Genomic DNA, 144,179 nt, shown 5'->3' on the forward strand with positions numbered 1-144,179 from the left:
GTTTAGAACAGAACAGGTTCTTAATTCGATGGAAATTATTCTATCTAGTTTGTTGTATGTTTTTAGAATTTGGTGTATTTAAGCATTTCTACCTGTAACTTTTGTTCAACGGATCGAATTTCATCTTCTCGATACATTTGCTTGTTAGAGTTTAGTTCATCCATTTAATTAAAGAAGCATCCCTAAAAAGAGGAATGTTTTTGAAGGGACTGTTAGGACCTAGAATTAACCCCTGACCATCATAAAACTGTTTACAATGTTTTAAGTACAGACCATTTCCATAGGTAGAAGGGAGTTGACATGGGGTGAGATGCAGATCTTTACCACGAGCTTTTACAAAACACATTACCTCCACGTTTGAGGTAGAGACCCGACCCAATGGCTTTTCTTGGAAGCATTGCCTAAACCACTCAATGCACCCACCCCCAAAGCGGGTGAGTACACTTTTTGCTAACATGGGAAGAGCTCATTGCTAAACCGGCCAACATGGGTAAGAATTCACCCTCTTTTTGCATGTTTTGTTCGAGTTGTTTTACACTCAGCTCCAAAACCACACCACCTTTACCGCTTTTTAACAGCTTGTCGGTCTTTTGTATTTGTCGCTGAGTGAGTAACATCTTGTGTTCCGCAGACAGATTAGCTTGCGATAAATGAATACTGACTGAACAACCATTCTTTACTGCTTTTTGTTATTCATTTACTTGACCCTGTGTCAAATTCAAACCATAACTAGGATAATTGATTAATTTATACCTAACGAAGATTTTTTTGTTTCGGAATTTGGTTTAATTCCAAAAAACATAAATCGTTTTTATTTATTTTCAATCCATAGGTTTTTCCTGTCGTTTATCCAGAGATTTACAAACCACCTGACTATAAATAATCTGTATACTGTATCCTCAACATATTACTTTTTTTTTTAAGTAATGATTTAAATTTAGAATACTCCATATCACCCCCAAATATCGCTAATGTACTTCTATGCGTTGCACAACAGGGTTGGGGTTTATCGTTTTTATTTAATTGTCTAATCTAAATATCTTTATTAATAATCATTTAGATTTAACATACTTATAATTATGTGAATTATCACGTATAAATGCTAAACAACATTCAAATGAATACAATGGTCCTGTCACGATATATTCACTATTGTCAAGTTTGTACTGTACTCACGAATCTTCCAATCTGACCAAAGTGTGTTAACATCGGATTGATACAGCTCATCAATTGGACACCATATAATCGCATCTTCATGTACTAATTTTGAAACACACCAATAACATCTCATAACTTGACAACTACAAAATTTGTTTTGTTCCATATTACTTATAGAAATCACCTTTTTGGCTTTAAGGTGTTTTGTATCTCATGAAGATGAAAACGTATGCTTAAATGTTCACCTCTCAGATCGACAGAATCTTGATCCGGTTTTCAGGTGACTGGTAAATAGACCAAGTTTCTAGCTGCAAAACCATTGTTATCAGCCTCGGCGTCAGTCGTAGAATCTTTATATCACAATTGGTTGAGACCTCGTCGGGATACGCCAACAACCCCAAGATATTAGTCGCTATACCTAGATCATTGAGGCATTCAATCTGCTAACCGGACAATTTATAACCGATGCTTTTGAAAAGATACATTATACCACTGTTGACAAGGAATACCAGATCTACATCGGCATACGCTGTGTTGTCGTTTTTAAGAAGTTGTCCTTCCACCAAAAGATAACTCTCAGCCGGATGGACAAACATATCCTTGGTTTTGATATTTATTCTTTTTTCTGCACCTGAACTATTTAAGGATGCTACAGTTTGGGGTTCGTATTCATGGACTTGATTCTCCTAAATACTTTCATCAAAAGACAAACCTTCTGTAATACTTAATATATCATTCATTTATTTATAGCGATTGACGAAGTCGTGAATGGTTGCAATACCACTGCCTGAGATTATATTGTTCAACTTTTTGCTTTTAGATGAGATGATGTTTGTATCCGTTCTTAATGTTTAACATTTATTTATAGAAGTTTAGGTGGCAACAACCAACTTTTTCTTACACACAACACACAAAGCATAAATGGTTTGAGATTCATCGCTAGCTATTACTTGTTTGAAATGGTACAACACTTTTTTTTAGAATGACAATATTTACATTCAATGATGCCTTCTTCTGTATCTGTATAATTATCACAATTTTGGGCATTTATAATGTCACACCATCTCAAAGCCAACCACCCAACTTCTTTTGCACAGTATAGTAAAGGATTTGCTTGATACACCTCCCAGGTCAACGTTGTTTGGTATTTTTATATTGACTAGTTTAAATGCTTTACAATAGTTTTATACATTTACACATATACTTTTAAGTAAAGGTACTTAATACTTTTGTGAGAAAGACATTTTATTAGTATGAGTTGTCATTTTTTATTTTAATTTTTGTTCATAACAAATGTTCATATTTGATTTATAGGATTTTACGATGAATCTGTTTATACTCCTTACTGTTGATGAAACCACTCTTTTTCATGGTGTCGAGAATTGCTACGATTTCATTGCGTACACAACTATTTCCAGCTTGATAAGAAGCAGTACACGGCTCTAATCGATCTAAGGATTTACCAAAGTCTGAGGGTAGATATATGGGTTGCAGTCCACTACCAAACTTATTTAGGTCGTAGATACGTTTGACGATATTTTTTTCATTTATAGCCTCCACTCGCTTTAGGAGTTCTGGAGAGGAATGAGTTGCCGTGGTACATGGCACCGGTGTGTATTGAGATCTCACTATAGCGTTCAAATTATCAGGCTCATAATCCATGGGTTGCTTCAACACCATGAGTTCCCATAAACCAGGGGTTCCTTTATACGTTACTCCATCCATAAAGAGATCATCTCCATCAATCATGACCTCTGAATTTTTGATGAAGATTCTTTTTTGTGGTCAGAACGCAAACCAAAGGTTTTGTCAGCGTTATGAGTAGTCATAAGGCGTAAATAATGTTCGGCTAGAGGACCGACGTTAATGATGTTTGTAGGTGGTTCGATAGGAAGTGGATCTGCAAACTCGGGAGGTGGAGGTGGTAATGAAGTGAGTGGTAGGATCCCTGGGAGGTCTTCGATCGTCTTGGAGATCTTAGAAGCCATTTTTCTCTAGTGCTTCTACGACGGGTTTAAAAAACTTGTTAAGATCACGACTTAATCCTTGTTTGTCAAGTCGTCGTTGTAAGTTGATAGCTTGAATGTTACTCTTGATATCGTGTAACTCCTTAGCAAGAGCTTCACGTTGTTTTGGATCGGTAATGCTGATTAACGTCATTTATTTAGATCTGTATTTTCATTAAACCTAGTCAAATCGATAGTCATAAATCCGTAAGGTGTAGACCAACAGTGATTGCACAACGTCTTAACTCCTCAAAGGTGAGATCCGAGCAATGATCGCGTTGAATATGTTGAAAATGTTTAGCATCTTGTGGAAATAGACATATAAAGTTACTATTTTCACGAATCGTTTGACGTGGAAGTAATTTTGACATAGATAGAAACAATCCACGTTATTATGTCGACCTCGGACATAATAATCCTCAAATTTATTCTGTTTGCTCAACATCAAATCGTCAAACATTATTTAGTTCTCACGATGGAGATCAAGTTCTCTAGGCTCTGGTACATCGTTTCCTTGTTCATAGAAAAAGGCATCGATATCACTACGTTGTTGAGGTGGAGGTTAATCTTCTACAACATTGATTAAAGAGTAAGGACATTTTTCTTTAACGGATAAGAGATCGCGTATGTCTTTTTTTTTATATATCCTTTTTCCAATGATTTTTGTAAAAGTCGATAGATGGGTTGATGAAGTGATTTTCCAAACACATGCAAGCAATCGTAAACTTACCATTTACAAAGAAGAAAGTTGTTAAGTAAAATGTCGTCTTACGACAGTCTGACTTTCCAATAATTAGTCCTCTAATCGATCGCTGCGGAAGGAGGAAGTGATTATTTCTGTTCGCAGTCGTTTCATTGAATGAGATATCTTCAATGTCCATTGATCTAAATAAAATGACACTCTATTGTTTAAAATGTAAGAGGAATACAGAAACAAAAAGTCTCTTTGAAGAGACGACTAGCAACGGTCGACGGAGAAAAGGTGACATCTGCGCCGCCGTATGTGGATCTAAGAAATCTCAGTATGTCCATAGGTAGCACTCCACAGTTACAAAATAAAATTAAAATTGAACCACAAAATGTTAAATCATCTTCTATTCCTGGCTTTCTAATACATTAAGCGCCAACTGTTTGTGTATTACATGTGCATATATATGTAATCAGTATCTTTCATAGATTTGATTTTCAAAAGTTTAAATGATGAAATATAATTCCTTTTATGTGTTTACCATAAAATATTGCAAAAAGGGGCATGCGAATATTACATATTTCCCCAAAATTTGGTTCAAACTAGAATTTCAATGCCTTCGAATGATACCTTTTCTGCAACTGTTGACATTAATCTACCAAATGATCAAATAAAAAATGGGTGTCTTTCACCTCATTTTTTCATAAAATTTAAACACAAATGTCGTGCGACAAAAAGTTAGAAAAAAAACATTACAATAACTGTCGGACCAATGTTTGGTATGGATATGAAAATACGGACTGTTATACAGAAAACGTCCCATAATACATACATTACACAATCTTGATGTTCCTATAAACCCCCTATGAAGGCTATTTTAATCTTCAGCTATCCAAAAATGTATTTTATTGCACACTAGCTCTCATATATGAAAAATCCACAGCGGCCAAAATGCGAAACTACACACATAACTGTGGTGTGCTACCATAGTGGTAAGGGTTTCATGAATAAAGTCATTTTTCATCTACTCGTAGAAATGCATCTTTCAGGACATCATTTTACGGACCTGGAAAAAGTTGCATCAACGACTTAATGCAGATAAAACACCTAAATCTTTGTCTAAACCTATTAATCGAGTCGATGAAGCTGCCTATCGTCATGATCTCTGTTATGCTCAACATAAAGATACACCGACACGTAATTCTGTGTGTGATAAAGATATGTTAAGTCAATTAGACTCCATCAACCATCCAAACGTGAGAGAGAAGATGGACCGCGGTATTGTAAGTCCTCTCATTGTAAACCAAAATGCGATTTGGTTTTGGGATTAAAAAAAAAAATACTTTGGACAGATGAATTAGCAGAAGAATTACATAAACCCGTTCGACGTAAATTCAAGAAAGAAGTGTGATTAGTGGAGGTGTGGATGACATTTGGACTGCCGATCTTGTCGATATGAGTTATTTTTCTCGCGATAACAAATAATTTAAATTCATTCTAAGTATCATCAATGTGTTTTCTAAATACGGATGGCTCATACCGCTCAAAACAAAAAAGGTGTCATGGTCAGAGATACTTTCCAAAAGGTCTTTACATCATTACGTATTCCGAAGGAGCATTGGACAGATAAAGGTACTGCATTCTATCAAAGAGGCCAAGGAGTTACTTCGGAAGCATTGATATTGAACTATACTCTATCGAGGATGAAGAACAATCGAGTGTGGTTGAACGCTGGAACCGTAATATGAAAGAGAAAATGTTATAATACTTTTCAGCCAATTCTACACGCATCTACATCGATGTGCTGGATGATCTCGTTCATCAGTACAATACGTTTAAACATAGATCTATTAAAATGACTCCCATCGCTGCTAGTCAAAAGGAACATGAAAATAAAGTCTATTGGAACTTGTATGGTAACCTTCTTCCATAAAAACAGGGCAAATTTAAAGTAGGGAGTAAAGTTCGAATCACTAAAAAGAAAGGTACTTTTGAAAAGGGATACACCCTTGGTGGACCAAAGAAGTTTTTACGGTGTCCCACGTGTTAATCCTCAACCTCAAACCTATCGTATCAATAATTTAAATGATGAGGAAATACTGAGTTCCTTCTTCGAGCCCGAACTTCAAAAGACGGATCAAGACTTGTACTGCATTGAAAAGGTCTTCTGGAAACGAACCAAGGGTGGTGTGAAAGAGGTCTTTGTTAAAAGGAAAGGGTACCCTAAGTCATTTAATTATTGGATCAACCAATCAGATATGCAATAAGATGTGTAAGCTTTTCGTTTTTTAGTCCCAAGAACAAAAAGGTTAACCCCTTAGGCATGTTTCAATTGATCAAAGATCCTTAAACTGTCCAGATCTTCCTTAGTTTTCTCTCCCATCGCCAATGAGTGTTTCACCAATGCATCGAATTTTTCGATTGTTGTACTTGTAATACTTTGCATTAGTAACGAACGTTCCACTGATGCATCGATTTTTTTTGCAGGGTGGTTTCAGAATTATCTAATATTTCCCAAACTTCTTGTAACATGGTGGTTTCAAACTTATTCATTTTTTTCTCGAGTTCTTTGATGGTTGCATCATATCCTTTCTCCATTTGGTTTATATCTGCTTTTATTTGCGCACACTCGGATTGTAATGCTTCGGTTTTACTAGTACCTCTTTCACCTGCTGCATAACCCATCGTTTTGTTGATCCATCCGTATCATGACTCGGAGGTTTTAGGTTAGTAATAGGATTGTCGTTCATGTTCAGATTTTCGAGAAAACTATTCCTATTTATTTCTTCATTTCCATATATTCAAAACTTGTCAACCATTCTTTTGTTAATAGCACCAATGAAAACACGACTTCATCAAAAGGTTGACCTTGCGACAAACGTTTTAATACATACAAACAAAAGTGTCCACACACCACTGTTCCTCTTATTTGTAGTCCATCGGTGTTGCAGTAAATATTAGATTTTATGTAGTCAACCATCTCATCGGATGGTGGTAGCCCAAAAGAGTCACAGTACACCTTTGTGAATTTATTCTTATACCAATACGACCAATGTGTTCCCGAACCCATTAAGGTATCATGGTTTAAAATAACACACTCTTCATGGTGTGGTTCAGGTGGTAAGGTATCTTGCATAAATACACCTCTAAAATGAGGTATCTTAAGACTGTGAACTGCTTTCTTCAACTCTCTGTTCGATAGGGCTGTGTTGGGAAGTATTATGTTGTGTACTCGTATCATTTATTTTAAGTTTCCTAGCCTCCAAACGAGCGCGAAGTCGTTTTTTAATAACATTCATCTTTTGGTTATGTATATCAAAACTTTGATTTTTAAATTCTCCAGGCATTCTTATTTTTATGTACACCTTTCTTTAAGTTATTTATTCAATTTTGCAATGCCCATGAGAGAGGGTGCTGATTCCATCTGGTAGAATATGACGTTTATCATCTTTAGCTAAGAGTGTGATCTTATTAATCTCCTCGGTGTACATCTGATGCAGATTACTACGGATAACATTCATAGATCTATAGATTTCTGTTTGTGTATTAAGACATGTTTTATAATCCTCCAATGTAATATCATGCTCAACCACTTTTTGTTTCATTCCTTTCGCTTTCTTAATAGTTACCTCGTCTACCTTATACGAATACATTTTTGCTCGAAAACCAATAAATTCAGTCATATTTTTACCTTCAACTTCATTTTTAAACACATCAAAAATTTTCTTCATTTGAACGGCAAACGCCTGAATCTGACAAATAAAGGTCAATCTGTCGACACAAAAAGTACCCGTATGTAAAATGTTTACGTCCACAAACAGCGCCACCTATATTTTTTTATGCGTCGTCTTTGTGAACGATGTTCCGTTCTGTAGGAAATTAAAACATTAAATTAACTACATCATAGAATAGTAAGTGTAGAAAACAAATTAAAAGATATATTTTCACATTACTGGTTATGCATGATACGCTGGCAATGTGCGCTATGTCAATTAATCCAAGATTGAAAATTAGTTTGTTTCCTACGTCAAAATGGCGAATTCCAATGTTAACATTTTTCCATCAAAATATAAGCTGACACAATCACGTGTCCGCTCATGAATCTGCACATTATTTATTGTCTCGGGGAGCTTATCCAATTACATTTACTGTTATATAAGTGCCTATGCGTTACAATCCATCGTTACAAAAGTGGGATGTGTTTTGTGTGTACACCTCTGGAATGTTGTATATTCAATTTTTTACGGTAAAAAATCAATGTTATCTTCATTATATTTCCATTAATACACAAATCATAACAACAAATACATTTTTTATAAAACCTATAATGTAAACAGACATGTTTAACCGTCTGCCCTTAAGAAAAATTCGTGTAAATAAAGCTGATGGGTCGTTTTAAATTTAAGCACAGCAGACAAACACGTGGTCGTTCATTGATGTTTGTTTACTTAAAATGCACGTTGTTGTTACTGCATACTAAGAAAATAACCACTATTTTGTTGTTATTGTTTAACAGCAAATATTATTAGTTTTCACAAATGCATGTTATTGCTTTCAAGAGTTATAAAACACACCTTGCCTAAGAAATAGGTCTAGCTAGGTCCAGGGACTTTCTTTACTAGGTCCTTATAAAAAATTGAGGCTGTAATGATGTAAATTACCATATTTACATTACAGCTGCTTTTTTGCATTTAATATTGTACAAAGAGTACAATAGAGGTAATGTACATGGGTTTAACTCCCACCCTAGGCATTAATTTTAATAGATGGGAGCAAATAGGGCAGATTAGCCAATATGTAGTGTCCCAGAATCTACTCTGTTGTTCCTAAGTATAAAAATGCTGCTCGCTGTGGCTTAGTCCCCAAAATCTTTCTTATGTAAGTATACAGCAGTTCCTCTAAGGACTAGTAAGAGTCCTGTCTTTTTTGTCTGTCTTATATATTTTCTTATTATATTTCTTATATTTTCTTGTAAGCCACCAAGCCACAACTCCTCTTTTTCCTATGCTGCCTAAAAACAAAGAACTGTTTTTCTCATTGATGTTTGTAAAGTGACTTATAACTGCTTACAGCAACATTATTTGGGCTCTGGTGGATAGTTATCAGACTGTTATTTCATTGGCAATCATACCACATCTCCTTATTTTAGTACAGGTTAATTATTTGAAGTATTAAATGACTAACAAACATTAAATCATTTGAAAAAAATTCAGCAATGATTTATGTTATCATTTAAGATTTCAGTTTATATATATCAACAATAAAATTTGGTTGTCTCAATGGTTTCACTATGTTTGTAATTGTCAACTGCCATATCACTGTCTTGTGCAAACTATTCATTTCAATAAGTTCCCTAATGTAAAGTATACAGATGTATGTACTGATTCCAGATTAATAATAACTAGCATTCGGATTCGATACTAAGAAGATTTTTTCTGAAATTGATTAATTAATCTCTCATTTTTTTTTCCATTCTTCCAAAAAATTCTGAATTTACTGTAATTAAGTCAGTTTTGTTTTTTTTTATATTTCAATTGTCTGTACATTTTAGAGCAGGTAAATATGAATTTTGATTAAATTTGAAATTGATTCAGTAAATTTTATGTCATAATAACACTCTTTTATTTAAAAAAAAAACATATTCAGACTTTATTTACTGACCAGCTTAACTAATCATTCATAATTCAATCAAAAATTTAATATGAGGACTCAACAGATATCTGTAGGACTTTTTAATTTAAATTTAAGAAAAATAATCAAAAACTTGAAATGATAGAAATAATGTGGCTTTTTCAGCTTTTTGTTCAGTTTGCTCTGTGTTGATTATAATGTTTTTAATCCCTTTCTGGCTTTTTGGATGTTAAGATTTTTTTTCTCTTAATTTAGAGCCAGCAGCAGAACTTGTACATCTTGTATAGTTTCTAATCCTAAAGCAGGTATAATAAAACAAATTTAAATTCTGTCCACCGCAAATTACCTTTTTTTCCATTCAATATCAATGTTCAGAATTTTGAGGCATGTATTGTCTACATTTTCTTTTTTTCCAAATTGTATTTTAATGTAATGCAAAGTAATATTCTATTGTAACACGAGTTCTGCTGATGAAGCCCTCTTGTATACAACTTTTTGCATGAAATCAATATTTTTTCTGTTATATGGAATTATCCCCCTCCCTTTATAAAAGACCTGGATCTCTGCTGAATGGTTCTTGCTTTCCTCAAAATTTTCCATTGTTACATCAGGAAAAAAGGCTACCAATAACCATGCCTGATGATCTTTGATGTCACATAGTAAGAACCCATCTCTTTGCAGATCATAGAAAAACCAAAGGTAGTTTGGTAACATAAATGTATTGTTTAAAAATATCAATAGAAACATTCCCATACAGAATCTATGTTAATTAGTTATTTTTACACTCTTATTAACAGTGAAATCTTAAATATGTATATTGATCGGCAAGTCTCGCATGTTGAAAACTAAAATGTCTAGAGGAGAGAAGTATTGTTCCACAATTGATGCTACATGTTAGAATGTATTATATCACTCTTTTTTCCCTCCATATGATCAGCATACAAAGTGACAAAGAATCTATAAGTTCTTCACTCTAAAAAAACTTTGTTAAATATCATTACTGATGCAACATTTTCAGTGCACCAGAGTTAAAACTTTCTGTTTGAGATACTTTTTTTTTATATATAAATTAATATAATTAGAGTCTAATTTTACAGTGAATTTAATATTAAAAACCTACAGTTCATGTACAAACACTGAGTTTATTTTCATGTGCTTTCTAAGAATGTTGATTCAAAGAAAGTAAAACAAAGACTTGTATCATTCCATCCATCAAAAGGGTGTTTGAGTATAGATAACAATTTATAAGTTGCAAGTTTCAGAAGAAAGTATTAAAGTAAGGCTTATCAAATTCTTAATATCTATAATTTTCTTCTTTGGAAGTTTTTAAAAACCTGTAACAGTGGCGGATCCAGAGAGAAGGGGGGAGGGGGGTTCCGGGTGTTGGAACCCTCCTTTTGTTGACGATCAATGTATTTGAATGGGGACATATAGCTGGAAACCGCCCCTCCCCCCTAATCCTGGGTTAGGAACACCCCTCCTTTTATAAATGGCTGGATCCACCCCTGTGTAATTACTTGAAAAAATGCCATTTCAACCATTCCATGACTAATTTAATGTTACAAAAGTAAAGGAACATAAAATATGGAATAGTTATTCAAGAAAGTGTCGAAATATAACTACAATCATTAATTTTACTCGAATTTACTGATGTGAACTTGCAATTTCCTACGATGCGTGTACGGAGTTATCTCCCTTTGATCTCCACTTCGCCACGAATAAGCTGACACAATTACGTATCCGGTAAATTAAGGATCGATTATAACTAAAATCTAATGTAAAAAATGATTTTATTTCATATTTTGTACCCCCCAACACGTTACCATACCTGTTTAAGGAATAATTAGGGATTTTCCGTTGACCTACGCAAATTTTCCCCAAAAAAGTTTCAATTCACTCGTCAATTTAGAATATTTTAACAACACTTTTTAGTAATAAATATAAAGAATAATAAAGCTTATTCATCTAAGATTCGAACACTTCTATTTTTATTAATGTACGAGTAAAAATAATACGATACGAGTAAAAAAACCACGAGGCATGTACGTTTACCAAAAAAACTGTAAACTCTGACCTGTTGTCACGTGATCAATGTCTTGACCTTAGAAGCCATTAAATCGTTTGCCGTCCAACTGTTATTCACACCCGTTTTATTCCAGAAGGATGATCCTTTGGATAATTAAACGTATCGAATTTATCTAGAACATGTGGAGTAATATCTTGGTAAACATCCTCTGTCTGAATTTCATACGCTTAACTATCCGTATCGGTGAATAAAAGTTTTGCTTTGTCACCATACATTTTCCGTATGAAATTGTAATGGAAATCATACATGAAGATCTTTGAAAGATCTAAGATGCAACTTCCCAAGTAAATAGGTTTATCAAATTTGATTTTCTCCTTTTTCATATGAGTGGCTACTAAATTTTCGATTAAGACAACTCGACGATCGAAATTAGGTAAAGCTACAAGTTTTAAAGCTTACTTTTCCATTGTGACTTATTTCACATCCACTCGTTTACGAATATTCTCCATGGTCTAACCAAACACGGAATTGTTAATCAACGTAAAAAATTCTTTTTCAGAATAAGTTTAAGCTTTAGCACGAAGATTCGTATTTAAATCTATATACTTTTTAAGCAATGGGAGTTGTTTGAATTTTAAAATTCGATATACTTTATCTATTTTTATTCCTTAAGATTTATATTGTTTTAAATTTCTATTATGAAGTACATATTTAGCACGTTTGTCTACATGAAGAATTAATTGAAGAACTCCAGTATTTGTTTCTTTATTTTAAGGTGCTAATGGGTAATCATTATGATCATCGTGTAATTCTTGAGGATACTCTAAATCACATTCTTTCATACATCCATACTCGTGATCGTCTGGATAGTTTAAAAGATCTTCAATATTTTTAGGTTTTATCCAATTAAAATCTTCCGTAGATAAATGTTGTGACATTGCCCATCCATATAAATCATTAGCATCTAAATACGTTAAATAGGTACTAGGTTGTGTGGAATCATATTTTGTCATATATTTATTATTTCCCTTGCCGTATTGATGACTTATCTGAGCAACTCCTCCTCTAGTAGCTTTCTCAAACAAAAGTTACATATCTGGATCAGAAAACAATCCTCATCTTGATCTTCTTTTGTTTTCCTCTTATAGTTGATGTGTTTCCCTCGATTTTGGTTTGTAACCCGGATTTGTTTTCTCTAAATCGATTTATGACTTTTGAACACCGGTATATACTACTGTTGCCTTCATTTACTTTACTTATTTTCAATGCGTCATCAGAAGCTAATCCGGGTGGTGAGTAATAATGCGTAGGGTCGATATCAGAATTTTGTAAACAAATATCTCTAAAATTCTCAAAAAAAATATTCTAATTGTACGACATCCCCTTTTAAGTAAAGATTGTGATAATCTTGCATAGTTTGACAATTGAATGTTTTAAATACACATTTAGCGTGTGTATACTTCTCATCACTAATGTGCTCACCATTCAGTTTATTTAAATTCTATCCTTAGATGGTAATTCTGTTTCCCTCATTTTTGCAGGATCATCCATATAGTCATAAGGATAGACACCTTTCCTAATCATCAGATCATAATTGTCACCGAAACATTTCTTCACCCCCTTAAATTTATCAGATTCTTTGCTATTTTTTCTTGAGAATTTAACATAAACCTCAAAGAATCTATAAATCGCATTTCCAACTCTCCATCTATTTTCGTAGAAAAACTGGTGCATTTTGCATCCGTATTTGGAATACAAGGAATGTTTTCTTCACCTAATTCCTTCACAAACAAATGAGCATCATACTTTCTTTAATTATGAATACAATAGGTACAAAGTTTAGAAGATGGAAGTCTAAATTACATTTTTTTATGTGCAGCACCTCGATACTTACCCGTAAGGTGATCGTGATCGCGAACTTTATCCTTACCTAATGCATCATTACAAATATGACACCGTGTACTTACTTTAAAGCTTTTCTCATCTTCCTATGTCATAACCATGTCTTTTTCATCTTTATAAATTTCAGCAATCTGTCTTATTTCCTTTTCCATACATTCAATAAACTTTTTTGCTACATCTTCTCCACAGTACACCTCAGGTTCTTTGTAATCTCCATGGACATATTTTACATGATACCAAAAACAACATGGTGTATGTTTTTGATACGCATTGGTATAAGGTGTTGAAGAATTAGGTTGACAGGTGTCTATCTTCTCTAAAAAAAAACCATTCGAAATCATCACAGATCCCATAAAGAACTCTCATTTTACGTTTATGGTTTTGAAAACTTATAAAGGTGCCTTCGTCCGGCATCTCAATTCTCACTGCCTCCTTTAAATGACAAGAGTCCATGTGTTCGTCTAAAATGTCTTGTCTAAAAAAGTGATTCAAACACCTTGTACAAAAATAGACTGATTCTTTGTGATATGTTACTTGAGAAGTTAAAAGACGTGATAAACTTTTAATCCAACAGTAATGTTGTTTTCTGGCGTTAGTCAAGAACAAGAGGTCTACGTATTTCGCACCGGTGTTCTTTGATATCCTTAAAGAGTATACTTCCAGTTTTTCTTCTTCATTGTCATCTATTTCTACACCATCATAACCAAAAGCATTAATGCCGAGATCTGTATTCTGGCTTTCAAATTTTTCAATGGACTTAAGCGATATTGGAAATTTAATACCGTTAAACTTGAGCTCATTTTCGCATTTGTAGTATTGATTCAATCGGAAGACATGATTCTTATCCACCTCATCATGATGTAGTGCTGATAATACTGCTCATTGAAAACATCGATCATCCTTGTTTCTGACGTTAACAATAGCCTTCCTTTGAGCAAGTTTTGATGGAGTAGCTTTGTACGATCTCCCTTTAAGTGCTTTAAATTTATTCAAATGAATTTGTAATTGTTCAATGTGACCAAATGTCCATCCACTACCTTCACGCATGTACTTTGCCATATATTCTTTCAAGGTAAATCCAGAAAAGCGCCTAGGAAACATGAAATTATTAACGTGTTGTTTTTTTTTTAACCTTTTCCTTCATAAATGCAATCTCCAATTCAAGAACTGTTGATTTAGTAATAGTTATTACATATGATCTAAATATGGAGTGACGTCGGTACTTTCACCAGTTGCGGGGTTCGTTTTTACTAACTATACTTGAAGCACTAATTGTACCTTTAAAGCCTTCTTTTTAGTAAGTGCATCAGAAATTTTATTTGAAATGGTGTTTTCTTTTACCTTAAAAAAACGTATCCAAATCATTTTGATTCAAAGGTTCAATGGTCACCGTACCAAATATACCATATAGCGCTTCACGTCTATCGGTGATTTTAATTTCGTCTTCCATCGGTGCATTTTCAATATCCCTTTTTATCAGCTAAAGTAAGTCGTCTCTTCTAAGCCAAGAGTACTTAGTTTTACCACGTCTTTTTGCTAGTGTTTTAGCTCCTTTTTGGTAAAAACATCTTCGCGGGTAAATTTTATGTTGTTTTTTTCCTCCATGAGTTTTATTAACTTTTACTTTGAAATCTAACTAAACCATGTTAAACCTGCATCTTTCCTCCAATGTCAACATTTTTATTATCATAATTGGATGGTTGTTTTGTAGGTCTCCAGCACAGTCCGTTTGTTTTAGGTTTATTCTTACCAAACCCCTTATTCCTCTTTAGTTTTACACTACAAATCTTAATAAATTTAGCACCACCGCTTTCACTTGGTATCAATTTAAATGATGACAGCCCAGATGAACCAGGCATTTCTTCATCGTTAATTATATTTGCATTCATATTCATATTTTTACTATTATCACTTTCCCTTAAGGTGTTTAAATCCATATTATTATTATTTTGTAAGAAGGTCATATTATGATTACTATCAACTATATTTTCATCAGAATAATATCTGATAAATTAATCATGATCTCCCAGACAAATCTTTAATTAATTGAAGTGATCTTAGCGTTTCCAAACAATAACTGCTATCATATTCCCGTAACAAACAAACTTTACTGCATCACGCAAAGCCATAATAACCTTTATCAGGGACGCTCAAAACCGAATATATGAAAGCCAACGATGTATAATAACCGAAACAGTTGAATAGCTATACGACTAACACGGACCAAAAAATATTTATCCAAGGCCAACTTTGCCTGATTAGACAGAGAGAGTTTAAATGTTAGTTTCTTAATTATATTGTAATTTAAAAGGATGAATGTATATATAATGCGAATTTTAAGTATAGTCAATGTTTTAAAAGGCGTTGAAATCTTTAAGAGTAATATGCGGCATTGATATGTTTCTCCTTTTTTTTGCAAATATTTAAGAAAGAAACACTGAATATTTCGTATAGCTTTCAGCAGTTTTTTTTATTCATTATCATCACCAAAAATGGTTCCATCAATTTTATCTTGAACAGCAGCTGAAACAAGATCATTCATTTTTCTTAACCGACTTGGTGTATTTGCCGATTTCTCAATTATTTCATCTACAAAATTAGCCTTATCACTCCCTGGTGATTTGGACCCTTGACTACCTTCCTCAGCTAAAGCATGCATTTTCTGCATCAACATTGATATTGATTTTGATACCGATTTTTCTTTTTCTTTTTCTTTCTCTTTCGGTGGAGACGTATCACTGATTATAGTCTCACTTCCACGGATACTTTTAGAAGACTGTTTCATAGAAAGACTCGTACGTCTTCCCAATAGACTAGTTCGCCTTCCCATCATACTAGTACGTCTACTCATTACACTTGCTCTACGGTCTTTGTCATTCTGTGCTGGGACTTTAGGTACAGGTATAAACTTCTTGCAGCCACCACGAAGTGAGAAATTAATGATAAACTGTTCATCACCTGAAATAAGAGGGAAAGCAAATTTTGCTAGTTTGTCGTATAAGGATATAGATGATAAAAACTGGCAAGCATGTATATTTCTACGCCAACTTCAAGAAACAACTTGTCAGTATAAGAATGAAAAAATCTTGCCTTTAAACGTAAAAGATCAAGAAAAGATACCTGCTAAACTATATATTTCAATGTCATTATTTATAGTTCGATATAATAAGACCTAGTAAGACAAATTTACAAGAAAACAAATGTTTGCCACAGTAGTTTATTTAGTAGGCATTCTTTATTTGCCTTTATTTACCGATGTTCAAATCTTAGTAATTGATTAAGAATATACAAATCAAAGTAACAAACAGTCTACAAGGATTGTACTTGCAAAAAAAATGCAAGGACAGTAATAAATTGAAGAAAGATTAAGTTCTTTATCTATAGTTGCAATTTCGTAGGAACATTATTCACAGTAAAACGATACTGTCGGGAAAACAACATACTTGTCATGGCGAAAGACAGGTGTTTTTCAACTTTTGGGTCTTCGAATAATGATGTAAAATGCTGATATATTTCTTTTTCATTCCAATTTGTAACAACGACCCCGTAGCCGTTAACCATTTTGAAAGATTATCTGGTCTTCTTTTACATGTTTTTCCCATTGTCTGGCTAAATCTTTGAATGAACATATTAGTAAGATTGTGTTCATTGATTTAGGTTATCTAATACAGAAATGTTGTGTAAATTTAAAGGTCACCAGTTGTTTTAACATGATTAGTAGCCTAATACATATGAATCGGGAACTCGCACTGCTGCAACCAGGATGTTTAGACTTGAGGTGGTTGATGCGTTTATGTAGTTAGAAGCGTTAGTCGTAAGCTGTATGTTATAAGTATTAAAAGAATGATATGATGCCCATGCGCACAATAACTGACAATGACTGATATAACATTCATAACCGACACACGAGACCAAAAGATCGAAAAGCCAAATATAAAACATTTAAAAGCATACCAAAAAGGACATAAAAAGGAAACCCGAAATCGGGTAAGATCAACGGTGACAGAAAGAGCTGTAACCTTAGTTTTAGCACAAGTACATGATATTTTGAACAGTACATTTACTAACCAAATGCCAGATTTAAATCCAAGGCACTGACTTTTCTTTTTAGTTTTAGGTCTTAGTAGGTCTTACTGTTCCGCAAGTATTCAGGTACTTATATATCCTGGTATTTTAAGGGTTTTGATTTATTCGTTCCGATGAATGTAAATCCAGCAACACGCTTCGGACACACCAGATTCATAAAGTTATGTTTACATTTTATAATTTCTATTGCTTATTTACTAATATACATAGCCACAGATAGCCACAACCACCTAAGGTCAACTTTTCAATGTTTATTAAACGAGTTGTTTTTGACAGCCAATTTTCATAAACTCAGACTATAGTGACACAATAAAAAGGAAAGAAAAAAGTCTTATTATTAAATAAACACATACCTCTGTCACAACTCAAATGTCCTGCACTAAAGAACCTGCTACAGCTACTTGGGTAGAGCAGACTTTGATACAAATGACGTTAAGTATAGACTTGTTGCAATAGTTATAGTTATTTTGATTTACAGTCCATTCAAACAAATGACAACGACTTTTAATGATGATGAGCAACGTACTTCTCTTTTAAAGCAGAATTCATTAATATGTGACAAGTAAAAGTAAAATTATCATTTACCTGAGTATTAAATGCTTTTGGAATCAGAGCTAAAAATTGAGATTACGGAATTAAACTAGAAAAGCTTTGAACAGATTTTACAAATAAACAACATTCATTTCTGCTGTAAAAATATGGCAAATTCCATGTTTTTCTTTTCGAACGTTCCAAAACAACGTTCGAATTGGAGTGGCTCAATTTCGTTATGTAAGTAAATTTGTATCAAAAATTCATTATAACATGTAAATGTTATAGGGAGAACTGCAAATATAAAATCCCCAACCCTCTAAATAGAAGATAAGACAGTTCATTGTTTTTATTATGCGCATCACCTCAATGATTTGAAATAATATGGGTGCATATTGCAATGATTTAGCAAATAATATGCGTTCATATTGCAATAATTTAGTAAATAATATGGGTGCATATTGCAATGATTTAGTATATAATATGGGTGCATATTGCAATGATTTAGTAAATAATATGGGTGCATATTGCAATGATTTACTAAAAAATATGGGTGTGCAATGATTTAGTAAATAATATGGGTGCATATTGCAATGATTAAGTAAATAATATGGGTCATATTGCAATGATTTAGTAAATAATATGGGTGCATATTGCAATGATTTAGTAAATATGGTCTGCGAGTATCGTCAAACCAGCTATTGACTTACGAAGTGCAGAAGGAGTACCAGAGTCAACGATCAAACGATCATAAGCAGACCCGACTCGATAATCGAGAGTAGCTAAATGTTTTATTTGATAACGATTTCAATGTTTCTAGAACACTTTGTTTATGATTCTTTATGAGATTATTTAGTTGTGCACAAGTGCATGAATCACACAGACCATAAACGAACTGAGTTGACACGGCTTTTAGATTTTAAATACAGATTTGCGTTTCTATTTATTATAGGTATTGTTGTTGTTTTGTTTATTGAAAAAATAGAAAAAAAAAATAATCTTTATGTTTTTGAATTAAGTTATTATTTATTAAGTAATCTATTTCGATCATTACATTAGAATATTTTTTTTGAGAGGATGAATCTAATTGAAATATAGAACTCGATATCTCCATAAGAGATCTAATTGAGATAACGAAATCAGAGTTCTATATTTTAATTAGATTGCGAGAGGATGAGAGAGCTGAGATTTCATGTTGAGTGAGAAAAGGACACTCTTCTCATTTTTATCAACAACTGAAGATCTTTTTTCTAGAAATGCATTCTTAAAAAGTAAACTGAAAAAGATATTGAAAAATGGATATTCACTTTTATGTTGCCGCTGAAAACAAACACCAATGTCTTGAATCATTGAATTTAAAAAAGACTAGAACAGTTTTCATATAATTATACTAAATTGTATTGACACGCGTGTTCTTTGAATATTTTATTAGTGTATCTTTGTTTGACTCTTTCTTCGTACTTTTAACTTTGGAAACATTTCTCATATGTGTGTATGACGATTTTTGCGAAAATGCAGAAAAAAGATAAGAATGGTATAGATTACTTACTCAAATAAGCTATCAAAATACATGGGTTAAATAAAGGAGAATAGGCTGTGCCTTTCATGCCTATAATCAATAAATGCAATTCTCCAACTAGAAGAATTGAAAAGATTTTAGATTTAATATTAAAACCTTTATAGAGGGAACTAGAGTTTTACATTAAAGACACAAAAGATTTTATCAATAGGAAAGAGTCAAAGACATGTGTACATAACTGCACACTAATTGCCTATAATGTAACCTCAATGTATACAAACATGAACATTGACAATTTACTAGATACAACCAAGCATTTCTTAGATCAAATAGATCGAGCAAAGTATAAGTTTAAAGTACCAAACAAATAAGTTCTAATATCTTTTGCAAAAATTATATTGGAAAACAATAAGTTCCAATTTAATGGGATCTTATATAAACAAGTTATAGGGGCGCCTTAAGGTGGAATATTATCACCCACTGCCACCGATCTACATCTGTCAACAATACTTACACAAATCTTAGACAGATTTCAATTTAGAAATAGCATAAGTATGATTTGCCAATATCGTGACGATGGCTTCATGATTACAGAGTGCAACACATCACAAATTGATGAGTTCTTTGTAATTGCAAACAATATTGACCCTCTACTTAAGTTTACGTATAATTTCTCCAATACAGAAGTGACGTACTTAGATACTAAGGTGTACAAAGGGGAGCGTTCTAAATCGAGTGGGGTCCTTGACTTCAGGTTACATGTCAAGCCAACTGAAACTTATCAGTATCTCCCCATTACAAGTGCACATCCTAGACATACTTTTAAAAGTATTATAACAGGTGAAACAATTCGTCACATAAGAAACAATAGCAACGAAACTGATCTTAACAAACATCTTATGACTTTGGAGAATAAACGTATAGATAGAGGCTATGATAAGTTAGAAACTGCAAAAACATAAAAAATGTGAAATACAAGATTAAACGATGCAGTACTCTGTCAAATAATTTTAGAAAAAAGGGAAATTCCACATACACTGGTAATTAAATATAACCCTACAGTTATAAATCTTAACAGAGCTATTAAGAAACATTGGCAGATTTTGCAAAGAGATGAATATTGTAAAACAATATTTAAACAGATGCCTATCATTGCGTATAAACGCAGTAAAAATTTAAAAGAGCACCTAGCAAAAACAAGACTTTTAAATAGGGAGATTTTTGAGAAGGGACCCTTGCTAAGTATGCAATAGAACTTAGCTAAAAAAATCCCGAAACTCCGTTAATTAATTATATATATATATATATATTTCTAGTAAAAAGGCAATTAGTCATTACGACTTTATAAAAACGGTGTCAAGTCTTGAGTTTTATGTATGTATGTTGGTGATGGGAATCTATGCATTTGTGGAAAGTTTCACCCAAATGTTTGTAAACTTACTCAAATAAGTGACAATATAAAATTCTTTTAAAGAATGAGATGAATTGATACTGATTATATAACATAATAAGTTGTTGAATATCGATATGACTTATTTAATTTTTATGTATATTTATAGACTTGCTCAAATGGGTTTATATTTGACTTGCACAGTAGGTTTTTAATGTTGACAATTACAATTTCGGGACTGGTTTTATATTTATGTTCCTCATTTAAACATTTTTAATGAGGTCAACTTTGTATGTTAAAATAGCTCTTATTTTATCATGTTTTCTAAAGGCCATCCCAAAAATTGCCAACCTATCAATTCTGTTCTGTTATATCAATATAACAGGCGAACATTAGATAGAATATGAATGTGCTTTATATTTAGTTTCTTTTTGCCTGTGCAATATCAGGGGAAATAAATCTTAATTGTTAACCGTTCGTGCAACGGTTACTTGCAACGATTGGTTGCAAGCATAATCGAGTACACACAACATTATTTGCTAAAAATAGGAAAAATATCCACGTCAAATTAATACCAAGTTGTAGCTAAAAATCCTCCAAGTTCTTTTGATAATGGTTCATAAAACATACGTTGACATTAAGGGCATATATGAATTATTTTCAAAAGTTCAATGACGGCTCCCAGTTCGTACTACGGATGGTACGGTAGCAAATCGGAAAACATCTTACAGAAATGTCCAATAAAATGACATACGTACGAAACTCGACGTACAGACCTAATGGGAGTGTTTATTGCCAACACTGAACTTGATAAATACGTCGCTCCAATGTATTCCAAGACTTTTTCGTTCATATTTAATAATTTTAACAAGGTGAAAAATTAGAGAAATCGTGCATTTTTACTAATCACGTGACTCTAGATTCCCACCTTAATTTCCACTGACATAAGATCACGTATAAACACACGTATCCCTTACCTATCATACGATCGATTTGAGTTATATTTCATGGTTTTGATTATAACAATTGTTTTTCAATATATTTTGCAGATGAACGCTCCATCATTCTATATTTTACACGCTTATTTTTTTCTCTCGTTATGCGATGTACTTTCTTTATCTATCCACCTATTTATTTATTTAATATATTATTTGAGGGAAAAATTTATTAGAAAGATAGTTTTCTGACAATTTCAGAAATGTCAAAATCAGCGTTTGTCAGAATACCGCCAGATCCAGATGCGGATCCTGGAATTTGTAAAGGGGGTTGGGGGTTGGGGGGTTGGGGGGGGGGGGGGGGGGGGGGGGGCGTACAAAATGTGTAGTGGAACTGGTAAATAGTCTGGATTAACCATATATAAAGATCCATAAGGGGGGCCCGGGCACCCCTATATCCGCCCCTGATCGCGTCCATTTAATTTCTAAATAAAATTATTTTCTATTTATCATAAAACGTACAGAGAAACTTCCCTGTATAGGTTGTATTTTAAAAGGTGTGATCGATTAAGGATTGTTTGGCGAAGTTTTGTTTAACGGGAATGCTATACGAGTCCAAATACAAAAGACATTTCCAGGCAAAATATTCTATATCCCTTGAAGTACGTTAACTTATAGTGTTTTACTGCATAAATCATTGAAGTGAAAGTGTTAGGTAAGAAACATAGAATGACATAAGATTATAAGATTTCGAAAAAAAAGGGTTTTGATCAGGACATGTCTATAACGGAATACTGTGCATTAAACTATTAACCAGCAGTTTTGTTTTTAGTTTTTTAAAGACAGGATCTTTGTACCAGTGTGTGACCAATCAAGAGTATGGTCGCCTAAACTACTTCCCTTTGGGGAATGGGTGGTTCGTTTAGCATTGCTGGGTGTACTAGTATATATTCTATACAAGACCCTATTCAACAGTATTACCCATGCTTAGAAAGGTGGTCCGTTTGGTTGTCTTGGATGTATAAATACGCAGCCACGTTCAGTCTGAATAGGGACATTCTATCAAATATAGGGAAAGTGCAATTATTAGCTCTACACGTTACAGAATAAATAAAACAGGGATCTATAGAGGGACTGTTACAAGGCTAAATGTGTTTCCCTTTTTAACATGCTCTCATTTTCCAGTTGCAGTTGAAATTCATAATGTTATCCTGGTCGACCCAGTTTACATATTATTGAATTGTTTTGTTTTTATTTGTTCTGAATATGCATGCAGCTTTTGTCACTTGATGTTATACAAGCAATCAATCAATTAATCAAACCTGTTTGAAATTCGATTTTTTTTTGCTTTTGTAAACGCTGAAAAGTTTTTTGTGATTCTGATTTGCTATTAACCGTCAACTCGCTATTGACATTTTGGTCCTTTAACCAAGTTGAGGCTTTGACTGCCAAGGTTCATATCATTTGCCTGATTAGAAATAAAATTCGAGTTACGCTACTGGCGATCCGAGCACGCTACCACAAGACTAAAGAGGCGGTTATGAATATACAAGATACACATATAGATATGCATGTATATTCAAAACATTTGAAACAAGAATATGTGGCATTAGCTAAGAGATATAAAAAAAAACCGAGATATAAAAAAAATCAACATATGTTCAAGCATTAATGAAAGTGAAATAGTGAAACAATAATTCGCTTTTAGCAGCCAATTTGGTTCAATTTTGTCAAAATAAGCTAAAAAACATAGCTGATGAATTATCAACCTGCTGGTGAATAATTCGACCTCATTGAATCCGTATTCATGTGACCTTCAATTTAACCTCTTAGCTGGAGATGGTTTACGCATGTATTCAGGTATTAAAAGTAAAAGAATGTTAACATTGAAAGTGAAACAAGGACTAACCATTTGGTTGACTAAAACGATCCACGAGAAAATCACTCTTATACAGGTAGAAACGATGATAAACATACTTTTTAACTTACAATATGAAATTGGACAGACCTAAAATAATGTAATTGCACGTGGTCGCTATCTATTTATATTTATATTGATATTTATATCGGGTTATATGACCGTCGGCAGTCTTCAGAGGTCATGTAGATAAACACGAAATGTTGATACATATTATCGAGTTCATGCATTTCTTATTGTTTACTTTAGTCTTTTTGTAATTTGGATATACGTTCCAGTATGTTATAGATCAAATATGAGAATTTGAGTCAAATCGGTGAACATGAATTTGACAGCTAATGCCCCTTCAACACACCGTGTCCCCTCATTTTCATGTTCAGTGAACCACTAAATCCGGGTATATAATTTTAAAGGTTTTTATATTTGGAATGAATGGGACGGACGAACGGAAAGACGCACAGACCAGAAAATTTAACATTTCCTTGGTATCATAAGTTGGTCAAAAAGCGAAGGGGATCATCCTTCTTAACAAAACTGCAACCAAATATTCCATGCACGTCCGTTTTTCATATGTATTTGCATAAGTTGAACGCAAAACATTTCACAAAAACAATTTGTGAGTAATGACGCTAAACGCATACATTTGTACAGACTCTTCCTCATGTTCCTAGAACACATGCATCATTATCGTAAAGCCAAGAATTAAAAATAATAACTGATTAAATTTAAGTGTAATTTTATTTTTTCTTGAAGATGCAATCCTAATCAATACCATTTGAAAATATTCTACGGAAAGACGAAAAATTATTATGTACTAGGTGCATCAGTGATCTCAATTTCTACTTCTGGCAAAAGTATCTTGAAATGAATTATCGAAGTATGATTAAAAAGTATGTCATGTACACCTTTTACATTCCGGCGTGTTTGTAACTCCTGATTAAACTGTTTAACTTATAAATCAAAAATAAGAATATAATCTCGCTTCAGATTTGATAGTTTTTATTTTTTCAAGATCAATTTTGATTTAGTAGTTTTAAGAATTCACCCTTTGAGAAATAAATATATGGGTCATGTGAAATGACGAAGCAATGATCGGTGCATTTGATTACCGGTAACTGGATTAATTATTCCCTCAAAAGTTGTTGTCAATAAAATTATCCCGAATTTAATATATAAAGAATTAAAATAGCAGATTGGGGTAATTTTTAAATAGGATCATTTCCAACAAAGTATGTGTATTTAACGAGCCAAATATCCATGCAGTCTTTGCTCCCGTCGTCATGCTTCAATGCAATAGGCCAAAATACTTTCAGATAGGTTGGTTATTTCGAGTAGTGTCATTTTATTGGAAATCTCTAGTACGAGATATCTCTCCTTAACAACTTAACATTTTATTCACGTTTTAAGAACGTAAAGAAAGGCTTTACCTGGCATGAATTTGGTTGCAATCTTCATCTGTGATTCTCTCAATCTTAAGAAGTCCGGAACTTCAGTACATTTGTGTGGGGTTGTTGGTTTCTCCCGCATTCTGTTTTGTTTTTCTATTAAACCTATTAGCTCAGATGCAGTATAATGTTTCAACCATTTCTTTTGACACCTACATTGAATAAAAATCAGACAGATTTGAAAGTTCAAGTCAATTAGATCTTTAAAATGGCACTATTTGGGCTCAATATTATGCAGTATAAAAAAAAACTATTTGTTATTTTCTTTTACGCACACACAAATAAGTATTCGGCAAACAGGGATGGAATGAGCTATTATCTCATTAAAGATGGTTAAATGTAACATATTTAGACTTTAATTGAAAATAAAGATAAAGGAATAAATTCTCGTGAGTTAGAAGATTTTTTTTTATAAAATTCGCATTATTCGTTATTAAATTCCAACTGTAAAACATCCCATAAATTCTGATAAACTTGAAATATATTATATTGTAAATTTACTTAAATATGAATCAATTTTCAGATCTAAGTAATTCAGTAATTTCTGAAAAACTTGTAGTAGAATTTGCCTTAAATTACAAGTATATTTCTAAACTTAAGTAGAAATGAATTTATTGAAAAAATAAATGTTAGTAAACGCATGCGTTCATGCAGTGTAATCTGAAATGCATTACTCGGCATAGCATGCTTCCTTAAAGCTAGACTCTGTGTAAAAAATATAAGTATTTGGCAAATTCATCAAACTATAAAGCATTGTCAGATGAAGCTTTATTCTAATTTTAAAAGTTCTGATTTGTAGTTCCCTCGATCAAAATGTAAAGTGACGGATGGACAAAACCTCGTCGGACGTAAATATAGACACCGATGTTCAAAAACCAGTTTACCCCTGCTGTCGCAGTGGGGGGTAAAATAATTACAAAGTAAAAATATTTAAACATTTAGTGGCAATGGAGAAATTGAGAATCCTAGCAATGTTGTTGATTACATTTGGCAAATTAGAGATAAGCATCCAAAATAATTCGGTGTGTGCGGTAAGGACCTCAAACGGAACCATTCATTAATAAATGGTTTAAATCAAATTACCTGTTCTTAAGATTTGCTACAGTCTCTGCAATATAAAACTTAAGTTCTCCATTTGAGTCCATAGGGGTATGCAAAGTTAACAAATTTAACAATAATACCTACAAACATTAACGGTACCACTTTAGCTGCATCGGATGTACATTTCTACAATAGTTTTCCATTCAGAGATGCCCGAAGCCAAAATATTAGAAAATCCAAAACACAATTTCGAAGAGCTCAAATAACCAAACAGGACCAAAATTTATGGTCTGATCGGGACAAATAACTTACGAAGAATCGTCTTATCATACATACTCGTATTTGTTTTCTACGTATATATATATACTCTCGATTGTATTTCACAGGATTGTTTTTTAATTTTTATCAGAAATAGGCCTTAAAATAGTTTTCTGTTCCGTAAAAAATATTACGACATGCTTAGCAGAATAGCAGCAATCGTATTTTGGAGTACATAGGTTCAACCTCTCAGAATATGAAATTCCCACACTATTATGCGATTTGCTCACGTATGTTTTGTCAGATTGTACATTTAGTGAAACAGATTAGGTAGTTAGAATATCTGGAACTTTTGATGAATAATAAAACAATATATTTCACAGTTTTTTTCTCAGTTGAATTGAATATTTTTTTATTCTTGTTATTATATCAAAAAACTACATAATGAAAATTTGCAGACTGATGAATGGCTGTGTCTCAATAATTATATTAGACGACATTGACTTCTGATAAGTTTTTCGTCTGTAACTGCATTAGTTTAAATGACCCTACCATCATTGATATCAAATAGAGTTTATCTTCTCCTAATGTAGACGACTGTAAAAGATTGATGACAAATTTGACCAATAACAATACTGTTGAAAAGTATTTTTATCTGCTTTTGAAAAAGGCATATTGTAACATTTGCTGCAAAGTTGACAGCAATCAACTATTGGCATCCCTTTTTTTTGTATACACAGTACTCACTGTCTCCAATAATGATAAAGTACTGGAAAAATCAAGATAAAGGCATCGTGGAAAAGTCCTCTTGTTGCTCCTTCATTTTCTAGTGATGAGATTATAGTTTGTGCTAATTCTTCTGGAATATTAAGCTAAAACGGAAATTATTGTAAGATCCAAATAACCCAAATGAAAAACGAAAATGGAAAAGAATCTTTGATGATAAGAACATATATAAAACAAAAGTTAAAATATTAAAATGTCTTCTCTCCTGCAATGTTATATATTTATTACGAGCATTTACCTCTTCAAATGAATTCAAATCATTGTTAAATGTAATCTGCAAGGTTCCAATATTCAGGAACAGAATTATAATATAACATGCAACTTAATATGAAATTAACATAGTTTCAGAAAAATCACTAGTACACCTAATCCCGAACTTATTTTAAAAGTGAAAACTCATGATCATGATGGGTTATTCATGAAAGTTGAAATTTTTAGTAGAACCATTCATTGTTTAATTGATACTGGGGGCATCTATGAGTGTTTTAAACCCCAAAATTTTTGATAGTTTACCTGAGCATTGTAAAACCAAATTACAACCATATGAAAATAACTTGAAAATGGCAAACGGGCATAATGTTAGACCATTAGGTACCATTAAGTTACCATTATTAATAGACAATCAGTACATATACCAAATTTGTGTGGTTGCTGATATTGACATACCTGTTGTACTAGGATATGATTTCATGTATAACAATCAATGTGTAATTGATGTACCAAATAACAATCTTTTATTGAATAGTCAAAATGTGGACTGTCATTTAGAGAGTCAAATACCTAGTTTGTTTAAAATATCAATTGATAAGCAAGTGACAATTCCTTCTCATAGTAAAACCATTATTCATGCACTACCAAATGAGAAACTACCTTATGGTACAACCATGATTCTTGATAATACCAGTCAGTCTTTTAAGAACAAGGGTGTCCTTATTGCAAAATCTATTTGCACTTTCAAGGGAGATGATTTACCTTTAAGAGTCATGAAAATGACTGATTTGCCCCAGACCTTATATAAAAATACTTATTCTGGTACAGCTGAAACTGTGTGTTCAGAAAACATTCTGGGAAATATAAATGCAGAACCTGATTTAGTTTTACCTGAACATATGCAAGTTGTGATTGAAAAATGTAAAAGTAACCTTAAGGTGGATCAATGCAAAATTGTAGTTGACCTTTTAACTAAATACTCTGGAGCCTTTGCAATGTCCAAAAATGACCTGGTAAGGACAGACATAATACAACATAAAATAAATACAGGAGATGCTCATCCTATAAAACAAAACCCACGACGTGTACCTTTAGCTCAAAGGAAGGAAGTTGATGAAGAAATTCAACGAATGCTTGAGGGGGGTATTATACGTCATTCCCAGTCACCATGGAGCTCCCCTATTGTAGTTGTTCGCAAGCGAGACCAGTCAATTCGCCTGTGCATAGATTTTCGCTTGGTCAACGAAATGACTATTAAAGATAATTTTCCTTTGCCGAGAATAGAGGACTGCCTTGACGCTCTAAGGGGAAACCAATGGTTCAGTACTCTCGATTTGGCTAGTGGTTATCACCAAGTAGGCATGGACCCTCAAGATGCGGCTCAAACAGCTTTTGTTACCAGTAAAGGCCTTTTTGAATTTAATCGTATGCCTTTTGGTCTGTGTAACGCTGGTGCCACCTTTTCCAGACTTGTGCAATATATTTTATCTGGGTTACAATGGGAAATTTGTGTAATCTACCTAGATGACATAATTGTGTTTTCTAAATCATTTGAAGAGCACGTTACCAGGCTCCAAGAAGTTTTTGATAGAATTCAGTTGGCTGGGTTGAAAATTGCTCCTAAAAAGTGTTATATTTTTCAAAAGAAAGTATCATTTTTGGGACATGTCGTGAACGCAGAGGGTGTTTCACCAGATCCAATAAAAATAGAGGCTGTACAGTCATGGCCCATGCCAACCAATGTTAAGGACGTTAGAAGTTTTCTTGGAACCTGTTCTTACTTTTTTTAAGATTTTTCAAAAATAGCCCGACCCTTACATAGACTTACAGAAAAGAATGTGATTTTTAAACGGAATGTTGAATGTGAAACAGCCCTCAATATTCTGAAAAAGGCACTTATGACTAGCCCAATTCTAACATATCCTTGTATTGAAAAGGAATTTATTTTAGATACCGATGCCAGTGGCACAAGAGTGGGGGCAGTTTAATCCCAAATCAACGATGAAGGCAAAGAGTGTGTTATTGCGTATTTTAGTCGTACTTTATCAAAAACTGAACGACAATATTGTGTTACTAGAAGGGAATTGTTGGCTATTGTTCTAGCGGTGAAACATTTTCATCATTATTTGTACGGGGTCAAATTCACTGTGAGAACTGACCATGGAGCCCTTAACTGGCTCAAGAATTTTAAGAACCGTGAAGGTTAACTAGCCCGTTGGCTAGAAATATTAGGAACCTATACTTTCATTATAAAACACCGTGCTGGTTTAAAGCATGGAAATGCTGATGGTCTATCAAGAAGACAATGTGTTAATTGTAAACACTGTGATACCAGAGATGTGACTGAAGTTAGTTATCAAATTGAAAATCCAACAATAAGGTCAATTAATATGTTGGATGAAAATGAAACTGAAGATACCCCTATTACTACCAATTGGTTTAACAATAAGACCCCTGAAGAATTTAAACAAGCCCAATGAAATGACCCTGTTGTTTCTAGAGTTATGACTTGGAAAAAGTCATCAGAAAAACCAAAGTGGCCAGAAATTTCTCATCTTAGTCAACACCATAAAACCTATTTGAGTCAATGGGATAGACTAACAGTTGTCAATGGAATACTTAATAGAACGTGGGAAAATACCACAACCAATGATATAAATTTACAATATGTTTTACCAAGTGCAGATAGAAACCGTGTGTTGCTACTGTTACATAATGATCAGTTAGTGGGGCGTTTAGGATTTTTAAAAGCGTACTATAGCCAGAATTAGGCAAAGGTTTTATCGGGCTGGGTATACCAGTTTTGTAAAAAGGTGGTGTAAGCGTTGCACTGAGTGTCAGAAAAGGAACCAGCCTTCCCATCATACCAGGAGACAAATGAAAACATATATTGTTGGGGTACCTTTGGAAAGGGTATCTCTTGATTTTTTAGGTCCAGTGACCCGAACCTATAAGGGCAATAAATATGTCATTGTTGTGACAGATTATTTTACAAGGTATGCTGAAGCATATGGGGTACCTGATATTGAAGCCCAAACTGTAGCAGTTACGCTGCTGGAAGAATTTATATGCCGTTATGGTCTCCCACTACAAATACATACTGATCAGGGATCTCAATTTACCTCTGATTTGTTTATTCAATTGTGCAATAAATTACATATTGACAAGACCAGGAATAGTCCATTTCATCCCCAAAGTTCAGGATAAGTGCAAAGATTAATTCGAACAATCGAGGACATGATAAGTAAATTTGTGCCTAAACACCAGAAGGACTGGGACCAATATTTACCCTATCTAATGATGGCCTATAGATCATTAGTTCATGAAACCTTGGAGAAACGCCATGTTTCATGATGATGGGCAGGGAAGTGAGGCTGCCAATAGATTTAATTTATGGGGGGGGGGGGGGGGGGGGGCTTGTGGAATTAAACTTAATAAATATAGTGTAACCAATAGAAAAGATCCATGAAGTAGTTAGAGACCGCCTTGTTAGTGCAAGTGAGCGACATAAGAGGCGTTATGATCTCTCTTGTACTTTTCCCACATTTAAAGTAGGAGATGAAGTACTCCTACATGACCCCAGGAAATATAAAGGACGTTCACCCAAATTTCAAATGCGGTGGTCCGGCCCCTTTACTGTTATTAAAGTGCTTTCAGATGTTTTATATAAAATAAAATTCAGGAAGGCCCAAAAATGAAATTTAAAGCGGTTCATGTGAACAGACTTAAACTTTTTCAAGTAAATATGAAAAGATGGTATCAATCGTTTGGGGAACCAGCCCAAAATACCAGACTTCAAGTCAAGAATAAACTAGACAGAGAACAGACAGACCATGACTGATATTGTTATAATATAGATATGTTTATTATTACCAGTAATTTGAGTGATATTCAATGTGGTATAAATTGTTATATTTATTGTTATATGTGTGTGTATATTTAATTGTTTTACACGAGATAAAAATCAACCTTGGTAGCAGGCCTTTCAATAACTTTCACTGGTAATTGTGAAACTGCAATGGTAACCTGCAATACTTGATAGCTGGACTGAGCAGTCTAAGACACTGGTTTCTTATTCTTAATAAGATAAAATATAACAAAAAACAGTTTTAAGTTTAACAATGACTATTTAATCAGTCATAATTCAATATACATATGTGTATAAATAAATAACCCCAGGGCGAAAACAGTACAGAGACCCCACTTGGACGTTATTCGTCGTGCGTAAACATGGGAAAAGTTGTAGTATTATAGTAAATAATCTAGGTCACTTGGTCAGGTCATAAATATATATATATAATCGGGGTAAACATTAACCTGGTAATGGTTTGAAGATGATGGTTCACAGGTGGTTCGCTTTGGTTTTATGGTATGTGGAACAAAAATGGTCAAGGTTCCTTGAGCTGTGAACTAACTGGAATCGTCTGCTACAACCGTTTATATAGTACCGGAAGTCCGTGGACACAGAAAGTGTGTCCGTTACTATAGGGATAAGTGTGTCCGGCGAAATAACGTAGTGATTGGTTATTAAATCACATATACATAGTAAAAGCTGGGAACATGTTAAGGTTTACCTGAATATTAATGAAGTGACAACCTTTAATTTCGATTGAAACATATATTTATGAATACCAAAAGTTATATTTGTTTGTTGTTGTAATTCTTTTTCTGTGTTGTACTCCCCAGGTAAAAATAATAGTCCTTGAAACATGTGTTTTCATTTGGAACTTTCACAGTGGGTCAAGTTTAAGAATTAGAGAATTTACATTACGATTGGTAATGGCATTTGGTAATCTCTTATGGTTAAATAAGAGAAATTCACTCATCTTCGATTGGGTGATGGCTAATCACCGGACATGACCCATCAACATATTTTGCCAAGAGTAACACGAGTGGTGTCACTAGTGAATCCGGAACTGCTGACGTTCAGGAGCACCTTGTTCCAAACTTGGTAATTGGTTGTGTTGTGCTACGTGGACTGTTGTGTGTCTTTTTGTCGTTTTTTTTCACCTTGGTGTTGTAAGACTTATGACTATTGATTGCCCCCTTTGTTTTCGACTCCCTCTTTTAATACCACTCCTTAAATGATAATACATTTGTGTATCACAATTTGAAGCATCTAGAAATCCGTTATGTATAATATTAACTACAAATACCTGGTTTTGAGGAAGTATGTCGGAAATTAAAAAGCAGTTGACCATTTCTCTAGCTTTATCATTTAAAAAGTCCATGCTCTCCTGTGATATGTTTTCAAGTGATTGGATATGATCCACCTGTCCAACATACCTGTAACATTAATAATATCAAACTGTTAGCGATTTCAACAAGACCAATACCGTGTCAAAATCTGCATCGCTGCAAGCAATTAATTGCGGGAACTTGCTATTGAATCATAACTAAACGTTCCATAATATCATTGAATCCAAGAAAACTTTGAAGAAACATTTCCTTGTAAAATGAGTGTTGTAAAAATGCCAAAAAATGAAAAACATGTAGTGGATGCATGTCAAATGTGAAAATTGCTCACACGCTCCAAATAAACATTAATCATCTGCAGACCAAATATAAAAGCATTCTCTTCTATAGAAGCCAAACAGTGGATGCAAGGTGGATGTAAAAATTGCTTACACGCAACCCACTATCAAGCTGCGGACCATAACATTACTCCCTTTCACAGAAGCCAAGAAAACTTTGAAGGTTTCCTAAATATGGTATTTCGGATGGAAGGACGAACGAACGAACGGAGTCGAGCGGTTATTAGAACTGCTTGGCGACGCAGGTAAAAACGAAATTCTAAATTGACAAATGATGAAATAGTTTTATTATTTTCTTACTGTTTTATGATTCCAATCAACAACATCAATTTGTTTCTCTTTTTTTTTTTATTTATAATAAAGGTCAATATAGAATTTCGTTTACAATATATGGATAATTTATAACTAAATGAGTGCAGACAAAATAAAAATAAAGAAAAATCAGCTCACTTTGTAACTTCACCAAAAAATCTCAAATCACTCGGCAATTTATCCAAAATAACAAGTCTGTTCTTCAATAGAATCCGAGCTTCAAACTTGGCATTAGACGGATTAACTATGGCTTTGTCAGCTTCATCTTCTGTAAAGATTTAAAATCTTACAGTTCATTTGTTTATATTTCATTGTACTTAAAATACTAAAAAAAAACAAATAAACCCTCATGATGAAATACTTCAGAAATACGAACAGTTTACTAGACTTTTTTGTACCAAACGTTATTTCAAATGTCTTGCAAAATCAGAAGCAGGTATGATAATGACACTTGTTTCACCCCTTGGATTCGAAAATCAATGATCAACAAAAATATTTTACTATTCATAAGACATCAGGATGTCAGTTAAAAGAATTCATATTTTTGAATTTTGTTTACTTACATATTTGTATTTGGGCTAAAACTTCAAGCATTTAATGTAAAGCTGTAAAAACTGGTGAAACCACAAGTGACATTTCTACACTAAAGCGTCAAGACTATATTATCATATTCATTATCAACAAAATATACCTTAAGTTGAAAAACTTGATTTTTTTTTTACTATTATGCAATTTCAGTTGTTGTCTTAACCAATCTATTGTAAGGAATACAAGAGGATCACTTTCGCATTTTTTTTACTGAAACTCTTATTATTTCACACATAGAAAATGTCGATGTTCTGCAAAAGTAATAAGAAATACAAGAGGGCCATTTGGAAAGAAAAACACACACTAACAAAAACTTAATTTTTTTACTGAAACTCATTTTATTACATATACTACCAAAACCAGAAGATTTGCTTCATAGCTAAATCTCCCACTTGTAGGACAGCTGTTTACACATTGTTGTCAATGTAATAGAATTCTATGCGACTGTCATACAAGTGAGGGGTTTAACTAACTCTTAAACCAGGTTTAATCCCCATTTTCAACATGAGGAAATGCCTGTACCTAGTCAGCAATACGACAGTTGTTTTCAAATCATTTGATGTGTTTGAGCTTTTGATTTTGCAATTTAAAAGGTTTTTGAATTATCCTTGGAGTTCGGTATTTTTGTTATTTTACTTTTTTGTTATAGTTCCATTATATTGCCAACATTGGTTGAGCAACACAAAGATACATAGTTGATTAACTTGACAATAAGTGGGATCCAGCAGACAATTCTGTGTAAACATACATCACAGATATACAACACAATTGACTTTAAACACAGTTATGTGGAAAAACGACTGAATTTGACAATACATGACGTTTACGGTTGACCGATACGATATGTTTTTGTTTCAACTAGCAAGCGACATTAACAGTCTTTAGATAACAGAATATAATCTGTAATAATATCAATTGTGTCCTATCCCCGATTGTGACATTTTGCCTGAACGGATTCACATTGCGGATGATGCAGAAGATGCTTACCCTGTCGACGACGCTTCCGAACTCGCTCGTTTTGGAGTATATTCGATTATCTCAGTATGTTTTTGTTAACTTTATTTATCTTCTTAACCGATTTTATGAGATTTGAACATAAGTAAACAACTTGTTGCCTTTATTTATTGCGTACATAGAGGTTTCCTACATTATAGATTTATTTTCTTTGAATACGACTGTGGCCATCGGTATGTTACAGATATAGAAATTGTTACTCACTGAACAGAGCTTGATATTGCTTCAATTGTCGTATCAATGCCTTTTGAATTTGCTTTTTCAAAAATAAGTGAAGTAGTTTGATCTCATCTTCTTCTCTTATAGACTTCAGGAAACCCATGATAGTTGACACAAATCTCTGCCACAAAACAAGCTAAAATGATTAAATGCTCTTGTTAAAACGTTTAAACCCGCTGCATTTGTTTGCACCTATCCTAAGTCAGGAACCTGTTTCAGTGGTTGTCGTTTGTTGATATGGTTCTTAAGTGTTTCTCATTTCTCGTTTTTTATATAGATTAGAAAGTTGGTTTTCCTGTTTGAATTGTTTTACACTGGTCATTTTGGGGCCCTTTATTGCTTGTTGTTCTGTGTGAGCCAAGGCTCCGTGTTGAAGGCCGTACTTAGATCTATAATTGTTTACTTTTTACACATTGTGACTTGGATGGAGAGTTGTCTCATTGGCACTCATACCACATCTTATTTCTATTAAGTGAGGTGACATACAATGAAATGTAATTTGTTAATGTTTGCCTTCTGTGATATATTCCTCTATGTGGGTGGCCGTTATTTAGACATTGATTACGTAAATAAGTAGGGTAAATTATTTTTTCTCTGAAGCATACAGAAGAAGACCGATTTTCGTTAATATGAAACATTGAAATATATGCCATGAAAGTAACACTGTTATCACCAATGTCTATTTCTAAACATTAACTGAAAAATGGAATTTGTGGCAACAACTCAAACTTAACATTCAAGCTTCATAAGGATCGTTATATAATACGCTAAAAGATACCGTTTTTTGTTTCTTTTTCTTTTTTGGTTTTTCTTCTATCCTCTCTAAGTCTTCAGCACCAAGGCCTTGGATTTCCGGCACCTCATCGCCAGGATCTGGGGGGTACGTTTCTAAATACTTAGGATACCTATGAAAACAATAAACATGTAACAGATTTGTATAAATGAAGAATTTAGATTTGATACATATCAATTTCACGGCAGATCTCTAGGCGGACTCGGACATTATTTAGTATAATCCTTCAGCAAATATACCAGGCTAAACATTTAATACGTAAGACGCACGTTTCTTCTACATAAGATATGTCAATTTGAAGAGCATACACTTGTACAAGGGTGGACACATTGACATGTCTCATAAATTAATTTATGTTAAAAGTCTTTAAGATAATGGTTTGACTACAAGTCTCAAATAAATTAACAACACCAATGATCCATGTAAATGAGCTCAAGGTCAAACGAACCGTGCCAGACGGACATATACACCATATAAATACCAAATATAGCTAACCTATTACTTACAGTATCTAAGATAGTCAAACTACGATAACTAAATGTTGATAAAAAAAAACGTGTAAAAGACATGTAAATCTAATTCGGTAGGTCACATTCGATGAAAATATTTGGAACTTGTACCTGATTTGTCATTGAACACTTTTATCCTAGCATTTAGACGTTTTATCAGTCGAAAAGGAACACCACAAACTATTTATTCCGATAACGCACCTACATTTGTAGCCGCATCAAATGCACTTCAAAGTCAGCTGAATCTGCATATCAACTGGAAATTCATTCCGAAAGGAGCGCCGTGGTATGGTGGATGGTGGGAACGTCTAATTGGCTTAACGAAAATGACATTAAAGAAAGTTTTTGGTAAGGCACTCGTCCGCGAACAATCTTTGACAACAATACTCACTGAGATTGAAACTATAATAAACAATCGCCCACTACATATATATCTTCAGATATAAGAGATCCCTAACCATTGACGCCATCTCATCTTTTACATGGAAGGATTATTACGACGACAGAGATGCACAGCGACAAGCACAACACGAATATTCAAGAATTTGATACCATCACAGCCAACAAACAATTTGAGAGAAAAGGACTTTTATTAGACCATTTCGCAAATCGCTGGTCTAACGAATATCTTAATGGATTACGTGAATATCATCGAGCCTCCGGAAAATATAATGGACAAGTTAACATCGGAGATGTAGTTCAATTGGGAAGTGAATCAGCACGACTTTTATGGAGATTAGGAACAATAGAAGACGTCATCAAAGGAGGAGATGGACTTATTCGAGTAGCAAAAGTACGGACGTCTAGAGGACTAGTTACCACACGACCAATTGTGAAGTTATATCCGTTAGAACTATAGTAACTGTTTAAGGATTTTTGTGAAGGACAGTTAACGTAAAGTGAAATTACAAAAACTTTCAATGGGATCTATTTATAGAACTTGTATAGTTTTGATTATTTATCATTTTAAAATAATTTTATTTCTTATGCATTTTGAGGCCCCCAGAATGTCGTGAATATAGGCCAAGAGACTTTAGTCCGTTATGTTATGTAATTGTTTCCCGTACTTTAGCGCACACTTTTGTAATGTAACGTAACGCTATTGTTACGTATCTATTTATCTTACGAACCATAAAGCATCTCAACTAGCAAGACGTTATTTTCTTTCACAAGTCTAACAAAGTTAATAGCCCTCAAGATATTGGGATTGTGGTTAGGACAATTGGAATATATCCGTCGTCATCTGTGACAGATATTTCATATCGGTCAATCAACTCGTAATGTCGAAGGAACGATTTCAACTTCACCACTTGGCGCTCGGTTCAATAGATTCCTAGTAAGTAACAACCCTCTATCAAGAAAAACGTGTTAGAAAATGAAAGCTCTGGAATATTGTATAATCTGGGAAATATTAGTATATACTCCATAGGCAGGCGCTGCTGGAATGTTGCTACGCAGAAATGGAAAGTTCACAATTGGAAAGTTGATATCATCTCATTAGTCGTGAATTTTTTTTGTTCTCAACCGACCTTCATTGTCAATTTCGAAAAATATTTAGCGAGAGGACATCACCTTTAAAGCGCAACGTGAAGTTAAATAATCATGCTAGCTTCTTTTCATTCTTCCTTAGAAGATCATTTATGAAGTCAGCCTCATATGAATAAAGGAACAAGTCGGCCAGAAGAGGAGCACAGTTGGTTCCCATGGAAATGTCGATAGTTTGTTGAAAAAAAACACGTCCTCAAAACGTAACATATATGTTGTCAATCAGGAAATCAAAAACGTAACAAATATGTTGTCAATCAGGAAATCAAGCATCTTGATAATGTCAGTTTCAGAGATTTTTTGTTTGAATCAGAGTGATTATTTTACAGAATACGATTTATTCCTCCATAAGACAAGATACTTGTATTTACGTTGGCCATTCTTTTTTTATGAAACAAAGCAGGACCAATTTTTGCAATTTGTCTTTTAGTTCGTAATGGGGAATACTTGCGTAAAGGGAAGAAAAGTCAAATGTGTTAATACTATTGCAAGAGGAAAGAGACTTAGATTGCAGGTACTCCAAAAGATCTTAGGAATCATGAAGTATCCACATCTGATTCACGCCGCCCTTATTATTCAGCTTCACAATAACTTTGAAGCCCGGCTTTAATTGCTGATAAAATTGATGTTAATAAATTAGAAAGCGGTTTCGTGGAGCACTTGGAAGACCGAGCAATATAACTTTGTTTGTAATGACCCTTGCGTAATTTAAGCATCCAATACATTGAAGGAGGATCCAATTCGTTATCTTTGGTTGAAATTCCAAAGGAACATAGAAAACACCAAGGAAAATTCGTGAATCCTTCTTGGTAAGTGTCGATGGGTATATGTTGAGTTTCAAAGAGAATTTTCAATACCTAATTCAAAAAACATATCAAGCAGTTTATGTAATGTGATTCATAAACAAAAAAAAACATGTTGTTTGGGGCTTTATCTGCGGGGACAACAAAATATTTGGCATAGAGGTTGTACAGGTGTGTAAAATCTTAAAATGATGTCAAGGTCAGGGGATCTCTGCAAGAAAGACATTAACACCATGCCATACACTAGATATAAGTATCGTATGATACTTAGTAGGATTGTTTGTCATCACACGTAGTTGATTTTATTATATCTGCGAATAGGACGTAACGGAATCTTGATTGTAACACGGGTGGATATTAGATTTTTGAAAGGAGCGTAAAAAAAACTGAATACATACCGCCAATACTTTCGGACGAGTTTATGCAAAAAAATACATATTTACCGATCAAAGTGGAGCCTTTGCTGCAGTATGAAAAAAGATATCAGAAAAACAGACAGGGGACAGTTGGAAACTTCCTAACATGAGGCATATACATATAATGTATGAAGCATATTGCCTTTTCTATCTTCTGAAATATGAAGTTTTATAGAAATTGTTAACACCACCGTCGCCGCTGCCAGATTATCATCCTTTTGTCTGCCATTCTGACAAAATTTGTGCCTAATCCGACATGAAGAAGATATGCTCAGAGTAAAAGATATTATAAACAGATATATATGATTCATTTATTTTCGTTTTGCATTGTGATTACTAATTATGTCGGTAACTGCGAGAAAAAAACCGGTACAATAAATATAAATTAAGATTGCTACGCCATTGAGTAAGTGTTGAATAAATATTTCCGAATACATAAAATTCTTCCAAACACAAACACGTAAAGGAGTTGAGTTCACATTGTGTTACAGAAGTTAGAAAAAGGTTAAAGGCCCACAAATCAAGCACGAATGGGCAAATCAAAATAACAATACAGTAAGGGTAATTACATATTGTGGAATACAATCCTACCAAGTAATCTATGGGAAAACAGTCAAAAGGGAGCTGCGTTCGCAAGATGTCATTCTATTACAAAAGTAAAATTGTGTTACAATAGTATTGTCAGCTACACGCGTTGACAAATGATCTTACCAAATAAAAAACTTTTTATCAAAGGATGTGCGCTCACAATAAACTCATATAGGATTAAATTGTTTATGCCAACGAGCGTTTCGTCTATAAAAGACTCATCACTGACTCTCGAATGAAAAAGTAAGGCCAAACATAGTACGAAATTGAAGAGCATTTGGTAATTGCGTAACACTATTAAAATAAAATGGTAAAAGTCCCATCACTCTGGTACTGATTCTCAAATCAATGAGTAATATAGTCAACTACGTGTGATGACAAACAATCCTACTAAGTATCAAAAGAGATCAGAGGAGTTGTGTTCACACAAAGAGTCATTGAGTTATGATAGTATAGACACTTTATGTCAAACAGCTCAGCGGCGTTGTGTTTTCAAGGTAACATTATGTTACAATAGTAGAAACAAATGTTAAAGTCTTAAAACACTTCCAATAAGTAATTGTCAAATTAAAATACGGTAGAGTATTGTCAACTACACATGGTTTTAAACAATCCTAAAGTATCAAAGTTTTCTGGAAAACGGTTTTCGAAGAATTAAGCTAACAAGCTGTAATCGTGTTATTCTAGTACAATTGTCAAATTGAAATGGCGGTATAGTATGATATGGAAAATATGATGAAAAATACTCCTTGCAAGTATGAAAGCTGTTGCATACACGCTGTATGAGCATATGTATGCTAAGGAGGGAAAGAAAGACGAACGGATACAAACAATTATTGTATCCGCTTGGCGTGCGCCGAGTGACAAAACGTTTTTTTTTTTTTTATTTAATTAACTATCCCCCACTCCATCCTCGCTCCCAAAAAGACAAATAGATTCAATCATGATAACGTAAATTGTTAGATGTACCTTACGTAAGTTTTAATCTTACCACTTCATTTCCATAGATCTGTAGACACTAGCTTGGGCGCATTCTAGAACACTTATTGGAACCTTTTTCATGAATGGGATCTGTTTCATGATATCGTCATTACAGTCTAAAAAAGCACCTAAAAAGAATAATCGTCGAATAAATTATTAAAGAACTTTAATCTGCTATCGAATAACTACACAAAAAGAGGGACGAAAGATACCAGAGGGACAGTCAAACTCATAGATCGAAAACAAACTGACAACGCCATGGCCAAAAATAAAAAGACAAACAGACAAATAATAGTACAGATGACACAACATAGAAAACTAAAGACTAAGCAACACGAACCCCACCAAAAACTGGGGGTGATCTCAGGTGCTCCGGAAGGGTAAGCAGATCCTGCTCCACATGTGGCACCCGTCGAGTTGCTTATGTGTATGATGTCGATATGTAGAATATACATTTGTATTTGATCGAGTTATAATGAGTTTGAAATACTGTAAACCAACTTATTTTCGCGGATACATTATTTCGCGTTTAGCCCTTTTCAGCACTTTTCAGCCCAATTGCGGCAATTTAATTTTGCTATTTTAGAATTTACTTGATGTAATTGAATACGGAAAGATCCAAGTTTTTCGTTTTCGCAACGGTTTATATTCGCGTTATTTTTCTCCTCGCAAAAGTCGCGAAAATAAATAGCTCGCGAAAATTATAAGAAGTTGGTTACAGTAAGAAAATCTAGTCCATTAGAAAGTAGGCGTAATAATAAATTGATAATAATGATGATAACAAGAATATTGATATCTATAACTTAAACCTGTGGAATATTCTAATCCGAGTTTAATATAATGGTACATATGAAATTTTAATGTGTTTGGCAATTGAATTTGATAGATGAAATGAGTCAGCAACTCACTGACCGAAAAATCTAAACGACATGTAAAGTTCAACACACGGCCTTCAACAATAGACATGTGTTTTTATACAATATGCGAAGCTCTAAATACCCTTGACTGAACAGATATATGAACATGTGTAGGAGTTAGAGTCGGTTGTTCCCAAATCAGTTTAATCATGGTCACATAAACTGACCTAGTTACACACGTTAACATGTCAACTTTGCAAAATGGGGATATTTCTTACTGACTGAAAAGCGCGTTAAAACTCATCACTGCCAAGATGCTGACCAAATATGAAGTCATTTTGTTCGTTTTTACCTGTGAAATGTGTGACGGAAATATTTGTTGCATGAACGAACGGACAGAGAAGGTGATTGAAATATAGCTCTTAGAGTCAGGGCATAACTAACCTCTATATTATTGTATTATGCATAATTATTGGATATGATTCATTGACATATCTAAAGTGGAGTAAATCGGCGGCCGCTGGGTGTTATTAGCAGAGCGGGAACTGTTGACCCTTTTGAAGCACCAGAGATTACTCTCAGTTATTAATTACATTCGTGTTGCTTAATCTTTAGTCTATTTGTTTTGAGAACTATTCATCTGTTTTGTCATGATCTTATCTATTTTTTGACTTTTGTATTTTATAATCACCTTGGTATCTATTCATCCTTTTGTACTTATATCACTTGTTCTGGCTCACGAAAACTCTTTTAACTATTGCTATGCTTTGTTGTTGGTATTTATAAGTTTTAGAATTCGCAATGAAAAAGCAAGTAACATTTGATCTCATTTTGAAAACCGACAAATACGGGCCGGCCGAAATATCCAATTATTAAATTGTCCTAACAAAGTAAGAAACATACCAAATATATTTTTAAAACGCTTAACTTGACAACAACAATACAAATCAAATAACATGGGCATTTGTAAACGTCAAATCCTAAAGTCAAAAGGCAACATTTTCAATGAATTTGTTTTATCTGTTTCTCCATACAATTATTATTATCAGAGTCCGCCTAAAATAACTGTCTATTAACCGTGTTTTGCTTTCTTGCTAAAGTTTCTTCTTAAGATATTTCTGATCCTAATTTTTCGCCTCCGCCCAGCAGGCATATCTCGAAGTTCCTCGATACTTTTCCAGAATGCTAGAGGATGACGCGTTTTCTCTCCCATCATAAATCTTTTAAAGAAGTCATAATGAAGCTGAGAATGTAATACTTCTGAAAATGTTCTGAAAACAAAGACCAATAAAGAAGTATAACAAAATTACCGAACTCCAAAAACGAATTTACCTCAGTTTGGAATATCGTACTTACTTATTTCTAAATTTTGGTTTTAAATTCTAATTTCCTAGCCAAAGGCAATTGTCTCTGAAACAAGTTACCTTTACAACCTCGTGTTATATAAAGGTATATAGGTAAAAAAAAAAGAATTCATAGATAAGTCCCTGTGCTTCTAGCACAAAAAGAAGTTTATCAAAATTTATGGTTGCTTTCATCAAAAGGAATTTTTACCGTCATTTCCCCCAAATTTTCGCATAAATCAATGTTTTACACCAATGACCAATTTCACATACCATATTATACATATGTATCAATTTTCATTGAATCTTATCCCAAAAAGATGATTTTTATAGATTTGATTTGTTTTCCAAAAACTAAGTTTATGCTGCATTTTTTTCCCTTTCCCAAATTTTACACAAAACGATGCAGAACTCCATTTCATATGTATAAATACCTTGCATAAAATTATTGAACTCAGTTGAGACAATCTTGACCCTTCATTTGACATAGCAATAATGACAGTTGGACAAGACAGACGAAGTAATTGCTATTAGGCACCGCCAACTTGTTTATTTTTTTTTATATTTATGTAAGTTTTATTACTCAGTAGAGGAATCATAACTATCAATAACAGCATCTGACCTTTTAGCTTATTCAAGTCTTTCAAAGAGTTTTAATACTTCATTGAGAATTAACACAGCAATCATAATAAGCTGTGTCACAATATTTTTCAACAAGTACCTTTACGGTTGAAGTAGCAGAAAGAACCGAAACAAGAGTAGTTTTAAATTTAATGGATAAATGTGTTAAACGAAACCTATAAGCAAGCCAGTACTTCGGTATTGGCATGAAAATACGAATATTGTGTTATATTTTTGTCCTTTTAGGCGTAGAGACTCTTCATTTTTAAAATATATTATGGATTTTCAAATATTTTGGCTTCGATCATCACTGAAGAGACATTTATTGTCGAAATGTGCATCTGGTGCAGAAAACTTGGTACCGTTTATGTTTTAAGATGTCCTGTATAACTTTTATAGTTTTATAGTTGAAACATTGTAGTATTCAGTAACAGCTTTTCAGTTCAGTCTTTAAACTACCATATTATAAAAGGGTACCTGGTATCATTCAAATACTTTAGTAACTATATTATATAATTAAAAATGGGATATGTAAAATAAAAGCAGGGATCCCTCTGTCAGCTGCCCTGGACTGCTTAGGGTTTATTTATTCCAGGTGATTTGACATAAAATGATTTTTTGAAATCCTGGAAAAGAATAAAAGATTCTCTACCTGATAGCCAATGCAAATTAGATAGACACTTACTCTAAATTTGAGTCTACATTCCAGTTTGAAAAATATTTAGAAATAAGAAATAAGATAATCGGTGAATGCTATCTAAATTCAGAATAAGTAGTCATTTTCTAAGGGTAGAAACTGGAATACGTGAGAGAAAATACAACTCTCTTGGAAAATCAGGACCATTACCCAGATAAGAACGGCATTGTCAGTTCTTTGATTTATACCATGTACAGGACGAGGTAGATTTTTTTATTTCAATGGCCTAAATATAATCATAAAAAGACAAACTTTATTATCTCATGTTGATAAACAATTCCCCAATGTAAAATATCTAAGTACAAATAACTTGTTTATATGAATAATGCTAAATGAAGGCAACACATTTTTATCTTTATTATGTGTATTTTTATAGCTTAATTTTGCTGAAAGAAAACAGTATAATTGTATTGAATTATAATGATTATCTACTTGGTAAAAAAGAAAATGTTAACTATAACATTCAGAGTTATCTCTCTTTATTCACGTATTGGACCTACATATTTTATATGATGACTTTTATGTAGTGGAGTGACCAAACCAACAAATTTTCAACTTTAATTGGACCACCTTAACTGCAGGCTAAATTATGAATTTTCGTTTAGGGACATGTTTAAACTTTAAATTTTACCTGGTCGTAGAATCGAAAAATGGTTCAAATTTTCAAAATTTGAAGTCAAAGTTCGGAAGTTGAGTTTTTCATTAGTGTAATAAAAATTCACAAGGGGTTATAAAAAGTCATTTCTCCTTTAACGAAAGAGTAAACAACAGCAGTTCACTTTCGAGTCAATTTGAAAAAAAAAATGTAATCACCAAATGTCCATTTTTAGGGAAAATAGGGACAACAAGAAAAAGGCAAAGACAAAACAGGAAATGGCTTTCAACATTACATGTACATTTAAAGATGTATTTCTGGTTTTTATGCAGTTTCTTAAGAAAGAATCGAAGTTTATTTTGTTTAATTATATACCGGTTGCAAGCGGCAAATATTTCACTAAAAAACTGAATAAAATGGTTTAAATGAAGTAGTGATAGATAAACATATATTTTTTCTGTTGTGAACACTGAGATTGTATGGGCAGGAATTTTGACAACAGCAGCCTACTATGAACCCCATAGAAAGTGTTGATGCAAGTTAAGGGTACTTTAAATGCAAAGTGCACAACATTTTCAGAAAAACCGGGTTTCTCATTGTTCATCCCTGGTTTTAAACATTAAACAATGTCAAAGATGTAACCACCTTCCATGAGTTCTTCTGTAATATATGTATACGAAATAATTTTCCAATATTTCTGACATTACATAATTTGTTCAGACATGGTTTTCATTGTCGTCTTCTTCAGAAACTGCTTAGTGAGTAAGATGATTCATACATCCATCAAATCCTCCACACGATCAAATACGCGGACAAGCCGAACTCTGTGCTTTGCATACACACAACTTTTATTTCAAGCGCTTTACCCTTGCATGTAAAAACAACATCTTGAAGGAAATATGATAACATATGTCTCTGGAAGGAAACCGGTATGTGTTCTCAATTCTTCAAGCAAATGTGTGATCTTTATAAACAGTAAAGAAATCGTCAATGCTTTAAATGTGTTTGGATAAGACAAAACCTGAACTTCGACAGTCAAGGAATGCTGTCCATACTTTTGATACAATGCTTTTTATACAGTTTATGTTTCTCTATTAATTGAAAAATACTTTAAAAAAAGGAGCCATGAGAGCATCATAGGGCAGTATTAATTCTTGGACACTACGATTAAACTGTTCACAAATAAGAATATGCTTACTGTATTTCGAGCATAAACTACAGTCAACACATATGTCATCTAGCCCAGCTAAAGTTAATAACTTACTAACTGTTGCTATAAAAGAAAGATGAAAGCCCATGGCATTCTCATATTCTTGTAAAACGTCTGTCATAGACCATATTTCTTATAAGGCATCAGCAATGTGTGTTCTACTGTAATGTACTGTAATGACGCACAGTTTATAATTCGTTTGTGGTGTCCTGGTGTGCTGTCGTGGATTCATGGGAGGTGTCCGTTGTTGTTCTGTGGTTTACATGTTGTAATGTACTATTATATTATTTATTTATGTCCTGAGTGTTCTTGCGTTTATTTGTACTGTATTCCTGTCACGTAATGTTGTCATTTTAGCGATATTTGTAACATTAACATATAAGCGGGAGGTTTGGCTAGCCATAAAACCAGGTTCAACTCACCATTTTTTTTTTAAATGTCCTGTACCATGTCAGGATATGGCACTTGTTATCAAGTAGTCCGTTTCTATGTATGTTGGCGTTTGTTTTGTTGCAGGTCAGCGTTTCTGTTGTTCCGTTGTTTTCCTCTAATAGTTGACGTGTTTCCCTCGGTTTTGGTTTGTGACACGGATTTGTTTTCGCTTAATCGATTTATGACTATTGAACAGCAGTATACTACTGTTGCCTTTAATTAACAAAATCAGAGTGAGCGGAGTGAGGAAGGTCGGTATGCAAGTGTGAGTGATCGTGTCAAATTTTGTAATGCCCGAAAGGGCCCTGTGATTTGGAAAATAAAGACTTTGAATTTGAATTTGAATCTTATAAGTGTTTGTAGAACGCTACAAAATTGTGTAACAGAATGCGAATTCTGCTTAATATAGATAACTAGTTTTCTTCACATCACATACCATGGCTTCAATTCTACAAAATACTTACCCATTCCTTGAAATTTTATCAATATTTATATTATTCCTGCTAAATGAAGATACATTTTGTTGTAAATTTCAGCTTTCCTGCTAAATGAAGATACATTTTGTAGCAAATGTTAGCTTATGCTCAAATTCATCTTCAACACATATTAAAAAATAACCACTGTTTCAGGTTAGGGTGAAGGTTGGCGCCTGTTGAAACGTTTAAACCCGCTGCATTTTTATGCACCTGTCCTAAGTCAGGAGCCTGTTGTTCAGTGGTTGTCGTTTGTTGGTGTGGTTCATACGAGTTTCTCGTTTCTCGTTTTTTATATAGATTAGACCGTTGGTTTTCCTGTTTAAATTGTTTTACACTAGTCATTTTTGGGTCCTTCATAGCTTGCTGTTCGGTGGGAGCCAAGGCTCCGTGCTGAAGGCCGTACTTTGACCTATAATTGTTTACTTTTAACACTTTGACTTGGATGGATAGTTGTCTCATTGAAGGCCGTACTTTGACCTATAATTGTTTACTTTTTACACTTTGACTTGGATGGATAGTTGTCTCATTGGCACTCATACCGCATCTTCTTATTTATATTTAGCTATTATTTTATCCATCAGTTATATAGAAATGGGATATACAATGTTCCTTATTATGAATAGTTTTTATGAAGGTTATATAAAAATAAGACGATGCGGTATAATTGCCAATGAGACATCTCTCAACTAGAGACCAAATGCCGCAGAATTTAACAACTATCGATAACCGTACGGCCTTCAAAGTAGAAATCATACCCATACCCATATGTTTCTTTCATTTAGCTCCATGTTCTATAATTAATTACAATAAGGACCGCTTTATGCTGTCGGTCCTTTAAATACTCATAAAAAACAATACATTCCTATTATTGATAAGCCTTTCAATCAGTTGGTGCCCGACTACCGGACTCTAAAAATACCAACTAAATAAACAGTGATCAATTGATAAATGAAATACAATGTAAAGTATAATCACTACCTTGGTTTTGCAGGTCTTTCTATTGCCAGTCCTTCTCTTCTAAGAGCACGTCTGATACCTCTCGGCTTATCATTTTCGGCCCTTCCTCTAAAACCTGGTTCATCCAAGAATACCTGTCTTGACACTTTTATATTAGCTATGTCAATCTTGGGTTTATTCGTAAGCTTGGACAGTAATGCTTAAAGAAAGAGCACTGATTAAAGTCTCAAAAAGTAATAACGATAAAAAAAAGAAGATGATGTATAATGGTAATTGATACAAGTATCAACCAGAGACCAGACCAACGGACGTGGATGTAAGACCGATTTGTATGTAGAATACAAATTTGGAGAAACAATTTTCTACTGATAATACAAGCCGTAATAATGAAAAAAGAAAGTAATGTAATTTAAGTAAGTCAAACGAAAGAAAATATGTGACCCGCCTTTTCTGCTGTCTACATTATTAAGGGCATTAACTCTCTATATATGAAATCATTCAATATGAACAAAATAAAATGCACATCGGACATGACCAAAATACCAAACATATACTGTTGGTAGCATAATTTCTCCTCCAAAAGAAAGATAAGATATTACCATTCATTAAACTATATTGAACGAAAGAGAAAAACAAATTTAGAAATAGAAAATAAACTCCGAAGTGAATAAAAGCAAATCAAAACTATGATCATCAACTTGACTGTTACTTTGCGATCTCAAAACAACGATAGAACCATCTGTATGGTTGCAATTAGAAATAAATATGTTCACAAAGACAACAGTGATTTAATACTATGAAAATATAAAAGGAAAACATCATGCTCTACTTTGGTTTCTTCATTTGATTTTGAAAACGTAATGTTTGATGTGATTAAAGATCACTTCAGCGTAATTGCTTTAATTAAGTAAAAATAATCAACCGGGGGAAATGCAATCAAGGAAGTAGTACCTGAAAGGAAATTGGAATTTACCATGTTATGCAAACATTATAAACTATTATTTCAAATTTCGGACAATTACTGGTCTTATATAACAACATTTGGTATTGATCGGAAATATTGAATTCAACATGAAGTGCGCATTTTATTTTAAGATATGGGCCTACGGAATTTGGCAACGAGTGTTCGTATGGTTGATTGCTGATTCACCGACAAACGTATCTGAAAAAAAAGTAATGATTTGAATATCAACTGAAAATTTCAGAAGACGCACAAACGAAGATTTACCTAAAAGACAGATACAACTCTTAAAGTTTTATCTAACTCTAAGGAACAGTCTGATTTTATAAGATCAAGTCAATTGTCAACAAATATTTTGATATTCAGCACGTTTCCGCAGATGATGGTATTCACTTCAAAATCACATAAAATATATAACAGTTGATTTGTTTAACAAAACTTAAAAGCTCCATACACAGACAATCTGTTGTATGACATTACTATATATTATTATATGTGTTTTGCTTATTGTGGTGACCTGTAGTTGTTTATTACCTCGTCCCTTTGGTCTATTGTGGATAGTTTTCTCGTGGCAATCATATCACACATAATACATAATCCTTATTGTTATATTCAATGAATATCAGTGGAAAGACATTTATAACAATGGTAGGCCGTCAGTTTTAAAAACTGAACAAAAACCTTAACCTTTAGCCTCGTTGATGAGTTGAATGCTGGTGAGCATGTCAGGCTTGTTAGAACCCATCTCCTACTCTGTCCTTTGTCAGCAAAGATATGTTATTTTGATGATAATGATAACATACGAGTATTTACTTACGATGTCTAGTTGTTGGTATTTTGTGAATGTAAAGACTGCCGTAGTCACTATACAACACATCTACAATATTAGAAATCACAGGCGTTTGGTAACTGAAAATACCAAGCCTCCCTGAAAAACAAAACCAAAAATGGATATACAAACAGCAAGTAAGCTAAAAACGAGAGTTTCTTGACATTAACCGAATAAAATTGAAAAGAAAATAAAGATCAAATGCTTAGGAGATCTGTGTATTGTATTTTAAGCTTAGCCTAGGATTTACTGTCGAACATTGAGTTGATCTACTTTACCTAGCGATGTTAGATAGACAGAGACATATAATATGGCTCTCAGATAGGTAACGAATATTTACTTTACCAAGCGATGCTAGATGGACAGAGACATATAATATGTCTCTCAGATAGGTAACGAATATTTACTTTACCTAGCGATGCTAGATAGACAGAGACATATAATATGTCTCTCAGATAGGTAACGAATATTTCCTTTATCTAGCGATGCTAGATAGACAGAGACATATAGTACGTCTCTCAGATAGTTAACTAATATTTACTTTATCTAGCGATGCTAGATAGACAGAGACATATAATATGTCTCTCAGATAGGTAACTAATATTTACTTTATCTAGCGATGCTAGATAGACAGAGACATATAATATGTCTCTCAGATAGGTAACGAATATTTACTTTATCTAGCGATGCTAGATAGACAGAGACATATAATATGTCTCTCAGATAGGTAACGAATATCTACTTTACCTAGCGATGCTAGATAGACAGACACATATAATATGTCTCTCAGATAGGTAACGAATATCTACTTTACCTAGCGATGCTAGATAGACAGAGACATATAATATGTCTCTCAGATAGGTAACGAATATCTACTTTACCTAGCGATGCTAGATAGACAGAGACATATAATATGTCTCTCGGATAGGTAACGAATATTTACTTTACCTAGCGATGCTAGATAGACAGAGACATATGATATGTCTCTCAGATAGGTAACGAATATTTACTATCGCTAGATAGACAGAGACATATAATACGTCTCTCAGATAGGTAACGAATATTTACTTTACCTAACGATGCTAGATAGACAGAGACATATAATACGTCTCTCAGATAGGTAACGAATATTTACTTCACCTACCGATGCTAGAAAGACAGAGACATATAATACGTCTCTCAGATAGGTGACGAATATTTACTTTATCTAGCGATACTAGATAGACAGAGACATATAATACGTCTCTCAGACAGGTAACGAATATTTACTTTACCTAGCGATGCTAGATAGACAGAGACATATAATACGTCTCTCAGATAGGTAACGAATATTTACTTTACCTAGCGATGCTAGATAGACAGAGACATATAATACGTCTCTCAGATAGGTAACGAATATTTACTTTACCTAGCGATGCTAGATAGACAGAGACATATAATACGTCTCTCAGATAGGTAACGAATATTTACTTTATCTAGCGATGCTAGATAGACAGAGACATATAATACGTCTCTCAGATAGGTAACGAATATTTACTTTATCTAGCGATGCTAGATAGACAGAGACATATAATACGTCTCTCAGATAGGTAACGAATATTTACTTTATCTAGCGATGCTAGATAGACAGAGACATATAATACGTCTCTCAGATAGGTAACGAATATCTACTTTATCTAGCGATGCTAGATAGACAGAGACATATAATACGTCTCTCAGATAGGTAACGAATATCTACTTTACCTAGCGATGCTAGATAGACAGAGACATATAATACGTCTCTCAGATAGGTAACGAATATCTACTTTACCTAGCGATGCTAGATAGACAGAGACATATAATACGTCTCTCAGATAGGTAACGAATATCTACTTTACCTAGCGATGCTAGATAGACAGAGACATATAATACGTCTCTCAGATAGGTAACTAATATCTACTTTACCTAGCGATGCTAGATAGACAGAGACATATAATACGTCTCTCAGATAGGTAACGAATATTTACTTTATCTAGCGATGCTAGATAGACAGAGACATATAATACGTCTCTCAGATAGGTAACGAATATTTACTTTATCTAGCGATGCTAGATAGACAGAGACATATAATACGTCTCTCAGATAGGTAACGAATATTAACTTTACCTAGCGATGCTAGATAGACAGAGACATATAATACGTTTCTCAGATAGGTAACTAATATTTACTTTACCTAGCGATGCTAGATAGACAGAGACATATAATACGTCTCTCAGATAGGTAACGAATATTTACTTTATCTAGCGATGCTAGATAGACAGAGACATATAATACGTCTCTCAGATAGGTAACGAATATTTACTTTATCTAGCGATGCTAGATAGACAGAGACATATAATATGTCTCTCAGATAGGTAACGAATATTTACTTTACCTAGCGATGCTAGATAGACAGTGACATATAATCTCTCAGATAGGTAACGAATATTTACTTTACCTAGCGATGCTAGATAGACGGAGACATATTATACGTCTCTCAGATAGGTAACGAATATTAACTTTACCTAGCGATGCTAGATAGACAGAGACATATAATACGTCTCTCAGATAGGTAACTAATATTTACTTTACCTAGCGATGCTAGATAGACAGAGACATATAATACGTCTCTCAGATAGGTAACGAATATCTACTTTACCTAGCGATGCTAGATAGACAGAGACATATAATACGTCTCTCAGATAGGTAACGAATATTAACTTTACCTAGCGATGCTAGATAGACAGAGACATATAATACGTCTCTCAGATAGGTAACGAATATTAACTTTACCTAGCGATGCTAGATAGACAGAGACATATAATACGTCTCTCAGATAGGTAACTAATATTTACTTTACCTAGCGATGCTAGATAGACAGAGACATATAATATGTCTCTCGGATAGGTAACTAATATTTACTTTACCTAGCGATGCTAGATAGACAGAGACATATAATATGTCTCTCGGATAGGTAACGAATATCTACTTTACCTAGCGATGCTAGATAGACAGAGACATATAATACGTCTCTCGGATAGGTAACGAATATCTACTTTACCTAGCGATGCTAGATAGACAGAGACATATAATATGTCTCTCGGATAGGTAACGAATATCTACTTTACCTAGCGATGCTAGATAGACAGAGACATATAATATGTCTCTCGGATAGGTAACGAATATCTACTTTACCTAGCGATGCTAGATAGACAGAGACATATAATATGTCTCTCGGATAGGTAACGAATGTCTACTTTACCTAGCGATGCTAGATAGACAGAGATATATAATATGTCTCTCGGATAGGTAACTAATGTCTACTTTACCTAGCGATGCTAGATAGACAGAGACATATAATACGTCTCTCGGATAGGTAACGAATGTTTACTTTACCTAGCGATGCTAGACAGACAGAGACATATAATACGTCTCTCGAATAGGTAACTAATATTTACTTTACCTAGCGATGCTAGATAGACAGAGACATATAATACGTCTCTCAGATAGGTAACGCATATTTACTTTATCTAGCGATGCTAGATAGACAGAGACATATAATACGTCTCTCAGATAGGTAACGCATATTTACTTTACCTAGCGATGCTAGATAGACAGACACATATAATACGTCTCTCAGATAGGTAACGAATATCTACTTTACCTAGCGATGCTAGATAGACAGAGACATATAATACGTCTCTCAGATAGGTAACGAATATCTACTTTACCTAGCGATGCTAGATAGACAGAGACATATAATACGTCTCTCAGATAGGTAACGAATATCTACTTTACCTAGCGATGCTAGATAGACAGAGACATATGATACGTCTCTCAGATAGGTAACGAATATCTACTTTACCTAGCGATGCTAGATAGACAGAGACATATGATACGTCTCTCAGATAGGTAACGAATATCTACTTTACCTAGCGATGCTAGATAGACAGAGACATATGATATGTCTCTCAGATAGGTAACGAATATCTACTTTACCTAGCGATGCTAGATAGACAGAGACATATGATATGTCTCTCAGATAGGTAACGAATATTTACTTTATCTAGCGATGCTAGATAGACAGAGACATATAATACGTCTCTCAGATAGGTAACGAATATTTACTTTACCTAACGATGCTAGATCGACAGAGACATATAATACGTCTCTCAGATAGGTAACGAATATTTACTTCACCTAGCGATGCTAGAAAGACAGAGACATATAATACGTCTCTCAGATAGGTAACGAATATTTACTTCACCTAGCGATGCTAGAAAGACAGAGACATATAATACGTCTCTCAGACAGGTAACGAATATTTACTTCATCTAGCGATGCTAGATAGACAGAGACATATAATACGTCTCTCAGACAGGTAACGAATATTTACTTTACCTAGCGATGCTAGATAGACAGAGACATATAATACGTCTCTCAGATAGGTAACGAATATTTACTTTACCTAGCGATGCTAGATAGACAGAGACATATAATACGTCTCTCAGATAGGTAACGAATATTTACTTTACCTAGCGATGCTAGATAGACAGAGACATATAATACGTCTCTCAGATAGGTAACGAATATTTACTTTACCTAGCGATGCTAGATAGACAGAGACATATAATACGTCTCTCAGATAGGTAACGAATATTTACTTTACCTAGCGATGCTAGATAGACAGAGACATATAATACGTCTCTCAGATAGGTAACGAATATTTACTTTACCTAGCGATGCTAGATAGACAGAGACATATAATACGTCTCTCAGATAGGTAACGAATATTTAATTTACCTAGCGATGCTAGATAGACAGAGACATATAATACGTCTCTCAGATAGGTAACGAATATTTAATTTATCTAGCGATGCTAGATAGACAGAGACATATAATACGTCTCTCAGATAGGTAACGAATATTTACTTTATCTAGCGATGCTAGATAGACAGAGACATATAATACGTCTCTCAGATAGGTAACGAATATCTACTTTACCTAGCGATGCTAGATAGACAGAGACATATAATACGTCTCTCAGATAGGTAACGAATATCTACTTTACCTAGCGATGCTAGATAGACAGAGACATATAATACGTCTCTCAGATAGGTAACGAATATCTACTTTACCTAGCGATGCTAGATAGACAGAGACATATAATACGTCTCTCAGATAGGTAACGAATATCTACTTTACCTAGCGATGCTAGATAGACAGAGACATATAATACGTCTCTCAGATAGGTAACGAATATCTACTTTACCTAGCGATGCTAGATAGACAGAGACATATAATACGTCTCTCAGATAGGTAACGAATATCTACTTTACCTAGCGATGCTAGATAGACAGAGACATATAATACGTCTCTCAGATAGGTAACGAATATCTACTTTACCTAGCGATGCTAGATAGACAGAGACATATAATACGTCTCTCAGATAGGTAACGAATATCTACTTTACCTAGCGATGCTAGATAGACAGAGACATATAATACGTCTCTCAGATAGGTAACGAATATTTACTTTACCTAGCGATGCTAGATAGACAGAGACATATAATACGTCTCTCAGATAGGTAACGAATATTAACTTTACCTAGCGATGCTAGATAGACAGAGACATATAATACGTCTCTCAGATAGGTAACTAATATTTACTTTACCTAGCGATGCTAGATAGACAGAGACATATAATACGTCTCTCAGATAGGTAACTAATATTTACTTTACCTAGCGATGCTAGATAGACAGAGACATATAATACGTCTCTCAGATAGGTAACTAATATTTACTTTACCTAGCGATGCTAGATAGACAGAGACATATAATACGTCTCTCAGATAGGTAACTAATATTTACTTTACCTAGCGATGCTAGATAGACAGAGACATATAATACGTCTCTCAGATAGGTAACTAATATTTACTTTACCTAGCGATGCTAGATAGACAGAGACATATAATACGTCTCTCAGATAGGTAACGAATATTTACTTTACCTAGCGATGCTAGATAGACAGAGACATATAATATGTCTCTCAGATAGGTAACGAATATTAACTTTACCTAGCGATGCTAGATAGACAGAGACATATAATACGTCTCTCAGATAGGTAACTAATATTTACTTTACCTAGCGATGCTAGATAGACAGAGACATATAATACGTCTCTCAGATAGGTAACTAATATTTACTTTACCAAGCGATGCTAGATAGACAGAGACATATAATACGTCTCTCAGACAGGTAACGAATATTTACTTTATCTAGCGATGCTAGATAGACAGAGACATATAATACGTCTCTCAGATAGGTAACGAATATCTACTTTATCTAGCGATGCTAGATAGACAGAGACATATAATACGTCTCTCAGATAGGTAACGAATATTTACTTTACCTAGCGATGCTAGATAGACAGAGACATATAATACGTCTCTCAGATAGGTAACGAATATTTACTTTACCTAGCGATGCTAGATAGACAGAGACATATAATACGTCTCTCAGATAGGTAACGAATATTTACTTTACCTAGCGATGCTAGATAGACAGAGACATATAATACGTCTCTCAGATAGGTAACGAATATTTACTTTACCTAGCGATGCTAGATAGACAGAGACATATAATACGTCTCTCAGATAGGTAACGAATATTAACTTTACCTAGCGATGCTAGATAGACAGAGACATATAATACGTCTCTCAGATAGGTAACGAATATCTACTTTACCTAGCGATGCTAGATAGACAGAGACATATAATACGTCTCTCAGATAGGTAACGAATATTTACTTTACCTAGCGATGCTAGATAGACAGAGACATATAATACGTCTCTCAGATAGGTAACGAATATCTACTTTACCTAGCGATGCTAGATAGACAGAGACATATAATACGTCTCTCAGATAGGTAACGAATATTAACTTTACCTAGCGATGCTAGATAGACAGAGACATATAATACGTCTCTCAGATAGGTAACGAATATTAACTTTACCTAGCGATGCTAGATAGACAGAGACATATAATACGTCTCTCAGATAGGTAACGAATATTAACTTTACCTAGCGATGCTAGATAGACAGAGACATATAATACGTCTCTCAGATAGGTAACGAATATTAACTTTACCTAGCGATGCTAGATAGACAGAGACATATAATACGTCTCTCAGATAGGTAACGAATATTTACTTTACCTAGCGATGCTAGATAGACAGAGACATATAATACGTCTCTCAGATAGGTAACGAATATCTACTTTACCTAGCGATGCTAGATAGACAGAGACATATAATACGTCTCTCAGATAGGTAACGAATATCTACTTTACCTAGCGATGCTAGATAGACAGAGACATATAATACGTCTCTCAGATAGGTAACTAATATTTACTTTACCTAGCGATGCTAGATAGACAGAGACATATAATACGTCTCTCAGATAGGTAACTAATATTTACTTTACCTAGCGATGCTAGATAGACAGAGACATATAATACGTCTCTCAGACAGGTAACGAATATTTACTTTATCTAGCGATGCTAGATAGACAGAGACATATAATACGTCTCTCAGATAGGTAACGAATATCTACTTTATCTAGCGATGCTAGATAGACAGAGACATATAATACGTCTCTCAGATAGGTAACGAATATTTACTTTACCTAGCGATGCTAGATAGACAGAGACATATAATACGTCTCTCAGATAGGTAACGAATATTTACTTTACCTAGCGATGCTAGATAGACAGAGACATATAATACGTCAATCAGATAGGTAACGAATATTTACTTTACCTAGCGATGCTAGATAGACAGAGACATATAATACGTCTCTCAGATAGGTAACGAATATTTACTTTACCTAGCGATGCTAGATAGACAGAGACATATAATACGTCTCTCAGATAGGTAACGAATATCTACTTTACCTAGCGATGCTAGATAGACAGAGACATATAATACGTCTCTCAGATAGGTAACGAATATCTACTTTACCTAGCGATGCTAGATAGACAGAGACATATAATACGTCTCTCAGATAGGTAACGAATATTTACTTTACCTAGCGATGCTAGATAGACAGAGACATATAATACGTCTCTCAGATAGGTAACGAATATCTACTTTACCTAGCGATGCTAGATAGACAGAGACATATAATACGTCTCTCAGATAGGTAACGAATATTAACTTTACCTAGCGATGCTAGATAGACAGAGACATATAATACGTCTCTCAGATAGGTAACGAATATTAACTTTACCTAGCGATGCTAGATAGACAGAGACATATAATACGTCTCTCAGATAGGTAACGAATATTAACTTTACCTAGCGATGCTAGATAGACAGAGACATATAATACGTCTCTCAGATAGGTAACGAATATTAACTTTACCTAGCGATGCTAGATAGACAGAGACATATAATACGTCTCTCAGATAGGTAACGAATATTTACTTTACCTAGCGATGCTAGATAGACAGAGACATATAATACGTCTCTCAGATAGGTAACGAATATTTACTTTACCTAGCGATGCTAGATAGACAGAGACATATAATACGTCTCTCAGATAGGTAACGAATATCTACTTTACCTAGCGATGCTAGATAGACAGAGACATATAATACGTCTCTCAGATAGGTAACGAATATTTACTTTACCTAGCGATGCTAGATAGACAGAGACATATAATACGTCTCTCAGATAGGTAACGAATATCTACTTTACCTAGCGATGCTAGATAGACAGAGACATATAATACGTCTCTCAGATAGGTAACGAATATCTACTTTACCTAGCGATGCTAGATAGACAGAGACATATAATACGTCTCTCAGATAGGTAACGAATATCTACTTTACCTAGCGATGCTAGATAGACAGAGACATATAATACGTCTCTCAGATAGGTAACGAATATCTACTTTACCTAGCGATGCTAGATAGACAGAGACATATAATACGTCTCTCAGATAGGTAACGAATATCTACTTTACCTAGCGATGCTAGATAGACAGAGACATATAATACGTCTCTCAGATAGGTAACGAATATTTACTTTACCTAGCGATGCTAGATAGACAGACACATATAATACGTCTCTCAGATAGGTAACGAATATTAACTTTACCTAGCGATGCTAGATAGACAGAGACATATAATACGTCTCTCAGATAGGTAACTAATATTTACTTTACCTAGCGATGCTAGATAGACAGAGACATATAATACGTCTCTCAGATAGGTAACTAATATTTACTTTACCTAGCGATGCTAGATAGACAGAGACATATAATATGTCTCTCGGATAGGTAACTAATATTTACTTTACCTAGCGATGCTAGATAGACAGAGACATATAATACGTCTCTCGGATAGGTAACGAATATTTACTTTACCTAGCGATGCTAGATAGACAGAGACATATAATACGTCTCTCGGATAGGTAACGAATATTTACTTTACCTAGCGATGCTAGATAGACAGAGACATATAATACGTCTCTCGGATAGGTAACTAATATTTACTTTACCTAGCGATGCTAGATAGACAGAGACATATAATACGTCTCTCAGATAGGTAACGAATATTTACTTTATCTAGCGATGCTAGATAGACAGAGACATATAATACGTCTCTCAGATAGGTAACGAATATCTACTTTATCTAGCGATGCTAGATAGACAGAGACATATAATACGTCTCTCAGATAGGTAACGAATATCTACTTTACCTAGCGATGCTAGATAGACAGAGACATATAATACGTCTCTCAGATAGGTAACGAATATCTACTTTACCTAGCGATGCTAGATAGACAGAGACATATAATACGTCTCTCAGATAGGTAACGAATATCTACTTTACCTAGCGATGCTAGATAGACAGAGACATATAATACGTCTCTCAGATAGGTAACGAATATCTACTTTACCTAGCGATGCTAGATAGACAGAGACATATAATACGTCTCTCAGATAGGTAACGAATATCTACTTTACCTAGCGATGCTAGATAGACAGAGACATATAATACGTCTCTCAGATAGGTAACGAATATCTACTTTACCTAGCGATGCTAGATAGACAGAGACATATAATACGTCTCTCAGATAGGTAACGAATATCTACTTTACCTAGCGATGCTAGATAGACAGAGACATATAATACGTCTCTCAGATAGGTAACGAATATCTACTTTACCTAGCGATGCTAGATAGACAGAGACATATAATACGTCTCTCAGATAGGTAACGAATATCTACTTTACCTAGCGATGCTAGATAGACAGAGACATATAATACGTCTCTCAGATAGGTAACGAATATTTACTTTACCTAGCGATGCTAGATAGACAGAGACATATAATACGTCTCTCAGATAGGTAACGAATATCTACTTTACCTAGCGATGCTAGATAGACAGAGACATATAATACGTCTCTCAGATAGGTAACTAATATTTACTTTACCTAGCGATGCTAGATAGACAGAGACATATAATACGTCTCTCAGATAGGTAACGAATATTAACTTTACCTAGCGATGCTAGATAGACAGAGACATATAATACGTCTCTCAGATAGGTAACTAATATTTACTTTACCTAGCGATGCTAGATAGACAGAGACATATAATACGTCTCTCAGATAGGTAACTAATATTTACTTTACCTAGCGATGCTAGATAGACAGAGACATATAATACGTCTCTCAGATAGGTAACTAACATTTACTTTACCTAGCGATGCTAGATAGACAGAGACATATAATACGTCTCTCAGATAGGTAACGAATATTTACTTTACCTAGCGATGCTAGATAGACAGAGACATATAATACGTCTCTCAGATAGGTAACGAATATTAACTTTACCTAGCGATGCTAGATAGACAGAGACATATAATACGTCTCTCAGATAGGTAACGAATATCTACTTTACCTAGCGATGCTAGATAGACAGAGACATATAATACGTCTCTCAGATAGGTAACGAATATCTACTTTACCTAGCGATGCTAGATAGACAGAGACATATAATACGTCTCTCAGATAGGTAACGAATATTAACTTTACCTAGCGATGCTAGATAGACAGAGACATATAATACGTCTCTCAGATAGGTAACGAATATTAACTTTACCTAGCGATGCTAGATAGACAGAGACATATAATACGTCTCTCAGATAGGTAACGAATATTAACTTTACCTAGCGATGCTAGATAGACAGAGACATATAATACGTCTCTCAGATAGGTAACGAATATTTACTTTACCTAGCGATGCTAGATAGACAGAGACATATAATACGTCTCTCAGATAGGTAACGAATATTTACTTTACCTAGCGATGCTAGATAGACAGAGACATATAATACGTCTCTCAGATAGGTAACGAATATCTACTTTACCTAGCGATGCTAGATAGACAGAGACATATAATACGTCTCTCAGATAGGTAACGAATATCTACTTTACCTAGCGATGCTAGATAGACAGAGACATATAATACGTCTCTCAGATAGGTAACGAATATCTACTTTACCTAGCGATGCTAGATAGACAGAGACATATAATACGTCTCTCAGATAGGTAACGAATATTTACTTTATCTAGCGATGCTAGATAGACAGAGACATATAATACGTCTCTCAGATAGGTAACTAATATTAACTTTACCTAGCGATGCTAGATAGACAGAGACATATAATACGTCTCTCAGATAGGTAACTAATATCATCAAAGATACCATACTTATAATCTAGGACGCCAGACGCGCGTTTCTTCCAAAGAAAACTCGTCAGTGGCGCTTAAATGTAGGACAAATCAAATATACAGTTGAAGAGCAATTTAAACATAAGTAAAACAAAACTGTATCAGATCAGTTTAAGGCCCCTAATCCTAGGGTTGATAAACCATAGTGTCTCGAATAACACAGCATTAATAAGAATCCATCCCCGGCGGCTATAACATACAAATTCAAGGTTTTGTGAAACAGGAGGTAACTGCTTTACCTGTATCTAAAACAACATAGGTTGCTTACATTTGCCAGTTCTGCTAAAACGTCTAGAAATTAAAATAAGTCTCATAAATATAAAATTACAAATACCGGTTACAGTTCCCACTAAAAGTATAGGAACAGAAGTTTTATAAAAACATTTTACCGTATTCTGCCAGTATAACAGTGAATTCAAACGCTTTCATAATATGTTCATCTGTAAGTGACATAGGGATTGACGACTCGGACGCTCGGCTCGGTAATCTATTATCAGATAGATGTGCACTCTTTGCGCGACTATCGTTCGCTTTAACGTCTGGAGTAATACCCTGTGTCTGATTGTGTTGGTATTTGTCCATATCTTCCTGAAATTCTGATATTTTTCCTAGTAAATGGTGATCCCTGCGCTAAAATAATATTTAAATGGTTAAAAAAGTAAATCTGGTCATTAGATATATATATACATTGTATGTATGTATATTTCTAGATTTACTGATTGCTGTAATATATTTAAAAGGTTATCAAAATTAATAAAATCAAGATAAAAAAAAAACCGATGGTATTTACAGCAAATGGGGAAATCCAAAGATGACTCTATTGATTTAAATCAAAGATAGCCAATATTGGATGTCAACAGATATGAAAGCTTCTCAAATCTTTGAAATCGCAAGGAATGTGAAGGTTAAATGCAAAATAAATAATAAAAAACTTTTGTTTTTCTTTTTTCTTTTCGATATATACCAGTTTGGCTGCCCATTTGTTATCATGGTCGATTTATTGTTGTCTTATTATATTGACGTTTAACCCAACACATCTTTTTATTCATGATAAAGCTATGTTTTATAATAAACCCTTCTAAGCTGATTCATTGTCATGATATTGCAATCAAATGAATTCATATCCTATTGAAAGGTACGTAATAGTTTATTGGATAAGCTAAAGTGCCAGCCTGTCGCATCCTAAAGTATTTCTGTTATATATATGCAACCAAAACAATATATCACTATGGCCCGATTTAAATTGTTGATTGTTTCGGTTAAATAGTTCATGTTATTTCTTGGCTTGTTTGATACTTCGGGTAGGCTTTTGTCATTTTTCTTGGAACATCTGACTAAAGAAAGACTGATTTTGTTCCCGACACGTATAAAGAGTAATCCCTGGAATCTTTTGGAACATTGTCTGTTTAAACGACAGTCATTTTCAATGTGTCTTAAAACTTAATATATGATGTGCTTCCATGTTTATTGCAGCAGAGTTGCACTATATGTATTATAAAACTTAGGCTTTTAGTATAGCTGTCAATTATATTTCTCTTTGTGAATGGTTTGCCATTGGGCTGAAAGAAACCAACATTATCACTATTTTGCTCGCCACTAATTGCAAATACTTAAATGTAATCAGTGCAGTTCATTAAGGATTGCGTGCATTCCTTAGTCAACCCTATTAATAAGATATTAAAAAAAATATTTAAAAAATCAGCTGTTGTCTCACCACAGCTCTTCTAAAAGCCTTCCGTTCCGCTGTCATAAATTGTTTCACTGTATCTTTTAAACTCTGAAAAGATAAAAAACAATAAAACAAAAATGAGGTATTGATTTCCGTAACATTACTTGTTCGTGTTGTTTGTGTTTATGTTGTTTCTATCTATATTGTAACATCCTGGATTATTGCGCATTGATTAAGAAAAATTATAAATTCGAAAAAAAATACAATGGGATTCTTCTAGATGACGTTGAGAAAATACAAGTTGCAGTTAGATAAACTAATTTTACTTAATAAAAGTGGTAAGGATGTGTCACAGTACCAGTGTTTATATTAACTTGAATGTCTTGGGAGCTAGGCAAGAAAGGTCGTTGTTTTTTGGAGGAGAAGGGATATTGGTGATTTATTTGGTTTTGGTCTGTTGCACAGTCCAATATCTTTTTTATTCCTTTATCCTGTTTATGTGATATAGAATGGTATGTTATAGCTAGTTATGACTCGTGATTTACGTGTAGAGCATACTATGACCCACAATTGATTGATTGTTGGTTGCTTAACGTCCAGTGGCAAATATTTCAAGCATATTCAGGACGAGTTATGACCCACAAAGGCTGTAGCACATTTCACACATCTTTCTTTGTATATTTTATATTTGAAGGGAAGTTCTATATAAACATAATCGATCGGTACGGTGTTTGATTTGTATCGCTCTAAACTTTTAAAGTTCTACTAAAACTTTTGTAATCTGATCCAACATCTTCTAAATTGCAAAATGAATAAGTAATTTCTCTTAGTTTTTTTTACTCCAAAGTATCTTTGTAGTATATACATGTGTATTTTGTTTTCAATTTTTCTTGTACTTGAGCGTATCTAATGACGATCTATAGAGTACGTGTAATCCAGAAAGTGTTCTCGGCAGATTTTAAAGCTTGTCGGACCTCATACGTTTACATGCTGTTTCTTTTTTTTATACCTCAGTTGCAAAATCTTGAACAAAACAGAGCAGTGAAGCATCATCCTCTCTAGTAATACTCATAAACACCGTCATTTTCATAGCTTCTGGCAACACATTGTCGCGACCGGCAGCAAGATACTGACTACAGATCGTGTTGGCTAACTTCCGCTTGATCAAATGTCCAAATTCGTCTCTATGTGAATCTTCTGCATCCAAATACTGTCTCAAATCTGTCCAAAATTCTAGCAATCTTATGTCTCTAGTCTTTCCTGATTGATACAAGTATGCTTGTAAAGGATTTCCGGCTAATTTTTCAGCTGCAAGGGCAATCATAACTTTGCTTTTAGCCTTCCGACCAGTGTTTATACGTTTCGTTCCGCTGATGTAAGTTGATAACGATGGCGGTATTTTAGGCAACGAACCAATAAAAGTAAATGGGGGTGTCTCGGTTTGATCGGACATTATTTTTAATGAAGACGTAAGATCTCTTGGGTCAGCACTACCGAAATCTAATGATGCAGTTAATTGTGGCGATCTCTTTTCCAATGGACCTCCTACAAACGTATAAAACAAAGACATATATGAATATTTTGTATTTTAGGATTTGTAAAGTCCAATTGCTTTAAAAAAACAGTTCCTACATTTATGCCATTATCAACAATTGATTAACACCATCTATTTTTTTTATACACTTATCAATACATTACATATTTTTCTATGAAGCATGCTCGGTCCACGGACGGATCAAACAAGAGACTTACGAATTGGTATTTGCTGCTTCCCGGTAAGCACGCGACGTTCAGGAGTAAAAGCAAATACAGATCGGTTCGGAGTTAGAATAATGTGTCCTATTAGGATGACATGTCTTCCTGTGGACAGCCATAAATTTAAGAAGGCAATTATTTTATTAAATATAAAACAATATAGAGATTTATTTGGGAAGTATGATTTCATCAGCAGGAGTTTTATAAAAATACTCCTGATTTTTACTGTTATATTATCTAGTAAGTAAAACAGTTTATGAAGTGCCTTTTAATTCCATTTGTTTTGGCTTTCGGAGGAACAAATTGTAGAGTGCTGGTTACAGTCATTGCGTCTGTTATTTTATTGGGATGAACGCCAACTGTCTAATCTACTATTTGAAGCAAGACATATAGGTTTCCTTTTGTAGCAAGACTGTGCTTCATCACTTCTTACCTCCAGCTATAGTAAGACTGTTCTTTATCACTTCTTACCTACAGCTATAGCAAGACTGTGCTTTATGACTTCTTAATTCTAGCTATAGTAAAAAAAATCATTCTGATTTATTACTTCTTACCTCCAGCTATAGTCATAATCACTGTGTTTTAATACTTCTAACCTCCAGCTATATAAAGTCAGAAAATAACTGAGTTTTATCACGTGTAACCTCCACCTATGGTCAGAAAGTCACTGTTTTTATTACTTCTTACCTCCTGCAATAGTCAGAAAATTACTGTGTTTTATGATTTCTAACCTCCAGCTATAGTAAGACTTTACTTTATCACTTCTTACCTCCAACTATAGCAAGACTGTGATTTGTGACTTCTTAATTCTAATTCTAGCTATAGTAGTAAAAAATATCATTCTGATTTATTACTTCTTACATCCAGCTATAGTCATAATCACTGTGTTTTAATACTTCTAACCTCCAGCTATATAAAGTCAGAAAATAACTGTGTTTATCACTTCTAACCTCCACCTACTAGTATGGTCAGAAAATCACTATTTTTATTACTTCTTACCTCCAGCTATTGTCAGAAAATTACTGTGTTTTATGACTTCTTCTTGTTCTTCAGTAGGTTCCTCTATGTTAAGACAAGATTCAACGGATAAAGTCGTGGTCAGTGTATCCGAAAGACTGGATTCGGTAATAGTTGTTGTTGTATCGGACCGTTCAAATTTAGGTGTCTCTTGAACACTTGTCATTTCTCCAGCAACGTTAGACTCAATTACTTTTGTCGGAGTTAGTTCCGGCTTTGTGTTATCTGTCGATTCATAAGCTTTCGGAAACATAAACCTACATTTCATCTGCCGCTGTTTTTCTATAGCCATTCTATCATGTGGCGTCTCTCGTTGCAGAACTGCTAGGCACTCTTTAGGTGCCGTTTTCATGAGATGAAGTATATATCTTGGTACCCAATATACTTTCATTGCAGAGATAATTAGATTTTGCAAATCCCGAAAGGCCTCGTCTGAATTTACGCGATAAATGACATTTCCTCTTCCAAATGTTTGAATAAGTTCCTTCTGTATATGTGTTTCCGGTATAAAATCAAAATTAAGTTTTCCTGTCACAAAAAAAAAATCTTTGTTTTTATTTAAGAATTGAATGCTTCTTTTTGTAACTTCATTGGGGTGTAAAAGCGTTGACCGAAGTACATTTTTTATGAAGCGCGGAAGCGCTTCATTCTAAAAATGTGCGCACGGTCAACGCTTTTACAACCCTATGAAGTTACAAAAAGAAGCATTCAATACTTATAATTACATTTTTTAGCTAGGATCATGAAAACACGATTTTTATCAAGTTTTTATTTAATTTACCTGTGCACTTTATTGTGGGACCTCGTGTCATGAATGAGTAATTTCATTGTGTAATGAAGTTGATTGAGGAATAACGCGAGATTGCAGTTAGCCAATCAGAATAACGTATTATATTGAAACATACATCTAATGTATTTATAATATAATAGTTTATGATCATTTGTAGGAAACAGGTGATGACTGTTAAAATTTCAGTAAAAGAGGAAGCCCAAACCATTATACATAAGATGTTTATTATTCAAATACGCATAGAGAAAATTCAATCACCATTTGCATACCTATTTTCTTTAATTTCATACGGATATCAATACATTAGAGACGATTAGGAGGAAAAGATGTATTTCAAATCAATGTCCGTTTATGAAATTTAATGAACGCCCCTGTTGCATTGTCGATATTAAATTGTATGGATTTTGTACTTGCAGGACTTAAATTACACACTTTGTAAATGTTCAAAATAATGTAAGTCTAATAATACTTAGATGACTTTAGAAGGGTTTTGGAGACCAATGTAGTCTATTTGGTGTAACTGGTCTAAACGTTTTTAATTTTGGCTTTCGAAAATTTAAGCCTCGAGCGCAACTGATGAATTTAATTCCAGAAAATCAGTCAATCTTGTTTTGACCCCTAGACGTACGTACCTAAATACTAACAAGAAAAACATGATTGCAGTATTATATATTTTGTCATTTATGAATATTAAAACCACATAACCTTCAAATACAGTATATTTTCCTGCACTGTCTAGTTCATCTGGAGCGCCATCTGCCAGATACATGTTCCGAATATACAACATCAGTTTCCGGCGTTCATTTTCATTTTGCATGTGTCGTATCCTTTCAAGGTCGAGCCAACATCGATAACATTTTTCGCCGGCAGTTCCAATCAGAAATTCACGAAATAGTTGCATGCCAACTGCATTGCCAAGAAGGTTTCTTGTAAATGTAGTTCGGTCTCCCGAATCATCGCTTTCTAGAGATAAAAAAGAATTATCAATTTTTCTTCTTAACAGTATGTCATTAATTGAAGAGCCAAGCAACCTAAACAGTGGTTTTCGTTTATTGCTGTATATCATATTTGTTTTTCGTTCAATATTTTGTTCATAAATCAGGCCGTTAGTTTTCTTGTTTGAATTGTTTTACATTTGTTTTTTTCGGGGCCTTTTAATTTTTTTTTATCTCATTGTTTGTATTGTATTATGAAAAATTATTGATGTTGTAATGTTTATGCCCTTTGGGGCCCATAATTGGAAATAAAAATATCTTATCTTATCTTATAGCTGACTGTGCGGTATGGGTTTTACTCATTGTTGGAGGCCGTACGGTGGCCTATAGTTGTTAATTTCTGTATCATTTATTCTCTTGTGGAATGTTGTCTCATCTGCAATCATACCACATCTTCTTATTTTTATATAAACGTAATTAATCACTAATTACCTTGACAAATTTGATACATTTCAAACCAAAACAAGTAGTTGAAACTTACAAAGTGACAGAACATTAATTATCTCGTTCCAAGAAACTATATTATTCAGCACTTCAGTCTAAACTTGTGACACGTGTTCGGTAATTAAACTTTGACCAAATGAGGGTAGCGCAGTATTGTTTAATTCCACCAGGAAAGTGCATAAAGAGCCTACTTACCGATACCAAAAGAGAGGCGAAAGATATCAAAGGGACATTCAAACTCATAAGTCGAAAATAAAGTGACAGCGCCATGACAAAAAACAAAAAAGACCAAAAGACAAACAACAGTACACAAAAAACAAAAACAAAAAAACCCAAAGACTGAGCAACACGAACCCCACCAAAAACCGGGAGGAGTTTCTCGGTGCTCCGAAAGGGTAAGCACATCTTTACAAATATGTTTCTCTACTGATGCGCGATTTCGCTATCACCAATCAGTACATGTAATAAAAAGTTGTGTAACAAAAAAAACAAGCATTGTACATATATAATCGTTAGTTAGATATTATATTATTGAAACAGAATTTCGGACGCGGTATTTTATTATCTTTATTAATTTTTGCTTTATTTGTACTTGTACTTGTACAAATAAAGTCTCCTGTTACCCCTCTTCCATGTTAAGCAAACGGTACTGTGGATATTTCTTTTTGCGTACCAGTTCATTTTGGGGTCCTCTTCGCGGTCCGCGTTTGAACTATATCGATTTCTTTGAAAAATTAGAGACAATGATTTAGATTTTAACAACTAAAGTTTCAAGTGTTGGGTGTAAATTTCAGGATAAAAACAATATATGTACATTGTCGGAAAATGTAAGATTTGTACTCGCTGCGAAACAGGAGAAAATTAAAGCTCGGTGAGCCTCTCTTTTTGTCCTGTTTCTAAAGCTCATACAAATAAATTTTATATGTTCCGACAATGTACATATATTGTATATCTACATGTGACTTTATTATGATAAAGCAATGGCTGGGGTTTTCTATCTTTATTCTCACGTCATTTGGTTGTTGGGACGTTTGACGTTATGTGGGTAGCCCTTGAAGTCAATCTAGATGGTATAAATATGTTTGTATGATTGAAGTACTGAGCTAACTTATATATATACACTATACAGTACCTTGTTGATATTAGCGAGCACCATGTGTAAAGATTTTTCTGCATATTTTTTTTCTTTTTTGATTTGAATGTTAATGTAAGATGTCACTAAATCGTCTGAAATCCTATCGACCTTTCACCTCAAAAAACGTACAGACATCAGTCTTTTTTATGACCCAGGTTTGTCGAAAATACAACATTTATCAAAGTGGATAGAAAAGTAAGCCGTACCTTTCATTTGAAGATACTGTTCCATATCTCGGAGTCTACTACTGAATACATATTCCCGGAAAAGATGTGATTTCAAAAATCCTGGATATCTTTGTGTACGTAACCATCGAATAACTTCTCTTCGGTCGATATACTGAAAATTGATATATATATATATGTAGGACTCTAAAGTGCGATGGGGACGCTAAAACGCGATGGTCATGCTAAAGTGCGATGGCCTACGCTAAAGTGCGATGGTCTGCTCTATTTAATGAAACACGCTAAAGTCCGATGCCACGATACGCTAAAGTGCGTTTTTCCGCGAAAGTGCGTTTGTTCGCGAAGTTTGGTTCCACAAAAAAATCATTCTTATACAGGTAAAAACGATGATAAACATATAGTTTTAATCTACAATACGAAATTAAACAGACCTAGAAAAATCCAATTGCACGAGTTTGCCTAATCTATTTATACCTATATTTATGTTTACATCGCTTATATGGTCATCGGAGGTCTTCGGAGGTCAACTCGATAGTTAATTAGATGGCGTCTAGACTAAAATACACACGAAACTAAGCTACATATTATCGAGCCCATGTCTGGTTCATTGTTTATTTTAGACTTATAATAGTTTGGATAAATATTTTACATTGTTATAAATCAAATATGAGAATTTGAGTCAAATCGGTGAACATGAATTTGACAGCTAGTGCCCTTTTAAATTTCTGTCATCGGTTCGGACTGTTTAACGTCTTTGACATGAACTTGAGTTTCAGTCAGCTAAATCATTTCAAGGTCAAAGTGCCACGAACCGTGACTGAAATTTAATGTCATTCGAATGGAGATTTGGATGGGATTTACAGAATAGAAACTAATGGAAAAATATTACAGAAAAATGGACCAAAAAATAAAGAAAAGAGGAAAATAAGCCCCCCGAAAAAGAATGGAGAATAAAGAGCAAAATATATAACAATATAGAAAAAATACTTAAAAATTAATGAATACAGAAATGGATGACCCTATCTAGACACTCTCATATAGGAAACACTTACATTTTTCTCCTTCTTGGTTGGTGGTTCGTAAGAAAACTCTTTCTCGATGAAGTTATATATAACGTGCTGTCCAAATATCTTAAATAAATCGTAAGAGAATAATTTTTAGATACAGTGTGTCAAATCGATTTATAAAATGATTAAGATTAAATGAAACAAATCATGTTTATTGAAATGCGGTGTATGTAATAGTTATCCCATGAGGACGCGGTGTGTCATTGTAAGATCACCCCGATGGCCGGAGACCAGAGGGTGATCTTACATTGACACATCAAGTCCGAATGGGATAACTATTTTACATCCCAGTTGTTCTAGATTAGATAAAAAAAAAACATTTACACTTCATAAAATGTAGTTTAGAATGCCACACAATCATTATAATATACTTTATATATTACTATATAGTATATACCCTTTATGAGCCAAGTACACAATGTAAAAATATGTTAAATTAACAGTTATTTGTTTCCAGTCGTCCTGGTTTAGGGGTATGAATTGTGGATCTATATGCTAAAGGTCTTGAGTTCGAATCCCAGCATAGACACTGTAATTTTTCTTCATAAATTTTGATAGTTAGTCTTTTCCGTATAAATAATTCTAAGTTTTATTGTGGATTTGACATTCCCGCCAAAATGTTACAGAACAAAGGAAAGCATGCAGAACAAAGAAACTCAAGCTAGGATGACCTGGTAGGGGTGATCCGACTCATATCACCTCTGGTAGAACAAAGGAGCTTGGATGTAAATATAATGCCTCAAATCATATAGATGCTATAAACCTTCAAACAGCTCTTAGAAACTGTCCAAATTGTCTTATTTTGTGATATCCCTGATCATATGGACAATAATCATGTCTTAAACAATGTTATACAAAGACCAGAAGATACAATAAGACGAGTCAGCTATATATGTATAAACCATATTACTTACCGGAAGACTTTGATACAAGTTGAAATAGTCCAGAAATGCACGGTCCTCTAGTAAGAGTGCAAATTCTTCTTCTGATATTGTATCTTTAAAATATTGATTTATGAAAACAAACAAAGATGGATAAATAACAAGTTTAAAAACTTATAAATAAAGTTAATACTTAAATACACTTAAGTAAAATCAAATTGTAATCATGTTTCAGAAATAAATTCAATTGTACAACAGTCGCAATAATAAATGCATGCAATAATTTTTGAATTAACAGTATTTAGTATTTAGCCAAACATTTTTTTCCAGTGCTATACTGTATGTATGTATTGAGAATTATTCATCTGAATCAAACATGAATATTGAGTGATATACTCTTCTGCAACTTCTTTAGTAAACATCAGGGGTGAAGAAAGTATTATACAAGTAAGCAAGTAAGTACAATTTCTACTAAACATGAGCTTAAGAAAATGCTGGCAACCGACCACAACAAATATGGAAAACATCACAAGCAAAGATTCACCCAAGACAAACACACATAAGCATTAGAAATAAGCACACATAATTATCGAATAAAAAAGCACACATAAGCATCCAACTGAAATAAAACTGCTCGTGTAAGGATCAAAAGCATTTTAGAATATAACGAACTATATTCCATACGGTGTAAATTACTTATTAGGAATATGACTTCATAAATATAGGAAGAAAAATCTATTTTTACAATCTTGACTTTCTTTTACTTCAGGTGACCCTCTACCTTTTTAGTCAGGTTAAAGCTATGGTTAAATTAATGTGCGGGTAAATATCAGAGACAGTGACAGTTTAAATGGTACCGGATGTAAAACAAGTAATAAAATTACAATAATTAGTGGTTTGTATTCGGCAATATACTTACCGTTGTAGGACATGTCCATGTTTCAAACCATCCGTTCTCAGATATCCCTCATGACTACCTTCTTAACGACGTCGTTGTCAGGCAGTCATGAATAAAATTATGACGTTAACGTCTCCTGTACATCTTATATTATAAAAAGAAGATGTGGTATGATTGCCAATGAGACAACTCTCCAAAAGAGACCAAATGACACAGAACTTAACAACTATAGGTCACCGTACGGCCTTCAACAATGAGCAAAGCCCATACCGCACAGTCAGCTATAAAAGGCCCCGAAATGACAATGTAAAACAATTCAAACGAGAAAACTAACGGCCTAATTTATGTACAAAATATGAAAGAAAAACAAATATGTAACACATAAACAATACGAAAGTTTTACTTTGATCCGGTTCACATATAACAATATAAACATAAGCTCTTAAGAGCTTTTTACCGAATATAAGGTAACACAAACACAGACAGTATATATAACAGCACAGTTATATTGAAATACATGCAAAGCACTATTAAAATACATATCAAAAGCCAAAGCTGAAGCACAACTAAAATTTAAGCACAACTGAAATTAAGCACAAATAAAATGTAGCACTCATGCAAACATTTAAGGCATAATAACATGTTAGAGCAACTTCTAAAATATGAAAAAGCTTATCTACAAGCAGAATAACAACATTTTGAACCATTCAAAGACTGTATAAGGCTCTTAAATTGAGAAAAACTGTTTTCAGTCCTGAAATGGTCAGGTAGGCTGTTCCACAGAGTAGCAGCTGCAAATTTAAAACTTTTCTTACCAAAATGTGTAGTTTTTACATGTGGTATATCCAGTATATTACTATATCTGAAAGAATATTTACAATCTTTTACATTTAATAAATCATGTAAACAGACAGGTGCTAATTTATTGACTATATTAAAAGTTTCAATTGCCATTGATCTTTGTCTTTTAATATGCAGTGAAGGCATCTTAGCCTTTTCAAGCAACTGTTGATATGAGCTTGAATGGTCTTCGTACACAAACCTTAGTGCTCTTTCTTGTACTTTTTCTAATTTTTTAAAATTTTTCTCGGTACAAAATTCCATGCCAAAGGGCAGAAATTGAAGTTTGACAAAATAAATGTATGGAAAATAGTAAGCTTACTTAGCTTGTTCAGATAAGCCCCCAAACGTTTCAAAATATTTAGTTGCTGAGATGCCTTCCTGCATATTTAACCAATATGAATATCAAAATTTAGCTGATAATCTATGTCAATGCCAAGTAATTTGACAGTTGACTCACACGAAAGATCAGCACTTTGGATACGTATAGTTGGATTTTTGTTATATGTCTTTTTCCCAACTGCTAAGACCTGAAATTAGTCGGGGTTTGCCTGCATTTTATTTATTTTGAACCACCCAATAAGTTTGAGTGATTCAGATTCCAAAGTAGAAATCAAAACATCATAATCAGAACTACAGTATGATAAAGTATTGTCATCTGCATAATTATACAGAGTTCCATTTTTTATAAATAAGAATATATCATTGATAAAAACATTGAATAGTAGGGGGCCCAGGATAGAACCCTGGGGAACCCCCTTATGAATGTCAGCCCAACTGCTAAGAATACTATTTATTTTAATTTGTTGTTTCCTGTTTGTCAAATAAGATTTAATTAGTGAAATAGAATGAACAGAGACACCATATGCTGATAATTTATCAAGCAGAATTTCATGTGGTAGGCAATCAAAAGCCTTTGAAAGGTCCATTAAAACAGCAGCTATATACTGGTTTTTATCTAATGCTGCACGCCAATCTTCTAGCAGTCGTAACAGTGTGGTCTGACACCCATGGCCACGTCTAAAAGCACACAAATACGGATGTAAAATAGTTTCAAAAAAATCACCAAGTTGAATTTCAAAAACCTTTTCATAAATTTTAGAAAAAATTGGTAGAACGCTGACAGGCCTATAATTGGCTTTGTCAAGTTGGTTGTTTTTCTTATGCAGTGGTGTTACTTGAGCCTGCTTGAGTCTATCAGGAAATACTCAACAAACGACAACCACTGAATTACAGGCTCTTGACTTGGGACAGGCACATACATACATAATGCGGCGGGGTTAAACATGTTAGCGGGATCCCAATCCTCCCCTTAACCTGGGACAGTGGTGTAACAGTACAACACAAGAACGAACTATAAAAATCAGTTGAAAGAGGCTTAACTCATCAGATGGATAAAAATACAAATACTACAAATACAAGTGGACGTGGCCGGGTACTTGTACATCCAAACAACAAAAAGACACTAAGTACAGATCTGAGAGTACTCGCAGTTACTGACAGCTGGTTCAAAGCCACTAACAAATAATTTAAAAAAATCATGCATCTAAGACTAAATGTATGTCAATTGTCGAAATAAAGTAATAGCATCAAACTTTGCCTTTTTTATTTACCAAACTTGAACAGGAAAACATTAAAAAGCTTTTAAATCATTTACTTTAATCGTAGATCTTCGTGTAGAGAACAAAGCTTACGTAGGTTTCCCATGTAAATTAACGACAGGTCGTCCAAATTTTGACAGGCCGTTGCTGTGTTGTAATTATCACGGGAGTCCTTCGACTTTTTTCAGAATAAATTAATTGTATAAGAATACACGAATTTGTTATAGAAATGTAGAGGGTTTTCAGGGCAAGAAAAATCCTACGTAACTGAAACGTGCGTTTAACTACCGTATTCATGTATATTTTGTAAATCCGTCAGTAGTATGCCAACAGAACAAAGCACAGACGTACTTTGTTTGAAATTTAATACTACATACCATAAACATGTATAAATATTTGTAAACATATGAACGCAGTAAACGGGAACTTTTTAATTTTGGCTATGAGCCTATGGCCTTTAAAAATCATTGGGCCATTTATGCAAATGATGGTTCATTGCAAATTTTCAATGGGCCAAAATTCATTTATCTCTTGATTGATAGAGTCGTTTTCTACACTTCACAATTCATGTCAAATTTAGACTGAACAGTGAAACAATACCAAACATAGGCTTGATGAGTGAACTGACGATTAATGCTCCCCCTTTTTTTTTTGTCTTTAGCATGAGTCAGGCCTTTGGATTACTCCTTTGAATCGTTTCACATTTTGTCACGTCTGTTATGGCTTACATTATGATACGGATTTTGCTCATTGTTGAATGCCTTAAAGTGCCCTATAGATGTTTATATCCACGTCATTTGGACTCTGGTGGATATTTGTCTTATTGGCAATCATACTACATTCCCTTTTTTCAAAGTAGCTTCTAAAACAACTTAAAATAATTTAATACAAGATTTTTTATAAAAACAATTTAAAACCAACCGGATATAACAATTTCAATTATAAATGATATGCAGTAACTTTTCACAGAAAATTAATGAAACAGTATACGTGAACAGTATACGTGACATAACGTATTTCGGAAATTCAGTACTCATAAATGAAGCTTGTTCTTTATTTTTTTAGAGGGACCATTTTTTTTTTCTCTAAAAGTTTTTTTATTCAACTTTTGTACTTACTAGTATTACAGTTGATTCATAATTAATGGACTACTATAGTTATTATTTGAATGGTGCTACACTGTGAATCATTTAATTTCATTGTTTTAAGGAATTATCATGATATACTGCATGTTGCTCAGTGTTGAACGGTGTATGGTGAAATTTAAGACATTTAGCTTTCCCTCGTAATCTTTGCAAGGCAACTGCCTCTTTTTGTTAAATTAGAATTTGGAAATTGATTGATAAGATTATTTGTTTTATTTGCTTATTCCATTGAGGATCTCAACTGTAAGATACAATTAACAAATTTGGTGGCGACCAGTCCCTTCCGTTCGTTAATGCGGGACGATCCCAGCATTGATTCACTGGCATTGTTCTGATAAATTTCATAAACATAGTCTCTGTCACTCTTTCTTGAACTTTAGAACAATAAGTAAAAAGGAAATATTTCAGAGCGACTCTAGGTGATTTAGAGCTTGACATATTGTGTAGACGCTTTTCTTTTCGTCAGGTTCCTGTCTCTTTCATGTATACCCACATCTTTTATTCATACTCTCATAAGGCAACACTTTTTGATAACAATAAGATCAACAGAAAAGTTTATCAATTGCTGTGTGAATTTTTGTAGATTGACCCAGCCTAGCCTGACTGATCTGATGCGGGAAGAATTACAAGTCCTAATGCTAGAAATATCCCATACTTGTGTTACTTGCATCCCTTTTGACCTTGAACTAGGGACCATTTTTTAACAAAAATGGACAGATGTTTTCCTGGCCCAGCCTCGTTCGGGAATTATTTCCAAAACATGTGATACAAGTGGAATATATTAATGAATTTAAAAAACGAAACGTAGTTTTTGAGTAATAAAATTTTCAAATTTTATAACCAATCCGGTAAGTGTCATCAGCTAAAATATTGAGAAAATGGGTGAGAGGTACAAAGAAAAGATTTTACCAAAAATATGTACATCCCATATCAATTTTTTGGTTTTTAAAATTCTTAGATATGTATTTTTTTCAATCATTTATAACAACGAAGTTGAAATAACATGCTTTTTGTTCTAAAAAAGAGAAAAATCCCAAATTTACAAAATTGACAGCACGATCAATTTGAAACAAAAACGCAACAAATTCTTATAAATCTTTCTTATATCAACACCATCTATAGCTTTTTTAAGTCAAATGTATACAGATTGGTCCACTTCGTCTGGAGTGAAAGTATGAAAAAAAAGTGTAATTGTAAAACTGTGATTTTTTTTCATGATAATAGCCCAAAATTGGGTAAGAAATGATGTAAAATAGTAAAATCATTTAAAATGGGTACTTTTAAATGGCTGTAACAAATAAGAAGTGCACCAACATATGATTTTTTCTTCATCAGTTACTTTCATGATTGGCTGACGTTGTTTTGTTTATCAGCTCATAGACATAATTTAGTCATGTGACCGTGACGTCATCAACGTTTTTTCATGGTTTACTACGGTTTAAAATGGAATTTAGAATTAAATTATAAGAAATGACTGTAATATTTTTTCTGTCTATTCGAAATAACATAAAAAATGTGGTGCACACTTTAAAATAACCTGCTACGCGGGTTATTCAGTGTGCATCACATTTTTGATGTTATTTCTTCATAGACAGAAAAATATTACAGTCATTCCTTAACTATAAAAAAATAGGTTAACTATATTTGGTGTATGGAGTGATTGTAAGGTGTCATGTCTGTTTTGGCAGGGTTAATATTACGTTGACCTTATTTTCATGGTTAATTGGTCCATGTTAAGATTTTGTGGTTTGATAGGTTTCTCAGGTACTTTTTTGGTGTATGAAATGATTGTTAGATGTACATGTGTGGCATGGTTCATCTGACTGTGACTTCATTTTCATGGATCTTTGATAATGTTAAGTTTAAGTGATACTTGTAGTAAAACCTTCATATTACAGTCTTTCAACATGAATTCAATGATAAGTAAAACAGGCGAGACATTTCAGCGTGTGCACTCTTGTGTTCTCTTATATGACGTCTACGTCACATTTTTCAATTGCAAAAAGTTATATTTAAATGGACTAGACTGTACACATTTTTGATTAGGGGCCAGCTGAAGCCCGCCTCCGGGTGCGGGATTTTCTCGCTGTGTTGAAGACCCATTGGTGGCCTTCGGCTGTTTTCTGCTCTTTGGTCGGGTTGTTGTCTCTTTGACATTCCTCATTTCCATTCTCAATTTTATAATAACCAAAATGCTCTAAGGTAAATTAAGTAGAGGGGAATTCCCATAAAAACTGACAAAATCAAACGTTATCAACCAACGGAAAGAGCAAAAAACAACTGTCATATTCCTGACTTGGTTCAGGCATTTTTAACCCTTTCATACCGAAGTTATCCTTTTGGCACCCTCGTGCGCATGCGGAAATGATCCTTTTGGAACATCGGTGTAGATGCCGAAATTATCCTTAAGGATACCTAAATTTCTATTTTTAGACTATCGCAATCAAGAGTGCAATATGCATGTTTTTACAACTGAGAACGTAGAATGGTTAAAACTATTTTTAAAACATATTTCAATTTAAGAAATAAAAGAATAAAACTACCAAAAATGTTGGCAATAAGTGTCAAATTTCGAAGCGTATCTGAAAAAAGTTTACGACTACAACAAACATGGCGGACGAGAATAATCCCAACAACATTCTCGTAAATTTGACAAAGAAAGCATCAAAAAACAGCAAAAAATAATTTCCTTTAGAACTTTACAACATATTTTAGGTTAGTCTATCAATTTTCAATCATTTGTATGGTGTTTTAGATTCGAAATCAAGCCTCGTGGTGTCTGGCAGGTGCTCGTATTCCTCGATTTTCTATCACTTTTTTGATCGCCTCAAAATCAACTAAAAATTAAGTTTCTGGTATCGTGTTGTATGTCATTAAATTCCTGTGATTTTCAAGATAATTTTCAATTTTTTTTGTTAGTGTCGTCATCCCGTGTTATTATTTTAAGAGTAATAAAACCAACAAGCTAAAAATAGAAAGCCGGAAATTGATGTTGTTATGGAAAATATGAAAACAACATGGCGGAATCACGGCGACATAACTTATACCATCCGGAATAAGTTCATTTTTTCGCTTGATTCAATTTATAAAAAGATTAAAACTATTTTCTTAGATGCTTATTAAATAAATGTGTTTATTTAGCGAAATTTTAGTCATCTTTGTGGGATAATTTTACTAAAAATAGTGATGGAAGTAAGTCTCGTCTCTTCGTAAAATATCACCCATAAAAAAATGTCGTCTGATGAATCCGATGATTTTGAAGGTTTCACCCGGGCAGAGGTCGACGAAGCTGAAGCAAGATATGAACAACAATTGCAATTTCAGGGTATAGGTGATGACACGGATGGTAATGAAAGTTCAGAAGGATCTGATAATGATATACCTGGACCTGCTGGTGATGCAGGAAATATTGATGGCTGGCATGAGGATTTTTCATATTATGAGCGGGGGTTGCCACATCTTTTTACACCTACTGGGAGAACTGGCCCTACAAGAATCATGCCTCAAGATAAAAGCCCTCTTGATTTCTTCAAGCTTTTCTTTAATCATGTCCTGCTAGAGATGCTGATAGAGCAAACAGACACATATGCAAAATTACAAAAAGAAAACCATCCCAATGAAAACAAGATGCCATGGGTGAGACCAACTATACCTGAGATGAATGCCTTTTTTGGCCTATGTTTTGAGATGGGTGTAGACCGCAAACCTTCAACAAGGATGTATTGGTCCACAGACAACTTTTTGCAATCACCAATATATTCCAAAACCATGAGCCGGGATCGCTTTACTCAGTTAATGAGATATCTTCATTTCTCCGACTCTACACAACAACCTCTGCCTGGCAATGAAAATTATGACCCGCTATAGAAAATAAAACCACTACTTACACATTTTAATACCACCTTTCAACAGGAATACACCCCACACAGAAACATCACTGTGGATGAAACAATGATACCATTTAAAGGGAGGTACAATTTAAGCAATACATGCCACAGAAACCACTCAAATGGGGTGTGAAAGCTTGGGTTTTAGCAGATTCACAACAAAGTTATATCCAGTATGTGGACATTTATCCAGGACGAAATGCAATCCCCCAGACACACCTTGGTAGCAGTGTTGTAAAGAGATGCCTGGAAAATTCAAATTTAGTTGGTAAAGGGTACCATCTTTATACAGATAATTTTTTCACCAGTCCTGAGTTGTTTGCTAATCTGTTTGAAAACTTTGGTACCTATGCCTGTGGTACAGTAAGATACAATCGTAGAGGGTTACCTAAGGACATAATGTGTAAAAAACCTTCTGGTATCAACCTCCGTGGAGACATGAAATTCAGGCAGAAGGGATTTTTAGTTGCTTCCGTTTGGCGTGACAAAAAAAATGTGTACACTGTTTCAACAATCCATGACCATTCAACTTCACAACTAAAAAGGCTCGTCAATAATGATGGAACTTTCACTAGACAAAATTTTGAATGTCCTAAGGCAGTAGCTGATTACACATGTAACATGGGTGGTGTTGATCATGCTGATCAATACATTCAGTACTATTGCTACAACCATAAAACCTACAAGTGGAGCAAAAGAGTTTTCTTTGTGCTCATGGAAATGGCTAAATTTAATGCCTTCAAACTGTTTCTCATGAGTCCCAACCACCAAACAAATCTGACATTCCTGGACTTTTCCATTTCTGTAGCCAAGGGGTTGGTTAATGGTTATATTTCTGAGACCCGTAGAGGAAGACCATCACTTATGCCTGTTGAGAACCGTCTTGTTCAACGTCACATGCCGGCCTCCTTTGATAAAAAATCTAAGTGCCATCTCTGTTACATGAGAAACCGAAATAATCGCCAGGTTCCTATTAAGCAGACTAAGTTTGGATGTTTGGAATGTGTTAAACACCTGTGTCTGCCTGAGTGTTTCTCAAAATACCACACAGAGAGGAACTGCTATAATTGAGAGCAGTATATTTGTTGTTCTGTTTTTTGAAGTTTGTTCCGAAATTATGACAATAGTTGACAGTTTTATTGTTAAACTTTTTTAGAAAATGGATGGAAAAAAACATTAAATACATTGACATTTTTTTATAAATGAACTTTTGTGAAGGACAGTAGCTGTTTACTCAGGCAGACAAGGTCTCAGATGTAATTGAAAACCAGACTGAAAATTGTGTAAGTCTTTGTTTAATGTTGATATTAAACACTTTTTAAGGAGTCTAAAATGTTAGAAAATTATTTTTTATGACTCAAGCTGAATGTTAGTATGCTTATATAAGGGTAAAAGAAAGACAACTCCAGCGTTGCAAATGGGAATTCAAAATAACAGATGGTGTTGTCTCCCTTCAATCAGCCTTGTTGTGTACAAAATGGCGGTCATTCACCTTCGTGACCGTCGGACGATTTTCAATCACATTTTTGAAAAAACAACTCGAACAAAATTTACTTTGTGACGAATTTTTTCAGACGGTACGTAGGCTCATTCTAGTAAACATCCATGGGTTAAAATAGAGAAATTATTGCCCAAACGCAAACGAAATCGAATGGACAATTTTCACTGACAAAACTTACGTTGAGAGATAGATAACACCATTTCGGTGTACAAATATAACATTACCTATAGAACGACGGTGTTTCAAGATTCAATAGGTCATTATAAAGACTACGAGTGTTAATTTTTGAGACTAAATTCCCATCCGTTCCAGAGATATGAGCGATCAGACATACGATAGTCATTTTTGCGCGGCACCTGTCAAATTAATTCCGGTCAGGCAATCGTCTCGTGATAATTTATTTCGGCTTAAAAATTCCGCGAAAAATAATAAATCAGGAGTGAAAGTGTTAAAAGAAAATGGTGGGTTAGACCTGGTTTTATAGTTTGATAAATTATATGAAGCAAGAAAAAAAATAAATAGGCAAAAAAAATAAAATAAAATAAAAAGTAATGTAATCTCAGTATCAAGTGTACTCAAGTATGTTCTATAAATTGACTTATACCATATCTCCTTTTTTTATATTAGTCTAAAAATTGCCATTTTGAACTTATTTAAAATTACAAAATTCTATGAATATATGTAGGATATCATGGATATCAGACCTTTGCTGAAATTGATTTTTGAAGGAACTACAGCATTCTTAAAAAACACTACAGGCTTCTGTACGATTTAAATTATTTATGTACCAGTGAATCAGATCATTAGAATCAAAATAGTATGTTTATTATGTCAGATAAATATTCATTCAGTTCCAAATATGTCTTGATCAATGTCGTCTTGTATAGCCGCAGAAACAAGGTCGTTCATTTTTCTAAGACGACTCGGTGATTTGGATGATCTCTCCACCAGTTCATCTACAAGTTTCTCTTTGCCTTCTGGTGGTGTATGGGAGCTCCTTGACTTGGTTGGTTTAATGTTTTGAGACGAAAACCTTGAATCAGCTTCCTCTGTTAGAGCATCCATTTTCTTTTTCGATTTTGTTTTCAGCTTACTCTTTTCCTTGTCTTTTGATTTTTCTTTCTTGTGTGAAGATTCGCTCATCTTAGAGTCACTTCCGGTAACGGTTTTATGGGAGCCTTTTTCCATGACACTTGTTCGTCTTGTCGCCAAACTCCCTTTACGGCCATGTTTTGGTACGTTTTTAGGTTGAGGAAGTAAAATTCGCATGCCATCAACAAGTGAAAAATTAATAATCCACTGATCTTCATCTACAAGAAGTAAAATTATGCTTTTCAAACTTTACATGTTTACCACTGAAGGCGGGAAATACTAGAACTGATTTATAAGTCAACGGAACCGTTTTGATCACACTGCCATAGAACAGAATCTTATCACAGACTGAAAGATGTACCCGTTCTATACTAGATTATATACTCTGAGGCGCAATTTAAATTGTTGACCAGTTCTATCTGGATAAAAAAATAAAACGACATCTTGAATGTTTTATTGGTTTCTATAGGTAACGGTCTCATGGACAAATCATTGATGGTGATTGTTTGTTTGATTGATTGGTGTACATGTATTCTTAAAGTTCAATTCCTGCATATTCAGGACGAAACCAAATTAACAATAAATCTAATAGGTAAGATTTTCAAAGTGGATGGATAGGAACGAAGGGTGGGGATTTCACATAAATCACATTTACTCTGCAACTACTCATTACATTTTCATACAATAAAAAGGTATCATGACCCTAATCAAATCAATATCTTGTCAAACAGGACAAGATTCACAAATAATTATAGAGAGCTTTCACATGTTTATTGACTTGGATGGAGAGTTGTCTCATTGGCACTCATACCACATCTTCTTATATCTATTAACTGCAGGGTTTGTTACTCGTGCTGTGTGGATGCAGTAGAATGTGTCCCCGTGCTTGTGGTGTATGCCCTTATATTTTTCAATTATGTGTTGTTTGCCTGTGAGAGAGCTTTCACATGTTTACTGACTTGAATGGAGAGTTGTCTCATTGGCACTCATACCACATCTTCTTATATCTATTTACTGCAGGGTTTGTTGCTCGTGCTGTGTGGATGCAGTAGAATGTGTCCCCGTGCTTGTGGTGTATGCCCTTATATTTTTCAATTATGGGTTGTTTGCCTGTGAGAGAGCTTTTACATGTTTATTGACTTGGATGGAGAGTTGTCTCATAGGCACTCAGACCACATCTTCTTATATCTATAATGGTTTATTCTATCTCATTTAATTGTCAGTGCACGATGACAACAGAGTAGACATGTTTTCAAGTTCTGTAGCAATAAGAAGGTTAAAAGTAGGTTCGTCAATACACAACTAAATTAATATTACTAACTGTTCGATGAATTGCACAGTTTAATATATGTATTTGCAAACAGGCGAACTCTGTTGTTTTTAGGAAATTGCATGTCAACTGAAACGAAAATCATGCGTAATCTGTCATTATGAAGTTATTTATGACACTAATTTACACTTAAAATAAGCATACAATAAAAGGAAAAGTTACTTTACGTATTTCACCTCCTATCTTATATTTTAGGTACGTCGGCTAATATAGTTGATCGGCGGAAAAAATGGAAACATGTTTACAACTAGATAGCCGATTAAGGAATTCACAGACCGACGACCATCATGTAGGCCGAAGGACGGACGCCTAAGGGAGCTACCATTTGATTTTTATTGGGGGCTAGGATGAAATTTGAAAAAAATAGGCAGGGCAGGAGTTTTGAGTAAAATAAAGGAAGGATGAGACACTTTGCAAAAAAAAAAGGCAGGATGACAATTTAGGTAAAAAAAGTCAGGATAAACTAATAAAAAAAGGCAGGACCGAATAGAGTGAAAAATAAAAAGGCAGGACTGAATAGAGGGAAAAATAAATAGGCAGGACAAAATTTTTCATCCTAGCCCCTCCCCCCCCCCTCCCCATAAAAATCAAATGGTAGCTCCCTAATGAAGGTTAAATTTCACACAAACCTTTCTGGCCATGTGACCAAAATGAGTTATCATGTTGTATACACGTCTAGTACATCGTTTACCGTATATCAATATAAGACATTATTTACCATTTCTTGAATATAACGTTCCATTACGCAGGGGAAATTACTGGCGTAAAAACAATAGGTAATGTATGTTTGTATGGATAAAATCATAACCCCTAACTACAAAAAACATCGTTAATTGAATAATCTAGATACATTGAGAAAGTATATTACATCTTTCAACAGTTTCAACATATTCTAATTGTGGTTGGTCCGACATAAAAAAAAAATCAAAATTCCGTTATAAAAAGGGACATACCTGCCAAAGTGAAACTTTACCTGATCAACAAGTAAAAAAAAATGTCTAATGTTCTGTCCGAAAACCAAAAGTTAAACGGAAGGACTAATGTACAAAGGATCCATCGGACATCAAAAGTCTCCCTCTCTCGACATAACCCTTTTTTCATCAATAATAAAATTTACCAATAATATATCCGGAGACGAACTGTGTGGCGACTTTTATTTGAGATGCTCTAATTCTAAGATAGTCCGGCACCTCTTCAAGTTTGTGTGGGGTGCTTGGTCTTTCTCGTGATTTTTCTTCTTCTTCTATCATCTCCATTAACTCTGCTGCAGTATGATTTTTCATCCATTCCTTCTGACATCTTTACAAGAAGACAAGTTTAATATAAATAGATTCGAAAACAATATAAACAATGCACACACATTTGTAATATTGCATAGAAGGCTCAAGAAGGAGAAGTTAGACTTAGTTTTCTGCGAAAAGACTATTGCTTTGTGTACTACTGTTCGTCAGTTCGTCTTTTGTCTCGACGTATGATAACGGTCTTTTTTTTTTCGTTTGGTAAAATGTATTTTTGGTAATAATATTGTAGAGAAAATGTCAGATGAGTCAATTTTAGAAGTTTCCTATAAATGCAAAAAGTTGGAAGACCTAAAGCAAAACAAAATCTAAATATACCATATCTAACATATAACCGTTAATGTCTTATGAGCATTTAGGGCCTTTTGGATTTTTTTACATTAATAGAAATAAAAGTGATGTGAGGTTCATTTCATTGAGACATCAACCCAACAACACAAACAACCACAAGACCTCTAGAGGTAAATATACGGATTTCAACAATAATACTGTTGTCTATACATTATAGCAAGCTCTTAGGATAAGAAACACAAAAAGGAATACAAATCACAGAACAAGAACTATTGTTTTCATAATGTCCAAAAATGTTTCTTTAGAACACACAAAATTATGCCATATTAGATATGTTTATACAAATATAATTTATAATGGTCATAAGCAGAGCCACCAACTACAAATTTTCATGTGTTAAATTCCAGTTACCGCTAATGTGACTAACTATATAGAGAAGAATGTCTTGGTTATAAAGGTATGGAGAATGAATACTCACTGTCTCCAGTAATGGTAAATAAGCGGGAATATTACGAGGAGTGCATCATGAAAAAGTCCCCTGGTTGGTCCATCTTTGTCCAGTGAGTTAGATATATTTGTTGCTAAGTCAGTGGAAATGTTCAGCTGAAAATGTGTTAAAAGAATTGAACTTGATGTACACTGCGGGTAACTTGATTAAATACGTTGTGTTAATTCCTCATTAGGTTTAAAAAAAAAACAGCTAATTCGTTATGACGTCAAGTTATTTGTAATTTGGTTTTCATAAGAAAGTATAAAAACCTACGAGAGTAACAAATTCTAACTCTGCTGCCGGTTGAAATATTTCTTCACTCTAGCTGAAAATAACATTTAAATTTGCATGCTAAAGATAACAACAGATTAACAACGTCGGTTTTTAAATGTTACCTTACCTGATTTTTAGGAGGTATATCGGAAGATACATAATAGTTGACAATTGTTCTTGCCTTCTCGTATAAAAAGTCTTCGTTGTTACGTGAAACGGGTTTAAGTCCATGAATATAATCCACCATTTCAACATATCTGTTAAAAAAATGTAAAGAGGGGAATTTATAAAAATAAAACACAGGTCAAGTGGAAGTAATTTCTCGCCATTTGTTGATCAATCGTGTATTTGATGTTCCCGTTTTACATTGTGCACTGTTGCAGGCATACGACCAATTTGAAAATGTTTCCAATTAAAAATACCATACGATTCGGAGGACCCTTAGCAAAAAATAAAGCGCTGGTACCCTAATTTTTTTATATTTTATGAAAGCTTAAAAACATGGCCATACATTTGGTATATTAGTTTCTCAGATATATATTGACACATGTAAATGCTTTTTAAAAACATTTATACAGAAATCTGTACTTTAAAAAGTCGGAAAACAGCGCATAAAGAGCCAAAAATCAAGACCATCATGAGTGAATATGAGATTTAGTACTTTCCTGGAGACACTTTTCGATAATATCTATGAGATCGATCTATCTGCATGCAGAAAAATCAAATTTTTATAGGACACTCGTTACGTCGACTTGGCCATTGCACGACTAAACCAGATATGCAAAACTAAAAATATATGTTATATGTAATAAAAAGAAAAAATATTTTAAAAAGAATCAAGATCTCTCATCAGGGGATGCAAGCATTAAACAAATAAGAACTAACCTTGCAATTTCACACCAAAATCGTAGATCCATTGGTAATTTGTCTACATATACAAGTCGATTTTTCAACACAATCCTCGGTTGGAAATGAATATTTGATCCAGTAGTAACATTTTTATCTGTTTTTGAAAAAAAAACCAAAAGCAATTATTATATATAACATTATCGTAGTTCATCAATTTTTGGAATGTCAGTTTTCAAGTTTGAGTTGTTTCTGTTGAATATTGAAGGATACTTGGTCAAATATCTTTCAACTAAAAAGTATTTTTGAAACATGCCCAGAAGGGATGCCCAGAAAAAGACACCCCGATCTACCTTAATAAACTCACGCACTACTCGCATTCGTGAATTTGTTTGTTGATAGTTCAATTTTTCGTTGTTTGTTTTTCTGAGTCGTCAAAAGTTTTACCGTGAAATTTCCTTAAAATCATGACAGGCCAAGGATGAACAATTTACGATCTAGCTGCATTATTGGCAAAACAACCTTTTGTCTCCCGAATTTTACATCAATTGATAAGTTTGCATGCAAATATATACTATATCAGAGATTGCCAAACTTGTTAAATTGCCATAATTATACATTGAAATAGCGAGCCAAACGATGAAAGTCAAATTTCCATCGATATTTTGAAATTTCATCAAAATCACAGTAAGAAGGATCACTGATGATGAATGGTTAATACTTCATTTTGGTTTTAGATACTAAAAATAAAATCCTATAAACCTTGAGAGTCTAAATGATTTATTTAAATTCAGTCTAACTAGTTCAAAGAAGAAAAAGCTATTTTGGAACAAGGGTTACCACAAATGTCCAGTTTACCTAAACTCAGTATACTTTCATGTAGTTGCAATGAAAACAAAAACTTTTCCAATATCAAGGTCAAGGCTCTCACAACAACTACATTCTGTAACCCCAAATAAGCTTTTTCTGTTTCTGTTATTACAGCGCTTGCGCGGCTAACATTTATGTATTCCCAAATCTATTACACGTTTCCTGTTTTTGTTTGTTTCGGTGGTATAAAACCTACATGAAAAATCAGAGAAGGAACCCTATTACAAAAAGACAGTACACAAGCTACATAAAAAAAAAACCAAAAGATTAATATAAATAGCGAGTCATACGAAGGAACTAGTAAAAAAATCATCAGAAGAAAATGAACAGACAAACAATTCAAGTCTACAAACCACAATGCAGAGGACTGAACATCACGAACCCCATTAAAAACCGGAGCTGATCTCAGGTGCTCCGGAAGAGTCAGTAGTTTCCCTCGTGTCAAATATTGGGTAGGAAGCATATCCGAGTATATCAAGCAATAACGGGTTGGTAAATGGTCCATGCCTAACCCTGCTAAATTTATAAACCAGTGCTGCATGTGAATTATTTAATTGCCTAACACTAGTACCTGTACAAACACGAACATTAAATTTTAAACAGTTTTTTTTCCCGGCTAAACGATTGTTATCCATTGAAACAACATATATCATAAAGAATAATTATGTATCACAAACACAACACAGATTACTACAGCAAAAGGCGAAAGTAGCATGAACCCCTTTAAACAAATAGGGGTTAACTCAGGTGCTGCTGAAGTAACCAGTTCATCAAACACTAATGTGTCATATTCAAAACCCTATCTATGAAAATAAAGGAATTTATCTCCAGATAAAACAGATTTTTGTTTTCTTTTGTTTTTTATATGTTTATCATAAAATTGGCTTGCTAACCAAAATATTTTCATTGCTGATACATCTTAACAAATACTTGCATTAGATAGCTATAAAAAATTAAAAAACATAATCATTTACCATAAATTAATTGCAATACAGTGTATTACTACAACAGTATCTTACTTGGCGGGTAATCGTGTTGCTTGCTGTTTTGCTTTTTGAATTCTCGGCGAATTTCCTTTCTCATATATAACTCTAGGAGTTGAACCTCTCTTTGATCCTTCATTGACTTCAGGAAAGCACAAATCATAGTTAGGAAGCTATTCCATAGATAGAGCTAAAACAAAATCAGTTTTAAAAGTCAGGCGATAACGTCTCGGTTATTTCCTGTTGTTGTTAAATGCATGGTGGTCATCTTGTTGAATGCATAAAAGTGTTTTCAATTATCTGATAAATCATTGTATTGTATGTGTGCCTAGCATGTCGCACAACAGTGAATCAAAATGGTGTAACTTTCCACACGCGTCTGAAGAATATTGTCATGTTTAAGTAAGATAATTTAATTTCATTCTGAAATTGCCATTTTCCCCCTTAAATAAAGTGCATATTCTGAATATATTTAGTGTCCTCACTTGCACATTTAATCTTTTATTTGTTTTATGTATATAAAAGTCTGCATAAATAAATAAAAAATATTGGAGAAAAATATAAACTGAATGTTTTCGGCATTTGAATATGAATATATATCGTATGGCTGTTATAAAGTAGGTTGACCCCTAGATGAATATAAAAAAAGATATTAAGAAAAATATCGAACTCCAAGATAAATTCAAAAAGAGAGGAAAGTCCATAAAACCTGACAAAATCAAACGTTAAGACTAAATCAACCAACGGAACGAATGGAAAAGAGCTGTCAAATTCCTGACTTGGTACAGGCATTTTGCGAAGAATATGGTGGGTTAATCATGGTTTTATAGCTAGATAAACCTCCCACTTATATGACAGTAGCTTATTTAAATGATATGGCCGTAATAAAGTATGATGACTCCTATAGAAGTCTTTGGTTACTGTATTATTAGCGTCTTCCCTACAACTCCTTTTATTTATTCGAATTTTGGGTTGCAATTATTAAACTGAAATAATACTTTAAGAGAGTTGAGATAGGAGGAAAATAAACAAACTATAAAATTAACTCAGACGTAAGCAAATTTTTGCATAAAAGATTTCACATGCCCTAATTGGCATAAATACACCAGTCTTAAGTAATATGGTGGAAAGCAATCAGCTAAACCAGACGGAAACGATGTATAACGGTAAAACATATCAATTTTTAATTAGCACGGAAAGGTATACACTGAAATGTGTAGATAAGAAAATTAAAGTTGATCAATTTGTCATGTTTCAATAGCTTTGTGAAATTCCGTGTCATGGAGTTTCATCAATTTTTAAGTATCGAGAATACATGTCAAGCGTCAATTCTTTTTATGTATTACACAGGTTATAATAAAATACCGTGATTTTCCGGTAAAAAAGCCATTTTTTTATATTCAAAGTAGGCCTAAATCTGTAATTTCCCTCCTCTGACGTCATACAACCATAGGCATTGTCAAAACGTTAAGAAAACGCGTAGACAAATATATATTTCTTTGCCTTTTATATTTCATTCAAATTTAATGTAATAAAAAGAATAACTAAACTAAGAATTCAATATCGACAAATATTAATTCTTGACCCAACAATTATTAACAGAGATAATTTACCCATACGGTAATTCCATTCGTTTATTATTGTGGTGTTCCTCACTCATGAAATATAGTTTGTCAACATTTGAATTTTTTGATAAGCTATTCTATATATATTAAACGCCGCATAATTGTTCATCCTACACAAATATTTGTTAAATCAAAATAAAAGTTAAAACAAATTGTACCCCGGTAATACTTTTTATTATATTTATTTCGACTTGTTAGTTCTTGCTGGGATGGTAAGTGTTTTGCTCATTCATGAAGACCGTACATTGGCCCATTATATTTGTTAACCTCTACGTAATTTCTACGTCAGATTGTCTCTGGTGGAGAGTTGTCTCATTGGCAATCATGCCACATTTCTTATTTTTATATTTTTAGTTCTTACTGAATTGTTTGTCGATAACGACTTCACACACGAAATGTTTAATTTCGAAAATGTTAACATTTTGACGCTACAAATATATTGCATCTCATATATCCCAGTGAAGTTTGAATTAAGGACACTACCGATACTAGAAAGTTTGCTTTATATCTTGACCTTTTCCTCGATATTGACACAGATGGACGACTTCAAACTAGAATCTATGACAAACGTGATGATTTCAACTTTCCCATTGTCAACCTCAAATTTCTCAGCAGTTAAATATCCTCTGCCCTATTGTATGATGTTTATATATCTCAATTTATACGTTACGGTCCTGCATGTTTACACTATGCAGACTTTATTAACAGGGGTTTTGCTCCTTTCAAACAAACTGCTCCAGCAGAATTAAGAGAAAGAGCGATTGAAATCGACACGTCACAAGTTTTACGATACCATCACGAATTGGTTGACCGATACAATGTGCCTGTGTCTCGACTAACTTATGACATGTTGTTGTGTTGTTAAGATCTTTATATAACAGAATAGTCGTGTAATCTGTATGTAAGAGATGTAGTCGTATTCCTGATTGCAACATTTTGACTGAGTGTGTATGGTAGTTGATTCGTACATTGTTACCATGTCGATGCACCCGGTCTCACTTTTTTTCGGGTTTCCTCAATTTTTGGTTTTTACCTTGATTTGTTTTGTTGTTTTTAACCATGATTTGTTTTGTTGTTTTTTACCCTGACTTGTATCGTCGTAATCGATTTATGAGATAGTAAAATCGTCTAAATGTTTGACGGGATACACAAGTTTATTACAACTAAGGCCCAGAAAACGCTTGTATCTCAAAATATCCTGAGCATCACTGAAGAGACATTATTTGATGAAATGCGCACCTGGTGCAGTAAAATTTGTTAACATTATTCCAAAATAGTTTCCATCCTATTATTTTCTTTCATTGGGTTTCAATTAAGATAATCATGTGAAGAAATGTTCATTCAACATAAGAATTTGTTGAATTTTGACGTCTAATTTTAGTATATAAAAAAAAATTCAAATATCGACAAATATTTCACGAGTGAGGAACACCACAACAATATAATTCACAAATGCGACAAAATAAACACTTAAATTCTGGACAGTATAACAGACTAAATTAACCACCTTCAGCCGACTCATCCGAAAAAATGAAAGATGTTACACACATATATATAAATACGAGTTTTACCGTTCGTTTTTTCTTAACTCTTCTGACCCTTGGCTTAGGTTCTTCTTTCAGAGTAGGGACCTGGAATTCTGGTTCATAATCTGCATCGGGTGGAAAAGTTTCCAGATATTTAGGATACCTACAATATCGTAAACATTCAATGAAAATCCTCTAATATCTTACTTATGCCTCTTATGTTCGTATTGTGACTTGTCATGTTGTGTCATCCAAAAGATTTTGCATCTCGCTATGAATTGCTCGATTTAAACTTACAGTTTATACTGTAATGTTTGATTCGACAGTGTTGTTAGAAGACCTGTTCATTTCAGGTTGAATACAAAAAACACAAATGATACTTTTTCTCTGCGCACAATATATGTTTCTGGAATAACCCTCACCAAGAAGTAATAAAGACAAATATATATGAACTGTTTAAGGGCATAAGTCCCAATAAATATCAACCTTGTCATCGCTACATTTATGCCATGGAGTTGATCGACTTTTTTATTTTAAAAGCAATTTTCAGGCACGATGCTCCTCTATTGCTTAGTAAATAATTTTCTTATTCCAACCAATCACGGGGTACAAGTATCTGACGTCAAACTATAATATGCAACATCAGATGTATTCTAAACAAAATTAGAAATGAAAATGGACACTTGTGTGGAAGTTTCTTGCTATGACATTTCAATAAAATCTTTATAAAAGAAAGGATAAATGTATTTTTACATTTTAACTCTATGCCCCTTTTCTGCATATCACGCTAGGGACATGTGTGTCCCTTGTACAGTTTCCTCTGTTATAGAAAAGAGGGAAGTCATGCATTCTTAGCAGCTGCATATTTGTACTGCTTTAATTTTATTTAAATACATATATGTTTTAGCACTCGTTTTATTTATCATTGTAAAACGTCACAATGTCAGATCTGATGTCAGGAAAATCTTGTTTCATGATGTAAAATAAAAACCGCGTACGATACAACATTCATTTCATAAACGTCGCGGTTAAAGGTTTAAGTCGTGAAAAACTTGACTTGAAAAACGAATTTCGCTTCATCAATCAAGATGGCTGTCTTTCGAACGTGACTTATTGGTTCACTTTGCCATAAAATTGATATATTTTTTGTCTAAGAATCGACTTATTATTTCAAGTCATGCTCTGTGGTTGTTTTTATGCATTATATTTGTAACCGAGAGTTAAGGTGTAAAACAGTGACAAAAATGATACGTATAACAAGATCAGGGCATGACGTGAAAGAACTATGCCCCCACCTGGTCCATTCAGAATTTAATTAATGCGATGCAACTGTACTCCTATATCATATTTTATTTAATCTCTCAACTGATATCGATATACAATGAATGTATTACCTGCATATGTAACAAGATAAAAGTCCTTTACACAATATAGTTTCAATTAGTTCGGACAATTGTCTATAATTGTACAATAACTTACCATTTTTGTTCCATGGCTCTGAACACACTAGCCTGAGCACATATTAAAACACTTAAAGGAACCTTTTCCATGGAAGGAATCTGTCTTATAATATCGTCACTACAGTCTAACCAAGCACCTTGAGGAAATCACAATGGAATGAATAATTAATAGTTTTAAATTGCTAGATTGGATTACTTCTGAAAGATACCAATACCTCATCCATAAAATATCAATAGTTACTCAAGACGATAAGGAATCCAATTTTTATCATTTAATGTAGTGAAAATATAATCTCCTGGAACACGCAATGACGACATAAATTTTGTTTTATATTGAGAGGGGAGTAGTTTTGTGTACTGAGCTTTTTTTTTTAAAGACAAAACACATGAAATTCTCAGAAATTCTAGACAAATTTGAGAAGGGTGTATTAAGAAAGAAGCTTTTTGTTCAAACACCATTGACCAATTTAAGGTGGTATGCGGTCTTTCAACATCTTGGATTGCAAATAAAGCACTTTTTTTTTAATGACATATGTTAATTTTGATACAGGAATGCAATTCATTTTTAGACCTTTCATTGAAATGAAGAACATTACCTGATTTTATCTTAATATGATAACAGCTGAAATTACAAACGCATATTATTATTTTTTTTTAATTAAAAAAGTCGAAAATGTTTTTAATAAGAGGAGGTTAGTCAAATCATAAAATTTTATAAAGTAATGTACGGTAAACTTTTATATTTTGCATGTTATATAGCAAGAAAAAGTACATTAACATCATTTTTACGTTTTATTTACTTAGGATTTTGGTAGAGCTATCTTTTCATTTCAAAAATGCTATCATTTGGTTTACCTTTTATTTCCACAATAATGTCTTTGTCTGTATAATCCTTAAAATGTGTCCATTTTGCACACCATGTAGCTTGAAAACGGACTAAGTGACCCAAACTTTGTATTATGGTTTGAAAGTAGCACAATACAGATTAAATTTGAGCTAAGTATGGACAAAATTCTATCATTTAACGACAGTCAGATCAAGTCAACTCAATGACACTGAAGACACTGAACAAAAATATTTGAGTATACGGAGCGAAAGACTAGTTAATGCACAAATAAAAAGTTCAACACGGGATTTGATAAATAAGTATAGAGAAAGTCGTATGATCCGTGCATTTAAACATATAACATACCTTGCTTCGCACTCTTGCCGAAATACTTTCTGATAATGTTACTGATCATATTGTGACGCAGGCGCCCTGGTGGCATTTGACGAAGTTCCTCAATATTTCTCCAAAAGGCAAGAGGATATGGCGTTTTATTACTTGCCATAAATCTTCTAAAGAAATCATAATGCAAGGCTGAATTCAGCACTTCCATGAAATTTCTACAATAGACGTCAATTGAATATTAGTTAAATGGAAAAACTAGCGACTTGGTTGATGATTTCGTGGATTAGATATGATTTTGCATTTCTTCCGAGATAATACTGACATTAAGCGATATCAGTTTAGTTGCGAGCTTATCTTTTCACTTACGGCGAGAGTTTAATGTCTTTACATTTATTCACATCACTATAGTAAGCCATTAAAAATTAATCGTCAACCGATGTAACTATTTTTTTAAGAACACATCACCATAAAGCTAGAATAACGTTTACTTTTGTCAGCAGTGTCCGTCAGCAAAGATCTGCGCAACGCTTGACATAAGATCTCTGTCAGAATGTCACGAAATCAAAGTTCCTTCATAATATAAGTTGCAAATGAAAGAAATATTTTGTTATTATTTCCACTGGAACAAATATTACAGTATATGTTCCTGACGGAATAAAAATTATAGAATACTTGTTCCATCAGGAAGAGATATTATGGCATTGTTTATAACAAAGTTTCCGGTGGAACTTCTGTTAGGCGGAACAAATATATGTTTACAAGAATAGATAGGTTTATTTTTATTTATTCTTGGCTGTGCGAAAAGGGGTCTCTCATTAAAACGAAATGATACTGACAAAACAAACTTCGTGCGTTTGAAAAATCGATAAAAGCATGTGCTCAAGAATCATACCTTAATCCGTTTGGTGCAGTGATTAAGGTAGTGTTTTTTTCTGATGCATAGTTTAATTGTTCTTATAGAATATGTCTCTTTATCAAAATAAGTGATTGCAAATATGTTGGGATATATCGATAAAAATGAGATTGAAGATACCAAGGAGACGTAAGGTAGAAGAGATATTGATAACGCCATGGGAATTAAGAAAATCAACGACGAAAAGACAACCAAGTCTACAAAACACTTTATAGAAAACTGAAGAATGAGCAAGACAAATACAACAAGTCTACAAAACACTTTATAGAAAACTGAAGAATGAGCAAGACAAATACAACAAGTCTACAAAACACTTTATAGAAAACTGAAGACTGAGCAAGACAAATACAACAAGTCTACAAAACACTTTATAGAAAACTGAAGACTGAGCAAGACAAATACAACAAGTCTACAAAACACTTTATAGAAAACTGAAGACTGAGCAAGACAAATACAACAAGTCTACAAAACACTTTATAGAAAACTGAAGACTGAGAAAGACAAATACAACACGTCTACAAAACACTTTATAGAAAACTGACGACTGAGCAAAACAAATACAACAAGTCTACAAAACACTTTATAGAAAACTGAAGACTGAGCAAGACAAATACAACAAGTCTACAAAACACTTTATAGAAAACTGAAGACTGAGCAAGACAAATACAACAAAAAGTACCAACAACAACATGTAGTGATCTCAGGTGCTACGGGATGGTTAGGATATCATGCTCCACATTAGGCACCTGTTTTGTCACTCCTAAATATTTTGTTGATAAGTTATATCACCTGATTAAGCATCATGTAATAGCAGTTTGACAATTGACTCTTATATTATTTTACCGAGTGTGTCCTTTCCAGATTGTGACATTTTGACCAAGTGTGGAGTCACATGGCGGTTGATGCATGTATAGCAAAAGACGCTTACCCTGAAGACACATGAGGCTTTTCAGTCATTCAACTTTATTCAGTACCCGGAGTACAAAATTGTGATCGAAAACCAAACCCAATATTTTGAATGGTTGATTTCTGAATCCGTCTAGATAATCGTACTCGAAATGCGTTAGGCCCAGTCTCGCTCCTCTTTGAGTTCATGCGATTTCTTCAGTTCATGTTTGTTTTCACGATTTATTTAATGAGATTTAAACATCGGTTAATTACTGTTGCGTATATTTTATTTTATAAAAATTATTAATACAAATGGAGAGCTGATGTTGCTGTTAACCAAACCGATGAATGTCTTCCTAACACGGTTGATGATTTTTTTTAAAGAAGTGTTTTCAAATAATTATCAATGTATGATGACATGTTTTGTATTTTATAATTTAAAACAAGCATTTCTGGTTGATGCATGTATAGCAAAAGACGCTTACCCTGAAGACACATGAGGCTTTTCAGTCATTCAACTTTATTCAGTACCCGGAGTACAAAATTGTGATCGAAAACCAAACCCAATATTTTGAATGGTTGATTTCTGAATCCGTCTAGATAATCGTACTCGAAATGCGTTAGGCCCAGTCTCGCTCCTCTTTGAGTTCATGCGATTTCTTCAGTTCATGTTTGTTTTCACGATTTATTTAATGAGATTTAAACATCGGTTAATTACTGTTGCGTATATTTTATTTTATAAAAATTATTAATACAAATGGAGAGCTGATGTTGCTGTTAACCAAACCGATGAATGTCTTCCTAACACGGTTGACGATTTTTTTTAAAGAAGTGTTTTCAAATAATTATCAATGTATGATGACATGTTTTGTATTTTATAATTTAAAACAAGCATTTCTGGTCCATTGAAAAAAAGGCAAAAGGTAATCTTCACTTGTGAACTAACTGGTATCTTATACGGAAACAAAACATTTTTTAATTTTTATTGGACAATCAACCTGATGCAAACTACATAGTATGGCAAAAACCTATGTGACGTATTCATTAGTGATTAACATATTAATTTATTAACTTTAGCGTATTTAATATAAATAACTTTTGTATGTGCTATTCATCACACGAACAGCACAAAAGAAAATGGATCTTAGATGTAGTATTTTTTATTATAATAACTCTAGTTTTGTAATACCTTGGACGGGGTGGCCTTTCAATCAAAAGACCGTCTCTTCTAAGAACGAGTCTATTATTACGTGGTGTGTCATCAGCCTCTATTATCGTTGGTCTGTCTAAGAATACCTCTCGTGACACCTTTAGGTTCTCTATATCTATCTTTGGCTTGTTCATAAGATTGTAAAGGAATGCTAATTGAAAAAGACGTATAAAAATATTAAAACATCCACAATTCGTTTTTACCTTTTATTTTTTAGTATATTATGCATCAAAAAGAAGGAAACATGTTTAAAATGGATGATCAATATATAAATAAGAAGGTGTGGTATGATTGACAACTGACAACTTATCATTGATATGGTCATAATTATAAATTAACTGTTCACAAACTTTGATGTTTTCTAAGGATTTTCTACCCAAGAAATAGATTAGTTTTGCTTTATTTGGCAAACTCTCACGGAAGTTTGGGTCCACAATGCCGTTCAACTTCGAACTTTATTTTGGCCATTTAATTTTTTTTTCATTTGAGCGTCATTGATTAGTCTTTTGTAGACGAAACACGCGTCTGCTCGAACAACATTTTAATCCTGATATCTTTGATGAGTTTATTTTCACCAAAGACCAAATGACGCAGAAGTTAGCACATATAGTTCACCGCATGGCCTTCAACAACGAGCCACGAAACCCTTATCGCATAGCAAGTATTTGTTTTGCTAGTATCGATATGAAAACAGAGAGAAGTTCACATAAATTTTTGACTAATTCAATACATTAAACAGCTTACGATGTCTTTTAGGATGTACTTTGTTGATATGTAAACTGCCGAAATCACTGTAGAGCACATCTATAATATCAGCTATCGTAGGTTTTTTGTAAGTAAACATTCCGGGTCTCCCTGAAAAAAATAAAATCCAACTGTAACGCCAATTCCGACCTAACAATGTCAAACATTGCATTTTATGGCATCGGACTATTTTGTATCAGAATGCAGTTACAGATATTCTGTTTTTGATCTGGTGTAATATATGCATATACAGTTTATATAACAATTAGTAGAGATATATTTTGTTTCTTATCGTTGGGAACATTTAATCTACGCACTCAATGTGTCTATATTCTTGTCCTTTAAACTACAAACTTTCAACTTAATCAATTTTTTGTTGACATCGCTGGTCTTTTGCATTATAAAACGTTTTACGCATTTAATTCAAGTAATGTTAATTCTTTAACATTTAAGTCTCATGAAGACGTTCTACGCTTTTTCAAATGACGCAGCCATCAAATTCATTTGTCGGCGGTGTGCAAAACCAATGTTCAAAAATCAAATATGACCTGATTATAATTTTGTTTTATCCATATAAAGTGGCCTAGACCAAAGAAATGCGACACTCTCAGTATTTTTTTCAAATCCAAAAGATGGGGTTATTCGGTTCACTTTATTTATTTTCCCATTGTAAATATTTTGTTTTAGTGTAGCAGCATTCAAGCAGCGCCTGCATATGAAGTATATAGCTTCCAGTTGTTACGATATAACAACTTGATGTCTTACATCATTTCCGAGATATAGAGTTGCCGCTTAAAAAAGAAGTTATTGAAATAAAGGTTCATTATGGTAAAGTTGAAGTCATCCTTTCAAAAGTTTACGGATGGCATCATGATTATGTTGACCGTTTAAGAATATCTGTATCATTGATGACCCCGAATATGTTCCACTTGTGGTAGGTAGTCACAATCAATATCTATCGTCAAAATAAATTGTGATTGCCCCCTTAGTTTCTTCTCCGCTTTTTTATATCTTACCGTACTCTGCCAATATAACGGTGAATTCAAAGGCTTTCATAATCTGTTCATCCGTTAACGCCACTGGTAAGTTGTCGGACAGTCGGCTCCATGGTCTTTCCTCTGACATTGACCCACTCTTAGGACGGTAATCTTTTGACAGCATCTCTGGACTGATACCTTGCGATGTATTGATAAGAAGTAATGGATCATCCAGGTCTTTGTCCATATTTGGAGGGTATTCTAATACGTTTCTGTCAAAATGGCGACTACCAACCTAATAGTAAGATGGATGCGTCAAAATGTTAGATGATCAATGTTTGATAACTTCCGCAGCACCTGTGACCACCCCCAGTTTTTGGTGGGGTCCGTGTTGCTCAGTCTTTAGTTTTCTATGTTGTGTTTTGTGTACTGTTGTTTGTCTTTTTCTTTTTTAGCCATAGCGTTGTCGGTTTATTTTCGATTTATGAGTTTGAATGTCGCTTTGGTATCTTTCGCCTCTCTGTACATGAAGTAAAATCTTAAAACATGATAGTTTCTCAGGATTTGATTTGTGCTTGAAAGGTTATGAAGTTGTATGAAAGCAAAGTTTTACCAGAAACAATTATATAAATGTGAATAGACATATTTAGAAAAAGTAACCTTAGTTTGTGCACACTCCAACAATGGAAGAACATCTATATTGGACAGGCTAATGTATTGTACCCTTTATTATAAGGATAAGTCTTTTTATACTTAAATTAAGTTCCAACTCGCATAGGTAAATGCACCCAAGATGGGTGTATTACTGATTATGTAAAATTATTTTATTTTTCTCTAAAAAAAAAAGCGTAAAGCCTCAGTCAAAATGATTTTCATCTGCACAATTTTTTGATGCCATGTAAAAGAATCTATCTGTCATGTCACTAAATTGAAGAAAAACGATTATTGGATGCGTGTGCCTTAAATCAAAACAAAGAGTAAAATTGATAAGTGTGGCCATCGTTTGTTGGAAAATGTCATATTCATTTAGAGACATCTTTACACCTACTAATTTGATTGTAAGTCACTGTATTCATTTGTGATACATATTGTTTAAATACTTAATCGGATCACTGAACCCTGTAATAAAGGTCATGTAACTTAAACCTGCTACTACAACACAACAAATTATATTGATGTATGTAATAACTTCCCGAGACATAACTACACACACTCACCTCCGGGGCACTTCAATCGGTACCAATACATGTACTTACCACTTGTTTCCTGAAAGCTTTCCTTTCTGCTAGCATGAAGATTTTCCATGTGTCCTTTAAACTCTGTAATATAAGGAATATAATTCATACAAATTGAAAATCTTCAATTCAATTTAGATTTAGAACTATTGAGATCACTCGATGAATCAGCAATGTGTAATATGTATAAAATATTGTAAAGGTTAGATAGTGTCATCCGTTAGTGTAATAAGTGAAAACTATCATATTATCCTGTATTTAGGTTTTCCCACCGTTAGTGTCATAAGTGAAAACTATCATATTATCCTGTATTTAGGTTTTCCCACCGTTAGTGTAATAAGTGAAAACTATCATATTATCCTGTATTTAGGTTTTCCCACCGTTAGTGTAATAAGTGAAAACTATCATATTATCCTGTATTTAGGTTTTCCCACCGTTAGTGTCATAAGTGAAAACTATCATATTATCCTGTATTTAGGTTTTCCCACCGTTAGTGTAATAAGTGAAAACTATCATATTATCCTGTATTTAGGTTTTCCCACCGTTAGTGTAATAAGTGAAAACTATCATATTATCCTGTATTTAGGTTTTCCCACCGTTAGTGTAATAAGTGAAAACTATCATATATCCTGTATTTAGGTTTTCTCATTGATCCGTACTTATTTACAATTGCAATGATCATCAGCCTGGGGGTTAAGATGATTTATACAACACATTATAACCTACACGCAATGGAAAGGAAGGATAATATTGAAAAACCAGACCTTTTACTTAAATATAGGGCTCAGAAGTATTGTAAATTCAAATGCAAACTATTCAATGGGACATGGACTCTAGGGGCCGAGTTTAACACTACGAACATCGAATGAAACAAAATTGAAAAGGGCTGAGAAAAAGCAACAAGGAGGCGCTCAGCTAACGCCTCTTTTTAAAAATAAATTTGAACTAAAAATTTTGATAACTGTTTTTTTTTTTTACATTTTCTTCATACGCTTGTTGCCCTTTGAATTAACTTCCTCTTCAATGGCATCAACATTATGGAAAAGAAACGATATAGTTTATCAGTGTATGATACAAAATCACTACACGAACATATAAAGCAATGGAAAAGCGCTTATATTAATTACTGTTCGTCATTATTGAGCTTTAAGCCCCTCCCCCATTTCTCATCCTGGAAAAAATGGTAAGTTATTCAAAAGAGACCTTTATAAACATTCATTCAGACTTTCAACTTTATTGCATATTTTCGAAATACGTATTTTGAATTTGTTACAGTTCTATATTCACTTTTATATTTTACAAGATATTCATTCGGACAAAATGGACCAATTTCAATCAGGTGGCATAATGAGAGGCGATTGTTTTGGGGCGTTCTCGTTTATTCCATTTATCAGACGCTATTGAGGAGGACGCTGAAATTGTGAAACTGCATTTACATTTACGTGAGCTGAAATTTCTGCATTGACCCATTGGTATTTCGGTTTTCATTAAGACGTCTATTTGGATATTCGTATGGATATTTATTTGGATATATGTGTAGATTTTTAACATTCGACATATATGTATATCATATTTTCGATATTCTATTTTTGACGTCCAAAAGAAACAGTTTTGACGTTCAAAAGAAACAGTTTGATATTTAGATCGATATTGGTTTGATTTTCGATATTCCATTTTTTAGTTCACCAATTCATTTTGATTCACATCTAATTTAATTTTAATGTAATTTGGTATTTTGAGTTGCTGGATTACTGTTTCTTAGATAATAATAATAATAATAATAATAATAATTTATTTTATTAAAGTGTCACATATTTGTCTACAGATTTTTATACAGATTATATAAAATACATTGCACAACAATAAAATAAGACAAATACCCAGCCTAGATAGGCTTATGAGACACTATATATACAAATATATATCTATTCAACAAATACAAATTGTAAAACGTAGTAAAATGTCAAAAATGTTTAAAATTATCCGAATTTTTCACAATTTTTTCATTAATTAAATAAAACCATAACTTAAAATAGAAATGACACAATTAAGTATGACGTAAAAAAATAAATGATATGTGATAAAAAGAATATATTTTAGGAGGTTATATAAAAAGATTGCGAAGATTAAATTGAAATAAAATCTTGGTTTTTTTTTTACATAGACATATATATCCAACATCTTTTCAAAAGAGCAGGAAATAAATTCATTGATTATAAACTGACGGTGGTAACTCCATATTCAGTACCGTATAAAATGTATTCCATAACTTCATGCCATACAGTTGTATGGATTCATTGTCAGTATCAAAAGAGTTCAGATTTATATACACAGCAAAGTTGCATGCATATATAAAATAAACTTCGAATTTAACCGAAAATTTAAGAAATTTCAATACAATTTTATACTTATATACACATTTTAACTACAAATAAAATTTTAACTCATAATACCATCGAGCAATCAGAATGTAAGATTCAAATGAAATTGTAAAGGTCTAAGATAGATATTAAAAACAAATATCTATATTAGACCTATAAGATTTCATTTGAATCTTGACATTCTGATTGCTCGATGGTTTTATAAGTTAAAGTTGTATAACCCAATGATATCCACAGATACCCCGATGTCTGTTCTGAAACACAACACGTTATAACAACACACATTAATATACAGTTAACCAGCACACGGATTCTTAATATAGATATGTTATTATAAGAGATGAATGCATATTTTTTTAGTTTTGATGCGTATAAAAGCGTTAACCGAAACATGTTTTGTTTAAAATGCGAAACTTGTCCTTGTCAAACACAAATCGTAAGAACGGTGAACACTTTTATATGCTTATAAAATTTAAAGAAAATAAACAAACAGACGCATTTAATTCTTGAGTATTTACCCCTGTGACAAAGTCCTGGACAAAACATAATAAAGTTGCATCATCTTGTCGCGATAAACTGGTATATATCGACATTTTCACGCTTTCAGGCAATAGATCGTCATTGTTGGATACAAGATATTGGTTGAAGATGACCCGCGCCAAATGTTGTTTTATAGAATGACCAAACTCGTCTCGGTGTGAGTCATCCGCATCTAAATACTGTCGAACATCTATCCACAATTTGAGCAATTTTTCGTCTCTCGTCTTTCCTGAACGGTTCAAGTATGACTGTAATGGGTTTCCTGCTAAATTGTCCGCTGCGAGAGCAAACATCACCTTATTGTTAGTTTTTCTGCCTGTCTTGATACGATTCTTACCACTGATGTATGTAGCTAAGGATGGCGGTATACTAAGGGTTGGACGAATTTGAGTAAATGAAGAGGTCGTCGTTACTGCAGTTTCAGAAGAACATGTCCGTGGTTCAGCATTACCGAAATCGAAAGATTCAAATTCTTGTGACGAAATACTTGATTTTGATTCTTTCGGCTCGACGTATTCTAGTCTTCCGCCTATAAAACAGAAAATTAACGTTACTATCCCATTTGAAGAATTAAACTTTGTATTTTTTGTAAGTCATAGAATTGTTATTAAATATAAGATACCAAGTTTAACCTTTCTAAAAAGGTACGGACTGGGAGTGCGCAGTATCATAAATTACGTCAACATGAGGCACTTATTGTTGATCGGGTCTTAAATACCCATATTGTATTTTTTTTTTCTTATCTTTCGTCTTTAGTATCTTCTCCTGTCCGAGACATGTTTCCAATATATCTCTTTAAAGTCAATAGAAACTTGGTCACATCATAAGGCAACCTTTATTAATGTAACTGTTTCAAGATGGCGTGAATATCGAATCTTCTAATATCTTCATACCGAACTCGATGAAGTACAGACAACACCATGACCAAAAGAAAAAAAAAACGAAAAAACAAAAATCTTCAAAGAAAACAATGGATGATCAACACGAACCCAACAGAAAGTCGAAATTTCCTCATGTACAATGTAATTCAAAAGACTAACGTAGTACTACACACATAGTGGTTACACCGTTTGGCGTTCTGTTTGAGTACTGGTTGGGGCCGTGAGACGTCAGTCAGAGTGCAGTCAATGTAGAACACATAAAACAAGCGTTACACAACCGGAGCTTAAAAGGGATTGAAGAATCTACCAAACTCTTTATGCTGTCAATAGCTTTCTTATTTTACAAGAAGGGATTATCAAAGTGATCTTCATTAAGTACAGAATCCTCTTGTAATCCTGGTTAATATCATTACTGTCGATACTAGTAGCGGCCTTTCGTCGAATATCAACATCATCCTTGAACATGCACGAAATATTTGCCACTGGACTTATACAACCAACAATCAATAAATTGAATATTAACTCAGAAGAGACTGAATGTATATGGCTTTGTCGGTGGATACTGACTGACAAATTAATGCTGAGGGTATTGTTTGATTAAAACGTTGTTACGGTTGAAATTTCTTATTGACTGGCAAATACACAAAACAATAAAAATGAAGACTAGTTGAAATAGAAATAGCGTTGCAAATTAAATTTGTTCTCGGATTAGTTTTAATACAATTCAATTTAAGACAATATCAAAAAAAGACAAAGCAAAAAAACAACAGCAAAAGTGTGTTGCCTCATGATGAAGCCATTTTGATTATTGGAACATTAATAAAACAAGGGGTTTGATGTAAAACAATATCAGAAAGACAACCATAACCTTGGACAAAATTCCACCAAATGAAATAACGTAGACAGGTAAATAAAAATAATTATGTTGCAAAGTAATTTGCTGTAAAATTTGTGGAACGCCTACCTTAAATATATGTTTTTAATTTTTCGTTAAAATTTAGTTACATTCGTGCTAATGTATTTTAAATTTGATATGATAAATTTCTCCTCTTTATATATACGCATTAACTGGAAAAGTTCGTTTATCTACGGTTTTGAAATAATGTATTTAATGAGAATGCTAGGTTAAATAAATCGACCTAAACGTCTGTACGTCTTTTTCTCTTTAGTCGTTATTATTTTAAACCTATTATGCAACTCGACTTCAAGGTAAAAAAAAGGAGAGAAAAACATTTTAATCAAATGATATGATTTCCATGTGAACGCTTGTGATCAAATAAAAACATATCCAACTTTTATTTGAGAGTAAAAATCCCAAGGTTCCTAAATAAAACATTAAAACCCGTCTACGGCCAACCTTGTCAAAACAACTTGAGTTGCTTACATCCACTTTAGCTGAACTTTGGTGGATAGTTGTCTTATTGGCAATCATACCTCATCTCCTTCTTTTTATATTGCGACCTAAAAAGTGTATGCACAAGTACTGGTAGTAAAGAACAAATGATATGATTTCAGTGTGCTTATTACGTGTTTCTGGAATGCCCTCATCTAGTAGACACGTGATCAAAAGATTGGAAAGCAAAAAACCTAAAGCGTTGAAGGGTATTAAAAACAAAAGGTGCCAAAACCGTCTAAGGTAAACTTTGTCTAAGGAATTTACAGTCTAGTTTAGACACAATTATATGATTTAATGAACTTGATCAAAAGGAACTCTAAAGAAAACTTTTCCATGTCAAAGTAATCATATTACCTCCAGCTATTGAAAGAAAATCGCTAATTTTAATATCTTCTTCGTGCTCTCCATCCGGTATACTACAGGATTCTAAAGAAGATGTCAAGGTCACCTTGTCTGAAAGACTGGAACCAGTATATTGTGTCCTAGGTTTGTCGGACCTTGCTGAAAGAGGTTTTATTCGTATGTTCTTCATTTCACCGTCGATGTTAGACTCGATTAATTTCGTCGGTGAGGAGTCAGCGTCATATATTTTTGGAAACACTAACCGACAAGTCATCTGTCGATGTTCCTGTAGTGCACGTTGATCATAAGGAGTTGCTCGCTTCAGAACGGCCAGATATTGCTTTGGTATAGTTTTGAGAAGATTTAATAAGTATCTTGGAACCCAATACATTCTCAATGCTGCTACTATCAAACGTTCGAGCTGTTGGAAGGCATCGTCTGAATTTTTACGGTAGATAATATTTCCGCTTCCAAAATCTTTAATAAGCTGTCTTTGTATTTCTGTTTCTGGGATAAGTTCAAAATTTAGTTTTCCTGTAAAAAAAGAGATTTTTAATGCAAATGATACGTTAAAAAAAATTACCTACACAATATATAACATGGTAACTGCAAAATGTTGTAATGTAATATTAGTTTCACCATGGAAGTAATATTTAATGTTTCCATGGTTTCACTCAGCAACTTTACTTGACAGCAAACAACTATGCTCAAATAACAGTTCAAAGTCAACTGAATTCAACAGACGTTCTCTGACAGACATTTAATTTTGATTATATTCAAAATTCCCATGTCAAAATAATAACATGAGTGTGTTATTATTTCATCTTTCTAATTTGGTGTGTATCTCAGGGTTACTCAGATACCGGGCCGTATGGTACTAGGGATAGAACCAGTGTACACTGTATCTCAGGGTTACTCAGATACCGGGCCGCATGGTACTTGGGGTAGAACCAGTATACACTGTACCTCAGGGTTACTCAGATACCGGGCCGTATGGTACTAGGGATAGAACCAGTGTACACTGAATCTCAGGGTAACTCAGTTATCGGGCCGTATGGTACTAGGGATAGAACCAGTGTACACTGTATCTCAGGGTTACTCAGGTACCGGGCCGTATGGTACTAGGGATAGAACCAGTGTACACTGTATCTAAGGGTTACTCAGATACCGGGCCGTATGGTGCTAGGGATAGAACCAGTATACAGTTTCCATTAAATCATTTTAAAGAAACAGATTCTAAATTTGTAAATGAACTATTTCTAATTGATAAATATCGTAATTAATTGGGAGGTGTTAATATATATATATATATATCAAGTAAGTAGGAACTTTTAAATCTAGAACGAATGATGAAAACTACATATCCGCAAAAGAGAAAGTATACTAGTTATACAAGGATACGGACTGAAAACAAAAGTTAACTCATGTTCTTTGGAGGTTAAGCCATTCCTTTCACTTTGTTTACGTAGCCTTTATATTGATCCTTTATTGATTGTTATGCGTACTTTTGGTTACCCTTCAATTTACTGAGGAGTTTGGTATATGCTTCTGAACATCATCTATCATATGATACGTCTTTAATTATATGTCAATTATGTGACCAAAAAGAAACTTCATATGAAAAATTAAATATAACCTTCAAAAACAGCGTGTCTTCCAGCAGTCTGAAGTTCATGTAGAGCGCCATCTGCCAAGTAAATATTCCTTATGTACAGCATCAGTCTCTGGCGTTGCTCCCCGGGAGGCATGCGCCGATGTCTTTCGAGGTCAAGCCAGCATTTATAGCATTTTTCACCCGGAGTGCCGATTAGGGATTCTCGAAATAACTGCATACCGACTGCATTTCCAAGAATGTTTCTTGTAAGTGTAGCCTGATCATCAGATTCGTCAACATCTGGAAAAAAATGTACTGTAATTACAATTGAAACTATAAAAATCGACCGCCAATCCTGTCATCTTAGTTTTCCAGGAGGGATTGTTATATGGATTCCTACTTAAGCGGTGCTAACTCGGATGATATAAATATTTGAAACTGAGTTCGGCATTGGATGGCAAACATAAATAAATGAAATAAAACTATCAATCAGAAATAGTATGTACATCCCTACCAATCAATCATTGGATTAAAAGATACATGTACTTACTTTTACCGAGTAGATTTACGTTTAAATCACGAAGTCTACTGCTTAGTATGTACTCTGTACACAGATTCGATTTGGAAAAGCTTGGGTATCTCTTTGTGTATAACCAATGTACTACTTCTCTGCGGTCCACAAGCTGTAAGTACACGGAATAGAAATTTAATGATCAGTTAGCCCGATCAAAATCTTTTACTTTTCTCGTATTTGATCTTTTTAAAAGTTCAATGATAAGTTTATGCTGACACAAGTTTAATCATTCCAAAAAGGTATGGAGTGCTTTGCAGAAAAAAATTTTTCGCCAGTTTTTGTATTTGTGCTTTGTTTTTGTGATTTTTAGAGAAAACGGTAGTTTTTAATTTTTCAAAATTATTTATTTTTTTTTTTTTTATTTAGGATATTTTTATTTGGGTTTCAGTTTCATTATAATTAGTAGTTTGATACAAAATGACCCTCGACACCATCCAATCTTTATGTTATGATCAACTTATACATTCAATTAAAGAACAGTCTGCAAAAATGAACGTCGAACGTATATATTTATCCGTTTGAAAGTTCTGATGTTTTTTGGGGAAATAATTGAAATTTGAAATTTTGTGCTTTTACCTGAAATATGCATAAATCAAATTGAAATATCTCGAAAAGTAGTTCATGAAGGTATATTTTTCTTTGCGTATTTCAGGTGCGGATCCAGGATTTTAAAAAAAGGGGCGCTTGCACGCCAAAGTTTGGAGTGATACTTGTAAAAGTTTATGCATTTATCATAAGCTCCATAAGGGGGCCCGGGCCCGGGCCCCTGTCCCTCCTATATCCGCCTCTGTACTTCGATCGTAAATATCAACATTAACATTCTGTCACAATTTCAAAGGAAGAGTTATTAATGTAAGATTTTTTCTGTATCGCATGCTCTTATATTTTTGAAAATAATATGGCTTTTTAGTTCTATCCATGTACTTACACTTTTCTTCTTCCTGATTGGTGGTTCATAAGAGAACTCTCTTTCAATGAAACTGTAGACCACGTGTTGTCCAAATATCTGCAACAGAATATAGCTAATTTGATTTTTGTGTCAAACGTCATATTTCGAGGTTTGTGAAATTTGCGCGAAACTTGACCATGACGTCAGATTGAGTGTTTAGAAGTAATATAAGTTATAACTCTCTTATCTTAAAAAAATGAAACAAAACACAAAAATAATTACAACTTTATGAGAGGCCCGTTGGCATATACCTTTTGGTCTTATTTGATATAGTACCCAAAGTTATATATCCCCTGTCCCTCTTCTAGTTTCTTTAAAGAAATCACCAGTAGATATCTTTTTAATACTTGAATATATTTTACTTTTTCATATTATTTTTTGGCGGGAATGTAATAAATGATTATTTTCAAAGATGAAAACACTTTAGAACATGTAATGCTTTTATAGAGCCTTTAATCGATAAGGCACAAATGTACTCTTTAACGTGAAATATAAATTATGGTTCTGGGTTCGATATTAATGGAACATTTGAATTTTGAAATAACAACCAACTAATATTCATACTGGGAATAAATTCAAAAACTGAGGTTGTTTTACTGTCAAAACTAAGTCAATTCCCCTATTTTTTTTTTATCATATTGTGTTCCCAAAATCATGAAATGCTTTACTAATTTTTTTTTTTTTATCACCGGTAGAAACGAACAGCTGTTTGGTCTTTTAAGTTCTGTCAGTGATAAATATAAAGAAGTGGTAATCGCCTGTGATATGGCATCATACCAACAAAACCAAAATGGACATTTTTTTTATAAATTTGAACATCGAAATGGTTTATTCTATATATGCTTTTAGTTGCGTGTATATTTGAGGCGTTTTGCCATCACCATCTATATTGTTCTTTCCTTAGTTTTCTTGTACTTATAATATATGATAGATATATACATCGTTTCCGGTACATGTATGTGATTTATAGTTGTCATTGTATGTTTAATGTATAACTACAGTTGATCTTTGTGTTGTCTAGTTTTATCGATTATTGTTTGACAGTCCTAGTTTGGTGTGTTCTGGTATCTTTGCATCATTTCTCTAAAGTGTATTATTCATACACCTAATTCGAAGAGTAATTTAAATAAGGCAGGGCCAATTTCCCCTGCTATATTTCACAACAGGGTCTTTTTCAAAACTTTTTTTAATCTTTATTTATAAATTCATACTATCACAGTCCAATTTATGTTTTACAGTTCTAACAGTCGGCTGACTTGTTTCTAAACTGATAACCAAATAATAAACACATGAAGATAGACCAAAACCGCAATTTTGACAGATTAACGCAAATTTTTTATCCCACAAATGTTTTAGAAGAGTACCGTTAACCGTAGTAAAACATTTATGTTGGAAGTAAATTCAGAATTGTCTTTCGGGTACAAATTAATTCATTTTGGTTAGCGATGTTCGTCGATTCAAAATTCGACGAAAAAATGTAAACTTTGCAATTTTGTATCAGAATGCCTTCAACAGTCACATGTAGAGTGCTTGTAGAGATTTTTGTCATGATTGTGTGCATCATATCCTATTACTATAATTTATTTGTGAATTTCTTTTCATTGCATGAAATACTTACCGGTAGACTTAGATATATGTTGAAGTAATCCACAAATGATCGGTCTTCTAGTAGGACCACAAAATCGTCTTCCGATATATCGTCTAAAAAGGAAACCGTAATTGATTACCTTTTCTTAGCCAATCCCCTTATACTTCATGATGGGCCTTTTATTGAAAGGCATGTTGTTTTTGTAACAGCCACTATGTTCCGTCAGTTACTTTGTTCCGGCGGAACTTTTCAACTAGTTATTTCGTTCCGATGGAACTTTCCAACTAGTTGTTTTATTCCGAGTGCAGTCGAAAAGTTCCGGAAAAAAGTAGCTAGTTGAAAAGTCCCGGAACAATGTAGCTAACAATGTAGCTAGTTGAATAGTTCTGGTGGAACAGAACAACTAGTTATATCGTTCCGAATATACCATATTTTGTCCTTTTTGTAGAAAGAGGGTGAAGAATGAGTATCAGTATATATAAGAGCAAATCATTCATTTACAAGAATACCAAACGCACTGAAAGGGGTTTCTTTGGGGACAAATATGCAAAATTTAAGTTGTATTTCATAGCTCACATAAAACGGAATGAGTTGCATTATCATGCAAATTTAGTATTCATAGTATCATCAAGAGAGGGAAGAATACCCCCCTCCTCATGTGGTTCTTTGCATCAATTCTCCAAATGGAACTTTGTGACAGGTTGATAAGTTCCGTTGGAACTTTTGGGCTAGTTTGTTAGTTCCGGTTTTGACTTATTTGCCAAAGAGGAACTTTGTGGCTTGTTGATAAGTTCCTTTTGACTTTTGTAATCAGTATCTTGGTTTCTCTTTGAAAGGTTCAAATATAATATGTTGCGCTTTTACTTTGCATCAATTCTCCAAATGGAACTTTCTGCCTGGTTGATAAGTTCCGTTGGAACTTTTGGGCTAGTTTGTTAGTTCCGGTTTTGACTAATTTGGCAAAAAGGAACTTTCTAACTAGTTGATATGTTCCGTTGGAACTTTTCAACTAGTCACTTTGTTCCGGTGGAACTTTTAAACCAGAGGAAGAACAAAGTAACTAGTTAATAAGTTCCTCCGGAACTTTTCGGCTAGTTAGTTCTTTCCGCCCGGAATTTTCCAACGTCGGAACAAAAGATCATTTACATTTTCACGGCCTTATAGTGTAGTCCTTGAGTGACCCTAATCAACCTTATGATTATTTGGACAAAGTTCATGCTATTGTATAAACATGGTATTGCACCATAATTGTTGCTTAATGTGAAAGGTAGGGACATAAGAGTTAATGATATCTTCAAGAAAGGTTCAGAGGTCATGGGTAGAACCTTCTTTTATCTTAGGAGTCCCTCAGTGTATCTTAGGGTAAGGGTTCATTTATGGTAAGGGTTATGTTAGGCTAAGTTCTAGGTTATAGTTAGGTTTTAGGGATAGGGATAGTTTTATTGCCAGGTATGTGTTAGAGTAAGGGTTTGCTTAGTATACCTCTAGATAGCGGTTGGAACCCCTTAAATAAACTAATAGACTAAGTAAGCGTACATGACAGTGGGACAGTAACTCACATACAAATGCACTCATATCTATAAAAAAGATTTTTTAAATATAGACGTTGCCATAAGGTCTTCAACAATTGAAAAGCATCAGTATTATATGACGAACTAACTTGATCTGAGATGAAAAAAGCTTTGCTCACCAAGATAATGAAAAATTAAATAAAAGATATTTAAACGATTTTATAAAGATATTGGAAAAGGTAAAAACAAGATTATGAATGAGTTGTATAAGACATTTTTACAAAAAAGATTAAGTTTACACCCAAATTCAGCAAGTAGGACATCACACAAAAATTAGACTCGCTTTGGGTTCGTATACATTTTTCTATGTCACATGCTATTATACTTATATTCTTTGATACAAAATACATACTGTTTTCTAGAATCCCCATGATGTGTAACGCCCGGCCCTCTCCCCCGAAGATGCCTTCTTGTTGACGTTGTTGTTAGGCGGCCATTCAAATATTATGACGTGAACCTCGCAATAACGTCACAAAAACCATACGGACCGGAGTCCTATTCAATTACCATTTTCCCAACAAAATAATCAGCATAAGTATGATTATTTCAGTCGAATTTACAATAAAAAAAGTGCTCGTAAAAATTTTGTTATATTTTAACGGCTGTTTTCTGATAAGGCCAACACAATACATACTTATCTTCTTCCAGACAGAAAAGATAGGGAAAGAAGGTAGATAAAATAATTATATTTATAAAACATATTTTACATAGTTTATAAATGGTCCCTAGCTATGGGGCTTTGTGGCGATGCTAAATAAAAAATATCGGTTCTTTCATGGTACATAACTGACAATGTCCTTAAAATGTGTTAGTAGAGGCATGAGAATTTTGTGTAGAAATTGTGTCACATGTGCAAGAATATGTCACATTTCCAAGCGAGATAACCCAATCTGTTTAAATTGGACAGTAGATAATTAACGATAACTCATAACTCCTTCCAATAGACGTCGTTGCATTTACTAATCTTGTTAAATACAACAGAGACATGTCTCTGACAAAAATTAATTCGCGTCTTCACGGGAGTTATAAATTACGATACTTAAGTTAGTGGTCTTTAAAAGGGATATTGAGATCAAAACCGCGTCGAGATTATAAATCAATGTACGAAGGGGAAATTATTTTGAAAAAATAGGGAAAAAATCCATAATTTGTGTTAATTGATCTTGAATGACATTTTTTAACAAACACTCATAAAACGTATCTCATGAGTTTTGATGTTCATATATCTTAAAAAATACCATCTAGGAGGTTATATGACATCCTTGTTACCAAGAAATTTAATATTTTCATTAGCACTGACGACGAAATTGGTACCGAACCGTATATTACGCATTTTAATCACTATTAGTAATGAAATTATATGGCATAATACCAGCTGTGTTTTTATAAACATATAAACACCAGCAAACAGAAGTTTGTCCAGCTTTCTACCAATAGGCTATATCTATTCATTCATTTCAGTACAATCATTCATTTATGCCTTGGACAAATAAGTTTGCTTTAAAATGATGCTATATATGTCTTTGAAGAAATAACTTACAAGCTAGATGTTTTTAATTTTTTAAATGTTTTATATAAAAACGACTAAACATATCTCAATCATCTTTAGTTAGGTAAGGCGTAAGCAGACAAAAAGGTTCAATAAATCAAATTTAGACAATTGGTGAAAATTAAAGATATAAATTCTAGGACTAAATAATTGAAGAATAAGTCATTCAACAGTTAAAATATATTTTAATTGATATTGATAAGTAGAGCTCTCTCTCTCTGATTGATAAGTGAAGATTTATCAATTGCAACAACTAAAGACATCATCATGAAGTGAGTTAGGTCGCAAGCGCTTTTATAGTGGGTCTCCCTTTTTATGTGTGTTTAGGAGTAATACTTATTTGAAAGTTTTCTTTCATTTTTCAAATTATTTTCACTTATCTAAAATTTTGTAACTGCTATCAGTGCGATTTAATACTAACAGTATTTATATCTGATGTCCCTCTGTCCTTATTTTCAACAGTGCAAGAAAGGCAAAAAATTTGCCTGAATTAAGTCATGGATAAAAATTCACAGGAAAATAAAGGACGACACCAAAAGCTCAATGTAGGATAAACAAACTTAATTCACATAGTTTTTTTCACTGACCCCAACCCCCTCTTAACTTAATTTGGGGAAAATCAAGTTGATTGACCAATACAGATATATGTAAAATCGATGTCAAATAAACAAAACTTGCAGCACTTTTTACCCCACCCCCAGATATTTGAATTAAGTTTTTTTTTATCTTACATTGATCTTTTGATGTCGTCCCTAAATCAAAGCTCATTTATACGATTCATAGTTTGTCTTTGATAAATAAATCGCCTTTAAAAAAAGCATTTTACATTGTTCATGAACAATAGATTATAAAAACTTTGGAACAATTTTTCTTGTTTGAGATTTTTTTTCCACACAGCAAGAAAGAACGAAAACTTACGCCGGAAGATGGACAGACGGACGCCGGACATTTGTATACCATAATACGTCCCGTCAAAATTTTGACGGGCGTATAAAAAGAAGATGTGGTATGATTGCCAATGAGACAACTCTCCACAAGAGATGACACAGAAATTAACAGCTTTACATGTAGGTCACCGTACGGCCTTTAACAATGAGCAAAGCCCATACCGCATAGTCAGCTATGAAAGGTCCCGAAATGACAAATGTTAAAACAATTCAAACGAGAAAACTAAAGGCCTAATTTATGTACAAAAAAAAAATGAACGAAAAACATACATGTAACACACCAACAAGCGACAACCACTGAATTACAGGCTCCTGACTTTGGACAGGCACATACATACAGAATGTGGCTGGGTTAAACATGTTAACGAGATCCCAACCCTCCCCTAACCTGGAACAGTGGTGTAGCAGTACAACATAAGAACGAACTATGAAATCAGTTGAAAAAGGTTTAGCTCATCAGATGGATACAAATAAAAATACATCTAACAAAAACACAGGGTGGAAGTGGCCGTACTTGTATATTCCAACAACATAAGGAAACTAAGTACAGATCTTAGAGTACTCGCAGTTACTGACAGGGAGTTAAAAGCCACTAACAACCTATTAAAACAAGAGTGCACACGCTGAAATGTCTCGCCTTCTTTACTAATCATTGATATTATGTTGATAGTCCTAAATATAAAGCTTTATTACAACTGTCACATAAACTTAACATTAACCCAGAAAAATAAAAATTGACCAATGAACCATGAAAATGAGGTCAAGGTCAGATGAACCATGCCAGGCAGACATGTACAGCTAACAATTCTTCCATACAACAGATATATTGCTTATAGTTTAAGAAAAACAGACCAAAACACAAAAAACTTAACACTGAGCAATGAACCGTGAAAATGAGGTCAAGGTCAAATTAAATCTGAGCGACTGACATATAGATCATAAAATATTTCCATACACCAAATATAATTGACTTATTGCATATAGTATTAGATAAAAAGACCAAAATTCAAAAACTTAACTTTGACCACTGAACTATGAAAATGACGTCAAGGTCAGATGACACCTACCAGCTAGACATGTACACCTTACAATCATTCCATACACCAAATATAGTAGACCTATTGCATATACAGTACAAGAATAACAGACAAAAACACAAAAACTTAACTATAACCACTGAACCATGAAAATGAGGTCAAGGTCAGATGACACCTGCCAGTTGGACATGTACACTTAACAATCCTTCCATACACCAAATATACTAGACCTATTGCTTATAGTATCTAAGATATGGACTTGACCACCAAAACTTAACCTTGTTCACTGATCCATGAAATGAGGTCAAGGTCAAGTGAAAATTGTCTGACGGGCACGAGGACCTTGCAAGGTACGCACATACCAAATATAGTTATCATATTACTTATAATAAGAGATAATTTAACATTACAAAAAATCTTAACTTTTTTTTCAAGTAGTCACTGAACCATGAAAATTAGGTCAATGACATTGGACATGTGACTGACAGAAACATCGTAACATGAGGCATCTATTTACTAAGTATGAAGCATCCAGGTCTTCCACCTTCTAAAATATAAAGCTTTTAAAAGTTAGCTAACACCGCCGCCGCCGCCAGATCACTATCTCTATGTCGAGCTTTCTGCGACAAAAGTTGCAGGCTCGACAAAAATCATGCATCTAAGACTAAATTATCAATCCGTACACATCCAACAGCCAATGGATTTAGTGTAAAATGTCATAAACAGTCAGAGAAAAACAAGACCTAGTGCAGTGCAGGTATCGACAGATTGAAGATCCATGAATGTGTATATGTATATAACAATAATATTTAGTTTGCTTTTAATTTACTGAGAACAAAATCAATATTAATACCAATTAAAACAATATTCAATGATCTAATTACAGTGTTGAATTGGTAACCTTTTAGAATAAGTTTATTTAAAGGGTCGACTAGTACTTAGAAGCAAACGATTCTCTCTTTATGACTGAGGAAGAAAAGTGGAGGGCAGTGCCAAACAATCTCTATGGAACGAGATTTGGTAATGTTAATTCAATTGCAAACCAAATTTCACTTAACTGACAAATATTTATTATTAACTTACCGTTAGTGGTAGTCCCTTTAAAGTTTTTCAATGACTTAATCTTGGGGAAGATTTATGCTAAAAGTCATCAATGAAAATGAGGTCAAATACAAATGACTTATACCAGATGGACACCCCAGAGCACTGAACAAATAAACAAAAACCTGAATCGTTCACCTGGTAAAAATTTTTTCATTTTAATTGATAGATCGTGGTTACTAAACGTCAAGTGGCATATATTTCATGCATGTTCAAGACCAGTTAATTTTTAGATTTATTTTAAATCTATTGGGATCCGTTATGTTGGCTTTTTTTAACTTCTTATTTTGCAGCGTTTTAGTAGATTTCCTATTAGTGATTGTGAATTCTGTTTCTATCTATCTTTTAACGTTTTTTTTTATTGTTTTCAAGATAGTTGATAAAATCATACTTCCTGAAAGGAACCTGACGATTTCAACCATATCGTCTTTCTTGTAGATTTCACTATGCTGACTATTTTTGCTCTATAAAGTTTCTCTTTATCTACTTTATATTGTTTCAAATGCCCCAAAATGTGTTAAAGTTGCAATATAAATATGTAAATAGTTTGTTGTTAGTTCGTTCCGCTATATAGATGATGTTCTCTCACTAAATAATACAAAATTTGGTGACTATGTTGAACAAATTTATCCCATCGAACTAGAGATAAAGGATACTACAGATACAGTTAAGTCTGCCTCATATCTTGACTTACATCTAGAAATTGACAATGAGGGTCGGTTGAAAACAAAACTTTACGACAAATGAGATGATTTCAGCTTCCCAATTGTGAACTTTCCATTTCTATGTAGCAACATTCCAGCAGCGCCTGCATACGGAGTATATATCTCCAACTGATACGATATTCCCGGGCTTGTGTTTCCTATCATGATTTCCTTGATAGAGGATTGCTACTCACAAGGAAGCTATTAAACCAAGAGTTCCAAATGGGTAAGATGAAATCATCCCTTCGTTAATTTTACGGACGCCATCACGAGTTGGTTGACCGTTATGGAATAACCGTTTCACAGATGATATCGGATATGTTCCTTATGTCGTAACTACACTACCCTCCCTTTTCACGAATTAGACTATTTACCGGATTTGTAATAACATAAGCAACACGACGGGTGCCACATGTGGAGCAGGATCTGCTTACCCTTCCGGAGCACCTGAGATCACCCCCAGTTTTTGGTGAGGTTCGTGTTGCTTAGTCTTTGGTTTTCTATGTTGTGTCATCTGTACTATTATTTGTCTGTTTGTCTTTTTATTTTTGGCCATGGCGTTGTCAGTTTGTTTTCGATCTATGAGTTTGACTGTCCCTCTAGTATCTTTCGTCCCTCTTTTGTTGACAATTTAGGCCAGTCAGTCTTATTTGAAGATATTACTGTGCTGAAAACTCTCTCATTCTATTTTGGTTTCCACATGAATACAAAAATTGGTAAAAATCTACTTATGAGAGCAAAAACCTCTCTACAGGGTCAATTAATGATTTCGGTCATGTTGACTTAATTATACACCATATCAAAGTAATTTTTTTTTATTGTAGACAGAACTTGTCCTGCTTATCCTTTTCAACAAGTCAGATATGCTCAAACTGTACCTTTCTTGGTCCCATACTGTGCATGCATATTCAACTGAAAGTCTTACTATTGTTGAATATGCTGCTGCTTTAACTGGTTAAGTGCAATCTTTTAAGTTTCATTTTCTTCGTATGAAGCCTAGTGTTTTGTTGCCTTTACCCACTTTGTTGTCAATATGTCTGTCCAAGGTTAGTCTCAACCTTTATAAATGTTATGTATTATCACCCAAATACAACATATATTTGAATAATAAGAAGAACACGAATGTGGCCACTTCCATTTTAGCACAAAACGTCTTAAAATTAGCACAAATGGTCAAATTGTGAAGATTTCAGTAATATTGCATGAATTTATGATGCTTTTACCTAATGCATGTGCATTGTTTTGTAAAAAACAGCCCATATTTATGGATCACAAGTATTCTAATTTCCAATAAATAGCTAAAAATAACATTTTGACAAATTTGTAAAAATGCTATATTTTGGAGCCAAAAACGGGTCTTACCGGGCCTACTCCTTTGCAAACATTCTAACCTCATGAATACTCATTCAGAAAATATCCACCCACCCACATCCTCTCCCCACATAGATGCCTTATTTTTATTTTGAAGAATTTAATATTATGAAAATTTAGTCTTAGACTTGAGTAAATGGTGACTGCAAAAAAACTGAGTCCAATTTTTTGTAAAATACTGTAAGATGGAGAAAAAAAAAGCATTACATTTTTTTGTATTTGATTGAGATGCGTTTTTTTTTTTTAACTTAATCAGTGCTTTAATATATTTATATACCATTATCAAGTTTTCGTCCTGAATATGCATTTAATTTCCTACTGCTTATTGAATAGTCATTCCTCCAGTCAGCCAATTCTTAATCTTGTTTATTACTCATCACCCGGCAAAGATTGCCACTGAAATTAAAATTACACAGAAAATCACACTGGTAGATAAACGTATTATATTCAAAATAATCACATGAAAACTTTTTGTCCTATAATATATTATTGGTGACAAGAAAAGAGAAATGTTTTCTCATATATGTATGAATACCTTTAGGTCAGTACAAATGTAGCTATTACAAATAGTAGTACAAGAATACAGTAATGCAATGAAGTAACTGGACAGTCAATTTCCAACCTGCAATGAATTGAATATACAACACTTTAGCTTAAGAAAGAACTTTGTGCTGCCATGGTACCTGGCCTATATTTGTGAAATATTCTTTGTATTCTTCCCGAATATCACGAGCCTTAGGTGAGCTGTGGTATCCTCCCCTTGCGATTGGTGGCATTAAATTGTTAATTTCAATATTTTTAGTTTCTTGTAATCCCAGGAAACTTTCAGGTCTTAAATAATTGTGCAAAGCACAACATGCCATGGCCACATGTGTTACTTTTTCATGTGATAATAAAATAGGGGCACGCATTACCCTGAAACGGTTGCAAAGAATACCGAATGCGTTTTCCACAATGCGTCGAGCTCTGGACAAACGATAATTAAAAATTCTCCGGGAATCATCAAGTCCTCCTCGTTGGGGATAAGGCCTCATGATATTTTCTTTTAATGGGAATGCCTCATCAGCAACAAAAACATATGGTGTTGGTTTATTTCGGCTTGGTAATGGTGTGGGTTCAGGAATGTTCAAGTCATTGCACTCTAAAGCCTAGTTCAATGAACAATTTTGGAAAGTACCCCCATCACTGGTTCTGCCATTGGTTCCAACATCAACGTAAATAAACCTGTAGCTTGCGTCAACAGCTGCCATAAGTACTACACTGTGTGTATTCTTATAGTTGTAGAAGTACGACCCACTATTATTTGGGGCTTGGATAACCACATGTTTTCCATCAACCGCACCCAAGCAGTTAGGAAAATTTCATTTCTCATTGAAATCTTTTGCAATAGTTAACCATTCATGTGCATGCAGATGATGGAACCTATAAAACAAAACAAAAACAACATTTTTTTTATATATATAAATGACATTTATCCTAACCCCTGGAATACAAAAATGGTACAAAACATATGACGTCAAGTGACTTTTTTCCCCATAAATCTGTAATTTTGTATATATATTAATTATTTCATGAAACAGTAAAATCCGGTAGCGCCACGCATTATATATTTTTTTCTATGTTTGCTTTATATCGCAAACATAGGAAGAAATACCAAAAACTTGAATTAATGTGTGTAGCTAATACGCTTTAGTATTTATCATTTAGATTGATATTAATTTTTAGTCAGGTTTCATCAACTGTCTGAGAGTTAACTACAAATGTAGTTAACTATACCCCTTAATTTAGTTTATAAGATATATCTTATTTCGTTTATTAGATATCTTATTTAGTTTAAAAGATATCTCTATTAAATTAAACGATATGTTATCAATACAAGAGTACACACGCTGAAATGTCTCGCATTCTTTATTAATCATTGATATTATGTTGAAAGTAGCTTTATTATAACTATCACATAAACTTAACATTAACCAAAAAAACTAAAAATTGACCAATGACGTGACCATGAAAATGAGGTCAAGGTCAGATGAACCATGCCAGGCAGACATGTACAGCTAACAATTCTTCCATACAACAAATATAGTTGACCTATTGCTTATAGTTTAAGAAAAACAGACCAAAACACAAAAACTAAACACTGAGCAATGAACCGTGAAAATGAGGTCAAGGTCAAATAAAACCTGCGCGACTGACATATAGATCATAAAATATTTCCATACACCTAATATAGTTGACTTATTGCATATAGTATTAGAAAAAAAGACCAAAACCTAAAAACTTAACTTTGACCACTAAACCATGAAAATGAAGTCAAGGTCAGATGACACCTGCCAGCTAGACATGAACACCTTCAATCATTCCATACACCAAATATAGTAGACCTATTGCATACGGTACAAGAATAACAGACCAAAACACAAAAACTTAACTATAACCACTGAACCATGAAAATGAGGTCAAGGTCAGATGACACCGCCAAGTTGGACATGTACACCTTACAGTCCTTCCATACACCGAATATACTAGACCTATTGCTTATAGTATTTGAGATATGGACTTGACCACCAAAACTTAACCTTGTTCACTGATCCATGAAATGAGGTCGAGGTCAAGTGAAAACGGTCTGACGGGTATTAGGACCTTGCAAGGTACGCACATACCAAATATAGTTATGCTATTACTTATAATAAGAGAGAATTTAACATTACAAAAAATCTTAACTTTTTTTTCAAGTAGTCACTGAACCATGAAAATTAGGTCAAGAACATTGGACATGTGACTGACGAAAACTTCGTAACATAAGGCATCTATATACAAAGTATGAAGTTTCCAGGTCTTCCACCTTCTAAAATATAAAGCTTTTAAGAAGTTAGCTAACGCCGCCGCCGGATCACTATCCCAATGTCGAGCTTTCTGCGACAAAAGTTGCAGGCTCGACAATAAAATTAAGAAGATATGGTTTGTATAGGTATAACTACCTTTGATATTTCTTTTACTTTATAAGATATCTATTTAATATTTTAAAATATTTTGAAAGTTGAACGACTATAACAACAACTTACTAGTACCATAACTATTTTATTTACAATTAACTTTTCCATATTTCAGAACTTAACATTATTGAACGAGAATACAGAAGTGTTGGATGATTCAGACGTAAGCCCGTCACCCAAAAAGGCCAAACAAACAACTTCCGATGGGAAAAAGATTAAAATTAAGCTTGAAGACCAATTGATGATCAAAGCCATTGAAAGCGGGGAGGTAATGACGTTGCTAACGTGAAATGTTATTTTCGCGACGTCAAACTGTGACATATCGGGTAAAGATGCATTTTTCGACTGATTTTTATCATTCAAACTGATTTAACTTTTAAACGAGTTACTATTGTAAACATTACAGTAAGCATTTATCGCCTTCTCTAACAAAGAGCTTCGATTCTTTTTTTTATTTGAAACGGGTTTCCGCCTGCTTATCGGGCCGTTACTTTTCTCGTTTGAAATTTTTTACATTCGTCATTTAGGGGCCTTTAGTAGCTGACAATGCGGTATGTGTTTAGGCCATTGTTGAAGGCTGTGTGGTGATCTTTATTTGTTAAATTGTATGTCATTTTGGTCTGTGGTGGAGAGTTGTCACTTTTGCCATCATACCACATCTTCTTTTTTTAATCTAAAAGCAAATATCAATACAATTGGTACCATGTTAATGCTCTAACAAGTTTTTATGACAAATATTGCTAACTATACAAACCTTCAAATAATTGTCTTAAAGGGACAAATACAACGCCTCGCATACTTCTGGTACAATTTTACTGATGGTGGACGGGAAAATTCTAAACGAATAACTGAGGCTACGAAAACTTTCACCTATAAGATAAATACAACGAAATATTATTAAGATAAATTCAACATAAGATAATATATATTTATAATAATGCAAGAAAAAAAGTTTTTACAATTCATATTACCAACAAAACACTTATTGTCTAAATGGAAACAGAAGAATGGCGGTGACGGGTCTATGTAATGTATGTAACGAAGAAGAAGATTATAACCACTTTTTTATTTCTTGTAGATTTTTAGAAAAATTTTGAAAAAGTATTTATGAGTTAATGATAAAATCAAATTTAAATTTTAGAGTACCTATCGTCTTTGGATACAAAAATTTTTACAAAAATTATTTTGGTCTGAATTATTTCCTAACAATTTTAGGTTTTTCTATATACAAATCATATTATGTATCTAATCAGAAATTGACAAATGTAAATGTTTATCAAATTTTTGTTCAAGAATACATTAAAAGATATAACGAAAACAGAACAATGAAATTTAATCCATTACTGAAGTCACTAAAAAGAAGTTTAGACGATTGAATAGAATAAAACATAATGCATTAAAATGTTGTACAATTGTTGTTTGGGTTTAGTGGTGAAATTTATAGAAAATCGTGTTAAAGAAATAAAAGGAATCGTAAAATCGCAACAGTGGAGATATTGCCCAACAGATATGAATCCCGCCGATCTACTGACAAGGGGTACCGCAGCTAATAAAATTACGAAAAACACGTTTTGGACACAAGGACCAAATTGGATACCAAATGAAGACAAATGGCCAAGCTGGAATGGGAACACATTTACCATGATAACATCGAATTACGAGGATGAAGAACAGCAAGATACAACTTTATCGATAACAACAGATACGAATGAAAATGAACACGGGATTCATAGGATTATCCACCTAAAGCGACATAATAGTCTTAAGAAGCTATTAAGGATAACTGCCTATGTTTTTAGATTTATTAGGAATTGTAGAACGGAAAAGAAAAACCGAAACGCTACATCGCTTACCGTGGATGAAATTCAAGACGCAACAATCTTATGGATAAAGAATGCACAAGAAACTAATTTTCCGGAAATACATAAAAATGACAGTAAACGATCGTCAATAGTAAAACAATTAAAACTGTACAAAGATGAACATGAAATATTCAGATGTCGAGGACGGATCGATAATGCATTAATCAAGGATACCGCAAAATACCCCTACTTATTACCTACCAAACACCAATTTACATTTCTTGTAATTATGGACGCTCATGAGAAATATTTGCACAGTGGAATAAGTGGTACCGTTACACATCTTCGTCAAACATACTGGATACCAAGGATACGTCAATGCGTCAGGTCAATTTCAAGAAAATGTGTCACATGCCGTAAAGTTACAGGGAAAGCCTACTCGATCCCGGACCCCCCGCCGTTACCAAAAGAAAGAGTGCAAGAGGTCGTACCGTTTTCTGTAACTGGTGTGGATTTTGCAGGACCGCTTTATGTCAGAAACACTGAAACTATATTTACATATAATCGCGGATCAAGAGAAACTTGGATTTATAGAAAAAGTTGATGAAAATAAATGTCCAGACCACAGAGTACACTACATACCTCACCATAGCGTGAAAAAAGACTCAGCTACAACACCAATCAGAATAGTTTATAACTGTAGTTGTCGGGAATCTACCAATAAGCCAAGCCTGAATGACTGCCTTAGAACTATTTCACCAGAGATGAACAACTTAACGGGAATACTTACCAGATTTAGGATGAACAAATATGCAGTTACTACGGACATAGAGAAAGCTTTTTTACAAGTTGTGTTACATGAGGATGACAGAGATGTCACAAGATTTTTTTGGTTTGTGAATCCAAACGACCCGACCAGCCAACTCTCTACATACCGTTTTAGGGTAGTCTTATTTGGTACCACCTGCTCTCCGTTCATTTTACATGCCACAATTATGAAACATTTAAATCTGAATCCTTTCCGTTACACAGATTTAATAAAGAATGGTTTGTATGTCGACAACATTTTATCTAGTTTTCCAGACGAAGATAGCTTATTATCGTTTTGTCGGGAATCGAGACAACTTTTCGAAGAAGGGGGATTTAATCTGAGATCTTGGTCCTCAAATAACCCGAAATTGTGTCAAATAGCCACTACAGAAGGTTAACTAGACAACGACAACACAGTGAAGATTTTAGGATTGAGATGGAACAATGAAACTGATACTATATCATTTCAGGACAGCGTAACATTTGATGAACAGACATGTTTAACTAAACGTGATATTCTACAACAATCATCGAGGATATTTGATCCGCTTGGGATACTAAGTCCGGTAACAGTCCGTGCTAAAATCTTGATGCAAACACTGTGGGAGAAACAATTTGAATGGGACCAAACCTTACCAGAAGAGTTAAAGAAAAATGGATGGACATAGTCCGTGAGTTACGACAAGCCATAACTATACGTATACCAAGATGCTATTTTTCAGAGGAAAATATCGTAGATAAAACACCAGGTAATAAATTACATATATTTACGGATGCAAGCCAGAGAGCATATGGCGCATGTGCATATATCGTTAAGGGAAACCAATCGTCACTGGTAATGTCGAAGAATAGAGTGGCTCCGTTGAAACAAGTAACCTTGCCTAAACTAGAACTAATGGGAGCCCTATTAGGAGCACGATTAGCACAACACTTAATAGAAAACCTAGGAGACATGGAAGTTAATTTTTGGTCGGATAGTCAAATTGTATTGAAATGGATATTTTCAACCAAACCATAAAGAAATTATAGAAAGACGTGTGTACATTTCAAACTCCGTTTACTATACTGACTAGAGACGTTATGCATACAATAAGCGTAATAATGATATGACGTTACAATACGTTACTTTAGTTACGTTACAGTCTTTGGCGTTAACAATAACAGTTGCATAAGTTAGTGTCTCTGTTTTGCGCCTAATTCGTAATAATTGTATTTCAAGAAATTTATACATATTATTTAAAAAATAATTCTTATATGATTTGCACATTAGAGAATACGTTGATATGATTGGTTGAGAGGACTTCCGGTAGTTGTTCTTGACGTTGTTTATTTTTCGATAGACAACGTTGACCGAACTTCTTTTCGTAACCAATGTAAACAAGATGGCGGCGATAATGACACAATCCGGATCGACGTTAACAAAATTTATTTTCAGTTCGCGTTAATAGGTCTTAATAGTTAAATTAAATAATAAACACAAAACATTCGTTTGAATGATAATAATAGTTTTTGTAGTTTATTTTTTATCAGATTGCAAATTTTCATGGAGTACATATTTTTGCGTTAACCAACAAATATATCCATGCGCCAGGCCTATTCAATGACACAAATATACAATTTACGTGTGATAGAGGTTCTTTATCTCCAATTTTAAAGAATTATAAGGATTAAAATCTATGGCTTTCATGAATTATTATAGGATTAAACGCCTTTTTAAAGGAATTTATTGGTGTATAAACTGTACCAAGTCACTCACAAACATATCATAAAAGTCCGAAACTTTTATTTGTTTGTGAGTGAATTGGTCGAGTTTATACACCAATAAATTCCTTTAAAAAGGCGTTTAATCCTATAATAATTCATGAAAGCCATAGATTTGTTGGAAATTTACACATGGCCTGGGCCGTGATATTCGAATTTTATCCTGAGCGTTTTAAAGGAGATATGTTTTGTGAGTGACTTGGTCCAGTTTATACACCAATAAATTCTTTAAACACTTGTGTTGATTATTTAATTTAACGCGATCAACGTGCTGTGAAAATAAATTTTGTTAACGTCGGTGTTTTTATCGCCGCCATCTTGTTTACATTGGTTACGAAAACTGAGAAGTTCGGTCAACGTCGTCTATCGAAAAATAAACAACGTCAAGATCAACCACCGGAAGTCGTCTCGACCAATCGTATCATCGTATTCCCTAATCATATAAGAATTATTCAAATATAAACAGCAATTAAGTCTAAATATACATTCAGAAGTTAGTTAAAAGCAAAGGTTTATGTCTGTGTAAAATTTGAAGTGCTGTGTTTTTCTTATGTACATAAATAATACGCGCATTCGTGAATTAATGTGTTGTTCGGTCACTCGTTGAATATTTTTCTCTATTTGAATTCTTCGATTAGTTATTCTATAAATATCAATGCGATACTTTTAAAATATGGTAGCAGTGTTTTTCTTATGTCAATATTAGTAGTATTGTATGTTAATAAGCAGTTTTAAGGCCATTGCTTAAATTCAAATTGTTTTTGGTAACATCTTTCAAGTTTCTTAATTGGTTTTGGAAGCAAAAGTAATCAAATAAGGGTTTCATAAACAATGCCTTAATTAATTAGCTAAGTATCAAAATTATTGTTCACATATATAACATCTATTAAATTTCTTAATGAACGCATCGAAACAATATACATTCGATATTCTCCCAACACACGCATGGAAGACTTCCTTTATTGGTAACAATGAAACTAACTTGTGCCAAAGATGAATCATACTGTACTCGTTCAGAATGATTCGACAAAATCTGACCTGTACTTTTGAATCTCGTTTTTTATACAAATTAGACCGTTGGCTTTCCTGTTTGAATGGTTTAACACTAGTATTTTTGGGGGTTCTATATAGCGTGTTGTTCGGTGTGAGCCAAGGCTCCGTGTTTAAGGCCGTACTTTGATCTATAATGGTTTACTTTTAACAAATTGTTACTTTGATTGAAAGTTGTCTCATTCGAACTCATAGCCCATCTTCTTATATCTATAAATCTTTAAAATTTCCCCTTAAATAACTGCTTTCCAGTCCTCCAAAACCGTCTGACTACTTCATTGTTTCGCATTAATTTGCACATCCATTTTCAGTAGTGAACCTGCAGGTAACTACATCAAGAAATAACTGATACGATATGTTGTTAAAAGGAAGAAGTTTATTGGCAATTCTTCTGAAAATTGAAGTACTGAAGTACTGAACACCGGATGACCGCAAGTTCTTGTAGATGGTCACAAGCACTTGTCTCAGAAATACCGCTATACCTGAAAGTGAGGTTAATGTACCGAGATATATTTTTTTCTGAGACAAGTTCGAGCGTAAATGGTGAATGAATGACAGGCAATTCAACCTCGCCGTAATAACTATTATATTGTAGTGATGCAAATCAGTATACTCTGGTCTGTTGTTATATATTAATTTGTATTAATATTCGTATATGACAGTTACATGTATATATAATGTTCATCCATTTGTATATCATTCTATTCTACTATTTTAATAATAGTGCAGTGCAAGTGCATGGTGGACACTTTTCTGTAATAATTCGATTTATCTAATCGATTGGATTTGAGTAGGCATTCATATTTTCCCGCAAAACGTTCTTGAGATATTCTTCCGTGTGTGTTAACATAATTTTTCTGTACGTGTGCATAGATATTAATGATGTTTTTCATTACACATATATATATATATTAATTGTCGAAATCCGGATATGGTGACCAAAAATCTTTGCACCTTTGTTTGCGGTATACCATCTTTATCGCAAGTTTATTGTTTTCTGTTTGGTATAAAATTTATAGTTAAGATCCATTTATTACACCTTGTGATCCGTTTATTTGGCAATTGCCAATGGCAGTCAGCAGGATTTAAGAACATTTGTTGTTCGACCTGTTAGTCAAATGCGTTTTGTTAAAATATACTTTTTCACTTTTTTGGTCTTTTGGAAAATGTTGTTTGTGCTGTATTTAGACCCCTCTAACAAGAAATTTGTTTTGCATGCACACGTATAAAAATTGCGGTTTTTATCCAACGCAATCATATATTATATTAGGTTTTAACGTTGTTTTCAATTATATATATATTCTATATATATCTAACGTCAAAACATTTACATATTATTAATTTGTGTTCTAAAAAAATATTTTTATGAGTATTCATTGAAGAAATGAATTTATAACAAGCGATAAGAATTTTGCACTAAAAAATGTTCGCACATTTATACGATCGGTTACCAGTCAAAAACGAAAGTTAAATCTCTGTAGCAACAATGCATTGGATGCCCTCACGGTCATCGCGATGTAAAAGAGCGTCCAAGCGGCAAGCTGATTATGTGCATAGAGATATCGAATTGCGAATGGGAATTGTCTTTGATATCCAACAAGAACTGTTTTCCTTCTCAATATTTTTTTCTATGTTAATAATAAATACATCTTCTGTTTGACAAGATTTTTCATTCGTGGTATCTGAAGTTGTTTAATTTATAGTCTAAGGCTGCTCAATTGGTATCTTCAAAGTTCGGGACATCATTATGTGTACAATTTTCTTTCTTTGGAATATTTATTTTTCCATTTGAATATTCATTACTATCATGTGTAATTGGGAACCGTATTGAATTGGATTGTTTGAATGAATGTTTTGTTCTTCTTTTAAGTAATGATATTTTTTTGTCTGTTTCGATATTAACCATGTGAATAGGCTATAGCAGTGTGACCTATATATTAGAATATAATAGGTCGGTAGACTATTTACAGTAGCCGCATTTAAATTCCGCCATTGCATGATCAATTCAAATAGAATTAGTCGGTAAAACCAGGCTATTATATCTATGGTAAAACCATAGGATCGAAAACAATGGACTAAACTGGTTTTTACACTGTCAACTATATCAATAGGGTCAAGCAACATTTTCGAAATGATTAATTCATGTAAGCTTTAATTTTGTTACAGGTACTAAATTTTAGTGATATTGGGCCTCAAACATTAAACCGGTCATGAACTTTGTTTGTGAATTATGTCTGCGGTTTTCTTGACATGCATTGTGACGTGTTATCGTATTCATTTTATATGAGAAAACTATCGCAGTTATATTAGAAAAAAATTGCATTCATAAATTTTTGATATTAAAATGACAACGCTATTATATGACAAATATCGCATTGATATAATAAAACATATCAGTATCTTTGACTTATAGGTGATTTTGGCTTAGCAAACAATTGAATTCATCTCAATTACATTCCACTGGATTTGCTACATGATATTTATTGAATGTGTACATCTACAAATGATAAATCGTGCATTTATGTTTCATTTAATCAACAATTCAATTTTCTCATATTAATACACCTTGCTTGTTATTATATTACACAATGATTCATGGAATTATACAGCAGACGTATGTCGTGTTAAATGTCGACCTTTTTTAAGAAAATATTCATTACTTTATACCGAGAAATCTTCCGTTTTTCATACAAATGTTAACATGCGTCTGAAATTTCCCACAATGCAACTCGTTGATATAAGACAATATCGCTATTTATTATAAGAAACGTTTTTATCGATTCGCTTCTTCCATAGACCATGGAAGTATTATATTGACAGGAACTCCAACAAGCGGCCGGCGCCCGGACTTCAAACGTTTATAGTGCGATGCCGCAAAATCGTTAAGTATTTGTTAATTAACTCGACATGTCATATGGATGCATGGGTTCCGACTTTAAGTACATGTAATTTTTAATATCGGATATTTCCCGATTTCCAAGTTTCAATGATTAAAACATATTAAACAAAACTAAAAATAAACTTGCCCTCCTTCCGAATGCAGTTAATTTTCTTATGTCATTCTGTTAAATATGGACCGATTTTTTCGATCTTTTCAGCTTTTGTCTTTATTTATTGAACGGAAACAGGTGTTGTTATTACTTTGGCGATTCACAAATAACAACGGGAGTTTCCGTGTTTATTTATATTGGTAGGTAGATAAGACACTCGTTACCAAATCACGTGATAAGACCAGCTTCAGTTAACAGAACAGGCGAAGGCGGCATCGCAGATACCCCACAAAGGAGTTATCACGTACTTGACAAACTGAGTCGGAACCTTTTATTTTCTTCAAGAAATCAGTGGGATGGGAATGTGCTAATTTTTCGTTGGAGTTCCTGTCAATATAATACTTCCATGCATAGACTGAAACCTGTATGTTGGCCTTCATACACATATTTTTCATTTAGGTTGTATGGGCATTTTGCCGTTAATAAATTCCTGTTGAATTAAATATAAACTTTTATTATACTATTACAGTAATAGTTCTTCCATTGGAAATAATTCCTATTTAGGCTTATAAATTTCTTTTTCGGATATTTTTGTCGTCGGGTTGTTGTCTTGTAAAGTATACGGCCATATCTCCTTTTATTCATTATATTTCAAAGCTTTAGTGTTATTTGATAAGTTAGAAGAGACATCAGTGCGAGTGACGTGACATATTTTGTAAGACGAAAGCATTATTTTTTTATATTGCTCACGTGAACTCCTAGTTAAAATACATCAGCACTTTGTCAAAACATAAAAAAACTGATCAGAAAAGAATGCGCTACGTTATTATGATCAGATATGGAAAGTAAATATATATTTCTCTAATTCTTCGTCAATTTATCCCTTTCTGCACCCATTGTATAAAAAAAATTAATTAACGTGTGGTTCGTTTGATCTCAGTTCTTCATTGGTTAAAATCCGATTATGACGTCGAATTTTCTTGCTTTCATCTGAATTTCCTATTGTGACGGCACGAAAAAAGGCAACCATGCCTGATGACGTCACATAGAAAGAACACATCTTTTTACAGATCATTCAAAAAGAAGGAATAAGTTTGCCTGCATATTGTTTGAAAATCATTAGAGAAACAGATTCCACCACCAAATCTCGTGTAATACGACATTTATCCACTCTCGACAGTTAAATTTTAAATATTTAAAACGCTCGGCGAGCCTCGCGTTTTAAATTTGAAAATTTAACTGTCTCGAGTGGATAAATATCGTATCCCACTCGATGCAGTGGTAGAATCAATATATATACAACTCGTCTAAACATCAGCCCAACAATGTTAGATCAACGTTTTTTTATGGTTTACTCCGGTTTAAAATGGAATTTAGAATTAAATTATAGGAAATGACTGCAATATTTTTTCTGTCTATTCAAAATAACATAAAAAATCTGGTGCACACTTTAAAATAACCCGCTACGCGGGTTATTCAGTGTGCACCACATTTTTGATGTTATTTCTTCATAGACAGAAAAAATATTACAGTCATTCCTTAAATAGATTTTTTTCTAGGTACACCCTGAGACTACTATTTTATAGTAGTCTCAGGTACACCATAGAGGTCTAAAAATACAGAACGGTTCTTCGTAACTGTTTCAAGCTTCCATAAATATCGCCAAAAACATGCAATTGACGGTCTTCCACGAAACAAAACGTCACAATGTCGAAAGAATATCATTGTATATGCCATTAAAAATTAATAAATAAACGAAAGAAAATGTTTTATTCAGGAAACTTATTCCGTTTTAGTTTTATGATACTCGACGTGATATTTGTTCAATTATCAAGCAAAAGCACTTGTTCGAATCTGTTCAAAATCGGGTGGAAAAACGTATCGTGTAAACAGGACGCTGTACGATTTACCTGTGTGTTGGTATAAAATCGGATTGAAAAACGGATGGAAAATCGTACCGTGTATAAAACGCACCTTAAGCCTAATAAGGGGAGATAAGTCAATTAAACTTACTTACCACTTTTGTTAAATATACATCATGTGTAGCAAGTAATCAAATCCCATGACTTTGATTTTCTCACATTTTAAGCAAATTTTTAGAATTATCTTCTCATATTTCGTTTTAAAATTATACATTTTATTGTTCTTTCTATCACACAAAGTTTGTTTTTTCCATTTATCAACTAAACAAATTCTGACAATTTTTACACAACTTGTAGATTATAAAAAAAATAAAAAATAAAGCAATCAGCATTTCAAAGAACTCCAAAAATTAAATTTTTAATTTTTTGATTTTGGACCCTTTGGACCTCAATTTGAACTAGTTTGTTAACAGGGCTAACAATCTAAAATCTAAATACAGATCACAGTTACCAGTAGATTCAGTATATCAAAGAACCATAAGAATTAAAAGTTTGGTTTAAATCAAACAAAGTTTAATTTTGGACCATTTGGACCTTAATGTGAACCAATTTGATAATGGCCCAATATCTAAATACACAGTTTGATTATGTAAAAAAAAACCAAAGAATTCAATTTTGGGTTTAAATCAAACTTAGATTAATTTTGGACCCTTTGGACCTGAATGTGAACCAATTCGAAAACAGAAATGCACAAACATGGTAACAGATTCAGCATATTAAAGAACCCAAAGAATACATGATTCTCATCGAAATTGAAATTGGTCAAGAAACAAATAATGTATACAAAGTATTGGTGTTTGTTTGGTTCCTAATTCATAAACAGTTTGGACAATAATCACCAAAATCAATTCCAACTTTCCCTTTTTGGTTTGAAATCTTGTATAATAATTTCATAGAAATCCATGGATTGATTCTCAAGTTATGGTCTGGAAACCACGGAAAATCTTTTTTTTTTAACCTTTATTCTTAAACTGTTAGGGCAATAACCCCAAATTCAAATCATACCTTCCTTTTGTGGTATGGGACCTTGTGGTTTTTATTTCTTTGAGATCTATACACTTATACTCAAGTTATTGTCTGGAAAACATATGTCTACAAAAACTTAATGTTGACCACACTTCAAAAAAAGGCCAAGGTCAGAAGTATCTCATCAGACAATCATATTCACATTACAATCATTCTGCACACCATATATTGTTGACCTAGAGAATCTGACCGAGAACAGACCAAAACATGGAATCTAAATGATGACCAAATGGTGCAGGATAAGCCACTCAAATTAACAAATTTTTCGTAAACCTTTTTCTTATCCCAATCCATGCAATGTGATACAAAATATATCTCTTCATGTGAGAAATAGATCACAGGCAATAACCATAAGAGAATTAATTGTCCTTATTACACATAAAAACTGTCAAATTAATTTGAAAACAAATAATGTACACATACCCTTAAAAATGGAATCAAGAAAATGTTCATATGCCAGATTAAACCAGACCATAAGGCAACTCAAAACATGATGTTGAAAGATACCAAGAGATGGAAATATAAACTGTTGACACAGAGATATGTCTTGCGTTTTTTGGTGGTATAATGCAAATGTTGAAATTAAATTGCAATATTTAAACTTGTTATCTATGCAATGAACCATGACGGACGGTTCAGGACAAAATAAAAACACCATGGAAATGCTAATGCTTTTAAAACTGCATACCCAACACCATTGACTTATCAATTGGTTCCTTGCTAAACTGTGAAAGTTTCAAAGTCCATGAACCATGATAAGGAAGTGGGACCAAATAATCTCTATGAAAATGAGACTTGCAAATGCCAATACAACTGCATATCAAATATCAGATATTAGTCACTCATCTTAAACTGATCTAATCACAAATCACATGTAAATAATGCAAAACATTCTGTCAATAAACCATGACTGAGGCTGGAGCTGAACAATCTCTATGGAACTGAGATTTGTCAATGCTTATACATCTGTATACCAAATATCATTGACATACCACTTATAGTTCACTTCAAGTCTTGCATGCCCAAGTCTCGCTTTTTCAACTTCGTCCATACCATACAATAAATCAGCTGTGTGTTACCCTTGACCACAGAAAACCTCTTCCCCCTTTATTTGTCATTCAGACTCAAATAAAATATATGATAGGTTTTCTCAATTAAATTTTTATTTACCTATTTATTTATATCATTATCATGCATCATAATATAAAATACCCAAATGAAACCAGACCCATTCTGCTCCATCAAGTGTGTACAAATACCAAAGAAGTCGTAATAATAATAAGTTATTAGTCCCTTTATAAGTATAAGGAGGAAAAGGATCTGCATCATGGGTAAGGTATCATTGGTTAAATATTACAATTATACAAAATAACTGACAGCTCTGAGGATTCGTTTTAGTTTCTTGATACCAGTTCCCAGACTAGCTGTTTAAATAGAATTTAGAAAATCAATTTTGTTCTGAGATACATGTCTTAAATTTTAATATCCTTAGGTCTTAAAGGAATATTTTTTTGCTCAATATTAAACTTGGTGCTTTCCAATACTTTTAAATACCAAACTTAAAATAAATTTATATAATTCCATAAAATATAAATACATGAATCAAATTCATTTATGAGGTGTTCTCAATTATACTGGGTTATTTAAATAAACTAATATCGTGATCTGTGCAAAAATTATTAGATCACCAAGGAATAGTTAACTGCATTTCATTAAACATTTATAACCCCAAGCTCTTATATTGTATATAAAAGTTCTTTATAATTCCTCCCAATTTCTAACCAAAGTCAATTCTTTATATCAAAGTAGGATAGTTATTTAACAATACATGTATGATATAAATATTTTTTTTAATTATTTTCTTGGAACCAGAAAGTAATAAGTAATTATTTCATATAAAATAAAAAGAGGAGATATGATTGCCAACGAGACAACTCTCCACCAGAGACCAAATGACATAGAATTTAACAACTATCAGTCACCTACAGCCTTCAACCATGAGCAAAACCCATACCCATAGTCCATATCCTTTTGAAATGTGCCATAGTCAGCAAGTATATCATCTGTTTGCTCATCCGTCTACAACTTCCAATCACAATTAAAAGGATTGAATTGTTTTTGCCTAAACTTTCAAATAATCTTCAGTATCTGTTGGCATTGTGTATATTTTTTTCACATTCAAAGGTTCCCCAATCGAAGAATTGACTTTTCCATTTATAAAATTTTATTACTCATATTGAAGGATAGGTTGGTTCAGCTGATAAGAACATAGATTTAGTTAGAGCAAGATTCTGCATTTATAAATCTTGTAATTTGGTCAATCTTCAACGACCAATATTTAAGTTCATTCATTTTTCTATTTTATCCACTAAGAAGAGTTAAAAGCATAATAAATGTCTGATCTCATTATGTAAATTTATATTTTGAATAGCATGTATAATCAAAATATATAAACTCAATCATATTAAGGCTTGGTATAACAAGATTTGACAGTAAAAACAAATAAAATCACATAAAAACCACTAAAATCAGATAAAACCAGATAAAACCAGATAAAACACAAATCTTGTTTTAGCAAAGCCTTATAAAATTTACATTAAAGCTACAGTGGTAATATATATGTGTGAACCCCAAATTTATTTTGAGTTTAAGTCATTAAAATTTTGTCATAATGAGATTCAACTACTAAAAACATGATTTAAAACAAATATATTTGAACCAACCTATCCTTCACATGATAAAATGGTGGTATGAGAAGCTTCTTTCCCTTTTTTTCAAATACTTAGGAGGTCCATTCATTACAATTGAGAACCCTAAAATTTCATTATAATAAAATAAAATACACACAGCCATTAGATACAGAAGATAATCTGAAAGTTTAAATGAAAACCTTCCAATAGTTTATAAGCTGTGGATGAGAGATGATGATGGACAAACAGACTAGACAAATCTTCTTTAATAACCTTTTTATGCTCAACATGAGTGCAGATGGGCATGGCATTTGGTCCTGCCCTGGGTCATATCAAAGAATTGAAAATTGGCATTTGATGCTCCCCTGCTAAGCATTCAGCAATTAGGAGTAGGAGCAAAGACTGGTCAGCTGGAAGTCAGAATAATGTGTTCAGGTAGGGTTAGATGTCTTGTGCAGACTTTTACATTATGAACTAGCACATTAAAAAAATCTTGTATTTTTAATTATCCATCCATCCTTCAAAATCAAAACTTCTTTTACAGGATCCTGGTTATACATGTGGAGGGGGGAGGTAATTGTTTAGAAGCTGAGTACAAGCCTCAAAAATCAAACATTAAAATATAAATAATCATAAATGAGAAAAAATATAGAAATCAATCACACAAAAATGAGAAAATATGACAAACTGCAAAAACTATGTAATTATTTTCACTTGAGTGGCCTCAGATGCTGAATAATGCATTTATAATATATAAACAAAACCAATAAATAAAACTGACAGCCATTAATTTGTATGAATGTAAAGAATGCAGAGTCAAAACAAACCATCTAACTAAACATTTTTATTTCTAGTTCATATTGCACCAAAAACTCAGTACTTAAATTGTTTAATAGGGGATTTGTTTTATTCCCTTTTAGTGTTTGGCCATCAAAGTCCTACTAAATAGGTTTCTAACCAGAAAAAAATCATTTCACAAAGGACTTATAATTCTTAACCAGTGTACATAACTTAAAAAATATATGTAAACTGAAGCAAGTCTTATGGGTATCTTGTGAAACCATACATCATACCTTTGGGACCTCTCAAATAACAATAATTTCACAGTTTTTTTTTATATTTCTTCAATCACAAAACAATAATTGAATGCAAGAAAAAATAATAAAATAAATATTTATAATTTGAATAATAAAGCATTAAAAATTAATTGCATTTATAATTCATTCTGCTTATAAGACAAATATCTGCTGATTTTTTTACAAAAGATAGCAACAGTTCATCCAATGGTTTGCAGGATTGTAGTCTGAGGAGTTTACCATACAAGGAAGGCAGCAACAGCAACTCTTTCGACTGAAAAAGAAACAAAGTTAAATTTCAATTGTTGATTCTTAATTTTAAAATAATCTAACGGGAATAAAGAAACAGACATCAGTGTATGTTAAACAATTTGTTTATTACTTATATTGATTACTCAAAAATATATAGTATCAAAAATATCCGATTTTATTGTTATCTCCCCTTCATATATCTTCTTCAGATCTAGTATCTGCTTTAAAGGGTACATTATTTTAAAATGAAAAGATTGAATACTGATTTTTTTAATTGTAAATTAAAAAAAAAATATATATATTGAAATGTATTTAGTGACATTCATCACACAATAACATAAACACATTAAAGTTGTATGTTGATGAATAAGTTCTCACCTTATAACAGCTTTATCCCAGCAAGTAACCCAATGGAAACCTGATGCTAACCTGGAATATAAAAGTAGTCAGTTATACTAAACTTTCCTAAAAAAAATTATTACACATGTACTAAATTTAAAATTGCACTAGGATAACAAAAAATCATGGAAAAAATATTTGGTATTCTGAATTATAAACTCAGTTTTATATTTACCAAAAAAATTCAAACGGTATCTCATCAGTGTAAAATTATTTTTTTGGTACTAAAGAACCTTATGAAATTGATTTCAAATATTATATTACTAAAAAGATGCTTGATTACCTACCAACATGTTAACAATATCAGACATCCAAGTCTTACTCCCAACACCATGAAAACATCATCATTATAACAACCTAAAAATAAAAAAAATAAAAAAATAATTACTTGTTTTACAGATCAATCTGTCTCTAAGAAGACTAACAAAATAATGCTATGCTTCATTTATTAAAACCTGTTATACATTATCATCTTCACTATATAAACTTTTAAACTGTTAGAGATAGAAATTGACCTTGTGCAAGTGCACGTATATGTATAAGACAATGATATTGGAATATTCAATTACAAAATCGGATGGTTTTGTTCTCTTTTGATGGTTCTTAAAATCATTTTCATAACAGCGTAGACAACCCCAATACTTATGTTGGTAATAATACTAGCTCAATTACTGTAAATTCAGAAACTATTGCAATGTTTTTATTATTGCGAAAAATGCAACATGGTTGTATTGGCAATAATTTAAACTAGCATTTTGAAATTTTTTATATGAATTAAACAGGATTTTTCTCAATATCGCAAAAATTAAAATCGCATTTTAGTCTAAAATTACAAAATCGCAGTTAATGAATGGGTATTATTTATTTTGAATTTATTGAACCATAAGTTATTTATTTTGAATTTATTGAACCATAAGTTATTTATTTTGAATTTATTGAACCATAAAATTAATTTTTGACTCTTCACATTGAATAATCCGAGAAGCGGATTATGTAAAATGTGGAGAGTCAAAAATTAACAACATTGAAAATAAAAGTAATACTTTTAACCAATCAGAAGACAGTAAATACATCAAATTTATTTATTAATAATTGCACGCAATAATTTCTGAATTTACAGTACCTTTAACTTGTTTGCCATTGGCTATCAATAACAGTGATCTTACGCTCACTCAGTCTGTCAGAGGCCTTCCAATAGGGATTTAAATAGAATAAAAGAGCAAAGTACATGTAGGCACAAGAGAAGAAAAAAAGAAAATTATTCAACATTTAAATCAACACACAAGGTTTAGTCCTCTGCTAGTAATTCGTACTATTTGATGTAGGCATTTAGAACCTTTGGCAACCCCAGTTTAAATGTCTATAACACATTCAATGTGGCAAGTGGGCGTTACAAGCTTTCACCTTATCTGACCCAGTCAATAGATAACATCAGAGCGCCAAGAAATCATCTTGTCCACGCTTTTATGAAAATGATTCTATATCAATTCAATATTCAAACATTTACAGACTTTGCATAAAAATTTGTTTGACCCAAATAAGTTTACAAATTCATTGATAATAACTTGCATACAGTTGGTTTCTATCCAACACAGCTCACTCGATACCAGACAGAAAACAAATGTAAGACTAGATACTCTAAAAATCAAACACTGATAGAAAAGAACCCTTAAAAAATAATGTTAAATGCCTATATATATATTACCATAAAATTTGTGGAATATATAAACTCACCACATATTTTTCATGGTAAAGCCTCAGACTTGGTGAAGATTAAATTGACCATCTCCCTTATAGCTGCTCTCCCGGCTGACAAGGTGGCTCTCCTCATCATCTTAACATCTTTTTTTTTAAATATAGTTTTATACATTAAATATATCAGATGCATTTCCAATAAATCCCCTTTCTTGAAAATTTCAGCAAATCAATTGTTAATGACCCAAGATTTCTCCCACCCTGCATACTTATTATCTAGAGCTCTGCTTACATTTATTTTTTTTTATTACAGAGCTCTAAATAATAGTCAATATTAGCTAGCATACATCTGATATTAAAAAAAATGTACAAACATGAATATCCAAGTAGATGAAAATGCTAACATTGAGGGAATTTCAAGTATGTGGAGTTAAACAGGGGTATAATAAATTGCCTCCCTTTGACCCAAATTTCACCCTGTTCGGACTCCACATCCTTGTTATATTAAACAAAATAAATAAAATAGTACAATTAAAATTAAAAAATAGATTGATAACAAAAATCTAACACATTTCAATAAAATATTTCGTACTGATCGACTTATGGTGGCAGAGTGGTCCTATAAGTAGTTCAACTACTGTATCACTAGCCTGTCAACACTGAGAACCCTCACATGAAATGTGTAACTTCATTCTTAATTTGACTAGGGTTTGCCCGTTTCCCTGATGAAGGTGATGTTTTCACCAGGCACTCTGGCTGTCTCCACAAATAAAAATTTACAGCCAAAATTATAGTAAATCATGTTAAAGTGGTGTTTAACACCAAAAATCAACCAATCCAATTTCAACAAGATGTTCTTCAACTATGCCTTTTGTAAAATTATTCTTTAAAAAATATCACCTTGGTTACAAACCAAAATCAGCTAAAAATGACAAAAAAAGTGCAAAAAATATATTTCTAACTTCTTAACTTCGTAAATTCCTCTGCATTAGAGCACCCTTGTCACATATCTTAAAGATATTAAAATTAACATGAAAGAAAAGGTTGTAAGGGGATATATTTACTGCAGACCATTATTCATCTTTTTAGTTTACACTAGAGAGGCATTTGCTATGGTAAGGTATTTTGAAACGTTGCTAAAAAAAACAAAAAAATAATTAAAATTTTTGCTAAGAAATTTAGTGGGAATATTCACATCGGCAGATTTAATTGCATTAACTACATGTATAAAGTAACTTGTAAAATTTGAAAGTATCTCAAATCCTAAAATAACAAAAAGATGGCAAAAATATATACATTACAATTTGCAAAAAAAAAAATACATTTCAATAATTGAACATTTTTTTTTCTTTTTTCTTTCTTTTTCTTTTAGATTATCCATTCTTTAACTCCTGGAAGTGTTTTGACAAGACATGAGTATAAATGGAAAAAGAAAGAATTTTTGTAATGTCAAATACAAGTTAACCTACAACTTCCAATCTTGTTGAAAATGGAGAATCTTTACATATTTTTTTTTTTTTTTTGTAAAAAAATTATAAACATTTTCTCAAGCATACACAAAAATAGTCTAAATTACATTCTTTACTGTTGCAGTTATATCAAAAAACCATTTTATGCAGCCACAGTTATCTGAAAAAGAAATATACATCACTCATGAACATTGAAATAATATTTAATGCAAAACAATAATAATTAACTGAGCATTACAATTATAATGTATAGAACATTTCTTTTTCTTTGTTATAAAGTGATTTGTTGACATAAATTTTAAAGTACCAGTATTTCTTAGCAATAAAAGCATGAAAAACAAGTCATTGGCTGATGTCTTGACAAATATCTTTTTAACATAGTTTTATAGCTATATATAATATATCAGGCTATTAACATACTTGATTGAATTTTTAAACATTTAGTCATGTTAAACCTTTATAGCTAACTATACAATATAGGTTTTGCTCATTGTTGAAGGCATAGGGTGACATTTAGTTGCATCCACATCATTTGGTCTCTGGTTGATAGCTCTCTCATTGGCATACATACCACACTTACATATTTTCATATATGGGGACAACTATAGATATAAAAAAAACTGAAATCCCAAGATTTCGCATTATACATTATACTTTTTGACTTCCCTTATGTATCTTTATATCTCCTTCTAAATTGTTTATTCAACTATAAGTAAAGAAGACATTAATATGTAAGATTTAAATCTGTGCCTAACAAACATCTTGGGCTTTAAAATGCTCTTGGATGAAAAGTTCATAAATCTATGTATTGATTCTTACCAGAAAAGTCAGCTCCAATGCCCACTCCCAGCTTCAATCCTTACAGACAAGCTGTGATGCTAACCTAAAATATAAAATGATAATTCATTAATAAAACCCTGTAACTCAGAAACGTAAAATCTAAAATTTATAAAAAACGAAAGGGAGCTCACGTCAAAAGATATAAACTATTCACTAAAGTTTTATGCAAATTGGTTTAAGCGTTTTTGAGTTAATGTCCGACATGTTGACGACAGACGGACGGACAACGGTATACCATAATACGTCCCGTAAACGGGCATATAAAAACTGTTTAAAAGGTTCTTTGTTGGTATTATGTATTTATATTGAATAGATTGAATGATTGGTTGTTGGTTGCTTAAGGTCCAGTGGCAAATCATTAAATAGAAATAGTCTTTAAAAAATGTGTTATATATGTCAAGAACATATGGATGAGACAGCAATCCAACAAGCCAACACATTTTTATGTAAACAATTCAGATCTTAAACTTTACTCCTATTTGGTTACTGATATAATAATAAGAGTAGATTCCTGTAAAAAAATCTTTTAAGCGTTCATATCTTGTTTTTTTCCATAAAATATTTATAATACATTTGAGTTTTCCAAAACAGGACTAACATACTGGTACATACCTTTGTATTAGCTGTATAAGACCACCAAGTCTTATTCCCACACCATGAAAACATGTCTCAGAACTTAGAACCTGAAATGAAATTATAATCTACACATTATACATTTTGTAAATCAATTTATGTGTTACCGATAACCTAAAATTTACTAAATATTGTTCTGGTTTCTTATTGCAGGTAGACAATTGTATAAAATCATTTTTTTTAAATCAATATAAAAGATAGAAAAGTAAAAAACCTCAGATTTAAATTTAACTGCACAAAAAATATCTGAATATTTTACAAAGTTATCTCCCATTGAATGCAAAATCGTGTTTTAAATTGTACTGGTCTTTTCTTGAAGTTTAATGACTATTTTTAGGATTTACTATTGATATTTTAATAGAAAATCTTGTTCATGTATCTTGTATCTTTAAATACTAAACTGGTAAATTAATTCATCAATGGTGTTTTAAATGCAATATTTCAGAAGGGTCTGTTATCTTAAAAGATCTGGCTAAAATAAACTTGCCTTTTCTATTTTCATGGTAGAGTCAGACTTGGTTGAAGATTTAATTGACCATCTTCCTAAGAGCTGCTATCCTGGCTGACAAGGTGGTTCTTCTCAATATCTTATTGTCAATCTATGTTGTGTCAATTTGTTTTTAGAAAATAAAGTAACATACATAAAAAATATCAGATGCACTTTCAATTAATAAACTTTTTGAAAAATTTCACGTAATTATTTTAAGTGACACACAATTTTTCCCAACCTAAATTTCTATTATCTAGCAAACATCTGATATGTAAAAAAAGTGCATAAATGTGAGTATCCAAGTAAATAAAAATCTAACATTGAGGGAATTTCAAGTATTTGAAGTTAAACACAGTATAATAAATTACCTCCCTTTGACCTAAATTTCACCCTGTTAGAACTCCACATCTTTGTTATATATAACAAAAAAACATAAATAGTATACCGGTAATCAAAATAAAAAAATAATTAAATTACAAAAATTCAACACATTTCAATAACATATTTAGTGCTGATGGAGTAATGGTGGCTGAATGGTCAAAGTAGTTCAACTACTTTATCACTAGCCTGTCAACACTCTGAACACTCACATTGTAGATGTGTTTAACATCAATCTTAATTGACTAGAGTTGCCAGTTTCTCTGTTGAAGGGGATGTTTTCACCAGGCTGTCTCCACAAATAAAACTGGCAGCCAAGATATAGCAAATCATGCTGAAAGTGGTGTTAAATACCAAAAATCAATCAATCTATTTTCATCAAGATATTCTTAAGCTATGCTTCTTGTAAAATATTCTTAAAATAATATACCCTTTGTTATAAACTCAGCTAAAAATGACACAAAGGTGAAAAAATATATTACAATTTGCAAAAATAAAAAACATTTCGATAATTGCACATTTTTTTTTTTTTTTTTCTTTTCTTTTTTTTTTAGATTCTCCATTCTTAAACTACTGGAAGTGTTTTGCCTAGACATGAGTATGAACAGAAAATAGAAAGTAATTTTTGAAATTTCAAAGACCTATTAACCTACAACTTCCAATCTTGTTGAAAATGGAGAACCTGTACATAATTTTTTTTTCTTTTTGTAAAAAT

The 144,179-nt window shown here is 33.3% G+C and overlaps 3 protein-coding genes and 2 long non-coding RNA genes across 5 annotated transcripts in view; 1 reads left to right on the top strand and 4 right to left on the bottom strand.

Annotated features, from left to right (window-relative positions):
* Positions 1 to 15,730: 15,730 nt before the first annotated feature.
* LOC127702261 (regulator of G-protein signaling protein-like) lies at positions 15,731 to 49,895 on the bottom strand. The gene is made up of 11 exons (XM_052206379.1): positions 49,799 to 49,895; positions 48,042 to 48,219; positions 42,767 to 42,960; positions 40,843 to 40,960; positions 35,976 to 36,102; positions 35,183 to 35,333; positions 33,515 to 33,644; positions 32,687 to 32,816; positions 27,282 to 27,406; positions 25,218 to 25,387; positions 15,731 to 16,369 (listed from the first exon to the last, which is right to left on the bottom strand). Exons 3-11 carry the CDS (start codon positions 42,903 to 42,905, stop codon positions 15,882 to 15,884), a joined length of 1,578 nt encoding a protein of 525 aa, XP_052062339.1. The 5' UTR covers positions 42,906 to 42,960; positions 48,042 to 48,219; positions 49,799 to 49,895; the 3' UTR covers positions 15,731 to 15,881.
* A 30,144-nt stretch (positions 49,896 to 80,039) lies between these two features.
* Positions 80,040 to 81,510, top strand: LOC127701823 (piggyBac transposable element-derived protein 4-like). The gene has a single exon (XM_052205790.1). It carries the CDS (start codon positions 80,040 to 80,042, stop codon positions 81,006 to 81,008), a length of 969 nt encoding a protein of 322 aa, XP_052061750.1. The 3' UTR covers positions 81,009 to 81,510.
* A 518-nt stretch (positions 81,511 to 82,028) lies between these two features.
* LOC127701988 (regulator of G-protein signaling protein-like) lies at positions 82,029 to 112,911 on the bottom strand. The gene is made up of 20 exons (XM_052205959.1): positions 112,829 to 112,911; positions 110,936 to 111,018; positions 109,297 to 109,374; positions 108,345 to 108,477; positions 107,837 to 108,094; positions 106,213 to 106,734; positions 103,560 to 104,110; positions 100,682 to 100,744; positions 99,465 to 99,720; positions 98,449 to 98,559; positions 97,684 to 97,855; positions 94,715 to 94,908; positions 93,542 to 93,659; positions 92,108 to 92,225; positions 88,948 to 89,101; positions 87,098 to 87,215; positions 86,340 to 86,469; positions 85,928 to 86,052; positions 84,978 to 85,159; positions 82,029 to 82,748 (listed from the first exon to the last, which is right to left on the bottom strand). Exons 1-20 carry the CDS (start codon positions 112,845 to 112,847, stop codon positions 82,282 to 82,284), a joined length of 3,852 nt encoding a protein of 1,283 aa, XP_052061919.1. The 5' UTR covers positions 112,848 to 112,911; the 3' UTR covers positions 82,029 to 82,281.
* A 22,969-nt stretch (positions 112,912 to 135,880) lies between these two features.
* LOC127701411 (uncharacterized) lies at positions 135,881 to 141,051 on the bottom strand. The gene is made up of 4 exons (XR_007982024.1): positions 139,694 to 141,051; positions 138,247 to 138,316; positions 137,939 to 137,989; positions 135,881 to 137,582 (listed from the first exon to the last, which is right to left on the bottom strand). It is a non-coding gene; the product is annotated as an uncharacterized LOC127701411 (long non-coding RNA).
* Positions 141,052 to 143,088: 2,037 nt separating this feature from the next.
* Positions 143,089 to 144,179, bottom strand: part of LOC127701877 (uncharacterized) — a 5,186-nt gene continuing 4,095 nt past the window's right edge. Inside the window, exon 3 of the long non-coding RNA XR_007982239.1 lies at positions 143,089 to 144,179. This exon is cut by the window's right edge and continues 96 nt beyond it. This is a non-coding gene — a long non-coding RNA (uncharacterized LOC127701877).

The sequence above is a fragment of the Mytilus californianus genome, unplaced genomic scaffold (assembly GCF_021869535.1).
Source record: "Mytilus californianus isolate M0D057914Y unplaced genomic scaffold, xbMytCali1.0.p SCAF_5, whole genome shotgun sequence".
NCBI lineage: Eukaryota > Metazoa > Mollusca > Bivalvia > Mytilida > Mytilidae > Mytilus > Mytilus californianus.

What these genes read in the sequence shown, in the direction of transcription:
- LOC127702261 (XM_052206379.1), bottom strand. Translation starts at nt 42,905, where the DNA reads ATGATGGGAGAGAAAACGCGTCATCCTCTAGCATTCTGGAAAAGTATC. An exon ending in TAGCAAGAAAGCAAAACACG is followed by an intron (nt 40,961 to 42,766) that starts GTTAATAGACAG and finishes TATTCTTTTTAG; the next exon opens with GTGCTTTTTTAGACTGTAAT. An exon ending in CTTTATCATTATTGGAGACA is followed by an intron (nt 25,388 to 27,281) that starts GTGAGTACTGTG and finishes TATTCAATGTAG; the next exon opens with GTGTCAAAAGAAATGGTTGA.
- LOC127701823 (XM_052205790.1), top strand. Translation starts at nt 80,040, where the DNA reads ATGCCACAGAAACCACTCAAATGGGGTGTGAAAGCTTGGGTTTTAGCA.
- LOC127701988 (XM_052205959.1), bottom strand. An exon ending in GAAAGGCCACCCCGTCCAAG is followed by an intron (nt 94,909 to 97,683) that starts GTATTACAAAAC and finishes CGTCTATTGTAG; the next exon opens with AAATTTCATGGAAGTGCTGA. An exon ending in ATATACCTCCTAAAAATCAG is followed by an intron (nt 86,053 to 86,339) that starts GTAAGGTAACAT and finishes ACACATTTTCAG; the next exon opens with CTGAACATTTCCACTGACTT.